Genomic DNA, 144,179 nt, shown 5'->3' on the forward strand with positions numbered 1-144,179 from the left:
ATCTGTTGAGCGTGTGAACACAACCGCCAATCATCAGTGTTCAAGAGACCACTCATTAGGGATCCAAATGCAAATGCTGCTATTGTCACATTTGAATAAGTTTCATTACAGACTCATAAGAGTTGGTACTTCTCACAACACTCCCGCAATCCATCATGAAAGCCTAAATACTTTGTGCACAGTCTCACAGCTTGACCGCATAATTCAGGCTCTTCTTCTTAATATTGGATTCTGAGGTTCTTCTTATTGGATAGGAAAAGAAAACTCAGTGTCATGAATAATAATTAGACTCCATCATGTCATCATAGCACTAGTTTGCTACAACACCACAAGCGATGAAGCCATAGATTTTAAATGCGTAAGGTGAAAATAGAAAATTAACTCGTTATTCCCTACAATTAAAGTTAGATGCTTACTTATTAACTGATTTTTAGCACGTACAAATCTGTTAAAATCTTTGTAAAATCTAGCTCAAGGTTTTCCTGACCCTTTAAAATATAGATCAATTGTTTGTTTTGTGAGTGTCACTTTTTTTTTTAACCCAACCTAGGCTGATTACTGATACATTGCTATGTTTTTTATTTTGCAGTTTTCGTTTTCCTGAATTATCCAGTGGCTGCTGTGTATGCTTTTTCAAATCTCAAATTTCTCTCTTCTGTTCTTGCATAAATCCAGCAGAGGCTGCTGTTGACTGACTGACTGACTTCGACCAACCGATATTCCCACCCCCTGCCCTAAACCCAACCAATAGTGTTTTCAAAAGCACCAGTTGACCCGATCACCCCCTTCCCTAAATCCAGCCGACATTGTTTCCAAAGCTATCCAGAAAAAAAACCCCTTTGCAGCCACCTGATTTTTACCATTTTTTCAGATCTTACCAATTTCTCTCACAGCTATTTACTTTACTTTAACTCATCTTTGTGTCTCAAGTCCACCAACTTACATGCACAGAAAAGCATTCCGTACTGAGGTAAGCGGTCAGCTGGTCGTGTAAACAGAAACCGAAGCCATCAGCAGCGTCATACCGCCCTGTGGCTTAAAACATTAAAGATGAATAAAGACAGACATACGTAGCTCTGGCTTTCCAGAAACGTTCACAATGAACCTGTGTTGGTTTTATGCCACCCCTTTTTGCAGCACTCTCTGATAGGAGTTTGCTCAAACTCCAGTGTGATGAAATGATTAGCATGAAAGATACCTTTTATCACAGTGTGCAGTGTTGTGTCACATGTTGTTCAGACAATGAGCAATGCACCGGAAATTCAAGTCAGTTTTGATCACAGTTCTGAATTAATGCACTACAACACAAACACTAGTAGTAACCACGTAATTTGTGCCAGAACAAGCCAGATCTGGCACCTCATTTTACAGATTCCCTCCTCATACACACCGCCCCCTCCCCATTCTTCTCTTTCTTCCATGACTCCCCAACCCTTTTAACTTTTGTAAGTGACAACCTCAATATGCACAAATATATTTGTAAAGAGAGAGCTAATTTATTATTGTGAGCTATTAGATACAGTATGCCAGATTGAAATGAAACTATGTTACACAGTGCCACAAAAGAGGCTAATTTTATTTATACAAAGACGTACAATTTTTAAAAACACGTGTGCTCCCAAACCCCACCCCTAAACTCAGTCACAATTGGGAGATAAGATTGCATTATATATACCCATGTCGCACACAAATACCACACACACTGATTGACTGATTTAAAGTGAACAGATTTAACTTGTCATGACAAAAATGATACAAAAGAAATAATTTTTTATCCGATTGTGACAAGTTGCATGAGGCAAGTGATGGTGAATGACGTCTGCAATGACCAATCAGTGCAGAGTCCTCCCCTATTTAGTGCTGAGAGCTGTAGCCTGTCGGGAGGCATGTTCTGAATTCCACTTCCTGCGTGGGTGTGTGTGTGCGCCAGCAGTGGCTTCCAGCCTGCCTGGTTTGTATGTGTGTGAGCTTCCATCAGTATTTGGACTGCTTGGAGAAACTGACTGCCCCACTATCAGTTTTAGTGCATTTGGAGTTTTTATATCGATCGGCGAGTTTGATATCAGAGCACCTCATTCAAGTTTGGATTCAGATTGTAAATTTGCCCGCATCATTTCTGTCGCAGCTGTATAGGAATGTTCATGCTACAATCCATAAGCATTTGATGCTACCCTCTGAGTGATGCTACTGTCTGAGCGATGCTACTTTCAAAGTGATTTTTACTGTTTGAGTGCTGACTGAAGTCTCTCTAAACCCCCTTTGACTATATTTTAAAGTGAATTGAAGGTCTCAGTTGCGTTGGCAGACCCGGAACTGACAACTTTGAGTGATTCATCATTTAAATTGTGAAATTATCTCCGTGTTCGTTTGCACCAAAGTGTATTTTGTAAATGTTATTTTGCTGTGACTGTCTAATTAGTGAATCAATTCCAATAGACCCTCATTATCCATGTGTATTGAGTTCTGATTTACTGATTTCTGCATCTTTTGTTTTAAATTAACCGGTTTGAGTGTGAAGCCTCTTTCCCATTGGTGGGAAAATTTTCCCAATTTTGTTGTCATTTTCTTTAATTTTATTGCAGGAGCTGGGGGCCCACAGGTGACGAAACCTTATTAGTGGTGGTGCTGCTGTGTCAGTGTGTGCTGTTGGACACTTTTGATGCATCAGGGTGTGTGACTGGAGTGTGCTGTGGTGTGAAAGTGTATGGTGGATAACCAGTCCTGTCAGTTAATGTCTCAATTTGTTATAACATTTTCTTTTTGTTTAAGTTTTTTGTTTGAGTATGATAGTGAGTAGTTCATGTATGTGTGGATTGGATGTTAACAGTGCCTTTGGTGAGTAAGCCCTCTAGAGATGACGGCCCATCAGGACCTATTTTAGTGTATTTTTGTATTTACTTGTGTCTCCTGTCTGCCCTCTAACATTTAAAAGAGACAAATCTTTGGGTTCTTTTTTATTTTTCCTGGGTTTGAATCCCAGGTGGCGTACTCGGTTTCATCAAATCAAATTTAATTGCCACTTAATTTAATTTAATTACTCCACCACATTCTGGTGTAGTCGCCAGGGTTGGTGGTTTAGACGTAGTTAAATCAATTGCTTTTCCCCTGCTTCCCCACTTCTTGTTTCCCCTCACTCTGCCACATTCTGGCCTAGTCGGCAGGGTGGTTGGTGGTTGTTAAAAGGGAGTTAAATCCACCACTTCCCTCCTTCCCCCGTCACTCTGCCACACTTTTATAGCACTGTAAATCGCAATATTAGTTAACACCTCAATAACGATAGATTAAGAAGCATAATCATTGGCTTGATGTTTGTTATAGGATTTTAAATGATTTGTAAAGGAACACACCTGTCTATTAAAAGTCTTACAGTGCATGTCAGAGCACAAACCAAGACCATTGAAGAAATTGTTTGTAGGTGTCCGATGCAGAATAGTATTAAGGCACAGATTCTGTGAACTGTACAGAATTTTTGTATTTTTGATTCATCAAAGGTCCCAATGACCCCAGTGGCCTTCGTCATCTGTAACCAAAAAGTTTAGCAATAGGCCTTTGAGGTATTCTCAGATAATGAAAGACAAAAGCCCCTTTCACACATACAGACCTTTCCGGAAAATTACCGGCAATTTTCCGGAAAGGTTGTATGTGTGAACAGGCCCTTTTTGAAAATACCGGTAAATTCGTTCTGGCTATTTTCCGGAAAGAGAAGTTGTAACATTACCGGTAATTTGCCGGAATGCTGCGCTGTGTGAATGCAGAAGGAAGATTGCCGAAAACAGCGCGTCCACGTCTAGAACGTGCTGACAAGAGACACCTGCTTTAGCCAATCAGAACTGTCAGACGCATTCACGTGCGCGCGGTTTATAAGAATAAAAGCCTTGGAATATTTTTCCAGACACCTTTAGCTGCTAGATGTTAGTCAGATAACGTTTCTATGTTCCTTCTTAATGCTAACTGTGTAAATAATTATCGATAAAATGTTTATGATAATCCGTTGTTTGTTTACCTTCAAGCTTTGCGTGTGCCCGTGAGTGCCCATAGCGCCAGCAAACACACATATCATGAACATCTCGACATGCGAAAGTGTTTCTCTATGTTTTCATTGGAGTTGTACTCAATACTGATCCATCCAAAGAGTGTGTAATGTAGTCAAATGTTTACAAACACAAGCGCAGCCGTTTAGAGGTCATTTCTGGTTAATGATGTTTACCGGCATTTTGCGATGGATGTGTGAATGCTCTTTTCCGGAAAAATTCCGTAACGTCCTCGCCTGTGTGAACAGCGCTTTTTTGAATTTACCGGTAAAGTCGTTCCGGAAATTTTCCGGATATTTACCGGTATCACTGTGTGAAAGGGGCTAAAGACTCAATGCAAACTCTTTCACCTGAATGTAAAGTGTAGTATCTGGAGGAAATAAACCACCTCTTATCATCTGGCCAATAGCATTCATATAGCGAAGTGTGGTGGAAGGAAAAATGAAAACAGCAATGTACTGTACAGAGACATGCTTGATGAAAACCTCAGATTGGAAAAACGATTCATCTTGCAACAGGAAAGGGATTCTAACCACAGAACGAAGATAAAGTGGCTATGGGATAACTATACATGGTGATATCTATATTTTAGCCTATATATAGTTAGATATTAATAATCTACACTCTAACTGATTTTTTAATGTCTCATCTGAATGCTTTGGTAAAATGTCATGACATGATGTCTTGAAAGGACAGAAAATGAGCAGTATCATTTATTTGATAGCATATTTTATTACAGTGTACCAAATAACAGATGTATAAATTAAGGTACGCCATAAACATGGTTAGTCACGGTCACACAAGGAAAACAAAGGATAAATCTTTAAGGGCATTTATTCGTGCAATGCAAAAAGAGCTGAGAGATGAAGAAGGTGAATTGTATGGCAGAGGGAGAGCGATCTCACACACAGGTAAAATGGTAAGTTCAGTACTTTGGTAAAACACCAATATAACTTTAGTCACTTCCCTTAAGCAGGTGTGTTTGCATCCACAAGAGCACAGGAGAAAAAGGGAGAGCCATCGAGGAGAACCATCTGACTTTGATTCCAGCCGGTGAGTGAATGAATGAGGTGAGTATATATAGTGTGCTGGTGAATGCAGGTGCTGGTGATTAGTATTCTGGTGAGGGTCCACGTGTGTGGTGGATGGTGATTGAGTGCGGTGACTGGGACTACTGGAGCGGGCAGAGGGTGTGACAGGTTGGTGAACTGCTATGTTAAAATTTTTTTATTTAGAAAAAACAAACACTATTTCAGTACAAATAGTTACATATCATTATCTTTTTTTTTTTTTCATTTTTACAAAGGAGAAGAGAAAGAAAATAATAATAAAAAAGAAAAAAAACTGAAAAATAATAATTATAATAGTAATAAAGGGAAAAGAAAAATAGAAACAAGAATAATAAAAGTGTACAAAAAATTACAACAAACCATCAAAGTCAATGTTGAAAGTACATTTTTACAATTAAATAGTATAAGATAATAATAGTGAAAAACAAAAAGTAAATTACTACAAAATAAATAATTTAAAAAGGAAGGATAATGCATCTATTATATAGAAGGAAGATTTTAAGAGAGTTAAAGTTACAGTATAAAACATTACCACTTTTTAAAGAAATAAGTTTTCCCAGAGCATCTAAACTTTTCCAACTTTAGAAAATGCATAGTATCCACAAGCCACTGGGTTTAGTTAGAGGCTTTTTTAATTTCCATTGAAGTAGAATACGACGACTAGCTAAAAATGAGGTAAGGCCAAAATATCAAGTTCTTTAGAATTAAACTAGGACCAAATCTTTAGAACCCTTAAAAATGGCAACATCAGAGGATGGGTCTATACTTACCTGCAACACCTTAGATGTAATTGTAATATAATTAATCCACTAATTCTGTGACATAGGGCACATAAAGTACATATGATCGGTGTATGTACTGCTAAGCATTTTCATATCTCTTCATCTCTCCTGTAGTTTCCTCTTTTAGTGTAATTTAGAGGGAAATGTGTTGTTTTTATCATCTAAAATCAACTTTTAAAAGTTGCAGAACAAAGTTAAATTACCCATTTTTAAAATAAATTATAATGTAATTACATTTAAAATGGCAAATTGAGGTTGTAAATAATACACATAGTTGCTAAGCTGGCAGTACTGTAGTCTTTCAAAAGTCTAACAAAGTCCAACAAAGCTACATTTTCAGCATTATTATTGCAGTCTTCAGAGTCACTTGATATTCAGGAAAGATTTCATGCTCATTGTTTAAAAAACAAAACAAAAAAAACAATAAAAACAAATTTTTGAGAGATATGCAAATTCTTTTTCAGTAAATTATTTTCGGAAATCCTTGATGAGTAAAAATGTAAAAATCAAAAGAACAGGGTTTTTTCAACTACAAATTTACATAAACTTTTGACAAATTTAATGTGAACAAAAGCATGAATTCTTATATTTTGTATGGTATTGTATCTTGCATTTATATAATTTATACAGTATCATTTATAATAATACAGTGTCTCGTAAAATAAAGCCAAATGGTCAATGATTAATTATTGAATTAGAATTATTAGCCCCCCTTAGATTTGTTTTTTCTTTTTTTAAATATTTAATGATATTTGACAGAGCAAGGAAATTTCTTTTTTTTTTTTCGGCTAGAACAAAAGCAGTTTTTATTGTTTTTAAACACATGTTTAGAAATGTGTTGAACAAATCTTTTCTCCCTTAAACAGAAATTAGGGAAAAAATAAACAGGGGGCTAATAATTCAGGGCGGCTAATAATTCTGACTTTAACTGTGTGTGTATGTGTGCGTGTATATATATATATATATATATATATATATATATATATATATATATATATATACAGACTTCAACTATAATACAATAAAAAGCACAATTTGTTTAATTGTCACTATTAATGAAGAGTTCAGATGCAAAAACTTTAAGTGCCATCTGAAATTTCCATCAAAAAATGAGCATTTTCTCGGCCTCTTTTGACTTATTCTTTGCCATTAAGGTGAAATTACTAAACCTATACCCAGGAGACTAATAAAAATGATCCTTTAAACAGTAGATGTCAGATGGCATTTAGAGGTTTTTGCATCTGAACTCTTCAAATGTACAGCTATAATGATCTATAATGAACAGTCATCTTTTTTGGCAATCAGTCATCAGATCCTCTTTCACCACAGCATTAAAACACAATTATTATAAACAGCTTAATTTTGCCCCACTGTTTTTCTATACCTGGCTTACCTATAGATAGTAATTTCTGTGCTTACTGTGTTATTTACTCTATAATTACTTCATCCATTTCCACCAGTTTGATAACTGTGCTTATAGTGCTATTTACTCTGTGATTACATCATCCATTTCACCAGTTTGATTCGTGGGTACAGTAATATGCCAAAACATGCTTGGAACAGAATAAGACAGGTTGGCATTTTGAGCCAATCATAGCTGGATGCAGGTTCTCATGTGAGGCTTTTGCTTCCCTCCACACTTTAATGAGAACTCAGTGACCTCAGGGAAAACAAGACAGATGCTCTTCTCCCTGAAACTATCCTCTGGACATGTGTTGCTGTCTGATAGTGTTACTTCAAATAAATGAGTGATTTATGGCTTCCTGCTAACCATGTTGACTTTGACCCCTAAATACTCTAGTATCCGATGAGTTCGGTTCATGTTGTTAACAGGTTAAGAACATGCTGGTTTCTGCCATGTTAAGATAAATCATCTTTGCACACATTTCCAAGGGGAAAGAGCTTGAATTAATAAGGTAGATAATTTACCTTTTATATCACCATGGAAGCCTCCAAAGCTTAAATTTAAATGTGAGAATGAGTGTTTGGCTTCCAACAAACAATATACACTCTGCACTGCAGACACTTTATTAGGCAGACCTTACTAGTACTGTGTTGGTTGTTCCATCCATGATGAGAATCTCCCGTTCAACCATATCCCAAATGGGCTCTATTAGATTGAGATCTGGTGACAGTGGGGGCCATTTGAGTACATTGAGCTCATTGTCATTTTTAAGAAACCAATCTGAGATAATTCATGCTTTATGACATGAGGTGTTCTCCTGCTGGAAGTAGCCATCAGAAAATAGGCACACTGTGATCATAAAGATGTTGACATGGTCTTCAACAATAATAAGGTAGGCTGTGGTGTTGTTGGCGCCAAATTCTGACCCTATAAATCGCAATGTTGCAGCATAAATCAAACCTCGTCAGACCAGGCAATGTTTTTCCGATGTTCTACTGTCTAATTTTGGTAAGACTGTGCATCTTGTAGTCTCAGTTTCCTGTTCTTAGCTGACAGGAGTGGCACCTGGAGTGCTATAGCACAAATGCCTCAATATCGACGTGTTCTGCGTTAAGAGATGCTCTTCTGCACTGTTACATGCCTCCCCTATCTAGGGCCAGGGAAACATGCAACAATTTAACATAAAAGGAAAAAGAAAATAAAAATTAACAAATTAAATTTAGCCAAATTATAAAATTTATTAGAGGCCAATTTTGATACTATAAAATATAACTAAAAAAAAAAAAAAAAACATTAAAGGGCAAGGCAGCCAACAATCATCACTCTTCCCCTTTCCCAACACTTCAATAATAAATCACACCAAATCCAATATACAAAAACAACAAGTATATTTATTTACACATTAACAAATAATAAATAACCAATGGTCAAACATACCCAGGAGGGGATAATGCTTATACAACAAACAAAAGATCTAACTGATTGAGGAAGCAACTTTCTAAACTCTCAAAAGAAAATTAAAAAGAAAAACAAAGATCTTACCTTGCTCCCTCTCTATCAGAAACAGGGGAAACATAAATGTATTAAACAACCAAGTGACATCCACCTCCGTACAGCTCAAAAAAGTTGAAACAAAACCAACAAGATAAAGTATTAAATAAACAAAGGGAATTTAAAGTCTAAATTTCACTATTGTTCACTAACAACAAGATTTGTAATTTTACAACAAGTATCTCAATTTTTCAACACCAAAAGCTAGTCTGGGGCAGGAGAACCAAGTGAGAGCAGCCTTCACCAACTAGTGTTTGGCACAATCTCTCTTTGTTCTCTCCTGCCGCATGCTCCAGCCACTTAATTGTCAACAGGGAGAAAGAACAAAAGAGAGAAAGAACAAATCAACAGAGAGAAAGAACAAAAGCAATAACAAACCCCCCCACAGGGTGGCAATGTACTACATTTGAGACCACCTACATATATAAAGTGCATACATATATTTTTCTTTTACAACTTTTATATGCAACAGCACATACCTCGGTTTTAATGAGTGGTTATTTGAGTAACTGTTGCGGTCACTGGAAAGTTTCTCTTTTTCAGACCATTCTCTGTAAAGATATGGTTGTGCATGACAATCCCATTAGATCAGCAGTTTCTGAAATACTCAGACCAGCCCATCTGGCACCAACTACCATGCCACATTCAAAGCCACTTAACTAAATTTGTTTTTGATGTTATGGGTCTCTATTTGGAAGGCTGGAACAACTTGCCTCTGGAGCCCAGTTCAGCCCAATTGCCCCGCTTTAGCTCATCAATAAACATGGTTTCTGTATCCCATATGCAATGAGGACAACAACTCCCATGATTAAAAAACACTCAGTCACTGCATAATCAAACTACAAACTTTGTTTGTTGTAAATATGCATTCTGTAGCTGTGGAAATGTCATATTGTGAATATTAAAATACTGAGTATTAAACCATCTATAAAAACAAGATTTTCACAGTCCTATATATGTCCTATGAGGTGACAAATGTATGATAGATTTTAAAGATTTAAACCATTTTTAGCTTGCAGTTAAGCACCTGGCAAAGATTTTTATCAAAGTCAAATTAACAGATATAAGGGACATTGCGATATTTTACAGTAAAATTAAGACAACTTTACCAATCCCAGAGACATTTAAAATGACACCAAACATAAAGGTAGAGACACAAGATACACCATATTAAAATCTTGGACATTCTGTGTGGAATGTGAGTGAGCTGCTCTGGTGGAGAAGGTAAAGTCGAGGACAGAAAAGAGGCTCAAGCTGCATGGTCAAGACAGTTGAACAACTGGCTTTCTGCCTGATCTTTTTCTCAGATTAGAAAGCTTATTGTTTTAGTGCCTGACAAATCTCATGGACTTGCCTCATGGAATTTCATAACAGTTCTCAGGGTCTGATATTATGGAGAGACTTAGCCACACTTACAGATCCTTCTCTGGTCTCTGGAGAAATTTTGAGCAAGGGGCCACAAGATAATAGTCTTTGGCGAGTACTGGTGTTGGTTGTAGAAGCAATGTCATCACCTGAATTCACAACATTAAAAGCAGGTTTAACATTAAGATGGAGTTACATCGCTGAACCCCACAATCTTTTTAGGTGTAGGCATACGGTGTTGAGCTTGTGCTCAAGTGGCTGCTCAGGCATTATAGCTACTCACTCCCACATTTTTAGCTATTATAACTGCCCTTGGGCAGCACAGTGGCTAGCACAATCGCATCACAGCAAGTAGGTTGCTGGTACAAGCCCCGGCTAGGTCAGTTGACATTTCTGTGTGAAATTTGCATGTTCTCCCTATGTTTGCGTGGGTTTCCTCCGGGTTGTCCGTAGTGTATGTGTGTGAATAAGTGTGTTTGGATGTTTCCCAGCAATGAGTTGCGCCTGGAAGGTCATCTGCTACATAAAACATATGCTGGATAAGTTGGCAGTTCATTCCACTAGGGCGACCCCAGATTAATAAATTGTCTAAGCCGAAAAGAAAATGAATGAATGAATGAATAATTGCTCTTATTTCTGTTTTTTTTTTTTGTATAATATCGCAAAAGGATGGTTTGACTAAATGTAGAGTTTTAACCATCATACTGATAACTTGTTTAGTCGTTCGGCAGAACTATAGTATGATCCGCTGTAGTTAAAACACCATTCTTTACAAGTTTCTATTAAAAAACATTTTTACTTGCTGGAATAAAATTCAGTTTAGTTTTAGTTTGTTTCATTATGGTTTTGTTAATTCTGGTTTCATTTTCCAGTTTACTGTGCCTTTAAAATAGTAGGATCGGGTCACTAAATTTGTAGAGTTGATTGTGTCACCATATCATCATCCGGAAAGGTGCCATAGCAACATGTCAACAACTGGCAGAACATTAACATATTAATGGCCTGCCACTCAAAACAAAACACCCAAACATTACATTAAAGAGACAGCAGCAGCAGCAGCAGCAGCAGCAGCAAGCACAATTTGCTTTTCCTTCAGAGAGTTGGGTTTAGGCTGCTGTTTTAATGGTGTGTTTGTTAAAGAAATGAATACACAGAGATAGAAGTGATTCTCTAATCTCAAGATCTTTCTTCTGGGTGTGAGAAGATATTGTAGGGAAGATTTACAGTTGCAGTCTGCGGTTTTCTAGCAGTGCCTGCTTTAATACAATCCTTTGATTCAATTCAGTTTGGAAACAACTAGTGTTCTACCCTCCTTCAAAAAGATGTCTGTTTGCTAATTGATAGCTAATTTTATGATGTGCTGGCAAATTGTTGCAATATGTCTCGTGTATAATTTTAATGTTATTCAAGATTATTATTTCATTGTTATATTAGAGGGGCGACATGATGGCTCAGTGGTTAGCACTGTCATCTCACAGCAAGTAGGTGAGTTTTGCGATCTTAAAGAGCGGGTTGGATTATAGCTAGACAGAAGGTTGGTTAGATAAACAGGAGCTAAATTATTTAAAGCTTTATAGGTAAGAAGCAATATTTTAAATTCAATACAAAACTGAACAGGCAGCCAGAGTAAGGAGGATAAAATTGGAGTGATATGATAATATTTTCTAGACCTGGTAAGAACATTGGCAGCTGCATTTTGTACTATCTGAAGTTTGTTAAAAGAGGATGCTGGGCAGCCAGCGAACAGAGCATTACAGTAATCCAGCCTAGAGGTCATACAAGCATGGACTAGTTTTTCTGCATCTGAGATGGATGGCATACTTTGTAACTTGGCGATATTTCTCAGATGAAAGAATGCAGTTTTTGTGACATGGGATATAGGATTTTTCAAAAGTTAAATTGCTGTCTAATATAAGACCCAGATCTTTTATAGTAGAGCTAATGCTAACTTTGTATCCCTCATATTGCAGGTTGAGCTGTGAGATCTGCTGTGTACAGTATTTAGGCCCAATAAGTAAGAATTCTGTTCTGTCTGTAATTTACATGTAATTTAATTTGTGGATGTGTGTAAACATAACATTCTGTAGTGTATTTAGATATTGCCCGGCACAACATCACAACATCATAAAACGTTAATATTAGGTTAGATTTAGGTTGTGACATCAGGTAACCAAAAATTCAATGCCTAGCCAGTGTCTAAAGATGTTTTTTGGATCACTAATAACAACTTCAAATGACTTTAATATTTAGTTGGTTTTTAGGTTGTTTTGGAAAATGACCTAAATCCAACTTTGAGCCAAAATCTTAAATCATATTAATGTCAAAAACTGACATTTATTTATCACGTGTGGCAACCAAAATCCAATTTCCGGTGTGATACTGTAATGTCCACATGACATCAAGCTGTAACATCATTAGACATTAATATTTGGTTGATTTTAGGTTGGACGTTGGACATTGATGTCAGCCTGACGTTGAAGTCTGACGTCAAACTGATTTTCATTTATATATTGAGGTACAATGTCTATCTAATGTCATGTTGACATCTTGTGCCTGCTGGTTGTTTAAGGCCATTTTGGTCATCATACAATCAACATCTCTCATCGTCTCATCAGTGACATGCATCTAAACTGTCTCTGGGTCAATGCTTTTGGACATCTTCTTGGGCACTTTTAATGCTTCCTAACAGTTTGCCCTTGATGAAAAAAGGGACTAAGACGAAGGAAAATTAATGTTATAATAGAATATTTGTAATAACAAATTATTAAATCAAGACCATCAGGTAATTCCATTGTCAATTCAATTAATTGTAATTCAGTTTTTTAAGCAAAGTAAGCTTTTTCAAATTAGCATGTGGAAAAAAAAATACGGAAAACAAAACATATTAAACAACAAAGATTCAAGCAATTAGCAAACACTTAATTTTTTCTCTCTTTCTCTAATAAATTTATTAGTCAATGGCTCATGCCTCTTCATTACATGCAGCTCTAAAATAACTTGCGAAGCTGATTAGATGTGTAAGAAACTGATCCTCACACAAAAAATTATATATAATGATTTACAGTGCAATGTTTTGAGCAGTGGAAGTTAAGAGAGTATAAAAGTAGACTATATAATTTGTTCATAACACCTTGTCATCAGTTAATACCCACACATTAACAGTACACTATAAAAATAATGTTTGAATATAATATTTTCAGACTCTTAACTGCATGTTATTCTCAACAAAATGTATTATTATTTTATTCATTTATATGAAAGTCTATTTATATATAAGTCGTTAAGTTTAAACCTGCTTAAAGGGGCAGTTCACGCAAAAATAAAAATAATGTCATCATTTACTCATCTAACACTAACTGAAAGGAACACAGACAAGTAGTGTACAACAGCTGTATTCACCCACGTAGTCAGAAAACCAGGTAAGATTAGATGCAAGAAAACATTGTAACTTATGAAGAAAAAAACAAGAAAACTTAACAGCCTCTCTCTCTTTTTTTTTTACTGGTAACATTTTACTGAAGAAGGCATAGATGTCAATGAGTACAGACAGAGTATAAAATCTCTTAATGAAGGTTATTGGACTTATCTTTTGCATAGTTATTTTATTTACGAACAGCAGAAACTTAACATTAACTCTGGCTAAAGATTGGGATGTGGAAATCCAGGTTAGTGTTTACATGTAGTCCACTAATAAAGTTTGTCCGTAGAAGATCCTGTGGGGGTTTAAAGAGAATGGTCTGAAAAAGAGAAAATATCCAGTGAGTGGCTGTTCTGTGGGCGCAAATGCCTTGTTGAATCCAGAGGTCAGAGGAGAATGCTCAGCCTGGTTCCAGCTGATAGAAAGGCAACAGTAACTCAAATAACCCCTCGTTACAACTGAGTTATGCAAAAGAGCATCTCTGAATGCTCAACATGTCCAACCTTGAGGTAGATTGGCTACAGCAGCAGAAGACCACATCGGGTGCCACTCCTGTTAGCGAAGTGGCTACCATTTGCACAGGCTCACCAAAATTAGACAATAGAAGACTGAAAAAATGTTTTCTGGTCTGATGAGTCTCGATTTCTGCTATGGCATTCGAATGGTAGGGTCATAATATAACCATGTAATATTTACTTGAGTTGTGCATGCATTTTAAAACATTATAAAATAATAGTTATTATAAATACATACTGTGGCAAGCTCACCGATGCAACGTCACCATGGTCCCGGATCCACACCAATTCTCTCATCATCAACACTAATCAAACACAGCTGAGACCCATCAAGGGACACGGATATAAGCAGCGACCAACCAAGAGACTTTGAGCTTCATTTTCACTCAAATGACTCCCTGGCTAATATCTGTGTCTCTTTTCTCCCACAGCGTACTCAAGCAGCTGACAAACACCCCTCTCCCTTCTACCTGCACAGCCTCACTCTTTCCCCAGAACTCCTACTCTCTTCCCGGCCAGACGACCATGCGATCGCTCAGCTACACACTCTTACCACGATTGTTTATAAATCACCCTCCGAGGCAAAGTGTGTAAATATACCCCTGCTTGCGTGGTTTCTCTCTATCTCACCACAACACAAACAAACATATAATGTGAACAAACAATGCTCTCAAAGCATTTTTTGAGTGACAATCAGCAGACAAAAAATGTGGCGAAGCAAAACTTTTTTGAACAGATTGTTAAGATGACATTTACAAAGAATTGCTTTTTTTTTTTTTTTTTTTTTTTTAAGAGATGGAGTAAATGGAGAATGAGAACCAGGGACAGGTGTGAAGCATAAAGGATACTGGGAAATGAAGTTTTTAATATGGGTCACTGGGGATGTAACATAAATTACAAATATATATAAAAAACTATATAATATGCTTTCATTATACATGTATGTATGTATTTTCATAAATTTTCCTTCAGCTTAGTCCCTTTGTTCATCAGGGGTCGCCACAGCGGAATGAACCACCAACTTATCCAGCTTATGTTTTACAGAGCGCATGCCCTTCCAGCCACAACCTAACACTGGGAAACACCCATACACTCTTGCATTCAGACTCTTTCAATTCAGCTTATTCAATTCACCTGTACCGCATATATCTTTTGATTGTGGGGGAAACCGGAGCACCTGGAGGAAACCTACGCGAACAAAGGGAGAACATGCAAACTCCACACAGAAATGTCAACTGACTAAACCAGCGACCTTCTTGCTGTGAGGCGATTGTGCAACCCACTGTGCCACCATGATGCCACATACATACATAAATGACAATATATATAAAAAAGTAAAATATGTGCATATATATTTATATTTGTATACCATGAATATAATATAATATAATATAATATAATATAATATAATATAATATAATATAATATAATATAATATAATAACATATAATATAATATAATATAATATAATATAATATAATATAATATAATATAATATAATATAATTTTATTCAGAAATGTATGTACCGTATGTATTTTTATTCATTCATTAATTTTCCTTCGGCTTAGTCCCTTTATTAATTAGGGGTCACCACAGCGGAATGAACCACCAACTTATCCAGCATATGTTTACACAGCGGATGTCCTTCCACCTGCAACCCAGCACTGGGAAACATCCGTACACACTTATTTACACAAATACATTACGGGCAATTTAATTTAATCATTTCATCTGTCTTATGACTATGGGGGAAACCGGAGCACCCGGAGGAAACCCATGCCAGCGCAGGGAGAACATGTAAACTCTACACAGAAATTCCAACGGACCTAGCCGTGACTTGAATCAGCGACCTTCTCGCTGTGAGGCGACCACTGTGCCACCTTGCCACTCTTTATGTGATTAATCATGATTAATCATTTGACAGCACTATTTTAAATATATCTGACATCCCAAATGAAGGCTGACATTTAAATAAAAATTAAAAAAAAACTTTTGAGATTTTTATATTTATTATGATAGGCCTGTATGTATTGACAAGAAGCAAAGTTGCAGAGAGAGGGGTAATGAGAGCCTAATTAAGCTAAACCGTACTCTCATTGCAGTAACTTTATTATCACATTTTGCATCCAATATTTATGTAGATGGCTGAAAGCCATCACATCAAGCTAGTTGTTAATGTAAAATGACTTCCAACAGGGTGATACAAGACAGTTCAGCTGTGCCTTTTGACAACCAACTGGATATGCTTTATCCTTTAAAGGAAGTTTCAGTTACAACATCTCTTCATTTCTGGGTATGATTGTTATTACTATGTCTGGGTGTTATAAAACTCACAAGCTTTTATAATTGTCTGTAGTCATAAATCTAATGGATATGGGCAATTGCTGTTGACGTCAAACATTTTTGAAGCAAAATGTTAAAGCTTTGGGCAAAACATTTGCTGAATAAATGAACAAAACCACAAAGTAAAAGTGACAGTTATACAACAGACCTTCTGTTGCTATTCACTAATATATTTATTGTGATGTCAGACCCATTCATTTTAAGGACAAAATTATTAGCCCCTTTAAGCTATATATATTTTTTAATAGTCTACAGAAGAAACCATCGTTATACAATAACTTGCCTAATTACCCTAACCCGCCTAGATAACCTAATTTTCTTAGTTAAGCCTTTAAATGTCACTTTAAGCTGTGCAGAAGTGTCTTAAATAAAATATCTAGTAAAATATTATTTACTGTCATCATGGCAAAATCAGTTATTAGAAATGAGTTATTAAAAATAAATATTTCTTTGTTAAACAGAAATTGGGGAAAAAAAAACCAAGGGGCTAATAATTCAGGGGGGCTAATAATTCAACTTCAACTGTATATATATATATATATATATATATATATATATATATATATATATATATATATATATATATATATATATATATGATTATTGTTAGCCCCCTTTTGATTTTGATTTTCTTTTTTAAATATTTTCCAAATGATTTTAACAGAGCAAACTTTCACAGTATGTCTGTGTCACATCCCCAGTCTGATCACGCTGTCTTCTTGTGTATGTTTGTTTACATGTCACGAGCGCACGTGAATGTTGTTTTGATCTGTCACCTCGTGTTTACCTAAGGCATCCCTCCCCCTTGTTACCCAATCTTTCTATTTACATAATTGATTCCACTCACCTGCAGTCCATGAGTAGCTCTCCTTCTGCTCTATTTATTCCCCGTGTGTGTGTTGTCTTGCGCTAGATCGTTAATTGCGAGTGCGCTTACGCTCAGCCACTCGTGTCGTGTCGTGTCGTGTCCTGTCCTGTCCTGTCCTGTCCTGTCCTGTCCTGTCCTGTCCTGTCCTGTCCTGTCTTGTTCTCTCTCTTCCTCTCTCTCTCTGCGCTATCCAGTGGGATTTCCGTGTCGCTGCAACGCCAGGTCCTTACAGGCATGCACTAAATTCCAGGGGTTTCATTACCACGACGTAAAATGGGCGTGGCTTGGTCGGCGTTTGGGAAACGCCCCCTTAAAGAAAAAAAACAATACTGAGAGGTCACCGATCATGCGCAGTACATGTTCTTTTTTAGCGCGGTCATTTCAAACCGGATGATTATGGATAAAGAACCTATCTTCAGGACAGGTATCTGATGTTACTGTATATAAAAGTGATCATACATGAAACACCTGAGATCAGGACAGGTATCTGATGTTACTGTATATAAAAGTGATCATACATGAAACCCCTGAGATCAGGACAGGTATCTGATGTTAATATATATAATATAAAAGTGATCATACATGAAACCCCTGAGATCAGGACAGGTATCTGATGTTACTGTATATAATATAAAAGTGATCATACATGAAACCCCTGAGATCAGGACAGGTATCTGATGTTACTGTATATAAAAGTGATCATACATGAAACCCCTGAGATCAGGACAGGTATCTGATGTTACTGTATATAAAAGTGATCATACATGAAACCCCTGAGATCAGGACAGGTATCTGATGTTACTGTATATAAAAGTGATCATACATGAAACCCCTGAGATCAGGACAGGTATCTGATGTTACTGTATATAATATAAAAGTGATCATACATGAAACACCTGAGATCAGGACAGGTATCTGATGTTAATGTATATAATATAAAAGTGATCATACATGAAACACCTGGAATCAGGACAGGTATCTGATGTTACTGTATATAAAAGTGATCATACATGAAACCCCTGAGATCAGGACAGGTATCTGATGTTACTGTATATAATATAAAAGTGATCATACATGAAACCCCTGAGATCAGGACAGGTATCTGATGTTACTGTATATAATATAAAAGTGATCATACATGAAACCCCTGAGATCAGGACAGGTATCTGATGTTACTGTATATAATATAAAAGTGATCATACATGAAACACCTGGAATCAGGACAGGTATCTGATGTTACTGTATATAAAAGTGATCATACATGAAACCCCTGAGATCAGGACAGGTATCTGATGTTACTGTATATAAAAGTGATCATACATGAAACACCTGAGATCAGGACAGGTATCTGATGTTACTGTATATAAAAGTGATCATACATGAAACACCTGAGATCAGGACAGGTATCTGATGTTACTGTATATAAAAGTGATCATACATGAAACACCTGAGATCAGGACAGGTATCTGATGTTAACTAATATAAAAGTGATCATACATGAAACCCCTGAGATCAGGACAGGTATCTGATGTTAACTAATATAAAAGTGATCATACATGAAACCCCTGAGATCAGGACAGGTATCTGATGTTACTGTATATAATATAAAAGTGATCATACATGAAACACCTGAGATCAGGACAGGTATCTGATGTTAATGTATATAAAAGTGATCATACATGAAACCCCTGAGATCAGGACAGGTATCTGATGTTACTGTATATAATATAAAAGTGATCATACATGAAACACCTGGAATCAGGACAGGTATCTGATGTTACTGTATATAAAAGTGATCATACATGAAACCCCTGAGATCAGGACAGGTATCTGATGTTACTGTATATAAAAGTGATCATACATGAAACCCCTGAGATCAGGACAGGTATCTGATGTTACTGTATATAAAAGTGATCATACATGAAACCCCTGAGATCAGGACAGGTATCTGATGTTAATGTATATAATATAAAAGTGATCATACATGAAACACCTGGGATCAGGACAGGTATCTGATGTTACTGTATATAATATAAAAGTGATCATACATGAAACACCTGAGATCAGGACAGGTATCTGATGTTACTGTATATAAAAGTGATCATACATGAAACCCCTGAGATCAGGACAGGTATCTGATGTTACTGTATATAATATAAAAGTGATCATACATGAAACCCCTGAGATCAGGACAGGTATCTGATGTTACTGTATATAATATAAAAGTGATCATACATGAAACACCTGGAATCAGGACAGGTATCTGATGTTACTGTATATAAAAGTGATCATACATGAAACCCCTGAGATCAGGACAGGTATCTGATGTTACTGTATATAAAAGTGATCATACATGAAACACCTGAGATCAGGACAGGTATCTGATGTTACTGTATATAAAAGTGATCATACATGAAACACCTGAGATCAGGACAGGTATCTGATGTTAACTAATATAAAAGTGATCATACATGAAACCCCTGAGATCAGGACAGGTATCTGATGTTAACTAATATAAAAGTGATCATACATGAAACCCCTGAGATCAGGACAGGTATCTGATGTTACTGTATATAATATAAAAGTGATCATACATGAAACACCTGAGATCAGGACAGGTATCTGATGTTACTGTATATAAAAGTGATCATACATGAAACCCCTGAGATCAGGACAGGTATCTGATGTTACTGTATATAAAAGTGATCATACATGAAACACCTGAGATCAGGACAGGTATCTGATGTTACTGTATATAAAAGTGATCATACATGAAACACCTGAGATCAGGACAGGTATCTGATGTTAACTAATATAAAAGTGATCATACATGAAACCCCTGAGATCAGGACAGGTATCTGATGTTACTGTATATAAAAGTGATCATACATGAAACACCTGAGATCAGGACAGGTATCTGATGTTAATGTATATAAAAGTGATCATACATGAAACCCCTGAGATCAGGACAGGTATCTGATGTTACTGTATATAATATAAAAGTGATCATACATGAAACACCTGGAATCAGGACAGGTATCTGATGTTACTGTATATAAAAGTGATCATACATGAAACCCCTGAGATCAGGACAGGTATCTGATGTTACTGTATATAAAAGTGATCATACATGAAACCCCTGAGATCAGGACAGGTATCTGATGTTACTGTATATAAAAGTGATCATACATGAAACCCCTGAGATCAGGACAGGTATCTGATGTTAATGTATATAATATAAAAGTGATCATACATGAAACACCTGGGATCAGGACAGGTATCTGATGTTACTGTATATAATATAAAAGTGATCATACATGAAACACCTGAGATCAGGACAGGTATCTGATGTTAATGTATATAAAAGTGATCATACATGAAACCCCTGAGATCAGGACAGGTATCTGATGTTACTGTATTTAATATAAAAGTGATCATACATGAAACCCCTGGGATCAGGACAGGTATCTGATGTTACTGTATATAAAAGTGATCATACATGAAACACCTGAGATCAGGACAGGTATCTGATGTTACTGTATATAAAAGTGATCATACATGAAACCCCTGAGATCAGGACAGGTATCTAATGTTAATGTATATAATATAAAAGTGATCATACATGAAACCCCTGGGATCAGGACAGGTATCTGATGTTACTGTATATAAAAGTGATCATACATGAAACCCCTGAGATCAGGACAGGTATCTGATGTTACTGTATATAATATAAAAGTGATCATACATGAAACCCCTGGGATCAGGACAGGTATCTGATGTTACTGTATATAAAAGTGATCATACATGAAACACCTGAGATCAGGACAGGTATCTGATGTTACTGTATATAAAAGTGATCATACATGAAACCCCTGAGATCAGGACAGGTATCTGATGTTAACTAATATAAAAGTGATCATACATGAAACCCCTGAGATCAGGACAGGTATCTGATGTTAACTAATATAAAAGTGATCATACATGAAACCCCTGAGATCAGGACAGGTATCTGATGTTACTGTATATAAAAGTGATCATACATGAAACCCCTGAGATCAGGACAGGTATCTGATGTTACTGTATATAAAAGTGATCATACATGAAACACCTGAGATCAGGACAGGTATCTGATGTTACTGTATATAAAAGTGATCATACATGAAACCCCTGAGATCAGGACAGGTATCTGATGTTACTGTTTATGATATATAAAGTATTTGACACAAAAGCCCTGGGATCGGGACAGGTATCTTAAGTTATAACAGTATTAATGTAATCTGAGAGGTAACTTAAGTTAATTTGTTTAATATAACATACACTGATTTCACATGAAACACCTGATCAGGACAGCTATTTTAAAGTACTGCATATAAAAGGCATTGGACACAAAACCCCTGCGAATACGTACAGGTATTTGAATCAAACGGCTGTTTTCACAATCTGCGCATGATCCGTGACCTATGCAAATTCACATATAGGCCACGCCCACTGGATGACGTAATAGCGGTTACGCTGTACTGAAACCCCTGGAAAAAAGTGCCTGCCGGTCCTTACATCCAGTGTTGGGTCTATTTCCTCATCTCCTTCTATTCCAGACCGGACTTCCTCTCGCTCTCGGAGCCCGCCGGCCTTCTCCATAACACCGGCTTCCTCTCTCTCTCACTCGCTGCTCAGCATCCCCCACACGTCCGCCTCATCGAGCGCCCCCTGCCGGGTATAGTTGAGAAGGCAACTGAATTTCTGTTATTTTTGTGTGACTTTATTCCGGCTGTTTTGTTGTTTTTTTTTCTTGTCTGAGGTTCACGAAGGGGACGACCTCCACTGGAGATATTTGTGCCAGGACTGTTGTCAGTTGCAGACAGCCCAGATACCTTTTTGTTCCGCTTTTTCCCTCCTGGCTGGATTTTTTTGGATCTTTTTCTAAAAAGATATTTTGTTTGGATATTGAAAATAAATTCCCCTTATTCTCTCAAGCCTGCATTTGTGTCTCTTTAAGAACCCTGACAGAACGATCTAGCCGCTATGGACACAGCAGGCTCAGATTCCGTCCGAACCGCCGTTACACAGCAGGGAGCGTTGCTGGGGCAGCATGAGGTCAGGCTGACCAACACTTCACGAGAGGTGGACTTCCTGGCCAATCAGGTAGCTGAGTTGACAGCAAGAATACAAGAGCTGCAGCATGACGTTGCCCAGGGAGGGCAAACGGCTCCTGGTCCTCACTATCAACATGAGCCTCGCTGCAATATCCCGCCACCCTATGATGGAGATCCGAATTCCTGCAGAGCCTTCCTATCCCAGTGTTCAGTGGTTTTCGCGCTACAGCCACGCACCTATGCCACGGAAGAAACTAAGGTGGCCTTTGTCCTGACGCTTCTCACTGGTAAGGCTCGTGACTGGGGGATTTCAGTTTGGGACACTCAAGCTCCTTGTTGCACTTCTTTTGATGAGTTCAGACAGGAAATGATAAAACTGTTTGACCGATCCGCTCGGGGCCAGGAGGCTGCTGATCAGCTGGCCCGTTTGCGACAGGCAGGGCGTTCAGTGACTGAGTACGCCATCCAATTCAAGACGCTAGCAGCGTCTTGTGACTGGAACCAGGGGGCCTGCAGATCCATGTTCCGCGCAGGACTGGAGGAGGTGATTCAGGACGAGTTAGCCACCATCGATCTGCCTCATGACTTCGACGACCTGATCAACATGGCTCTACGGGTGGAGGGACGTCTACGCCGCCGCCATCAACGCTCTGCACCCCGCTCACCCTGGAGGACTGAGGACACCTTTCCCGTCTCTGTTGCCTCCAACTCCGCTTCCGCTGGTCCAGAGCCTATGCAGGTGGGACGCCTCCGGCTCACCCCCCAGGAGAAGCAGCATCGCCTCGCTAAGGGCTTGTGTCTGTACTGTGGCAAGCCAGGACATTTCGCAGCCACCTGTCCTTTAAAAGGCACAGCTCGCCAGTGAAGAGGGGGATCCTGGTGAGCGCTACTCCTTTTTTGCATTCCTCCCCTTCTCGTACTGTTATTCCTGTCTCTGTCCAGTTTGGGGATCTTTCTAACTCCTGTTCGGCCTTGATCGATTCTGGAGCTGAGGGTAACTTCATGGATCGTTCCTTGGCCACTTCGTGGGGGATACCTGCCCTTGCTCTTTCTGACCCTATCCCTGCCCGTTCTCTTAATGGCACTCTTATTACCACTGTTTCCCATAGCACCCCTCCTATCACACTCATTGTTTCAGGCAATCACCGTGAGGTCACCACGCTGCTCCTCCTTGACTCCCCAAGTGCCCCCATAGTTTTAGGGCATCCATGGCTACTGCAGCATGGCCCACACGTTGATTGGTTGAATAATTCAATTTTGTCATGGAATCAGTGTTGTCTTGCTACGTGTTTGGGTCCTGCCTCTTTTCCTGTTTCTTTGTGTCCTGTCCCGCAGGTGGAGTCGGCTGATCTGGCTGGGGTTCCGGCGGAGTACCATGATCTGCGTCAGGTGTTTAGCAAGTCTCGGGCCACCTCCTTGCCTCCCCATCGTCCTTATGATTGCGCCATTGAACTCCTCCCAGGCACTTCTCCGCCGAAGGGTCGATTATTTTCCCTTTCTGGTCCTGAGAGAGAGGCCATAGACCGTTACATCAACGAATCTCTTAAAGCTGAACTCATCCGACCCTCCTCTTCCCCGGCAGGCGCTGGGTTCTTCTTTGTCAAAAAGAAGGATGGCTCCTTGCGTCCTTGTATCGATTATCGAGGGCTTAACGACATCACTATCAAGAACAGGTACCCCTTACCTCTCATGTCGTCTGCCTTTGAGTTATTGCAAGGAGCCAAGGTCTTTACCAAACTTGACCTCCGGAATGCCTACCATCTGATCCGCATACGTAAGGGGGATGAGTGGAAGACCGCCTTTAACACCCCTACGGGACACTTTGAGTACCGGGTCCTACCATTTGGTCTGACCAATGCCCCGGCGGTCTTCCAGGCCCTGGTCAATGATGTGTTGAGAGACATGGTTAACCGCTTTGTCTTTGTGTACCTTGATGATATTTTGATATTTTCCCCATCCCCACAGGTACACACTCAACATGTTCGCCAGGTGCTACAACGGCTGCTGGAGAACCAGCTCTATGTTAAAGCGGAGAAGTGCGTATTCCACGCCCAGTCGGTTCCCTTCCTAGGATTCATAATTTCGGCAGGAGAGATCCAGGCAGACCCCTGTAAGGTAAGGGCTGTTGCCGAGTGGCCAACTCCTGACTCGCGTAAGGCTCTGCAGCGATTCCTGGGGTTTGCCAACTTTTATCGGCGATTCATCAGGAATTTTGGTCAGATTGCTGCACCCTTAACGGCACTCACCTCTCCTAAGGTACCGTTCAAATGGAAAGCTGATGCTCAGGAGGCCTTTGATAAATTAAAGTCCCGTTTTATCTCTGCTCCTGTCTTGTCTATTCCAGATCCTGAACGGCAATTTATTGTTGAGGTAGATGCCTCTGATGTCGGAGTAGGCGCAGTCCTATCTCAGCGGTCATGTCTGGATGGGAAAGTGCATCCCTGTGCCTTCTTTTCCCACCGCCTGAGTCCTTCTGAACGGAATTACGACATAGGTAACCGGGAGTTGTTGGCGGTCAGGTTGGCTTTGGGGGAGTGGCGTCACTGGTTGGAGGGGGCAGCTCAGCCTTTTCTGGTCTGGACGGATCACAAGAATCTGGAATATATCCGTTCAGCCAAGAGGCTGAGCTCCCGACAGGCTCGCTGGGCCCTTTTCTTTGGCCGTTTTAATTTTACCCTGTCTTACAGGCCAGGATCCAAGAACATAAAGCCGGATGCTCTCTCTCGTCTGTTTGAGGCCCCAGGGGAAGTGGAACCACCCGACACCATTATACCCAAGGAAGTGGTGGTGGCATCCATCTCCTGGGACATCGAAAGACGGATTGAGCAAGCCGGACGGATGGGTCCAATACCGAGGGGGGTCCCGGCGAGCAAACTGTTTGTTCCAGCCAAGATGCGCTCAGAAGTTATCCAGTGGGTTCATTCCTCCAAGTTGACCTGCCACCCAGGAGTTCGGAGATCACTGGCTGCCATCCGCCAGCGATTTTGGTGGCCATCTATGGCCAAGGACGTCAGGCAGTTCGTGGCTGCCTGCTCGGTTTGTGCTCGGAACAAGACGTCCAATGCACCTCCCGTTGGTCTGCTCCGTCCTCTTCCCATCCCTTCCCGCCCCTGGTCACACTTGGCCCTTGATTTTGTCACTGGTCTTCCTGAATCTAAAGGCAACACCGTTATCCTCACGGTGGTGGACCGCTTTTCCAAAGCAGCCCATTTCATTCCCCTCCCCAAGCTCCCCTCAGCCAAGGAGACAGCACAGGTGGTGATTGATCATGTTTTCCGGATTCATGGTCTTCCGGTCAATGTGGTCTCTGATAGGGGCCCCCAATTTGTCTCCCGGTTTTGGAAGGAATTCTGCCGACAGATCGGGGCCTCAACGAGTCTGTCTTCTGGATTCCATCCCCAGACCAACGGGCAGTCCGAGCGAGCAAACCAGGATTTGGAACGTACTCTCCGCTGCCTGACGTCCCACAATCCTAGCTCTTGGTGCCAACAACTGCCCTGGGTGGAGTATGCTCATAACTCCCTCCCGTCATCTGCTACAGGTATGTCTCCATTTCAATGCTCCGTGGGTTTCCAACCTCCTTTGTTTCCCTCACAGGAACCCGAAGCTGCTGTCCCGTCTGCCCTTGCGTTTGTCCAGCGGTGTCGCCGCACTTGGAAGAGAGCTAGGGAGGCCTTGGCCCGGGTTAATAGACGGACTAAAGCAGCGGCTGACCAACATCGGACTCCTGCTCCCCGCTACAGGTGTGGTCAAAGAGTATGGCTTTCCACTAAGGACCTGCCTCTTAGGGTAGCCTCGCGCAAGTTGGCACCCAGGTTCATTGGACCATACCGGATCACCAAGGTCTTGAGTCCGGTGGTGGTACAGCTCAAGCTCCCCCCCACGCTTGGTCGGGTACACCCTACTTTTCATGTATCTAGGGTTAAACCTGTGCTGTACTCACCTCTTGTTCCATCTGCCCCAACCCCCCCTCCCCCCCGCCTAGTGGATGGTTCCCCAGTTTATACTGTGCGGAGATTGCTAGATGTCAGACGGAGAGGTCGGGGCTTTCAATACCTTGTGGACTGGGAGGGTTATGGTCCAGAGGAAAGGAGCTGGGTTCCGGCCCGGGATATTCTGGATCAGGCGCTGGTCAGGGACTTCCGTCGGCAACGAGGTGAGCCCCTCCATGCAACGCCTGGTGGCGTTCGTAGGGAGGGGGGTACTGTCACATCCCCAGTCTGATCACGCTGTCTTCTTGTGTATGTTTGTTTACATGTCACGAGCGCACGTGAATGTTGTTTTGATCTGTCACCTCGTGTTTACCTAAGGCATCCCTCCCCCTTGTTACCCAATCTTTCTATTTACATAATTGATTCCACTCACCTGCAGTCCATGAGTAGCTCTCCTTCTGCTCTATTTATTCCCCGTGTGTGTGTTGTCTTGCGCTAGATCGTTAATTGCGAGTGCGCTTACGCTCAGCCACTCGTGTCGTGTCCTGTCCTGTCCTGTCTTGTTCTCTCTCTTCCTCTCTCTCTCTGCGCTATCCAGTGGGATTTCCGTGTCGCTGCAACGCCAGGTCCTTACATCCAGTGTTGGGTCTATTTCCTCATCTCCTATTCCAGACCGGACTTCCTCTCGCTCTCGGAGCCCGCCGGCCTTCTCCATAACACCGGCTTCCTCTCTCTCTCACTCGCTGCTCAGCATCCCCCACACGTCCGCCTCATCGAGCGCCCCCTGCCGGGTATAGTTGAGAAGGCAACTGAATTTCTGTTATTTTTGTGTGACTTTATTCCGGCTGTTTTGTTGTTTTTTTTTCTTGTCTGAGGTTCACGAAGGGGACGACCTCCACTGGAGATATTTGTGCCAGGACTGTTGTCAGTTGCAGACAGCCCAGATACCTTTTTGTTCCGTTTTTTTCCTCCTGGCTGGATTTTTTTGGATCTTTTTCTAAAAAGATATTTTGTTTGGATATTGAAAATAAATTCCCCTTATTCTCTCAAGCCTGCATTTGTGTCTCTTTAAGAACCCTGACAGTCTGATAATATTTTTTTCTTCTGGAGAAAGTCTTATTTGTTTTATTTCAGGTAGAATAAAAGCAGTTATTAATTTTTAAAAAACACTTTTGGGACAAAATTATTAGCCCCTTTTCAACTAATTACCCTAACCTGCCTAGTTTACCTTATTAACCTAGTTAAGCCTTTTAATGTCCCTTGAAGCTGTATAGAAGTGTCTTGAAAAATATCTAGAACAATATTATTTACTGTCATCATGACAAAGATAAAACAAATCAGTTATTAGAAATAAGTTTTTTAAACTATTATGCTTAGAAATGTGCTGAAACAATCTTCCCAGAACAGAACAGAAATTGGGGAAAAATAAACAGGGGCGCTAATAATTCAGGGAGGCTAATAATTCTGACTTCAACTGTATATATATATATATATATATATATATATATATATATATATATATATATATATATATATATATGGACAACATCACACGAGTAGCAGTGCAATGTGGCTGTATATTGGCACTGGTGGGAGGTGTGCTTTGGTGACGATATACAGAACATGGTCTTACTGTGTATTAATTTATTATTAAATGATTTATAATTGGGGCGAGGCAGTGGCGCAGTAGGTAGTGCTGTCTCCTCACAGCGAGAAGGTCGCTGGGTTGCTGGTTCGAACCTTGGCCTGTTCTCCCTGCCTTCACATGGGTTTCCTCCGGGTGCACCGGTTTCCCCCACAGTCCAAAGAAATGCGGTACATGTGAAATGGGTAGGCTAAAATTGTCCGTATTGTGTGGATTTGTGTGAATGTGTGTGGATGTTTCCCAGAGATGGGTTGCGGCTGGAAGGGCATCCGCTGCGTAAAAACTTGTTGGATAAGTTGGCGGTTCATTCCGCTATGGCGACCCCGGATCAATAAAGGGACTAAGCTGACAAGAAAATGAATGAATACAAACAGATTTGGGTAACACTTTAGAATAACCTTTGAATAACTATAGATTTGTCATGTGACATTGTTATTTTTTATACTCATTATAATACTTCATTTACACTGTTTTGTTTATTTAAACATGCATTTTTATGTGAATTACATTAGAATCCTTAAACCAATTTTATTTTAATTTCGTCTAATTTTATACATATAAAAAAGATTATTTACAACTTACACAGCAAATATTTGTCGTTTATGCAAAAAAAAAAGAAAAAAAAAAAGAAAAGTAGAGAAGTTTCCTGTTTCCCCTCGCCATCTTCAGGCAGCTGACTTTGCTTATATGAGTCACCTTCACAGTCCGCCTTTTTTCTGCAGGCTTTATCATTTTCATGAGGCCCTGCAGACCTTCAGAAAACACGAAAGCTGATCCTGAGAAAACAGACACACATTAAATACTGTGAAATCAGTTATAGTCAATGATTTCTCACAGTTCCAGGCCATTTATTATGTTTCTCAGTTGGGTTATCATTTCATTAAAATCTTTCTCAATATCTACAATTATGACTGATATATTATGTCCTCAGTTGACTGATTACCTCAAGAATTGCAAAGGTTTGTATTGCAAGGTTTCTAAAATGTTTCTAAAAACAGAATGTCACTGAGCTGAATTTAGAGCTTTGCGGCAAAGGCTGTGAATCTTTGTGTACATGTGATTTTTCAGGTTTTTTATTTGTAATAAATTTGTGTGTGTATCTGTTAATACATTATATACATAATGTACATCTCTCTCTCTTTCTCCCGCTTTTTTCTTCGTCACATGTCCCACGCTAAACGCCACAGGGGATTGGATGGAGTGACGTAGGGCCTCTTTTAAAAAGTGGAACGGTCGGGGAGAGCGGGGAGAGAAGGTGTTGGTTGTATTGATTGTGTATTCTTTTGTTGTGTGTAACGGATGCCCTTTCAGCGGCAACCCATCTCTGGGAAACATCCATATACACTCAACCACACTCATACAGACAATTTAGACTACCCAATTCACCTGTACCACATGTCTTTGGACTGTGGGGGAAACCGGAGAACCCAGAGGAAACCCACGCAAACACAGGGAGAACATGCAAACTCCACACAGAAATGCCAACTGACCCAGACGAGGCTCAAACCAGTGAACTTCTTGCTGTGAGGTGACTTGTTTTATGGGCAGTAAAATGTATTATTATTACTATTACCATTATTATTATTATTCATTCATTCATTTTGTCGGCTTAGTCCCTTTATTAATCCCGGGTCGCCACAGCAGAATGAACCGCCAATTTATCCAGCAAGTTTTTACGCAGCGGATGCCCTTCCAGCCGCAACCCATCTCTTTGGACTGTGGGGGAAACCGGAGCACCCGGAGGAAACCCATGCGAAGGCAGGAAGAACATGCAAACTCCACACAGAAACGCCAACTGAGGTGAGGTTCGAACCAGCGACCCAGCGACCTTCTTGCTGTGAGGCAACAGCACTACCTACTGCGCCACTGCCTTGCCCATTAATAATATTAATATTATTATGATTATTTAGGTAGATTGTAATTTTTATTTATTATTTTTTTGTTGGTCATCTCCAGGGTATAAGATTCACGTTTTGGGTGTTTAAAAAAAAGAGAAAACGGAAAAAAGACCCTTCATAGGGTTCATAAAAGTTATTTTATTTGTCAAGTGTTTTATTTATGCTACGTCCTTAACCCTAGACCAGGGTCATAACGTGGAAAAAATTAGTGGTTCATTCCACTGTGGGGACCTCTGATAAACAAGCGACAAAGCTGAAGGAAAATTAACGAATGAATGAATGAATGAATGAATGAATGAATAGCACATGCCTCAACTCTTTCTCAATATTTCCCAATAAACTAACGTTTAGTTTAAACATTAGTACATCATTATTAATTTATTGTTATTGTAAAAAGCTGCCTATATTTTGTGAGTCAACTTTCATCAAAACTTTTTCCCTCACATTCTTTAAAATGTCTTTTTACAGCAGACAAAAAAGTCAGAGATGAGAGTGCATAAATGATAACAGAACAGTCATTTTCCATTCTTTTCAGTCTTTATGCATATTGTATAGCGAGTGCTTTTGGCTGCATTTTTATAGTCTCACGCAGGTTACTTTCCAAGCATTTCACAGCTCTTACACCTGTCATATTACAAAAAAATATGAAATACAAAAGCAGTCTGCAGCCAATTTGATTGCATGTTATGGACGGATTTGCTTATTACAAATGCCTCCCTATCTTCAACTCTGTGAAGAGGTTCAAAGGCACCTATTGTCATCTCTTGAAGAGGTAAATGTAGGTTACTTCACAGGAAATTGTCTTGAGGAAGGAGAAGAAAGCGAAATAGCATTCTCCCCTGCTGGTATAAATAAAAAGCAATTATTCTAATCCTTCATCTGCATTCATGCGTTTCTGTTTTTTTCCCACCCAGCCTGCAGTCAAGCTTTTAATAAGCGGTCAGCAAGGCAACTAATTAATTATACTGCTAATTTCATGCTGCGCTAATGCTATTGTAATACGTTGAAGTGATTCCATCAACTTCTTTAGGGATCCTTTGGGTTTCCTTTGTGTTAAACTTATTATTCACATTGCGCATTTGGTGATGTACAAAATGATTCCGCTTATGCCCCACAGTCTCTAAATTATCTGCTTTCATTTCGACATGTAATATGCAGGAAATCAGTTAATTGATAACATAGGAAAAGTAAAGTCATTAATATACATGCACTCAGGGTAAACCGTTTGAAATGTTTGTTAATAAGTCTAATGTACAATTGACTCTAGTTGTGTTAAAGGGCATATGTTGCTGAACAAGGGAAAGAAAGCAAATGCTTAATGGAGAGAAAACGGAAAGTGGTTTAATGAAAAACAGGAACGTAATGTGTTTAGTTCATTACAGTTCGCTGTGGGAAATTGCTTTAATATTACCATGGGAATATTGCAAGGTCAGTAAATTAGTAGCTTGGAATATTAATTATGTGCAATGGCAATCTTATCTTTGAATGTGCCAGGGGATTTTTGGACATTAGGGAAAACTGTGCGGCTGTTATAGAGATCAAACAGAAACATCACTTGACTGCTGTGATCTTCAGTTCACCTTAAGGCCATTAAGGAGATGTAGCTGTGGGTGGCAGGATGAGGTTGCTAAGGTGTTTTGAGTGTTTATGCTGTGTGCCATGCAGTAGCTTGTGTACTGGGTGGTTGCTAGGCCCTTGCTGGCAGGGCTCAGCAATAAAAGTGACTTGTCTCTTGCCTTTTTACCACTGCGGTGGCTTACCTTTATTCTTTCATTTTGTACATAACTTTATTTCTTTCTTTCTCTCTTTCTTTCTTTCTTTCTTTCTTTCTTTCTTTCTTTCTTTCTTTCTTTCTTTCTTTCTTTCTTTCTTTCATAACATTGTAAAGATGCAGTGGTGGAAAGAGTACTGAAAAATCATACTCATGTAAAGGTACCATTACTTACCCCAAAATGTAGTGCAGGTAGAATAAAAATATCTGTTGTAAAGAGTAGCCTTTTTAAAAGAACTCATGAGTAGTGAGTATTACATTGAGTAAAGTTGATGCGTTTGCATGCAGTTTGTGCAGGGATGTGTAAACGTAACATTCTGTAGTGGATTTAGTGATTTTCCTATTTTCCTTCCTTTCTTCCTTACTTCCTTCCTTCCATTGTTTGTTTGTTCTGTCCTTCATTCAATTATTTTTTTTTGTTTGTTCGTTCGTTCCTTCATTCATTCGTTCATTATTTTGTTCCTCACTCACTTGGTTCTTTCTCATTCCTTCCTTCGTTCTTAGTTTGTTCAGTCCTTCCTTGTGTCATGATTACCAGCGATCTAACCACCAGAGATTGCTTTACTCTGATTATTTACAGACTGATTATACTCTCACAGCTGAAGCTGCTCAGACACTGATTATTTGGAATATGTAAACCCCTCTGCTTCACACACATGTTGCTGAGTTTTGTTAAGCTTTTGCTGTCTGTACGTATGCGTTTCTCCCTGTTTCCTGTGTTTTTGACCTTGGACTGTTTATTGTGTTTTGATCCTTTGTTAGGTGATGCAGTGGCGCAGTAGGTAGTAAAGGTCGCTGGATCTCTGCTTTGAACCTCGTCTTAGTTGCCGTTTCTGTGTGGAGTTTGCATGTTCTCCCTGCGTCCGCGTGGGTTTCCTCCGTGTGCTCCGGTTTCCCCCACAGTCCAAAGACATGCGTTACAGGTGAATTGGGTAGGCTAAATTGTCTGTAGTGTATGAGTATGAATGAGTGTGTGTGGATGGTTTCCAGTGATGGGTTGTAGCTGGGCAACATTCTGCTGTGGCGACCCCAGATTAAAAAAGGGACTAAGCCGACCAGAGAATTAATTAATTAGCAGAAATCATGACCACTTATATCAAACATATAGATGAATAGTTTGTTGGGTGTTTTTTTGTCCTTGTTTCAGTTCTTTGACCTAGTTTTGAGTTAGTGTCCTCAGATTTCATCTGTTTCTATGGTGATTCATTGGTTTATTAGCGTTTGTACTAAGATATCAGTGTATGTCATTTCTTGGTCTGTACATTAAGTCCTGTGTTTTCCGGTGTGTTCTCTCTGCTTTTTTTTTTTTACTGTTCTCATTGCTTTTTCATACTATTTATCTTGCTTGCTTGAGATCTCCAGATTCGTTAGTTACAGGAATCAGTGAATGCTATGGGTTTAAAGAAAACAAAAAAACTGCTATGATTAGATGCTGCTTTATTGCAGCCACTGGATCTAATGGCAGTTTAAATCCTCCTTTAACAGGCGATCACTCCTTAAAGTGCACAACATAGAACCTCCTAGACCTTTACCATTTATTTCACAACACAAAATGTCATATTTACACAAACAAGTTTGCAAATAGTGCTGCAAAGTATTGTGAAGTATTGCAAATGAGAGTGCATGCTTGATGAACTAAAACAAATATATACATGAAACACAAAAATAGCTTATTACATAATTAAAATATGCCTAAAAATAAATTATATTTAGCTTACTGTAGATTTATGTGGATGTTGTTTCATTTCAAATTAAAAACAGCATTTATGTCCATGTCTTACAATTGAAACTACAAATATCCTACACAAGATCTACAACAACTAAAGGGATGAGTTTCAGCAACATATCTGAGAAGGACTGGCTGTTCTTTGCCGATTTGAGAATAACATCACACGAGAAGCTTAATTTTGTGACACAATGTATTTTTCAACATTGCAGGCTTTCTCCTCTGTGGTTTACTGTAGTTGGTCCGTTTTAAAATGCATCTAGATACATGTCTGTTACAGATTTAACTCTTGATGCATCATTGATAAAAAATGTGCTTCAGGAACATGTTCAGGGATTCAAACGGTTCTTGGCAAGATGTGAACTTGGATTTGCATTTGTACTTTAGCAGTGATTGATGAGATTTCACAAGAATGCAAGAATAGATAATAAAGCATATTGAGAAATAGTCACGAGAAATTAGTTGATGGCCTCCTCAGCATATTTATTGTCCATGCACTGGGCCCTTCATGAAGGGAAGAGCCACAAGCAACCGCTTGTAGTGCCTGTTGGAAAGAACGACACTGGTGAGCCATATGAAGGGATAAAATGCAGCACGGCCCCCTCAACTGGAGGAAGGGGATCTTTGGAAGATCATTATTTACTGAAAACAGCATGGCATGTTTGAACTCTTGTTGTATTCTCTTAACATGTATTTTTTTATGTCACAAACATCTTATTTAAAAAAGCCATAAATTTGCAAGTTGCAAAAGCTTTATGAAGCGAAAGACAGTGTTTGCATGTCTGGCATATGGTTTTGAACATATGAAATTTAAGAACCTGCTTTGTGTTCAGCCTGAGTACTTCATTAAAGCTGATGGTTTTCATTAAGATAACATCATACATCCATGTGTTGTTTTAAAGAACTGTCCCTAATAAGCACTGGCCATGATATGTAGGTTCACACTGTTCCTTTGCTTCGTTTATTTATGTTTAGAAAAATGTTTACACAGGAGTGCATGGTAAACAATCTAGTGCCTGATGCTACATAATGAGTCCCTTCAGTCTTCCAACATATGGAAGATCAGAGGTGTGCACAGTGATAAAGGTCATATAGCACTAGACTAGATGAAAAATACTGAATTTAGCATTCAGGGACCTATATGGTATATTGATATATGATGAGTTCAGATGCAAAAGCCTCTATGTGCCATCTGTCATGTTCTTCTAAAATTAGTATTTTTGCACAGGCTCTTGTGTAGCAATAAATAGGTTCTTTTTATTTTGTTTAAAGTGAAATAACTGAATCTAAGCATAGGAGGACATAGGATATATATATATATATATATATATATATATATATATATATATATATATATATATATATATATATATATATATATCGGCTTAGTCCCTTTATTAAAAACGGGGTTGCCACAGCGGATTGAATCGCCAACTCATCCAGCATTTGTTTTACACAGAGGATGCCCTTAAAGCTGCAACCCATCACTGGGAGACATCCATACACACTCATTCTCACACACTATGAACTATTTAGCTTACCCAATTCATTTATACTGCATGTCTTTGGACTGGGTGAATCTGGAATCCCACTCGAACAAAGGGAGAACATGCAAACTCCACACAGAAATGCCAACAGACCCAGCCTAGGCACAAACCAGCGACCCTCTTGCTTATATATATAACTAAAAAGACTGAAAGACTATTCAGGATAGAGGGAAAGACGAATGCAGCAATGTACAGAGACATCTGAATGAAAACCTACTTTAGAGTGCTCTTGACCTCAGACTGGGGCGATGGTTTATCATCCAGCAGTACACTGACCCAATGCACACCACCAAAATATCAATAGAGGGGCTTCACAACAACTCAGCGAATGTCCTTGAGTGTCCAGATCTTAATCCTATTGAACATCTCTGGAGAAATCTGAAAATGGCTGTCCAACCTGAGCTTAAGAGGTACTGCAAAGAGGAATGGGCAAAAATTCCCAAAGAAGGATTGCCAAGCTTGTGGCATCATATTCAAAAAGACTTGAGTCTGTAATTGCTGCCAAAGATGCATCAACAAATTATTGAGCAAAGGCTGTGAATATTTTTTTATAAATTTGCAACAATTTCCAAAAATCTTTTTTTTCACGTTGTCATTATGGGGTATTATGTGTATAATGAAATAAATTAATTTAATTTTATTTGGAATAAGGATATAACATAAATAATGTGGATAAAGTAAAGCGCAATGAATACTTTCCGCATGCACTGTACATCTGTAATGAGGGTTACATATGTATTTTGTTTACAGCAGCAGTGTGTTATATTCTCAGACTGCATGGGTTTGAATATACTGGCAGAAGCAATTCTTGGTAACAATCAAAGTAGCAGCAGAAGAGTGGCAGATCTATGCCACCAAGACTAAACACATCAACATTGTCATATACAAATTTAATAGATTAGATTAATCTAATTATTAAATAATAACTTTATTGTCATTACACATGTACAACACAACGGAATGCAGTTTATGTCTAACCAGGAGTGCAATAGCAGCAGGTGCATATAGGTACAAGATAGAAAGTGCATTTATTAAAAAAAAACTATGGGTAATATTTACAGAGGGACTATATTACCATACTAAATCTCTCCGAGAGTTGTCATGACAAATTTTGGGATTTTATGTTTTTACCCCACTTTTTGGAGTGATAACTATAACAGCTTCAACTCTTCTAGAAAGGCTTCCCACAAGGTTTAAGAGTGTGTTGAGGAATTTTGACTATATTTTTTTGAAGCACATTTGTGAGGTCGGGAACTGATGGCTTGCAGTCTCTAATTAATCCCAAAGGTGTTTAGGTTGAGATCAGGACAATCAATTTTCAGTCAGCTTCCTTCTTTAGAAGGTTTGAAGACCTTGTCTGTATATTCCATGTGCTTTGATTTTGTTCCTGGACTAGTTAACGTAAAATTGCAAAAAATTGCACTACATTCCAAAGGGACCTCCACCACCCTTTCTCCCAGTTGGTGCCCTTTTCTTTCCCACCTTTTGAATCACATAGAAGGAGATGCTGAATGTATTATGTTTAGACTGATATCAAAATATTAGTATATATAACACTGTCCATGGTCAGTCACATACATATCTTGTCTGTGTTGTCCTTGCTCATTGTGTCTGTTTATCTTGTGTCTGAGCACATGGCTTAACCTTTGTGTGTTTACCATGTGCTCCTTTGTTCCTCCCTCCTTGTTTCCAGATGCCAAGTCTCCTTGTTTAGCCCTCATCTAGTTCTCGTTAGTCTCAGTGTCTACACCTGGTCCTCATGTTTTTTCTTCCTTTTATATTGTGTTCTTTTCCCTCATGTTTTTGTTCATTGCTGCATGTTACTTGTTACTCAACTGTGCTTGGTTGTCTCTGTGCTGTTGTTTGTGAGTTGTTTTTTTCTTAATGTTTGTATATGTTTGTCTTTTTCAGTAGGCCTTCAGTGTCTTCACTGTCTGGCTTATCGTTATCAAGCCTGCTTGTTTAGGTTATATTTTTTATCTTGTTTAATTTCATAGCTTTAAGTGTTTAGTTTATTTTTATTGATTTTATTTTTGTTTTATTTCCAGAAAGTTAAATCAAATTTAATATCTTTGCTTTTATTTTCAATAGTTTCATTTCTTTTTTTTTGTTGTTGTTATTTTAGCTTGTTGTTTTGTTTCTTAGGTTTGTTCCCCTTGTCTGTCTTTGTCTCTGTGTCTCATCTCTCTCTCTGTCCCAGTCCAGCCCTGCCCACTGTGAGTCCCTGGCTGCTGGTGTGTGTCCTCCATCAGGCCACTTCTGGTGAGACTACAACTCTCCAGTGTGTCTAGTCAGCAGCACTTCTTCCCAGGCCTTCACCACCTCCTGCCTAGACTTGTCGCCCCAGGTCAGTTTCCTGTTCTAATGGCATTCTGTGGTTTCTGGCTGCACCATGTACACTCCAGCACTATCCATTTTCATGTCTACTCTATCCAGGACTTGCCAGCACTACCCCTTTCTTCACCATTGAACTGTGGTTTACCTTAAGCTGCAGTCACACTAGACTTTTCTCCCCATAGACTTTCATTCATAAGCATGCGAATGCATCAAACTGAAAACACAAGCTCATGCGACAAGTTTTGCAGTTCGCTGCATTGCAAAGTTCAAGCTTGGTAAACTTTGACCTGTAAAATCGCATCACTTGATTGTGTGAGACTAATGGAGGATGAAAACATGATCTCTCAGGACAGACATTTAAAATACAGACCAAACCCTTACTTTTTAAAATGTCTATTAATATTGTTTAATCCCGCCCTTTTTTTGCAGCTCCATATGACAGAATTTCACAAGCTCAAACTTTAGTGTGACCGCAGCATTACCCATATTACACTTCACATTGTCAATAAACACTCCATGCACTCAAGTAAACATAAATTGAAATTAAGGTTTATATTATTAAGGGAGAATAAAATTCAAAAACTACAAAGCCCTGTGTAAAAGTGTTTGCTCCTTGCTAAAACATGACTTATTACACCGAAAATCAAATTGTCTAGCCATACTTAGGGCTGATTGCTGCCACACCTGTTTGCAATCAAGAAATTACTAAAATAGGACCTGCCTGACAAAGGGAGGTAGACCAAAAGATCCTCAAAAATCAGGGAAAAAAATTAGAAATATATGCAGACTGACAAGACAAACTTTTTGGAAGGTGTGTGCTCCATAATGTATGGTGTAAAAGTAGCACTGCATTTTAGATAAAGAACATCATACCAACAATAAAATGTGTTGGTGGTAGCATGATGGCTTAACTTGTGCCGGAACACGCCGGATCCAGATCTGGCACCTCTGTAATCTGATCCAGCAACTCATTTCATCGATCCCCCTCCTCAACTGCCCTCCTCTCCCATCCGCTGTTCACTCTCATTTTCGTCTGCGACTCCCCCCACTCTTCACTTCCCTCCTGCGTCCGCAACACCCCTCTGCCATAGAAAAGTACGTTCTATACAGTATAAATGTGAGCAGTATGAATGGAACTCGGATGTACTACATCAGTCATTTTGTCATAATCACATGACCTAGATGCATGAGTTGTGTGTTCACATAGTGCAGCATGCATTGAATGCACACTTCACAATCTTGCCAGAAGTAGTAGGTACTTCTCACATACTGTTTTTCAAATTCTATATAGTATGGAAGTATGCGATTCTGAACGCAGCCCAGGTGATTGTGATACATGTGATTGCAGTGACTGCGACTGGTGAGAAAACAGCAACAAGTCTCTTTCAAATAATTCCTGATGTTAAAATAGATCACTATGGTACACTTTGTATTTATTATAGTATTTTGAACTTTACTTTTTAAACAACATAATTCATATCCGCTGGAATGACCAGAGCTGCACAATGTACACAACTATAAACAAGGATGCTTCAATCACACAACAGGAGTTCTGGTTTGTGGAGTTTAAATCAGGTGTATTTTATACATATATTATATATTATTATATTACATATATTAGCCATAATGGATCTTTATACAGCAGCATATTTACCTGTTTTATGGGCATCCTGTCACATAGTACAGTAGCTGTGAGTAGATGAGCAAAAACAGCATGTGTTAAATGCGTGGATGTGTTTGTATGTGCGTGCACAGTGAACATTGTCACTGCATTTGCGTGTGGCTTTTTCATCTTACTGTAGTATTTGTAACTGTGGGTCTCAGTTTCATCAGATCTATCTGTCATTTTTCTGTGGTTATCCTGACATCCTTCCCTTCTCTGAAGCAAAATGTCCTAAGAGTAGGTGGGAAGAACAGCTTATTCCAAAAGCCCAAAGCTCAAGCCCAAAAATTTTAATATGTAAAATAAATTATAAAAAGTATACCTGAAGTACTTGAAACTTCACAGGCACGTTCTGGAGACACAAACAACTTATTTCACATCATGTAAAAAGGCAAATTTGTTACCATTTTTTTAAGGATGGCATCCTACTTTGTAAAATTACACCCACCCCACTGCTCGAGTCAGTAGTATGAATCTGACCAAATTTTCATCTTGGGCACATTCTAGATTCAGTGACTACCAAGCAGACAAATTCACATTGGGTCTCTGATGCTACCTCTTCAGCCTTCTGGATTTCCTTTAGGTGTCAGAGCCTCCTCTAAAAAAGCTCTTTCAAACGGATGTCCCTTCCAGACATTTGTGCTTCAGCAGTCTGGAGCTCTCCACTCATGTTCATCAGCTTTTATAATGCTGATGTGAATTCAGCTCTTGGTCTGAGGTCATCTTGTGTTTAGTCATGTTTGCTTTTCACATGTTTGTGCTTGTGCATTCTGTTCACAGCTTGTTGGTTGCAAATATGAAAATGTAAAATATATTGATATAAATGTCAGAGGCAGTCCTTGGAGGATTTTTATTATCAACCAGAACTGATTTAGAATATTAAACTGTACATTAAGATATTTCATAGGATGTATTTTTATCTGATGACCATGTGTGGTAGTTCAGTTATGTTTAATCTTGTGCTCATTCTCTTGAATCATGCTTTGATTAATTAAATCCAAAGGAAATGTAAGTTATTGATGGTGGAAATTGTCTATATGCCTTAGGGAACACTGGAAATAACTTCATCAGAAGCTCAGAGAACATACAGAGACATTTGAACAAAGCTATTGTCATAAACTTTGTCTCTTTATCATATGATATATAATAAAAGGACCATGTAGCAGGCCAAATCTAAAAGTAAAATGTCCTGCATTGCAGCAGATGGCAATATAACGTCATTAGGCTGGAAAACTGATACCAAAAAGAACACTGTGATAACAATACAGAGCTTTCTAACATGAATAATACTGAATATACATTTTCCTTTGTTTCAAATTCATTATAAGACAGAGTGCTTATTTAAAGATATATTTTAAATGATGCAAAACATGTTTTTGGGGCTCCTTTTATGGTCTAAATCCTAGATCTAGAGGGTTATAAAGCTCATAGTCTACATTAATTGGCACCTTTTCTAACCCCTTTTCAAGATTTAAGATTAGTCATTTGTGTCTCCAGAGTGTGTCTGTAAAGATTCAGCTCAAAATACTCTTCAGATTATTTATATTCTTAATTTGAGAAATGTAAGCTGTTATGGCATTGCAGCTGTTTTTGTTGCTTATGCCTTTAAAGCTGGTTCTCCCTGCCCCCCATTCCCACGTGCATGTCAGAGCTGAAGGGGTCATGTAGATAAACAGCACAGTGACAGACAAGAATGAAGCAGATCTCCGTTACTACAGTAAAAACTTTATTAACGGATTATTGTTATATTTTATCCTGTTATATGTTTAGCTTTTCACTGTTTTTGCACAGCAAATGTGACAGGATACACATTGTATGGACATCCGTTATGTTAATATACAAAATAAACCTGATTTAAGTCCACAAACCGATATTCTTTTATAATTTTACTGACATGCGGCTGTTCGAATTACTATCCTTATTACAAACATGCACTGTTTTAAAAAGGTTTTAAACTTGTAAAACTCATTCATGATCACATTTGATGATGATTGATGATCACAGAGAGCTCAACTGATCTTTTATTCCTAGTTGTTTTGCGCACGTCCTGTCTTGTTGATATGATTATATGCGTCACTATGGAGATTTGTTAATACAAGTCTGTCAATCAATTCCGTGGGCAAAGGAAACCACTGTTATGTCACATTGTGGTGAGCCTCAAAATGGGAGGGATTTGGACCCTATTTTAACATCAGAAAATTAAAAAAAAGAGGCTTATTGTGTTTATATCACCTCAATATGAATGTGGACACACTATACCTACACACAGTTCTGTCCAAGCAGCTTACAAAAGTAGATTTTCTTAAAGGGATACATTTTAAGAAAACATTTCAGATCTGCCCTTAACACATCGACATTAAGTCAAGATGTTACTTCTGCAAATGTCTGCATTTCAGTTTGAATAATTTGTCACACAGTAATGCCAAAAGCATTCACAAAGAAAAACAGGGAGGCTGTAGACTTGTTGTTGTAGAGCTGCTGTTTATTTCCAGACAGTTATAAAGTACTAAATTACCACTTTGAAACATTTTATTCAAGTTGTGTACAAAGCCCATTCACATTGACTCACAATCAAGCAAATTCAGCAAAAGTAGCAACATTTTTAACTATATTTGCAATGAAGCCATTTAACAAGACTGCTGTGATGAAGTATGTTATAAGCATTCGTCAGCATTTTAAATCCTTGAAAGTTTTAAATATTTTGACAAAAAATAAATAAATAAAAAAAAAAAAAAAAAAAAAAAATATATATATATATATATATATATATATATATATGAAAATGCATATGTATTTACTCATGTATTACTGTATGTCATCTTTGGTTAAAATCACAAGCACGGATGCATGCACACATGCAGGCATACTCTCTCTCTCTCTCTCTCTCTCTACACACACACACACACACACAACGCGCAGTACAGTGCACCAGGTGAGCGGCTCCTCAACCTCATCAGTGATTCATCAACATGCACGATCACGTTCATCAAGTTTGCTTAAACTAAGCATTCTAAAGTATGGCTGTATTTTACAAGCAAGGATTCTGACACAGCAACATTAAGCAGACGCTTTACAAAGGTTGCATGTAGGGGAAAAACACATTAAACTTAATGAAACATTTGAGGGCGCATGGAATCAGAGAAAAGAAAAGGGCTGTCTTTGACAGCTTGCAACATCATCTGGCACTTTCACTAAGTACATTTACATAGACACCAATACTCAGCTTTAATGACTAAGATAATACTCTGATTAAGAGTCTACCATGTAAGCAGCAATTATTTTTCTTTTTTTAATATTTCAAATTAATCGTGTGCGTTAACGCGTTAATTTTGACAGCCCTAATATATATATATATATATATATATATATATATATATATATATATATATATATATATATATATATATATGGAATTACTGCTTATAAGAATTATGTGAGGTGTTTTGAATGCAGCATCTATGGCAGGACAGTAAATTTAATGTTGTTCTTTTATTTGGCTGCCGTTATTAGTCTTGCACAATTTTTTATCTTTTTTTAAATATCTTTATAACACTATCATTGAGGTTTTCTTGTATTATTTGAGCTAATAGGATTGTAAAACTGCGCCATAACTATGCTTTAAATTTACTAAACTATGACGACTTCCACTGCTATGAAACTCAAAAATGTGTAAAGGGGCCATAGCTTAAGAAGCCTTGAAAGCTGAAACTAGTGGTAAAGGTAAGAAGTGTTATATTTCTGTTTGAAGTCCAGTCACAACACACTGAACCAGCTGGCCAATCAGAACACTCCGAGCTTTTCAGGAGGAGGGGCTTTTAGAAACCAGAACTAATTTCAGAAAGCATGGGAACTGCAAAAATTTAGTGTGTGAAACCATTTAATTGAATATTAAAGCCTATTAACTTAATACAGCACACCCAATAAACATTAGATTGACCTTTTCAAATGGCAGCATGGCCTCTTTTATAGAAAGGGTTGCATGAAATGTTACATATTTTTCTTCAATAAAAAATCCAAATAAGTAAAATTCCCAAGGCTATTTACTGTGGTTGATTCTGAGGATTTTATTCCGTAAAAGGATTGTTTATTTATGAATGCTGGTTGAGGTAGAAAAACTGAGTGCTATGACAAATTGTTTGTTATCTGACTCCCTGTGGAGAGAAGTAACCACAGTTTACGTTTAGTGCTATTTAAATGAGAGTCCTTAATCAAACACCCCTAGAGAAAGCTCTTGTGTTTCAGCTTCCGTCATCAGTAATTGTCTCCCACAGTTATATGGGATTTGTTGGAATTCGTTGGTAACAGAGATCACAGTGATACAGCTTTCTCAATGCACCCTTTGTTCTGATTTATAAAAAAAAAACAGTCATGGGTTCTGTTTAAGAGTATTTCTCACATGGTAATCCTGATGGTGAGCTGTCATTCATCGGATGAATCTGGATGACTTAAAACCGGCCTGTCCTAAAATAAACCACTCAAAAATATCTTTAGACATTTCAAATCATGTCACTTATTGAAACCACCTTCACTTGTGTGATTCTTCAGTACATATCTTTCTATTACTTGAATGTTTTCTCATTTCCCAGTTAATGCGTGACTAATACGAGGGATTGTGTGAGCAATAATAGGCTGACTTTTGAAGAGTGTAAACACTGTCTGGCTGTGTTTGTGAAACTCAACATATTAACACTACAGTTGACAAAAAAGCCCAACCCACCTGAGGGGAAAACAAATCAATGTTCCCTGTTTCTTCCTTCTGGGAAAAAGAAGATAGATTTGGCAGTTTAAAAGCAACAGCAAACTTTTGACTGAATATTTAATTCAACCACCTACTACGTGTAAGGCTACTCAGTTTTTAAAATAGCTTTTATATATATATATATATATATATATATATATATATATATATATATATATATATATATATATATATATATATATATATATGAGGGAAGAATTTAAGTAAAAATTACGTATAATAATATTCATATTATATATTAACGTTTATAAAATGAAAATATAATCAAATTAATATTAATATAATAATGTGTTATGAACACACAATTTGTGATGCCCCCATACTCCAAAATTAATGTGATTTTAAAAAAATAATTTTTTCTATACCCTGTAAAACCCAACAGTCAACTTTACCAAATTAAATGAGTGTACTGTAGGTCACTCAAAATTTACTGAAAGGTAATTCTTCTCATTTGAAAACAGTTTTGAAGTCAGTGTTGAAAGTAATGAGTTAATTATATACCTCATTACTTCAACTTAAATGGGGTAAGTTCACAGTACTCGTATAGATTCGTTTTTTTTTAACTCAAATGGTTTGTAGCAAAACGGTTTGAGTTGTCTTATTAGGTTTTACATTACTCAGCTGGTTTAAGTTCTCTTCATTTATTGGGTTACACATTACACATTAGGATTAGTTTTTGAACTTAAATGGTTTATTGCAATCAGTTTCCTCAAATGGTTTGAGTTACCTTAACTTTTTGGGTTTTACAGTGCATATTTCATTAACAAACAAGATTTAATTGTATAATACATTTTATTAACCCACAGAAGTCTTATTTATTATCTGGGCTTCTTCTTTTAGGGTTCTGAATTTAATAATCAAAAAAACATTATTTAATAATTTGTATTTTTTTATTAAATTATAGCAAATTTTATTAAACATCAAGAACAATTGTGTTGCTAAAAGTACAGTTACATTTTTAAAAATGCTGCTCAGATATGGGGTAAAATTACATATTTAATTCATATACTGGTTAAAGTAAATAGTTTTGGATTAAAGGATAAAGCGTTTAGGTGATATTTGTACTTAAAATGCTGTAAGAGACTCTTGTCTAAAATACTTCACTTATTTTATCAAACACATTTAAAGTCCAATGTTTACATACATTGTGTAAGTCATTTTTAATAAAATATTTTTTTATATTGGTAATTTATAATATTTTTGCCCTTCCCAGAGATGGGTTGCAGCTGGAAGGGCATCCGCTGCGTAAAAACTTGCTGGATAAGTTGGCGGTTCATTCCGCTGTGGCGACCCTGGATTAATAAAGGGAATAAGCTGACAAGAAAATGAATGAATGAATATTTTTGCCCATCTTGTGATCTAATTTGTTTTCATTTGGCTTATTTAAAATTGGCCAAACAATGTCAACTTTCCTTATACCATCTTTGTTTGTCTTGTTGAAAAAATGTATTTATTTATTTATTTATTTATTCATTCATTTTCTTTTCGGCTTAGTCTCTATTAATAAGAGGTCACCACAGCGGGATGAACCACCATCTTATCCAGAACATGGATGCGCTTCCAGCTGCAACCCAACACTGTGAATTTATTTATTTATTTATTAAATAATTTATTTTTATTTTATAATTTTTATTTATTTATTTTGAAGCAAGTGATTATTTTCTGCTATTACCTTAAGTACTGGGGCACCATCCCGTAGTTAAAAACGTGTTTAGTAATGACAGCCCTTAGCAGTAAAAGTTTAGGCATTTGTGGACTAGAAAGACGCATTCAGTAAAGTTGCACGGGGTTCCGGAAGGTGCTGTGAAAGCTTGAGGAGCTCTGGAGGTGGAGCTGTCGCTGTTCCCGATCCTATATATGCATCTGATGCAGCAGAGACCCCGCTCTTCATGGAGATCTTCAAACACCCTCCTCCAGCGCGAATAAACGCCTCTGGACTGAAGGAAACACACTGTTTAAGATTCAGTACAGACAACTCCTGCTCCAAACAAGTGAGTCCGTTACTGAACTTCAGCTTTGTCGTTTCGAAACCTAAATGCATTTGATCCCCACCGAAACTTATGCAGTATTGTTTTGACCGATTTGATAACACGCACTGAAGAACATTTTCTATCTCATTCTTTGCACCGCATTCCGTTTGCATGGTTAGGAGCACTACTGCTAAACAGGGTTGTGTGTTTTGTAAAGCTTTTCAACTGCATGTTGGGATTACACCTCCAGACTATTCATTTGATCAATTCATTCATTAACCGAAGAAGTGATACGGCGCTGTCCACCAACTAGTGCTGAAACCTCATTCAGTTTTCATTCATCAAAATCCTGTCTATCACACGGGTAGGCGATACTGTCCTGTCATTTAGCAACTTAAAATGGTAACGTTTAACATGTGACGATTACGTCTTATAAATGTTATTAAGCAACCTCAATGCAATTGTATTAACCAGTTTGGCTATCTAAATGGTAGGCTATATCATCAAGATGAAACTTCTATTATTAACTAGCTGATATAAAACATGGCATTAAAATGGATGTTTTTTTTTTGTTGGGTCAAAATCTTTTGTAAAGCATATAAATACGATGTGCTGATGCCTGAATGGCGAGGTGGGGGTTAGGTTGATTTTTTTAGACTCGTTATGTTCATCGCACGCTGTTTTCAAAGCTTGGGTAGCAGTTTGGTGAAAATATTGTTGTAACTGTACTGAAGGTGTTGCTTGCTTCAGTAGCCTAAGTCTCGGCGTGTCCGTGGGTTTGCCTAGCTTGTTGCAGTGTTATGGACTAAAGGAGCGATGCCCGATGCGCAAGTGACTCAGTTTTATCGATTGCGGAGACGGTGAGCAGCAGGATCGCTTTCAGTGGATGAATTCGGAGGAAAACATTGTTACCATGTCTTAAACTTACTTTCACTTTAGTTATTTTAAATAAATGGCTGAAGACTGAAGTAGTTGGAGTATTCTAAAACCTGTTTACGACTTTTGCTTTACATGGTTCGTTAATTTGGAAACAAAGAATCTTTGTTTTCCGAATCATCTATAACTTAATATTTTTCAACTTAAACCATTTTTTTTAATGTAATTATCCACTTCTTGTTAATTAGTGAATGAAGGAAAAGTTTTAAATGCTACCATGTTTTACAATGTTATTACTGTATTCTTTTGTTTATTTATTGTTATCAACTGTGACCCTGAACCCATCTTAGGCTATATAGCTCGGGTCTATTTTTTCACGGGTTTAAATATTCCTTTCATACCAAAGATCATCTTTCATGAAGATATTTTGTATATCTCTTAATGCAGGTATATCCTAACTAAATTTTTGATTAGTAATGTGCATCTTTAAGCACTTGATTTAGGCAACTGAAAGCGGATTTTCTTATGGTTTAGATTAAAACTCCAGATTTTCAAATAGCTTTATCTTGGCAAATAAGGTCCTATATCCTAACAAACCAAAGCTTCTTCATTAAACTTTCAGGTGATGTATTAATCTCAATTCAAATAAAAATTACACATACAGTTGAAGTCAGATTTAATAGGGTCAGATATAATAATATATTTCCCAAATGATTTCTTCTGGAGACAGCTCTTATTTGCTTTATTTCGGTTAGAATAAAAGCAGTTATTATTTTTTTTAATAAATTATTTTTTTCAAAAATTTTAAGGACAAAATTATTAGCCCCTTTAAGCTATAATTCTATTTCATAGTATACAGAACAAACCATTGTTATACAATAACTTGCCTAATTACCCTAACCTGCCTAGTTAACCTAATTAAGTTAAGCCTTTAAATATCACTTTAAGCTGTATTAAAGTGTCTTGAAAAATATTTAGTCAAATATTATTTACTGTTAACATGGCAAAGATAAAACAAATCAGTTATTAGAAATTAGTTATTAAAACTATTATGTTTAGAAATATGTGGAAAAAATCTTCTTACAATTCAGGGGGGCTAATAGTTCTGACATCAACTGTGCGTCAAAAGGTAAATTTTCCTTAAATTAAACGAGAAATATAAATTTAATTGGATTTAATTTCTTTGAATTTAAAATTGATAAATGTATTTTTTTTTATTCAAAACAGCATAAGTATTACTCTGAAAAGTTTATAAATAAAATAAATTCATTTATATTTGCATAAATACTCACTTTCAGATAAAAAAGGTTATCAGTTTTATGGTGCTGTGGTTCAGTAGGTGTACATATCAACACAATTATGCCTCCAAAAATGTAAGATACAGTGCTCAGTATAAATGAGTACACCCCATTTTGAAAATCGATATTTGAATCCATTTCTCAGTGAATATGGGTAATATATATATTGGTGCATTTAAACAAAACAGATTTATTAAGATATATTTATTAAAATAATATTCTAGTTACAGAACACCTTTAGAAATGGAAATATAATACATTTAAATTCATGCAAAATATAGCAAAAAAAAAATCCATTTAAACAAAGTTGTATATATTTTTTGTTTTTCTTGATTTGTTTCTATTTTTGAAAATGTAATTTAATATTTTTCACTCACATATACTTTTATTTGTACTAGTTTTTTTTTAACCATTATCGTAAGTTATTTTGTTAGATTAGCTCCAGATTTGGCTTCAGTACTGAGTCTGATTAAACTAATGTATACGCACAAATATAATATTGTAAAGCAGTGGTCACCAAACTTGTTCCTGGAGGGCCGGTGTCCTGCAGATTTTAGATCCAACTCTAATCAAACACACCTGAACAAGCTAATCAAGGTCTTACAAGGTATACTTAAAACACCCAGGCAGGTTTGTTGAGGCAAGTTGGAGCTAAACCCTGCAGGGTCACCGGCCCTCCAGGACTGAGATTTGTGACCCCTGTTGTAAAGCATCAAACAGAAAAAAATGATTTAAATGAGAGATTCTTAAGGGGTGTACTTATATGCTAAGCACTGTACATGGAAAATTTATTTTTATAAAAGATTTTAATACTAAAATAATATAAACAACAAGCATTTTTGACAATTGAAGGCTTTACATATATACAAACCCCGAATTAGATCAAAAACAGATCAGTTATTAAAAACTGATTTGGTTCAATTATTTCTTTGAAATTTTCAATTTCTTGAAATCAGCAAATAAAAGTCAAACAAAACAATTATTTAAAATGACTGAAGCTAATCAATTATCTCTTAAAATTGGGTGTACAGTAAATAAATGTTAAACATTCAAAATATAAACAGGGCAGAATCTACAGTCAAAATATGTCATAACAGTATTTAGGAAAGTCTATATTTCAAATAGTTAGTACAAAACACTAAAATACCAGATGCACTGCAGGGAAGACATTTAACACAATCTATAAGGCAAGGATTTCAGGAGCAGTAGCCGATAATATCAATTTAATACGCTTTTGAAAAATGGCTCTGTGTTAAGGTGTGTGATGCAATGCAACCACAATCAATTTGACATTTAAAGCAGAAACATATTAATTTTATATTTAGTTCAAATAAACATAAAAAGATGCATGGAGACTGCTGGGAAAGCTATTAAAAGATAAAATAAATTACATAATTTAATTAATCTAAAACAATTATTTCTGTTGGTTTCTGTTGGCAATGAACAGTTGCAAGTTTATTAATTAATTTAACAAAAGCATGCATATAGCTGATTGTTTACCCTCAAAACAAATGATTGTTTTCCTAAACATACTGTATCTGATCAGTATCTTTTCATCAAAGAGTGAATAATAATGAGAATGCCTTTTCTATATATGAAGAGTTCAGATACAAAACCCTCTAAATTCATCAGAGCAATGATACAAAACCCTCTAAATTCATCAGAACAATGTCTATCAGGCTCCTCTAATTAGGTTCAGAAGTTTCATTTTACAGGTAATGATAAGGTTATAAATAAAATAGCTTTTTTTTTTTTAAATGTTACTGTAGACAATTCTTTGGTTTTTAACAAGGTAAATTTTCTTAGGCGTCAAAACCAGCTAAATCCACTTTTTTGCAAAAACCTCTAAAACTGGGACAAGACATTGTAATTAGTTGAAAAAGCACTAAAGATGCATTCAGAAATGATTTAACTAAACATATAACATACACAAACCATCTGAAATTAAAAACAGATAAATCTGTCAAGTAAGTGGTGGTTCATTCCGCTGTGGTAACCCCTGATAAACCAGGGACTAAGCAGAAGGAAAATGAATGAATAAAATCGGTCAAGTGCATTAATCAATAACATTAAAATTGACATTAATAAATCAATTTTATTATTAAAAATTGTTGTTAAAAAACAATCTATTGTCATTTCTGATATTTGGGATTTGCATTTAATGTAAGTAGAACAATGTAAACATTGTGAAACATCAATATTTGTGCATTGTCCATTACTAAAACTATAATTTATTAAAGTAATATAAATAATGTACAGTTTTATCCATTATATTTATCTTAGCTTGCATAGCTTGCATTAGCAAATAAAACACAAGGTAAGGCCCACTATGCAAAAAAGAGAATGTCGTTTATTCATCCTCACTATACTCAAGGTTTTGGTCTCTTTTTCATCTATTGCTTATTCTCATAGCATCCATGCGAGATAAAAGAACAGCATCTTTACTTCGTCGAGTTGCTGTTTAATGTATAGTAAATCGGACTCATTCAAAGTAGCGGCGCTGAATGTATGTTACACTTCCGGCTGTACATTGTGTTTTCTTTTTCATATAATACACAGAGTTTTGAGGTAAGTGACACTTTCATTTGCCATTCACTGACAGTTGGACAGGCTCATGCAGTTCATCAAACCTCATCTTTTAAAATCAAAAGTGTAACTGAACAGTCTCCTCATAAAAGCCTGTGTACAGTGCACTTCTACATTAAAAACATATGATTCGATTTGCGCCGTCTGATTGGTTCTCGGGACATAGCAGCTTTTGCTGTCAAAGTGGCATGATGTTTAGAGGCTTTTGTAAACAAACTGTTATTTCTGAATGAGCTGACGCTGTGATTTAGATTATGTCAAACAAAACTATTTGTTGAACATGTACTACGTGCCCAAAGCATTCCATCAGTGTCGTTAGCTTATTTTTGGCAGAAGTGGTGTTTAGCGGCTTTTGCAACTCTCCATATCGATTCATGCACTGAAAAAAAATAATAATTCTGCAAAATCGCAAACAATTTAACTGTGTTGAATTTAAACAAGCAAATTTAATTTAGTACTTTTCACCTTAATGTGTTTAAATTGAACCCAAATAAATAGTTTATAGCCACTATAATAATAAAATAAATTATAAATGCAAGGAATCATCTTTAAATAATTTTTTTTCAGTTTGCTATTTATCATGTCTAACTATTAATCTCATTAAAATTAATTAAATAAAGCATAAAGCACTTTGAACTAAAAACTAAAAAAAAAAAAAAAAAAAATTATTAATTTACTCTGAATGTTGCATACATAAAAAAGCATACATTTTCAATCCCAGAGTTGTGTTTGTTATGGTGTTATTTGTCATAAGAAGAGTTATTTCATAGAAAATTACATTAAAGTAGCAACCTAGTACCGAATGTTAAAAAAAATAAAAATAAAATAATAATATAAGACAATAAATAAGGAAATGTTTTCTGTACCTTTACTAGAATCTATTTTGTTTTGTTTTGTTTTGTTTTGTTTTGTTTTGTTTTGTTTTGTTTTGTTTTGTTTTGTTTTGTTTTGTTTTGTTTTGTTTCGTTTTGTTTCGTTTTGTTTTATTTGTTCCCAGTCAAAATGTTCTCAAACATGTAATGAGAGTAATCAGTTAAAGCAATGACTAACGTTAACAGATGGCTCTTTATTATAAAGTCAATAATTAAGTTTATTAAAACAATGATCTCTCGTTTGGCACTTTAGTGCTCCGACAGCATGATTTTAGCCAACATACTGTTAGTGTGCACATATCTCTTCTATAGTATTTATTTATGTCACTTATCAGTTTTTGTATTTGTGTCACTTTTTATAATGTTTATTTTATTTTATTTTACAACAAAACTCACCTAAATTTTAGATAAAAAACAGCATACATTTTCATGTATATCTACAAAATTCAATCCCAAAATTGTGTTTGCTATGGTGTTATTTATTATAGACAGTATTATTTAATAGAACATACTTTAAAGTAGAAACCTAACACTGAACGAAAAAAAAAAGAAATTTGAATATGTTTTCTGCACCCTTACTAAAAGCTATTTATTTTAATTTAATTAAATTTCTATTTATTTATTTATTAAAAAAAAAAAAAAAATATATATATATATATATATATATATATATATATATATATATATATATATATATATATATATATATATAGGTAAGTCTTACTCATTGACTAAAACAAACTATGTTCTCTCATTTGGCATTTCAGTGCTATCAGACGGCATGCTTTTGGCCAACATACTGTTTGTGTGTAGATATCTCTCCCACAGTATTTATTTATGTCACTTTTTGTAATACCACTTTTTGTTGTAACTTTTTGTATTTATGTCATTTTTTGTAATGTGTTAATTTTAATTTAATTTAATTTAATTTAATTTAATTTAATTTAATTTAATTTAATTTAATTTAATTTAATTTAATTTAATTTAATTTAATTTAATTTTATTTTATTTAATTTAATTTAATTTTATTTTATTTTATTTTATTTTATTTGTTCCAAGTCAAAATGTACCCAAGGGTGTAATTTGATCAATTGGTTAATGCAATGACTAACATCAACAGATGGCTCTTTATTCTAAAGTCTTACCAAATAACCAAAACAAACAATGATCTCTCATTTGGCGTTTCAGTGCTATCAGACAGCATGGTTTTGGCCAACATACTGTTTGTGTGCACATATCCCTAATACAGTATTTATTTATGTCACTTTTTGTAATGTGTTCATAAACAGGGTATAAATATATATTCCGAATGTGTAATCTAGTGACTTGGAAATCACTTGTGATGGTAGGCAGATCAGTAGGCAATTTTGAGACGCATCCAGCATTAGGCATTGCAGAACGTGTTCATGGGATTGAGTCAGAGCTGCGTGGGTGTGTATGTGTGTGTGTGCGGATCATGCCACGTCTTTCTCTGTGTGTGTTTGCCCACTGCAGTGCTGCTTGGATTCAAAACCACAGCATAGAACGTATGTCTTAACTGAAGGTCAAGAGGCTCCTCTGAGCTTATTTAAGAAAAAGCAATAAACATGCACAGAGCCATAGATAAAAGAAGTTGTTTATTTGGAGTAGGGTTTAAATCCACGGGCCTGGTTCAAACACTCCCTGCTTTAATGAGCCCAGGGGAGCGAACACAGATCCCACGGAAGTCTGCAGTTGAATGCATCGCAGCGCTGATAAATGCCACATACTCTATCAGTGTTATGTAAGAAATATCTCTGCTTGATATGTTGGAATGATTGTGAGAATTGTTGCAGTTGCCTAAAATGTAGCTTGTGCAATTGTGTATTTTATTCACACTTCTGTAAATAAATGTGGGGTTATCAGCGTTATATTATGTTATTGGATGAGCTAAACTGGCTGTAGTGTGTGAATGTGAGTGCATGGGTGTTTCCCAGTTCTGGGTTGTGGCTGGAATGGCATCAGTGCGTAAAACATATGCTGGTATAGCTGGCGGTTCATTCTACCATGAACTTAAAGGACATGTACAACTGTATTTCGGCAGATTGTACAATCTTAATACTAACTTTCATGACTAAAATTTAGACTTTAGATTTATCAGGCTCCTTTTGTAATAATGCCAAATTTCGTTCAGACTTTTAGCTCTGGAAAAGTTAGGAGATATAAAATGATCTGTTATCAGACAGATCATTTTATAGAAACTTATATTTTACATTCTTTTTAAACACAAAAGGCCAAAGCAGAGAGTTTGTTTGTCAGACAAAACAGCAGATTGCCACAGGGTCACATCCTATATTTTATATTGACGTTATGATCTTAATTTATAGGGTTTAATATGCTGTTGGTTCACTCGTTACAGCTATAATAATGTAAATGTCAGTTTTCAGTTTCAGCACATGCCCCTCAAAAGGTCTGTTCAGGCCCTGACCTCCTGCTATCACATTGTCAATAACCTTATATTAGTTCACTCAAAAATGGCACCACTGACTCACACTTGAGAGGTTCCAAACCGTAATAAGTTTCTTCTTCTCTTGAACACAAATGAATAGAACTTTGCCGAGTGATAGAAACAGGTAGCCAATGAATTCCATAGTAGGAGTAAAAGTGTCATTGAAGTCAAGGTCTACCAGTTTCTTTTATGTTCAGCAGAAGAAAAAACCCAAACAGGTCTGGAACAAGTGAAGGACTTTTTAAATGGTCCTTTTTGGGTGTACTCAACCATTTATGTACAGGTTTGAACATTACATTAAAATGTGTTTACATCTAAACTTCAGTTCTTTTGTGGCCAAAATGTGAAATTGGGGTTTTGGCGATCAGTTTTGTGAAAAATAATTTCTTGATCATTTTTTATGTTTCTTTTAAACTTCACATTAACAGCAGAAGAACGACAGCCGGTCAGACAGCTATTTGCCCATTCATGCAGCAAGGTTATTTGAAATGCAAGCGCACGTTGCAGATTCATGTACTGCTGTTTCCAGCAAACAAGTCTCAAGCATGCCTTAAGAAGATATCGCTTAGAAAAAAAAATGCACCTTTATGATTTTCATATAGATCTGAGAATCATTCATTCTGTATTCCTGTCTTTATTTTCTATGGTATCTTTCTGGGTTCAACAGCGTACACTGAGGTTAAGCATTGAGAAAAGCAAACAAGACATCAGTTCATTATCCAACCACTCAGGAACACAGCCTCAGTACTATTAGACTGGAAGAGCACAAGGTGTTCCTAACATGTTTTATTCATAAAGTGTCACGCCAGGACATTTGAAAGATCTCTTTAGAAAGCACGACTTATGTTCTTATGTTTATCCGCAACACAAGACAAATACATCTACTGTGAGGCATCGTCCCAAAATGCAGCTGATTTGTAAAAGAGCTTAGTGTTTCTGATTTCAGCACACCACAAGAATGAGTCTGTGAATGTAAGGAGACCTCGGTGCTTTCATAAGTCTGTGACCGTGATGATCTGAAGCAGATGACGCACACAGTGCTTATTAAAGCTTCTCATATGACACATTTTGTTTGCGTGTGTGTTTGCTCCGAGCGCACTGAGGTTAATTTCAGTTGAAACCGATGAAATGGCATCAAGCTAACATTGTTCCCTCACATTCAATTTTGTATTTGTGCTGATTATAGGTAGAAAGGTGAATCATACCTATGATACAGTACATTTTATGTTGGAAAAATATTCATTAGTTTTATTATCCCTTTATTTATCTGGGGTCGCCACAGCGGAATGAAGCTTATCCAGCATATTTTTTACCTAGTGGATGCTCTTCCAGCTGCAACCGATCACTGTGAAACATCCATACACACTCATTCACACACATACATACACTACAGACAATTTAGCTTATCCAGTTCACCAATAGCGCATGTGTTTTGGACTGTGGGAGAAACCGAAGCACCTGGAGAAAACCCACATGAACACAGGGAAAACATGCAAACTTTACATTAAAATGCCAGCTGAACCAGCCAAGGCTCAAATCAGCAACTTTCTTGTTGTGCTACCCACTGTGCCACCGTGACGCCTGTTGGAAAAATATGTACAGCTTACAGTTTTTTTCCAACGGTGTACTCATGTTTTCAAAACAGCATCTCCTTTTTTTCAAAACTATATACACAATTCTCAAAACTGCACACACAAAACACAAAATGCCTCACTTCTGCTTCAAAATGTAACACTGCATTCAAAATACCATGAACCTATGGCAGAATGAAGCATTTGCATCAAATGCCAAACACTTCTTTCATAATATACTGTAACACTTTTGGATATAACAGGTAAACACTGTTGTTCTAAATCTAAAGCTCTTTGCTCTTTCACAGACTCATATCTACAGTTCAATACAATGTTCTACAGTGACAGTAATCTGCTGAGAGGAGGAACAGGTACACTGTAAACACCAATGACATGAAGAAACAGAAAATATTTACAGTTTTTTTTTTTTCGATTGTTTACACTCTAAAATAAAAATTTCCACACAATTTGCAAAAATTCTACTCCAAGGTGCAAAACACCGCCACAGATTTGCACAACATTACACACAATGTCTGCTTCACTCTTTTTGCAAAACATTACACACGGTAATATTTTAACACTTTAGACACAGATAAGGATTGTGAGGTTATTTCCTTGTCATTACAAAGCCCCTGATTGCCAATGACCATGCCTATAAACTAATTAGTGTGCTAACACATGTGCTAATTTGAAAACGCAGCACTCAGGAGTTCTATAAAAGGCAGCAGGTGATTTCACCTGTATTCATCAAAAATGGAAGGAGCTAGAAGAAGAGAGAGAATAAGAATGACAAAAGAAATCTGTGCAACACTTCTTGACCATGTTATCAACCATGGACTGACACTGATGGAAGCTGGACAGAGTTCAACCAAATCTCAGCAGAAATACTGTATTTCTTGAATTGAAATAAATTCTTCAGTCTGCAGCATCAGTGTTGTGCAGTGATTGATACGTTTATGGTAGGCCCATTTGTGTACATTCTCCCTATATCTCAAACTAATCATGAAGAATGTTGTGTGATTATATTTTTGTATGTGATATATATATATATATATATATATATATATATATATATATATATATATATATATATATATATATATATATATATATATAAAAGAACTCAGTTTTCAAAATTGTAAGTAAACAATAGAAAAAAAAATGTATTAGGCCAAACATTATTGGTGTATATTGGAAAAAAAACATAAAAATACTATTACTGTATGTAAAAAAAAAAAAAAAAAAAACAGCATCGTGAAAAGTATATTCTTTAGAGTACAGTAAAGAACACAATTGTGTGTGGGGGGTCTTGGGGAAAAAGAGCATTCATTGCCTGAAGTAGTGTCATGCGCTGTAGGGTTTGCCGTCATACACTTTACAGAGCCAGGCTGAGAATTTTTCTATTCTTTTCTAAAGGAATTTAGGATTATGAAAAGATAAATATGCAGTAGGTACAAAACTACAAATTGTGGATGTTTTTTGTGTGTGACCATAACAGCCTGGTGTCCCATCACCTTTGACTATTTATAGGTCTATAAAGCAGTGATTAGTTAGTGAACAGTTAAGAAATCAGTGTTCCCACATTTGAGAAGAGTGTGTGTGTGTGTGTGTGAGTCACCTGGTGAATAAGTGTAGCATTTTGATTGGTTGTGTTTGGAAAAGGAAAGCAAGTAGCTTCCCGTTAGAGTTTTGTGCTCTCCTATGCAAACCTCAAAACATGTAGCATGTAGCAGTGCATGTTTGTCAGCACAAGCACAAGTTCCATAGTAATAAACAGATGCTGTTTCCCAAACAGATTCTGTATTGATAATAATAACATCTAAAAATGTCGATCTTGGTGTGTTTTCTTTTAAACACAACTAGCTTTATCTTATATGAACATAAAAAGTTAGGAAAGGAATCAAATTCTTTCATTATGATGTTAGATGTGTGTATTTTTAAGTGTCATCTCTGTTGTTTAATGTTATCAAATGAAAAATCTAAATGAGAGATCAGGCACGTGCACACATAGGGCTCAACCTGTGCAGTGCACATGCCCTTTTTAGTCTTGGATAGAAAGTGCCCTTCCAAGATGATCTGAAGTGCCCCCCCCTCTTCAGTTCGCGCCAAAACACCCCCCCCCCCTACACTCTTCAGTTTGTGACCCCTCAACCACCCCCCACCCCCCTCACCCGATCTTCAAATGTTTCATCTTGCACATGCACCTTGGAAAGTCTTTGCACGGGCCTGTGAGAGATTCATTGGTTGCTCTTTAATCAGAATGTTTAAGTTATACAGTGAATGGGGCAAATCCCTGACTTTCAAAGCCCAATGTTGACAAGTATGTGCATCTCACCTGGTTGCCTAGTTAAAACAGCATTTCTGAGCTTTGTTGTAATATTACTAATAAACTTAGCAGCGCCTATACCACAAACACTCTGTAATCCACCATTGTTTTTGCTATTGGTTGTTTTTTATGCTTCTTCATTTTTCTGGTTACGTGGTTACAGTGACTAGTTTACATGGACACCAATAATTCGATTTTAATGCAATTAAGACAATACTCCGATTAAGAGTCTACCATGTAAACAGCAATTTTTGATTAATTTATTCAGATTAAGGTCATAATCTAACTAAAGAGAAATCAAATTAAGACATGTGGAGCATGCAGATTTTAGCCACATTATTAAAGTGCAGTACAGACATGTAAACACCTTAATCGAACTATTATCATCATGTAGAACACGGCAGTTTGACACTCTTTGCACCTACCGAGTCCAGACCACAGACACCAGCATTGTGAAATGCTGAGTTTTTTTTTCTTCCATTCAGCATGCAGTAAGAACATCTATTAAAACAACACTCTTCCAGCAGTTCATAGTTGCATCCAATATCTCGTTTGTCATGGTGGTCATGCATGAATTGTTCATGAATGAAAGTGAAAGTGCCAAGCTGCAGTTAAAGTAGACAAATTAAAAATGAAACACCTGAAATTACATGAAACTCCGGAGGAAATGCATTTAGCATGATGACGCAATGTCGTTAAACAAACTTATGTGCTATAATGTAAAACGGGAACATGAAAGTAACACTCAAAAAGCAAGTCATGTAAACACCTTAGTCTTATTATTCCCTTAATTAGATTAAAGCAAATAATTTGATTACTGATGTGCATGTAAGTTGTATTTTGAGATTTTATTATTATTGTTTCAGGTCACCAACAATGGCATTGTCATGTGGCTGCAACTATATTAAACTTTTGTGAATTTACCAACACCATGTGGACAGAGTCTTAACATCCCATCCTAATGGATTAAGTTCATATAAAAGCAATGTTTCTTGATGAAGATTGGAGGTGGTCTAAATGATTCTGCACACAGAGAGAGTTTTCTGACCTCGAAGATTGGTAAAAGCATGTCTTATCAAATTCTTCCATGAATGTTAAATAACACCGCTTCCAGAAATGTTTCACCCCTGTGAACAGTGCGCGAGATCATAAAAGGAATCTGTCTTTGAATTTCATTCATTATATTGAGAAATGCACAGCGCTGGCAAATCAATTGCAGTCTTTGTTTGGGTCCCAGAGGCCAGAAGATTCTGTGAATCATGTTTGCTCCACAGTTACTTCCTGTGTGTGTAGGAACAAAATACAATCCTTTTTTGTGGGAACAGAATTAATGCAGGATCTTAAAATGCAGATGAGGGTCTCTGAGGTGTACTGTATGCAAGGGCTGAACAAACCATAGGTCAGACTCAAAGGGAGACAGAGAGAGAGACTAGGGTAGAGTAGAAAACATGTCTGTTGTCAAAACACTGCTTTCTAATGAGAAAGCTGTCTGCTATATTTAAATTCTCACTAGGATGCAGGGCAAAATTTAGGGCATAACATTTTCTATTCACCTTCATGGTGTATTTATATGACTGCAAGGCGTACTACATGCTCACCTTCTTTTCACAGTGCGTCTTTCTCTAAGGTGATTTGGAATTCATTTAATCTTTCCTTTTTCTAAATTATTCTTTAAAACAGTGTTTCTGAAACTGAAGGTAAATCCTTCATCCATTTCTATAAAATCTAGGTTTTAATGTTTACTGTCAAAAAAAGGTCTAAAGTGGCTTTTTCACATCACTTTCAACTACAACATAAAACATTTGGCTGTTCTTGTACGCTCTTTATGTTGTATGTTTATATATATTCAGTACACAGCATAATTATTAAACTCAATCATGCTGTGTACTGAATATATGATTACATGTTCAACTGTATATGTTAATCCAGGATCACATCACACTTGGTAAAATCACATTAACCATATTTATACAACAGTTCTGACGGGTTCTTGAATCTGATTGGCTAATAGCCTTGCGATATTCTTCAATATCAGAACTCGTACAGCCGAGGAGGCTGTATTACTCTGCCCACAGCATACCAATAAACTCACTAGTTTGACAAATTGTCACCTTGGAGTTATAAGGTTCTGTCTGCGTTCTGAATGATTTTGTGATATTGATCTTTTGGGTGCGTTTCCCAAACAACAACGTAACTTGCGGCTGGACTATCATAGTACCATGCATCTCTCTGTCGCAGATCCATCACTTGAATAACACTAGTTATAATGTAAAACACCCATAATGATGCTCTAAACTGAGTGGAGTAACTGCTTCTTTAGAGAAGAATCCTTTGTGTAAATTACATTGTTTTACACACACACACATTTAGGAAATAAAATAAAATCCAATATTAGTGTTGGTAAAAACATGCATTCGCTTTTCATATTAACTGAAACATACGTAAATGGCACATAGGGCCTGTGATTGCTTTACTAATATCGACATCCATCAGCCTGTTATTGAGCAGAGGAAAGAAGGTTGAGGTACATCCACAAGATGGCAACAGAGACCGCATAATAAGCCCTCAGCTTATCGGCCTCTTTTCAAATTACAGCTGATTACAAAACATTATAAAATTGGAGAGTGACTTTCTTTTAATATGCTGCAATGGTGTATTTATTATACCATATAATTGTAGTGTATTGAGTGTGAAATGAGACTCGCATATCTGGAATGTGTGTAATTTGTGTTAGCCACTCTTTATATAAGTTACTTTTTTGGTTGGCTATCTGTTTGTTTCTAATGAGTTTCCTGTTTTCGTTACTGCAAACTAGTTCAGTAAAAAGAAAGAAAGAAAGAAGAAATGCCTGCATGCGTTTTTAGTGTTTTTCCTTATACAAACACAACAGTTATCTGGTAGTGTTTGCATTGCTTTGGCTTTTTCAGGGTTAATTATTGTGATCTCATGATTGCAACAGACAAATACTGGAAAAAGTTTCTAGATGGCATTTCATGTCGTTTAGTCTTATAACCTCAAAATGTCAGCAAAAACACCTGGGGCCTCATGTACGAAGACTTGCGTGGAAATCTTACTAAAACGTTGCGTTTTACAGCTTTGTGCGTACGCAGAAAAAAATTCAGATGTATGAAACACTGCGTACGCCGAATCTCACGCATATTCTTTTGTACATGCGAATGAACGTGAAACTGAGCGCAACATACACGAGCACAAAACCCCTCCCTGACAATGCTAATGGCAAAACCCAACGAAAAAGCAATGGCAAAATCAAGCAAAAAGAGAAACTTTGAACAGAATGTGAAATGGAGGTGCTGCTTTCGGAGGTAGACCGGAGAAAAGCTGTGTTATTTGCAAGTTTGTTCTCCGGAATTAACAACAAAAGAAAAAAATAGAGTGGGAGAGTTTAGCTGATGCGGTCAACACAGTTGGGTCTGAACATCACACTGAGTGCATTAAAAAAAGAAATAGTGTGGTTTATATCTGTAAAATGTTGCAGTACCCTTAGCAGTCTCAGTGGCGCACCTCGTAAGACGCATGTGATCATGTATTAACACGTTCGAGCATGAACTCGGCTCGAATCCAGCGTCTGATGATCTCTTTCTTCTTTTTTTCCCCGCTTCATATCAGATTTTGCCTACTATTTATCACGAGAAAGACAAGTAGGAATCATCAATAAGTTTGTGCATCATATTTTATTTGCACATTTATTGAATGGAAATGTTTCTGATTCACGTATGCAAATTCATCTTCAGATAGTGTCTGTATAGCAATGTGCGTGCAGTAGATCGCTCAGATTACATTGGGAAAACAGGCGACTGCTGCAAATTGTGCTTTAATGTTTAGCTGGTCAACTGTATGGTATGGAAACCTTATAAACCTACTAGATGAACCTGTCTCATACAGCTGCCATTGTAAGGCTCAGACACTTTGTAGAGAGGAATTTAACACAACTGCCTCTAGGAGTCGCCAATGGAAATAAAACAGACACGCACAAAAAATGTGCGTACGCCAGCCAGAAAGCTGCCGTGAAGCTGCACACATTCCCACGTTCAGTTCATTGTTAGTAAATCCAAACGTGAGCGATTCTGAGCGTGAAACCTGGCGTACGCAAAGTTTTTGTGCGTACGCAGCGTTGATACATGAGGACCCTGTTCTGTTATTACTTTAGGGTGTACTCTCACTAAGTACAGTTGCCTTGAACTGGGCCAAAGCACGCTTGTCCCCTCTCCCATCTCCCCCGATGGCTCGCACTCACATTACATTCGGGCCTGTACATTACATTAGGGCCACGCTTACGTCATCGATGATGCACTGTTCAGTAGAAAAGCCTCTTTTGTGTCATTTGCGTCTTTAACAAACTACGAAAGTTTGTGTTCATTGAACAGTAAGAATGATTAATAAATCCATTTGAAACAGTCCCTTAAAAGTCACCTTTTGCTTCCAGTTTCGGCGTTTTGCACTCACACACAAGGGTACCGCGGCAAAACCCAAGTGAACTGCTGAGCTTGATTCAGCGCACTCACACTTCTCAAACGATCCAGAAAATGGGCCTGGGCACTGTTCGGATAGCATAGTGTGAGTACGCTCTTATACATTAAGCTAGAGAATCATTTAAATAGATCTAAAGTGACATTGGCGAAGTAGCAACGGTTTTTGATGTTCTGACTCCTGCTGCAGAATTGAATGAATGACAGAACAAAGTAGTTCCTCATACTAAAGGATTTTGAAACTCTCTGTATTTTATTTTATTTTTTATATACTTTTACTATTATTATTATTTTATATACTTTATTATGTCGTTGAACTGTTCTATAAATGTGATATCACACTCGTAGCTACACTGGTAGTGCGATATGGCTGAATATCGTCACTGGTGGGACATCAAGGCACTCGGCCTGTGGCACGCATGCCTCCAACTATATATATATATATATATACAGTATATATATTAGTCAGTACCAAAGACAAAACTGGAACTCACACACTTTCCTTAGGGGTATTCCCTGATTTATCAGGGGTCGCCATGACTAATTACTCTTGCATATGTTTTACCAGTCGATGTAGCTTCCTGCCGCAACCCAGCTCTAAGAGTGCACTGATGAACTTCCAGTGCTGAGAAACACCCATACACTCTCTCATTTAACACTCATAGACTACAGCTAAAATTTTTACTAGTCACTGATACCACACTGGACTGTCTTTGAACAGTAGTGGAAATCAGAGCACCCAGAAGAAAGTGATACAAACACAAGGAGAACAGGCAAAAGGTTTTCTGGAACAGCAAGGACCCTAATCAGCCACCTTGCCGCTTAAAACTAGTACCAATCTAATAAAATAATTTCAGATCACATGCAAAAAAGTAAGAAATAGTAATAAAATAATTGTACACCTCAATATTATAGACCTTTTTCTTGGAACGCAAAATTACCCATTATGCTTTGCGTGTATGCGCAAGGAGAATGCGAAGAACTTCCGGTCGGCAGCGGATGCGTGTAAATAGTCACATTTGGACAGCTTTGAAACGATAGTTTTAATCTATTTTACCTGCATTTTATCCTCTTTGAACCTATACTGTTGTCCATCAGCACCATCTCCTGGACTGATCATTTAAAGAAATGCGATCTAATAGGATGGAAAACAGCTGCTGTGAGGCATTTTCCCCTCATTGTCAGATGGCATCTTCTGCAGTTTAAATGAAGCCTTGTCATCGCTAAAGTCAACATTTTCTCTTTATTTCAAATATATAACCAGCCCAAACAAATGTAATTCACCAAAATATTTGACACACAGTAGACACACCCCTAGTAGCAAAGAATTCTGGCCCAGATTTGGCATAAAGCTGGGACATCAGGCATTCATCCGGCACTGACATACAGGATGTGGGCCAACCATGGCCTGGGTTTGGGAGAGGTGGCACCGTCTATAATGTGGCACACAAGATTTGTGCCAGATGTAAAACGTAGTATTTGGCCCAGATTTAAAAAATTGATTGTGGGCCATGTGAGTTTGGCCAGTCTTGACCCACATTTAAAATACATAACAATAATTTTTGATTGAATAAATCAATTCTACCAATCAGGTCACTGAGAAAAAACAAGGCCCATAATGTGCCTAAAGCACAACGCTTCATAGGTTTATTAATTTCAATGCAATCGTGACACACCAACCTTTCTGGCCCAGTTCAGGCCCAGTTATGAGTTATTAACTTGGCTGAGACTTAGCCCAGATATGGTCTGTGTTTGGCCCTTGTCTGGAAGCCAGATTTGGTCCAGTCATGTACTGTAATTCACAGCGGCATATGGGCCAAGCAAAACCTGATTGTGTGGGCCAGAGCTGGGCCAGAGAAATTTTGCTATGTGGGACGTAGCCTGTACTGTCCCTCTGACACACTGATTTAATAACTGTGACTAAGTGAAAATATAGGCTAGTGTCATTTCGAAATGACAGAAAAACACAAACTGTGGTAAAAACAACACACAAAATAAAACACAAACGGCTCGCAGTTAGAATGAACAGCAAATCAGCCAGCAGAGTATCAATAACAGACTTTTAATGGTCATTTTTGTAAATTGCACGACTTTCATACCTGTTAAGTTTCATGCCAGTACTCTCTCTCTTTCTCTCTGTGTGTGTGCGTGTGTGTGTTAAAGAGCCGCTGAGCTAGCTGACAGGCCGGGAACGCACACACACACACTCTGTATTTCTGACGGCAGACACGTGAACTAGGAGAGCGTTTTTTCGTATTTCTGACACGCTTGAACCACATGTGAAAGATTATAACGGCTTTAACAGACACATTTCTAAGTTGTGTGTCACAAAAACACTCTGTTATCCATTAAAAACATTGTTAAAACCCATTTTCGGAGCGCAAATTACCAGTTGTACACGCTGTAAACGGACGTTTTTAGCATTCTACCGGAAGACGCTGGTCGCTATGGTGCCCTCCATGCAGCAGCCATGAAAAAGGTCTATACACTCAACAAAATATAAATGCAACACTTTTGTTTTTGCTCCCATTTTTCATGAGTTAAAAGATCTAACTTCTATGTACACAAAAGATCTATTTTTTTGAAATATTATTCACACATCTGTCCAAACCTTTAGTGAACTATTGTCAAGATAAACCATTCAACTCAAAGGTGTGGCATTTCAAGATGCTGAGTAGACAGGATGATTATTACACAGGTGTGCCTTAGGCTGGCCACAACAAAAAGCCCTTCTAAATTGTGGAGTTTTCACATAACACAAATCCACAGAGGTTGCAAGTTTTGAGAAAGAGTGGAATTGGGATGTTGGCTGAATATAGAAATACTTGGGAAATGCTATCTTAAAGTATAATTAATTTTGTAAAGGTTGTATATGCTTTTAAAGAGTGTCCTTGTTGCAATAGATTTATCATAAATGGAATCAAAATAAAATGATAAAAAATAAATAAAACATTTTAAAGATACCTGTCTACATTCACTTTATATCTGTTTTGCACATTAAAGGAATAATGAACTAAAACTAGGAACAAAAATCAGATTGTAAAATGAATTATGAGGTAGTCAGTAGTCAGTCTGGGAAACAATTAAGCAGAGAACTGTATTTGTAATCTACAGGAGAGCTCTGTTTAATTATTTTTTTTTTACAACATTTTTAAAAAAATACTGAGCGTTGAGGTGGGAAGTATGAAAATGAAATATCAATTAAATAAAGAAACAGCCCTCTTCAAGGTCAAAATGTTTCCCACACTATATTTAGCAGTATTTCAAATAACCCCATGGAAGCAAACTACTTTTAGAACAAAGACTAATCATTTTTGCAATCAGCAAATTGATCCACACATGGGCTTGGGGTTTGTTTTTCCTTGATTAGTGATTAGTAAGGCTGACCACAAAGTACAAAAAAAAAACAAGAAAAAAAACATTTATTTTTAAAGTGATCATGATTTATTTGCCTTCAAAATGGCCAATATAAATGTGGCCTGTGAAATAGATGCAATTTAAGATTCTTTTTATTAAATAAATGCACTTTGACTGGTATCTTCTAGGAAAAAAAAAAAAAAAACAAGTTTTAAATGAAATAATTTTCCCCCCCATGCACTTTAAGTCAAGTTTATTTATAAGCTTGCTTCAAGAGGATCTCATGCTTATGATTGACCATAGTGGCCCAGTGGTTCAAACTGTTGCTTTGCAGAAAGATCGCTGGTTCCAGTCCCAGCTGGGACAGTTGACATTTTTTGTGTGGAGTATATTTGTATGAGAGTGTATGGGTATTTCTTAGTACTGGGTTGTGGCAATCGCTGCGTAAAACATTAGCTGGAATAGTTGGCAGTTCATTCCACTGTGGCAACCTCTGATAAACAAAGGAATAAAATTAAGGAAAATTAATGAATGACTGTATTCAGGGGAGTTCCTAAGACCTATCTGAGCTCAGACTCTCCTCTCTTCTGATGAAATGGGAGGGAGCCCCAGGCTCGAGGATCTTACAAACTCAGCGCTCTCTCCCGAGATAGCATGCCAAACATGCTTTATTTATCAATCATCAGCTAAGTGTGAACTCTTGAAATATATTGAAAGATGGTTCACTCATTTACATTTATCATATTATCATCATTATTATTTTTTGTGGTAATATTTCACACTGTATACCCTCATTTCTTTTCTAACAATGCACTAAATGCAAAAAAAATCTTATTTTAAATATAATTTCTACATGTAATATTAACCACATTTCAGTGTAAATTCCTTTTTTTTTTTTTTTTTTTTTTACTTCACATCAATACTTGGACATTTTGTGTTAGGAAAAGTAGAAATATTTTAGTAATGTGTTGAAAGCACATTTTTATTGAATGTTAAAAGAGAAATGCATAAAAATTTCACAATAAACACTTTAAATTAATACAAGTAAACATAGCTTATGCCTCTTCTGGATAGAGCTGAGTAAATGTATAATCTTGATGAGCATATGAACAGATGGCTCTAGAATCATTGCATAGCAATGTATAGAAAACAATCTGCATCTCCTGTTTTCAAAATTAAAGTCCCGCATACATAGTAAGTTTAATATTACCTTAGATAAACTTTAAAATAATTGAGGAAAATGAGTATTGCTTTCTAGGAAACATTGGCTTATTAAACTTCGCCTGGTGCATGCATATTAATGATCCCAGAGCAACATGTCAGTTTGTGTTTTGACTGGTGATCTCTTGATGACTGCTGGCTGCTTTTCAGGTCCTGATAACGTAGAACATGACCTAAAGTACATGCAAATCTTAAGGGCTTGCCTCATGAGTCACACAACAGTCTGTATTGTGTTCTGCTATGCCTGTTTTTGTCTGGGGGTATACGCTCTGAATTTACACAACAACAATAAAACAATGGTGTCTGAGGCTCACGACAGGGCAATTTCCATATCCTATGATTTAACAATGCCTAGGTATACACAGATTTTCTTAATTGTCCATCTTTTATTCATGTGTGAATGCAAGCATAGCTATTGACAGTTTCTTTTTGAGAGTATCTTTTTTTGTCAGTCATACTTTCTAAATTTCTCCTTTTTGTTCAGTCATTTAATCTAGAAGTGTATTTTTATTCATTTGCATGTATGTTCCATTAAAAAAAGTAATGGCGTACAATAATGTACAACCAAACCATTTAATTATAATCACACTGTACTTGAATAAAATTTAAAAAAGCAATCTGATGATGACTTGGAGGTAACTTCATAACTAAAGTCCATATCATCTTATGTGCTTATGGGGCTTTAATGACTACTCTAGAGCAAGGATGTCAAAATTTGGTCCTGGAGGATCAGTGTCCTGCATATTTTAGTTCCAACCCCAATTAAACACACCCGAACCAGCTAATCAAGCTCTTTATAGGTATACTAGACACTTCCAGGAAGGTGTGTTGAAGGAAGTTGGAGCTAAACTATGCAGGACACCGGCCATCGAGGGCCGAGTTTGTACACCCCTGCTCTAGAGTAATCATAGATCTTCATTGATTTTCAGGTGCTTCTTAAGATTGTAACTTGAAGGTCAGCACTACTATAATTTTTACATTCTACTTTCTAGGCTTACAACGCTTTTGGAAAACACAGCTGTGAACAAATATACAACATTACTGACCTGAAAGAGCAAAATTCGCATTAAATACTTATTAAAACATTTGAAGTACACTGATTATTAGTCGGGTTACAAGTGTACACTGAGGTATACCAAAATTTAAAGCAAATTTAATAAGGTAATGAATCTATCTACAATACACTTAACAAAGACATACTTCACAAAGCGATATATTGAATCAGGAGGCTGTTAATAATGTGATAACGTGTGCCAGCAGTGGGCTTGTTTTCAAGGGGTCAAGGTTTTGCTGGTCAGCACTGGGCCTGTTATTCCCTTGTTGACAATACTGTAACCACACCATCTGGCAGCACTGACAGTTGTAATTAGTCATGCATTTTGACAGCAACCCAATTGGAAGACTTTTTTAAAACATCAAACTGATTACACATTAGAGAATCTTGACTAAGGTTTGAGATAGCAGTCTAATTTAAAAAACAAAAAGGGCCACTGAGATAACTGAAGCGGAAGCTCTGAAATATCAGATCATTTACATCAAAGGCTGTAAGGAAGGAAAAAATTAAAAGGAATATTTAAGCATTGGATCTATAATATGTATATGTCCTTGCATAAATGAGAGTGGGTGGTATTTCTTTTATCTACTGATGGCACATTTCTAAAAAAATTATTTAAAAATAAACCCTTTGAAATGTCAAACCTTGATACTGAAATGTTTGGCTACAATCTTTCCTGGATGTTCTTTTCATCTGCCACCTGGGACCTGCAAGGATTTTTTTTTTACCAGCCATTGTTGTTAAAGTTTACAGTGGGAATACACAGACACACAGTTATCACAGATATATTTAATTTAATTTTAATAATTATAATAATGATGATAATAATAAAAAATCTTCTACCTAATTGTTCAAATGAAATTGTTTCAAACATTCAAACACTAATGTGCCTTTCCCTTTTGTTTACAAGGCTATGTATGATTTGTAATTCTTTGTATTTTTAAAGATGCCATGTAAATTTAGGAATAGCTGAATAATAGGAATTTAATACATGGAAATGGCCATACTGTGAGCCTCACACACCCTTGTTTCCTCATTCTTGGGTGATTCCTCTGGATGTAAATGAGCAAGCAAAACTATTTATGAAGAACTAAACCACATACCTACAAGATATCAGAGAGCAATTTAAGTTACTGAATCAGTGCACTCCATGGCACTTTAATTGAATGAACTTTTAATTGTGATGTATATTAATGTAAATACACAGTTAGGTCCATAAATATTTGGACATCGTCATAATTCTATAATTTTTGGTTCTTGCACCAACACAATGTATTTGAAATGAAACAAGCACAATTTGCTTCAACTGCAGACGGTCAGCTTTAATTTGAGGGTATTTACATCCAAATCAGGTGAATACTGTAAAAACAGTTTGCATATGTGCCTCCCACTTGTTAAGGGTCCAAAAGTAATTGGACAATTGGCTTCTCAGTTGTCCCATGGACAGGTGTGTGTTACTCCCTCATTATCCCAGTTACATTGAATTCTGAAGTGTTTCAGGCAATATTTTCTGCTCATATTAAGCCAAAAGCTGCAGAACTCATTGGACGGAGCTTCACATTGCAGATGGAGAATGACCCAAAGCATACTGCAAAAGCAACCAAAGAGTTTTTGAAGGGAAAGAAGTGGAATGTTATGCAATGGCCAAGTAAATCACCAACATGAATTCGATTGACCATGCATTTCACTTGAAGACAAACCTGCCACAAGAAAAAGCAGGAACTGAAGACAGTTGCTGTAGTGGCCTGGCAGAGCACCATAAAGAATGAAAACTAGCGTCTGGTGATGTCTATGCATTTCAGACTTCAGGCTGTAATTGACTGCAAAGGATTTGCAACCAAGTGAAAAAAAGAGAAAGTTTGATTTATGATTATTTTTCTGTCCAATTACTTTTGGACCCTTAACAAGTGGGAGGCACATATGCAAACTGTTGTGTTTTCTGCACCATTCACCTGATTTTTATGCACTGTTCATACCCTCAAATTAAAGCTGACAGTGCAGTTAAAGCACATCTTGTTCATTTCAATGCGTTGCAATGCGTATTACTAATAAAAAGTTCAGTTTTAATATATTTACAATAGGAATTGTACAAAATATCTTTACGGAAGGGTGACATGTTTGGCTCAGCTGTTAGCTGTCGCTTCAAAGCAAGAAGGTTGCGGGTTTGAGTCCCGGCTTGACCAGTTGGCATTTCTGTGTGTAGTTTGTTTGTGTGGGTTTTTCTCCAGGTCCTCCATTTCCCCAACAGTCCAAAGACATGCCTCTGTGAGGAACTGAATAAACTAAATTGGCAGTAGTTTATGTGTGGGCATGATTGTGTATAGATGTTTCGCAGTACTGGGTTGCAGCTGGAAGGGCATCCGCTGTGTAAAACTTTACAAAACATGACCTTTATATTCTAATGATTTTTGACATAAAAGAAAAATAAATAATTTTGACCCATGTAATGCATTTTCCCAATTTCTACAAGTGTACCCATTCAACTTAATGTTTTGTCATACATATTCATAATTATGTGCATGATAAACAATTTAAAAGCAAAATTCCAATGAATAAAAAGACTCTGTGATACATTTAACCACTTTCAACTTGTCAAAGTCACACAGTATTTATGTCGAACAATTCTCACTTCTTAAAATGAAATTGGTTAACATGTTCAGTGAATATGTTACAGTATTTATGTTAATAAATGTGGCAGTAGATAGACAGAAATGCTGTAGCTGTCGTTCACTCACTCAGGCTTATTAATGCAGAGAGTCTGAGTCACCAATGCAGCACATTTCACACACGACCTTAGTTAGACGCAAGTTATAATATAACTGATATGTAGCTCCATATCTTTTCAATTATTACGCAATTATTCTAAGTCTTTTAAGCAGTTTGGTCTTTAAAGGGTCATCTTTTACAAACCCTTATATCATTTAAAACCCGAGGATACATTTTTTTTTTTAATCTGAGAGATTTCTGTTCTTCCACTAAAACTTTACACCCAAAACTCGGTATATCAAATCGACATGCAATCCCTTCATTATTAGTTGAACAGATTTAATAATAGCTTTTATTTACGAATTAACATTAGCAAACTGTAATATTACTTTTCATTTAAATTGGGCGTGTATAAGAACAGTGTATAAATGATCAAATGTAAATAATTACAGTATTCAAATTGGGTCAGCTATGTTTATGTGCAAACAAATAATATGCTAATATTTAGCACAAATGAATAGCATGGGATGGTTGACTGTAAATCCTTGATTGTGTTGAAAACCGGCATTTTTTTGTGCATGAGCTAGGATTTAAATCTGGTAAAATTATGCGTAAAGCACAGAATGAGCTGCCTTGTTTTATTTGGGGGATTTTTTTTTTTTTTTACCATTTTCATAATGTGGCCAGTGAAACACTTTATGATACATATTACTGTATGTCTCTATTTTAAACAAAGTAAAGAAGCAGGGATATTAGCTAGCACGCACAGTACAGTAATCTATCTATTTGTGCAGCGGGTACATGTACTGTAAGTTAATCTTTGTTTATTTTTGCTTATGTTTGTGTTTAGAAGTAACTGTTCAGGTAAACTAAGCACATTCAGTATTTATTTTACAGTCCTGTTTCACATGTACATTAAATCCTCCCCCCTAAATCTTACTGCATGTATTATATAACCCAAGGAAAAACACTGTAAGTACATGTACAGTACTATAACATTTTATGCAACCCCTATAGCGTTTAACAGGCAGTTCTGGGCAGTTGCTGATTGACTATGATATTTGTGTGCCCATGGATATTTGTGGGGCACATTTCAAATGTAAATCTAGTTTTGAATTATTTTCACCTCTCCTCAACAAGCCACATGGTTTGAGGCATTATTCATGCCTACAGCAAAAACAGGGCTCGAGAAACAAGCTACATGCTGAAGTTTACCGATTTACCCAGTCAATTCTCAACGTACGTTTCTCAAACCAGCATTGAAAGTTCTGAAACTCGTTGTTCAACCTCCACATCTTGTAGTCACACAATAAAAGCTGTTCATTCTTTTGGATTAATTGTGAATGCTTTGGTACATTCATACAGTACAATTGACGATACACAGTTGTCTGCTGTTTCCTATATTGTCAACTGTTTATGTCACATTGATCAAAATATTTTATATTTTTTCTTTGTTAAATTATGATGTTCCTCAAAACATCTGGCCAATAATTAATTCAATGAGCCATCGTACACAAAATCGTTTAGCTAATTGTTATAAAGTATCTGGAACCTTTTTGTACAAGACTTTTTACAGACATACATTGAATAGCTTTTATACTTGGCAAGCACATACTGTGTAGACAGAAGTATTTTATTCTGACAATGGAAGAACAACAAGAAATGAAAAAGAAACAGGGTTAACAGCTGAGAATAAAAGATATAGGAATAATGTGTGCTATAAAGGGCAAGTGAGGCAAAACACCGGAATAAAAAAATACAGAAGCCAAGAATGTAGACATTTCAGATGAAACACAGATGAGTTTTTCCCAGTCACATTGGTCACATTGGTGTATTTCTTTTGAATAGTTCTTTTTTCTTTTTCTTTTTTTGAACAATCTTTTTATTGAGTTGTAATAAAATAAAACATCACAATCATATTTACAGTTTTCAATTTAGAAGAAAAAACTAAAATAATGGGGAAAAAAGGGATAAAAAAGAATTAAACAGAGAAAAAGGGGGGAGGGCACAATTGTTTAAATTAGTAACAGAATATTAAAAAAAAAAAAAAAAAAAACATTTGGAGGAAATTGTTGAAAATTCAAATCATCTACAGAAGGCATGCACCAGATCATCAGTATGACAATGGCTTGTTTAAATAAATCTTTGAAAATAGGGGAAGTCAATGTTAGTGTATTTAGTCTTTTCCTGTTTCATGTTAACTGCTGAAATTTGAATTTGAAATAAGACAAGGGTGTCCACATTTTCTCAAAAATAGTAAGTTTGCCTTTTAACTTGTATGAAATATTTTCCATAGCTAAACAGAAGGATATATTATGAATCCACTGTACAAAACACTGTGCCTTTCCATTTTTCTTACAAAGCTATTAGACGCTTTGCTTGGAGTATATATCCAAAAAGCTTACGAATACTGCTGTGGCAGTCAATATCTTCACAAGTATGCTAAAATAAAGATTTCCAGTTTCATGTGCAGTTTTATAGATACCATTTCAAAATTGAACATTTCCACCTCTTTCAAACTTTTGATTAGTTCATAAATTTTGCAATCCAATAAAGCATTTACTTTAGCAGCGACTTTGTAGCTGCCTACACTGTAAAAAAATGAGGAAAAGGGTTTACTTGAAAAAAAAAAGCTTGGAACCATTTTTCACTCAAAAAAGCTTGTAAATCTTTAAAGCTTTGCCAAGTAAAAGACTAACTATAATTAGTACATTTAATTAAAAATGTTAAGTTAGGTTTACTTAGGAATTCTAAGTCAATTTTATTGACTTTTTGTTTTGTTTTGATTTTTTTTTTATGAGTAAACATTACTTCAAAGTGTTAAATAAAATATTATTTATTATAATGTGATGCATTGCAACTGTTTCTTAATTAAAAACACTGACAGACATTTTCATTGAGTACTTTAATTTAAATTAAACTATTCAATAAAGAAATTTAAAAAGAGTCCTGCAGAGAGAATAACAAGGGTCATCTTTGTTGGCATCGTCTTCTTCTGTAGTACTGCTCAGTATAATGATCTTCAAAATTGGTTGGTGAAGAAGACTTTTAGCAGGTCTCTTGACATTTGGTCAAATACACAAATATGTGTGAAGTGATTAAAATACTGTACACATAGTTGCAATGTTATTAACATTATCTCTTGCTTTATGATATTATAGACTGTATTAATGTTAAGACATGTGTTCTGCTGCGTAAAGTGATTAAAGTTTTTAAAATTTAGCCAAAAGTTACAATTTTGGGGGATAATAATACTAATATGACTTTAACACCTCCCTCGCAAAGATGTTTTGCATTCCCTCGCAAAGATGTTTTGCGTTCTCTCGCAAAACTGTTTCTCCACAAACACTTCCTGTTCACTGCACTCACGTAAATCCTCCCGTTTTTGCCGAAATTCTCCTGTATTTTACCATTCTACCCCACTTTCTTTACATTACTGTGCGTCGATCGTCGACTTTCATATGCTACCTCTGAACCAGTGAATGCATGTATAAGCGCGAGGGAACGCAAAACATCTTTGCGTGGGAACGTAAAACATCTTTGCGAGATAACGCAAAACTTTGCGAGGGAACGCAAAACATCTTTGCGAGGGAACGCAAAACTTTGCGAGAGAACGCAAAAACTTAGAAATATATATTTTCCTCCCACCCATTTTTTTCTTTCACCCATTTTTTTTTTTCACCCAGCCAATTTTTTTCTCCTCCACTACGTCTTTTCTGGGGTTCCGTACTGGTCTGTGTAGGATTGCAGGAGCTAAGAAAGGATCATGGCTTGTATTGGCTGTAGCTCACAAAAGTTGCTCTGTATTTGCATAAAGTTGAAGGTTTCTCAACGTTGTCACGTCGCTCCACATGACAACATGTGGCCAGCAATGGTTGCTGTCACTTGCATAGCCATATGTCTCACATAGCTGGAGATTCACATATACTTAGCAAACACGTTAGTGCCACCAGTGTTACAAGTCCTTGTGCCTATAAGGAGAATAATACATACTTTTATCATACAAATATAAAATCAAACTTATAGAAACCTTTATTATACAAACTTAAAAGAATTGTGAAATATAGGGTTGTATCATAGAGTCGTATCAAGTGTGCTTAGTTAAATTTTACTTTAGAGATACATTAGCGATTAATACAACAAACATAGGCTCATTCTGAAAATGTATGCCTATATACATTTCTAGAGATCACAAATTATATAACTAAAGCTATGTATGGCTGCATTTTGTCTTTAAAATGAAAGCTACGGGGCGGTACGACCCCGTTCCTTTTCTCTAAAAATCTAACGAGGGCTTTGCTTTTTCTTGACTGCTTTTTACCAAATACTGCGCTTGGATTTAGGGAAGGGGGTGGGTGGGTGTGATCAGTCGGTTGGATGGTCATAAAGTCAGTCAGTTGACAGTGGCCTCTAGTGGATTTATGTGAGTACAGCAGGCACGAATGGTGCTTGCAAGAGAAAATAGAGATCTGAAAAAGTGTACACAGCAGCCTCTGGTGGATTCGCAACAACAAAAACTGCAAAAAAGTTTCTTTCTGAGACATATTTTGCTGTCTCCAGAAATGTAAATAGGCATACGTAATCAGAATGAGCCTGGGTTGAATACAACAGCGTGTTGGGGAAGCATTCCAGTCCCCCGGTATACTGACTAAATTAGAAGAGAGATCTGTCAGGGGGAAATTACAGGTTAACCCAGAGGGGGGACTATTTTGCATGAACCAATTACACATATGGGATTAACTAAAAGGAACTTAAGGCATGATTTATTGACCAAAATTGCCTCCAGGTTCCAGACTCTCTTGTACAACCAGGAGTGCTGAACTGTTCTGTATCACATAGCTAAGACGTACTTTCTAACAAATAGATTGGACACGTATGTACCAGTGACCAGGTGGTGACAAGTAGGTCCCAAGGATTTGGGTGAGGAAGCACCCACAGGTCACACTCAGAGTATTACATTCAGACACTGAGGAATCTACAGATTTTTATCAATATGTAATTGCAGCCCAACCCTTCACCAGGGGAAATGAGCTCTCCTGTGTACAAAGACTTGAGTTGAATTAATGCTAAAACACTGTGTACGGACAAGAATGTAAATGTTTGTACGCAGTAAAAAAAAAATTATGTATGAAACACTGTGTATGCAAAATCCCATGCATATTCTCTTTGTATATCTGAATTAATGTGAAACTGAGTACACTTGCATGAGTGCAAAACCCCTTCCTGCCTCCTCCTGCGTATGAATCAGGTAATGACTCCACTTTGGCAAAACCAAACGAAAAAGCGATGGCAAAAGCAAGCAAGAGGAGAAACTTTGCAGAATGTGAATTGTATGTGCTCCTATCAGAGGTAGTGTCATTTGCAAGTTTGTCCTCTAGAATTAATAACAAAAGAAAAAAAAAAGAGTGGGAGAGTTAAGCTGACGCGGGTAACACAGTGGGGTCTGAACATCATACTCTGAACTAATTAAAAAAGAAATGGTTTGATGTAAAGGTGCAGGTTAAGAGGAGAACAGCGGCACAGCGTCAAAGTGTGGACCAAACAGGCAGGGGACCAGGGGATGCTGAACTACCACCCTTTGAGAAGAGAGTTGCCTCAATTGAGGGCGAAACTTTCCTGTATGGAGTAGTATCCATGTCTGTGGGAGACACAGATGTATTAGAGGAACACTTTGTTACGGCAGTACAGCAGCACTCATCCGCTCTTGTCAAGGCTGCACCACCGGCATTTCAGCTGCCCAATCGCATTTGAGCATCACATTATTTTTGAGCATCACATATTATTTGCACATTTATTGAATGGAAAGTTTCTGATTCACGTATGCAAATTCGTCTTCAGATGGTGCCTTTACGTGTGTGCAGTCAATTGGTCCGATTAAATTGGGAAAACCGGCGATCGCTGCAAATTTTGCTTTAATGTTTGGCTGGTCAACTAAATGGTATTAAAACCTTATATACTTGCTAGACATGCGGATGATCCTGTCGCATACAGCTGGCATTGCATGGCTCAAAGATGACTGGCTTAACCCCCAAAAGGTCTGCCAATTTCCTTTGGAGAGAACCTGTTCCCAGGATACTTTGTTGGTGCGATACTTTGTAGTGTGCAATTTAACATAATTGCCTCTATGAGATACCAATGAAAATAAAACACACACAAGAAATACACATACGCCAGACATGAAGTTGGCGCTGACCAATGCACATTCTCACGTTAATTTCATTGTTTGTAAATCCAAACGTGTGCGTAAAATCTGGCATACGCACAGTCTTTGTGCGTATATAGCATTGATTCATGAGGCCCCTGGTCTGTGAATAACCAAAATCAGGAGTGCTTTGCTTTCATTTTCTTTAGACCTAAAGCCTGTGCACACTAGGATGATTTTTGATGGTATTTATTGCTGACATTTAATGTCTTGTGACTAAACTGATGTGCTAAATGGCAGTGGTAAAATTGACATTATAAAATGCCATGAGCAGTTTTTTCTGATTTGATGCGCCACATAAAAACCTTGTTGACCAATGAGATTGGTGCTTTTGTTCACATTTCTTGAGCTTCTAAAGTTACAGTAAAACATGACACAAGTGCAAACCGGTCTAGCCGAGCACACTGGAATTGCAGATCAATCTGGAGGAGTTCAATGGTGAGTTTCATTTTTCTTTCACGGCTTGTAACTTTTTCCAGCCAATTTTTCGGGAACACTCACTTGGTTCATCTCAACTAAAAACCACTTGGGTATGAATGTCAAATAGTATCTTGAAAAAGTTGAACATAAGCATGAGTGAAAATAAGCAACTGAGATAGGGGTGTGGAGCAAGATATTAGCCTTCAGTAGGACATCCTCAAGTTTGGCTGATCATATTCTTTTGTTTATGCCAGTGGTAATTATACTGTAAGGGTAATTCACATCATGTCTGAGACATTTTAAAAAGAAAAGGTGAACTTCACTTCAGTCAGTCATGAGAAATTTCATTACTTTTGTATAGAAAAATATACCTATTACATATGTGGGGTTACTACCAACCCTACTCTAAATGTATTTTATGCATACCACTATTATGCATCATATGGAAGACTCAGTCTCTCATCTGTACTATACTGTAATATAGAAAGCCATTAGTATGAAGCAAAAATCTTTAAGACAGATCTTGTCCTTTTCAATCTTCAGAACTTATTATCTCTGCTCTCACGCCATCGACCCAACATAGTCACTTGATTTGGCCGTGAAGTTGTGTATTTCTTACTTTCTTGTTTGCAAAGCTTAGTATTTGGTCCATCAGGCAGTGATTCATTTACAATACTTTTATCAGCAGATAGTAGATGACAGCTTTGTGCAAAAGCCTTCTGACGCACACATTCGAATAGAGAATCCTTTATCCAGAGACCCGAAGCAGCGGCCACAATAAATCTACTCTTTTAAAGGAAACGTAATTCACTAATAAAATACACGCAGGACTGTTTTTGTGAACAATGGGCTTGTTTCAAAGCCCCATTTGCTATCTGTCATGAAATGGTTATCATATGTTTTTTAAGGATGTGCTTAGTGCTTAGATTTTATCTCGCACAGTTGCTGTCCTTGTGGTGTGATCATGTTTTTTTCTCTCTCTACCTTTTAATGTGCTATCTGAAAGATTAAAGCGGGAGATGATGAATAAGAGCAACACAAGAATTTATGATGGTAATTAGGTACCGTCTGGGTCTGTTTGTGATCAAAGATTTGTTCTGTGGACACAGATGACACGTAGAAAAGCTAGGAAATAGCACATTTCTTTTGTTTTTTCACTCCTTTAAAATGTCATATTTAGTCGATAGCTTTTAATACAAGGCAAATGCATGCTGTTTGATTTTCATCCAATTGTGGTCTTTAGTAAAGTTATATTGAAACAGTATTTTAGGTATAATATCTATCTATCTATCTATCTATCTATCTATCTATCTATCTATCTATCTATCTATCTATCTATCTATCTATCTATCTATCTATCTATCTATCTATCTATCTATCTATCTATCAATGCAAATACTTTGTTAAACTGTTCCTCTTTTAATTTCTTGAGCAAATCAGCATATTGTCACGTGTCTTGATCACCAGCGACCTAATGCCAAGTTTAGACTGCATGATTTTCAAAGTAGTCTTGTCACAGTTGTTTTCACACTGCATGAATATCTGGGTTTGCGTTTTGTCGCCGCTTTGTTTACACTGCAAGATAGATCGGCGACAGGGGCTTTCACATTGCATGACTTTACAATAGGAGCAAGCGCTGACAACTTCGTCCAAACTACGTCTCACAGCCAAAAACACATAGTATATCTTTTGTTATTAACTACATAACCAGAAAGAAGCATTTAATGAGGTAGAAAATGTACATATTTGCTCACCTGGGTTTGGGAATCAGCAATTTCTCATCAACTTTCTTTTTTAACTTTTTGTATGAAACGGTAATGAAACCCGGACACGGGTGCTCCTGTCAAACCTCCACTAGGTATTCCTCCATTTCTTGGGTCCAAATAAACCGAAAATGAGAGCTTTTAACTTCTCCCCCAGCCTCCCGCTGGCCTGCAGGTACACACACACAAGTGAATGCTGCTCTATCATTGCCTGTAGGTAATCGGCGATGATGTTTTCAGTCAAAACTCATTTCACACGGCGTGATTTGAATCGCCAACAGCTCCAGATATTTAGCAGGCCAAATATCTCACAGGCATTGGTGACACATCGGCAATTTTCTCAGATCTTGTCTTTGATAGTTCATACTGTGTGATTGTCACTCACGTGCATGAGCACGGATTTGCCTGTGATTTCAGGCATTTGTCGCCGATTTCTGAAAACTTGTCGGCGAGTCAAAATCGTGGCTAAAATCATGCAGTCTGAACTCGCCATAACCACCAGAGATGCTGGAAAACAATCACATAGACACAAATCTGCTGGTAAATGGACTACAAGAACCAGTCATGCACCACACACACAACCGGATCCTGACTGATTGCATACACAGCTGATGCTGCTTAATTACTGATTACACACACATATATACAGCTCACTTTGAGACACTCATTGCTGAGTCTTGTTATCTGCAATAAGGACATTACAACGCGATTCCTAGGTCTGCCTTTGCCATCCTTTGCCATGTTTTTGATCCTTTGCCTCGTTTATTTGTTTTATCCTGTTTGCTGGCTGCCTTGTGACCATCTGCCTTTTAATTTGACTTCAACTCTGGATTGCCCTCATACATCTGTTTGCCCCTGTATTGACCACTGCTTGCCTGACCTCGCTAATAAACCTGCATGTGGACCTGTTGTCAGCGTCACTCTTCTGGTTACATAATGATTTATGAATTAACTGCATTTTAAGATATGTTTTTTTAAGCAATTAAACCTTTGCAAAAAAGCTTTCATAATATTTCTAATATTCCAATGCTGGTTTTGTGTGTGTGTGTGTGTGTGTGCATGCTTGTATTTTCAGCCTTGCTGAGATAAACTAAAAAAGAGAATGGGAATAAATTAAATAAAGACTTCACATTCTGCTTTACATTCTGCTATGTACATAAAGGATTCATCAGATCTCAAGGTTTGTTAAAGAACACTGGGCATTTCTTAAAGTGATCAGGTTAGCAATTATTGCCGAATAGTTAAAAAAAGAACAATTCAATTACTTTACTAAAGATGGTTTGCGGCTGATTGACAAACATTGAACCTTTCACCTAAAATAATAAGCAGTCAACTAGCAACCATTCAGAATACCCTAGCAACTAGGTAACAACTGACAGAATGTATCTCATTTAATGTAATATACACGGCTGCTTGCCACATAAGCAACTAATTAAATAGACAGAAGCTATTAGACACAAGGATCTTCAAATATTTTGTAAACTCATTATTTGCAAAGGAATTTAGTTCAGCTGCAAGCAGCTTTGAGTGTAGACAAATAAACGAGTTCAAACAAGGCAAACATTTGCGAGAGAATGTAGAGTCGTGTCATTTATGCAGCTTTCACTGAACATCATATACAGTAGTTGAACAAGTCAGCAATGTTAATGGCTGTTTCTCAATATGCATTCTTCTGTGATCTTATGTCCTCATGTTCTTGTGCAACGTCATCAATAACTGTCAAAGTTCAGTTCCAATACTCAAGACTGCAAAAACAGAGGATGCATGAAATTTTTAAGATTTATTCTTGTTATCGAGGACGCATGGATGCAGACTTGAGCACCGAACTCACTCTAGAAGTCCCAGAAGTCATTGTGACTGGAGGTTGGGAGCGCAGCTTTTTATAAAGGTTAATTATTAAAGTTCAGAGATATAACTTGTTTATCTCAGAAGTTTCCCCAAATGAAACGATTAATATGAACATTACCATGAAAATCTTAATAAAGGATAAACACATTAAGAGTGTTTATTTGCTGAATTTTGAATATTAAAATCTTATTTTATATTGTACAGCATATATTTGTAAAGTCTTTATGCATAGTATATATATATATATATATATATATATATATATATATATATATATATATATATATATATATATATATATATATATATATTGAAAAGGGGAAAAACAATAAATCGTTTTATGAATGCTGTAATGTTTAAATCATTTTCCATTAAAAATGCGTGAAGGTCACTTGACCATCAGTAGGAACTTAGCATCTCATTTCTCGCAGAACGCGTTCTCTGTTCTTGTGGTCTACCAAGTTCATTCTTCCGAGGACACCTGGCAAGACCAATCCTTACAAGAACGCAAGTCCATTTTCTGCGTTCATGGAATCAACTGATAACCACTGATAACGCCAATTCAATTGAGTGACTTTCGAATCGGCTGATGTTGTGACTAATTGACAGGATAAAGAATTTCAGCGAGATGTTTCCACATACAATCTTTTATTTCACCTTTCATTTACAAAAGGTTATTTAAATTGCGTTAATTACTAGAATATGTACTCAAAAACAAAAAAGGTACAGTGTGCTTATTGTGTTCATATTGAAGTGCACAACCCTTATGATGCCCTTGAGGTGGGAAAAGAGTAAGGTTAGGGCCAGGTTTGGTGGTATAGTTAGGAAGGGCCCATAGTGGAAATAAAAGTGTAATCACAGAAACAAATTATAGTTGTTACAAATTTACATATTTAAATATAGATAATTATATTATAAGCATGTGAAAACATATGTACATAATAAGAACATTGTACTAAATGACTCATTTAAATGTAAGTAAATGGTAATTAAATGGTACTTTAATATAAAGTGCAACCTTTTAAAAAATAAATCTGTTGACCAAATTATTTTTGTCACCTAAATTGTTCTTCCGAAATCCTCTTTTTAAAATTTGTACAATGAAACTTTAAATTAAAAGAGAATACTTTTTAATATTTTTTTTTATATACATCAGTGACTATTCTTTATATCCGTACTAAATAAATAATTTATTTTATTTTAGGCTTTCATTGAATGTCACAAAGAATAATAATAATTTAAAAAAACTATTTGAATTAGAAGCACATTCATTCATTCATTCATTCATCGGGGCTGGGTCGCAGGGGCAGCAGCCCTAGGAGAGAACCCCAGACTTCCCTCTCCCCAGACATTTCCTCTAGCTCCTCTGGGGATCCCGAGGCATTCCCAGGCCAGCCGAGAGACATAGTCCCTCCAGCGTGTCCTGGGTCTTCCCCGAGACCTCCTCCCGGTGAGACATGCCTCCTTAGTTAGGCGTCCAAGAGGCATATGAATCAGATGCCTGAGCCACCTCAGCTGACTTCTTTCAATTTGGAGGAGCAGTGGCTCTACTTAGAACTCCTCCCGGGTGTCAGAGCTCCTCACCCTATCCATAAGGGTGCACCCTGCCACCCTGCAAGGAAAACTCATTTCGGTCGCTGGTATCCGAGATCTTGTCCTTTCGGTACATTTCAGTAATATATGGAACTTTCATCTGATTTATTGGTCTTTTGTGAAATGAAATGCTTAAGAACTAAGAACTATTTTAAAAACTATTTTAGAGGATAGATGTTTTTCACAATCAGTTATAAACAAACAGCAATGGACTGGAGCAACCACAACCCCCTAGCTTTCTGGGATGCACTTCCTGAATAAAAACTGCAGTGTGTCATGACTGTTTATCAAAAAAGTAGGAAATTTGTAGAAACGCCCTTGCTGTAACAACATTGGTTATAATTGTCATTAGTATCATTCAGAATGTCGAATGATAGCTTCTGTTAATTAAAATCGAAATAGTTTTAGAATAATAATAAACAGATTATTGCTGCAAATAATTAATCTGAAATACTGTTGTGGCTTTTTATTATTAATTTTCAGTTCAGCTCGATGAAGAGGTTTTGACACAAGTTACATTGTAAGAAGCACCATAGAAATCAAGATGACTTGACAACTAGAGAACATATGCACATGTACAGTATGGTTATTTTGCTTCAGTCCATTACTTAACATTTCAAATGTTCAAAAGTTTAAAAAAAAAAAAAAAAAAAGAAGCAAGAAGGTCACTAGTTCGAGTCCCGACTGGGCCAATTGGCATTTGTGTATGAAGTTTGGCTGTTCTCTTCGCATTTGTGTGAGTTTCCTTCCCTCTTTCCTCCAAAGACATGCACAATACATGAATTCAATTAACTAAATTGTCCATAGTGTATGAGTATAAATGAATGAGTGTGGATAAGTGATTTCTAGGCATGTAACGGTGTCAGAATTTCACGGTACGGTATTTATTGAATCATTTACAGGAAAAACAAAACTAATGAAAATACGCCAAAAAAGTGCCAAAAGTGTCAGTGACATACAAATTAGCCATCTATCTGTAAGCTTTGAAACAGGAACTTCAATGTTTCAATTTTAATAACAAAAAACTATTAAACCATGTAAAAAAAATATAGTTTCAATTTAATATTGTTGAAAACTCATCATATTCAACATTTAATCCCTCACTCACTCACTTAGATAGAGATGGGTTTTAAGGAAAATTATCATATAACTATAATCTGGTAAAAGCTGGGATCTCTGGGCATTTACAATGTCCCCTGCAACAGAAAAAAAACCTTCTCATTTGGGACTGAGGTTTCTGGGACAGAGATATGACTTGGCCCAGGTTGACAGCAGTGGGTAACGGTGTGCATTGTCTTTCCCCCACTTGAGAGGACAAGCCATGAGTGAGATAGAAGTCTCTTTGCGGTACAAGTCAATGTCTGCATCAATCTGAACAGTGTGCTGTATTTTGCAGTCCCCATGACTGTTATTAGTCGTATTCCCCAACTTGCAGGCACGTGCACACATAGGGCTCAACCTGTGCAGTGCACATGCCCTTTTTAGTCTTGGATAGAAAGTACCCTTCCAAAATGATCAAAAGTGCCCCCGCGACGCGACACACCCTCCTTCCGGCCCTTCAGTAGGCGCGCGACAACACAGCTGATCAGAACGCGCGCGACAACACCGCTATTCAGTACTCGCGCGGCAACAACAACAACACCCCCAGAGAAACCGAAATGCTTCCACACATCCGATTTAAAACCCGCTTTAGGTTCGATCATTTCCAGCTCTTTTTCATCCCCGCTACAAGCAGCACACTCCATTTCCGCATTACTGGATCTGTAGCGACAACAGACCGCAAAAGATGATGGGGCTGATGGGAATTGTAGTTTCCGCTACCTCCCGTTTGCTTCATTCGCCTGAGCAAATTTTCTCTGAAGACTTATAGTTTTATCGAGTCATGTGACTATGGTAATATTGAAAAAAATTGCTATTACGGTATGACGGTTTTTACAATACCGTTACATCCCTAGTGATTTCCAATACTGGGTTGCAGCTGGAGGGGCATCCGCTGTGTAAAACATATGCTGGAACAGTTGGAGGTTCACTCCACTGTGGTGACCTTTAAGATGTAGAATAAGCTGAAGGAAAATGAATGAATAATAATAATAATAAAAAAAAACACCAAGCAACTCAAAGTTGAAAGTTGTAGTTCTAACCACACAAATGTGTAATGCTATTTCCAAATGTTAAACTATGCATTTAGGTATCAAATCATTGTTGAATTATGTTGGTAACCAGTGTTGGAACTATTGAAACTCTTTCATGAATGAACTGCACTTGCATTACATACTATTATAAGTCTTTACATTTTAAACAATCTCTGTTTCCTTTTTTGCAGGTTAAAGATGCCCTACCTACCAAACCAGTGACCCCCAGAAAAGCCTACAGCCTTCCTATTCAACTGCTTGTCTACAATGAACACTTCTGAGACCACCCTGCCCTTCTGGGGCATGCATGTCAACTCCAGTCCTGCTTCATACATCCTGAACGCCACTGAGACCCCATCCCACAACAAGCCGAAAGCATGCGAGCAGCTCAACATCGCCACAGAGGTTTTCCTCATCCTTGGCATCGTCAGTCTGCTGGAAAACATCTTGGTCATCTGCGCCATAGTAAAAAACAAAAACCTACACTCGCCCATGTATTTCTTCGTCTGCAGTCTGGCAGTAGCCGACATGTTGGTGAGCGTCTCCAACGCGTGGGAAACCATAGTCATCTACCTGCTCACCAATCGCCAGCTTGTGGTGGAAGACCATTTCATCAGACAGATGGACAACGTGTTTGACTCAATGATCTGCATCTCTGTGGTGGCGTCCATGTGTAGTCTCCTTGCTATAGCTGTCGATCGCTATGTCACAATTTTTTATGCTTTGCGATACCACAATATCATGACGGTGCGTCGAGCTGCGCTCATCATCGGAGGGATTTGGACCTTCTGTACTGGATGTGGAATCGTCTTCATAATCTACTCCGACAATACATCCGTCATTGTGTGTTTGGTCTCCATGTTCTTCATCATGTTAGCGCTCATGGCCTCCCTTTACAGCCACATGTTCATGCTGGCACGTTCTCACGTCAAACGCATTGCTGCTCTGCCAGGCTACAACTCCATCCACCAGAGAGCCAGCATGAAAGCAGCCGTCACCCTGACTATCCTTCTGGGAATCTTCATCGTCTGCTGGGCTCCCTTTTTCCTCCATCTCATCCTCATGATTTCCTGTCCCAGAAACCTTTATTGCATGTGCTTCATGTCTCACTTCAACATGTACCTCATCCTCATCATGTGCAATTCCGTCATCGACCCACTCATTTACGCTTTCCGGAGTCAGGAAATGCGGAAAACGCTCAAGGAAATCATCTGCTGCTATAGTCTGAGAAACGTCTTTGGAATGTCTAGGTAACGACAGACTTAAGAAATAACTGGATTATCACTTCAAAACTTTCCGTCTTAAAGTTTCTCTTGATTTAGATGGATATGATCGGTGGATTTTATGCATGTATGGATGGATTTAGATGGATTGGAACTCATACAATGTAAAAAAATATGATCCTCTGTCAGGCAAATTCTAGAACTTGGAACTCTTCAATAAACAAAGATGCAGAATAATGCATAATGATGAGACATTTGCTGGAGAATTAAGAAGGCCTTAGTAATCATCGAACATTATAATCTTTGACAGACAATGTGATTTAATATCACAATCTCCAGGGAAACGGAAGAGCTGTTGATCAAAGCCTGTGGGGAAATCAAGTGCAATCATTCTCAAATTAACTGTGCAAAACACAGCCTGTCGTTGACATTTATGTTGTACAGGTGACATGAAACTGTAATATAGCATGCACTGTGTGGCTGCATGCACTGTGTGGTTGGCAAAGAAAGTACAAGACCCTCCCAAGATGAAATTCAAAGACAAACCATTGCTAGACTGCCATCTAATTAAAAAAAGGCATCATTTAGACACACATTACAAGACTGAAAGATAAAGTACAATGCACACTGGTACAAAATAAAGACACAGAGTGACAGTGGCATATATGGGTTCACTGTCATGCTCTTCACTAAATGTAAAGTTTAAATGTGTGAGAAAATGACTTTAAAATTGTCTTTAAAGGCATCAACATGTTTGTAATAGATATAAACTTTCCAGGTATGCCTGTCTAACAATCTGTGGATGTCTATGTAGCTGCAAATAGAAAGTAAAAGTATATACTACGACTATATATGATAAGTATTACTGTGCAACCACCAAAATAAAAAGCAGATATAAACATTGCTCACTTGTTCTCACAACAAACAATCTTACACGTGTGGGCGATTTGTGTATTATAAAAGCACGAATATGTACTTGAAATTATGAGTTTTCTCCTTGTTTGCTGTATTTACCATGGAACCTTAAAATGTAAAGAGATTAAGTTCTGTTGCTTTTTAATGTGAAGTATGTGCATTTTTCAGGTTGAAAATCAATGCTCTTTGTTTGCTGCTCACAGTCTTGAGTCACTGGATAAGTAAAACTGTACTGAAATTATGGAAATGAAAGTGTTTTGTTGGTTGCTGTTGCATCAAGCCTGCCACTCTATAACAATTACGGTCAGGACAAACAATTGCCAGAAATAAAAATCAGGATTATATAAAGAATTACACCAATTAACCAATGTTAATTTACTGCAAACCACATTCGTTTACGCACAATTGCTATTAACTGGATGCAATTATATTGATGTGTTCAGGAAGCTGGGGCTTGTTGTCATACTGTACATTTTGGTCACACTTTATTTTGATGGTCCGTTTGTTGAATTTAAGTTACATTGCATCTACATGCCAACTAATTCTCATTAGATTATAAGTAGACTATTAGGTTGAGGTTAGGGTTAGTGTAAGTTGACAAGTACTTGCAAAGTTTCTTATAGTCAGTTTAATGTCTGTTGAAGGAGCAGTAGCAACAGATATTAAGCAGAAAGTCTACTTATACTCAATTGGACAATTAAAATAAAGTGTTACCTCCCTTTTTTCCAAGTTAATATTAATATTTTTACATTCTTAAAATTTATATAATTAACATTTTATACATTTGTATTTATGAAACATTATTTTTTTTATTAGTAAAACATAAAGCAATTACACATAAAACTTCACAAGATAAAAAAAACAATTTAACCTAATAAAACATCTATACAATATAAAACACATTAAACTTTGGATTTTGCAATTGGAGAGATAATTACCTACAGTGAAAACAAGCCACATTTTCCCATTTGGTAGAAATTGGTAGAAAAAACTGTTTAAAATGAATGTATTTCATATTTCATATGTAAATCTGTTCATGCTATGTAAACTTTATGAAATGTTTAATATATATATGTAATTTATACTGTAGGGTACGTGCAGTTGAGTAAATATTCTTGTTTTGCACTGGCTTTTGATGGAGTCAGAATTTAAAAGTGTAATGTCTCTTGTTATTGCTCAGACTGTATAAAAATGTTAGATTTGGTGTTCAGTGATTATTCTCCTTTTATTTTGAATTTTCCCCATTTCATTTGGATTCAGATAAGTTAAGTTCAAATCACTGTGCAAGCATTGAAGTATTATTTAACCCTCCTTAAATGGGCTTATGATCATAGGATGTGCCTTCATTTGAATGCAGAGTCATAATGACCTAAAGGTTGTCTGATCTGTTCTCTCGCTCTCTCAGAGGCGCATTAACTGCTCCGGTGCTCAGGTCTGCTGGCTCTCCATGAAGAATCAATGACAATCTGTCTCTAAACCCCCTCGCTGTTTCAGAGGAAAACCGTGTTTATCCCATTCCTCGCTAAATAATTTGCTCTGGAGTGGTTTCACATTCATAGATCATTATTAGACAAGTATTATTAAAAACAAGAAGAGGAATCTAAACATCCAAAGTGCCACTCACAGCAGACAAAAGAATTGTTTTTCATTCGTGTGTTTGGGTGAAACAGCTGGTAAGTAATTTGGATTTGAGTGAACAGCGGTTATGCTCCTCACACTGTGATAAATGCTTTGTGCATCTGCACTGAAAAAAATTATTCAAAGATGATTCCTTGGATTTACTCAATTTTTTTAAGTTAAGTGGATCTAAACAATTTATTTGTGTTGAATTTAAACAAACAAATTAAGTTGAACATTATTAAACTTAATTTGTTTGTTTAAATTCAACACAAATAAATTGTTTGCAACAGTTCTGCATGCAAAACTTTTTTCAGTGTGTGTTATGCTGTGCAATCTCTTATCTTTATGTATTTGCCTGCATGTGCAATTAAAATATAAGAAACTTCTTGCTTGTGTCTTTTTCATTGTCACATGGTTTCAATAAAATGAATATGTATTAATGCAGGGAATCTATATACAGTAAAATGTATATGCAATTAAGTTTATCGAATCTTCTTGGTAATTTTTTTTGAGTTGAATTAAATGAACTTTTCTAGTCATCTCAACTTAAATCAGATATTTAAGTTGTTTAAAAAAATTTAGTAAAATGTTGTATAGCAAACCTGATTAACTAATTAAATTAAGTTAATGTAACATAAAAATATTTGTTGACATGTCTTTTTGTCATTTATTTTTTACAGCGCAGGTTAAGTTAGATCTGTTTGGTCTCATTATTAATCGCAATTTATTTATCCAAGTGGTTCCACGAGTGAGTTTATTTCTTCTGTTGAACACAAAGGAAGATATTTTGAAGAAAATTCAACCATTGACTTCCGTGTTGGAAAAAACAACACCTGTAGAAGTGAATGGTTACAGGTTTCCAGCTTTCTTCAAAATATCTTCTTTTTTTTATTTAACAAGAAATAAATTCAAAAAGGTCTGAAACAAGTAAAGGGTGAGAATTATGGGAATTATTCTTTTAAGATACTTAACATATCATGTTATTTCAAAAATATTGTGCATAGAATGTCAATCTACCTGAAAGATATCACTGATATGACTGGACAGACTACAGGAGAACACTTGTGGGCTGTATATTGTGGGGTTTCGGAGGAAGTTGGATAAGGAGCCTAAGATGGGTTTATCCACTTCTCAGGCTTTAAATACTGGAGATCTGCAGCTTTCAGGTTGAATCTAAAAAGCCCATTCTGTGGCCTCTTCTGATTCAGCCAAGAACATGTTTTTGGTAGAAGGGTCTTAAGTAAGCCCTTTTCCTTCCTAAATCCATGTATGAGGAGTGGGTTGGTGACTCACTTCATATCTAAGCTCAGTCTAGTCTGGTTTGCAGAAATTACATTAAACAAAATAAAATAAAAGAAGGTCGGTTTGGCCATTCACCCCATGGAGAAGTTTCAGGCTGTCCAGATTAAAGGACCTTGACCACTGTAAGGAATTGTCTCCAGAGAAGGGTCCATGAGCTCTGCTGAGATCCTGCCATGCATGTCATAAAGCAGATACAATGGTATTTGATCATTTTATTCCTTGACACAGTCAAGGTCTTTCAGTCACTGTAAAAGCTTCTGACCTAATCGCCAATTTCAGTTCTTGCAGGTGAAAAAATAAAACAGGAAGGCTGCCCATGTAGGTAGAGATAATGCACACTAAACCCACTGTAATAGGTTGAGACTACTCAAATGATTTTAAGAAAGTGATTCTCTCAGTTCGTTTGAGTAATGGGAAATCAACAACTCAATAAATTGTTAACCAAATGTGGTCTCTTCATTGAATTAGCTTAAATGTTTAATTACAGGTAACTTAAATGTTTAAGTACAGATATATTTAAATGACTAATACACTAAACTTTCAATTTTTTTAGCTTTTATATTTTTTACTTAGTTACTTACCATTTATATTGAAGTTAATATTTAGCCACCATATGTTGGTGTTTGGTATTATCAAATTTTTAAGAGGTGGGTCGCTAGCCCAACGGTAAACCTCCAACCTGGATGACCAGGACCATTTAGCTTACCCAATTCACCAATAGTGCATGTCTTTGGACTTGTAGGGGAAACTGGAGCACCCAGAGGTAACCCACGCCAGCACGGGGAGAACATGCAAACTCCACACAAAAAGGCCAACTGACCCAGCCGAGGCTCGAACCAGTGACCTTCTTGCTGTGAGGTGACAGTGCCACCCACAGACCACCGTGTTGCCCCTGCACTTATATCAATTAAGATATGTATATAAGTATTTAAATATCTACTTACTCATTTTACTTATCTCTTTCGTCAGATGGGTTCAGGTAGTGCCTCTGTCCTGCTGCACTTCAGCAAAACTCAACATCACAAGCAAAATGACCATCTTGTGTCATATGACAAATATCGACCAATCAGTGTGGTTTTCAAAACAAAATTTTAAGCGCAACTAATTTTAAACAGAGGCATGGTCAATCGCCTAAAGAAATTAAAATGTTAAGTTGAGAACTTAAAATATTAATTAAAAGTTTTTTTTTTTTTTTTTTGCTGCTTATTGAATGAGTTAAACAAATATGTTAAAGTTTTAATGGAAAAAATTGCATTTTTAAGTAATGTCAAGTTATATTAACTTAATATCTTTAGTAATGACAATAGCTGTTTTACTGTGCAGCAAAGTAGAGGACATACATGCAAGTGCTAGAGTAGTGCAGACATGGATTTTGTTTGGAGGTTCAAGGTATATGATTTCCTACAGAAAAGTTGAAAGGTAGATAGGGAAAAAAAAACGTTCAGTCACAAGCACCTTTGATGACTCCAAAAGTATGTGCTTTTTCTATATGGAAATCAGAGGTTACAGTAATTATTTATTTAATTACTTTTTTTTACTTTATTTAATTCTAATTTTTATTTTGTTTGACTCGTTCAGAATATCTGCCCTAATGTTTGTACTCAATGTTCTCAATTATTAAATTTGCAATCTTTTTTGATAGGAGCTCCTCTGTGGAATGAGGAGAAAAGTTCTTTGAGAGAACTTTATTATCTATTTTGCTATTGCAGGGGCTTGTCCTTGTGGAATAGCATAATGGCAATTTGGGCACTGGAGTGATTCACAATGTCAAATCCTTTTGTCTGTTGCCTCTCTTCTAACTTTGAAATAGAGGTGATGTTTTTATTACCCTGGTACAAGAAAACAGCTGCAAAGATTTTCCAGCAGCATTCCACTCTTTCATTGGTCACAAAGTACACAAAGCATGGCAGTGTTATCAGTATGCTCTCTCCATTATCTCGATGAAAGGAACAAATTGACAGAGCAGAAAAGTGTAAATTTTCCTCCAAGGTGTCCCACTTCTCATCTGTTCCGCTTATAAGTATGTTAAGCTTGAAGGAACATTCTAGTTGCTGCTGAAATATGTTCCTGGAAGTGCTAAAATTGACTGAGCAGAAAAGTGGACTTTGTCACCAGTAACACGTTACACGGGTAACGAAGTATACATCTCATGGGGTTTGTTTTTTGCAGTTTTTGTTCTTGTAAAAATCCACCAGAGGTGGCTGTCAACTGACTGACTGACCTACTGACTGACTGGCTGACCCCTCACACACTCCCTTCTCTAAACCCAGCCGATAGTGTTTTCAAAAGTACCAAGTGACCCAGTCACCCATTTCCCTAAACCCTACTCAGTGTTTTCAAAAATAATTCAGAAAAAGAAAAGCCCTCACCTGATTTTTACCACGTTTTCAGATTTTCCACATTCTCACCCTGTTTTTTACTTGTTTATTTTACTTTTTGCTTTTTGTTTTTGTTTTACCTGTTTTCTGGTGCTCCACTTTACATCTCAAGTCTGCTGATGTACATAGCGAGCTTATGAACAAAATGGGCAAACTGGCAGTCGGGGTTAGCGGGGGTGATGGCGGGGCGTTGGAGGCGGTGGGGTTGTCTCGCAGGGGAAAGTGATTGGGGGGGGGGGTCGTGGACGAAAGTGAAGAGGGTAAGTGACTTGCAGAAGAAAGTGAAAGTGAACAGCGGGGAAGAAGGAGGGCAGTTGAGGAGGTGAGGTGCCGGATCAGGCGTGTTCTGGCACAAATTAAGCACTGCTTAAAACCCATCCACATGCACAATGAGCTGGTGGTGCATGTCTGCTAAAATGCTTTCATAGGGTTGATGAGAAATGATTTAGGTGAGAGAATATAAAAGTGAACATTCTAACCATTAGCATTTCACTTTCTGTCACCCCTTCTGAAGAATATTGGGTTGGAGGTGATAGTATGGTGTCACCATATTTGCTTGCTTGCTGGTATTATGAAGAATAGGCAACCATCAGCCAGTAATGACTTTTCAGTAGAGGGGTTGTGGAATGCTTTTTGCAACCCACTCTCTCAGTTTGATCCTCTAGTACACTTAAGGCTGTAGCCTGTCAATATGTCAGTTTACTTCCCTAGGGGACCTGCTTAAACAGGCTAAATGCTTCCCTTACTGAACTGTTGGTAAAAGTTTTTTCGGCGACAACCAGGGAGTAGGGTAGCAGACGAAAAAATGACATTGACTGACATTTGCATCCTGTTTTCTCTATCACTTGCTTTTCAGCTCAGAGGGTATAAAAGACAAAGTACATTTGCATGATCCCTTGGTGGTTTCCAATGAAGGCGTTCGAGCATGATGGTTTGAGTCACCACAGACACGTTTCTTTTGTATCTATCAGCTTTCCAGGTTGGAAAGTTCTCCTGGCTGGATGCGCTTCAAGCATTTTTGCTATTATTTTCCAAAGTGAATTGAGGGTTAGAGTGGACAATAGAATACAGATTGGGGAAATTCCTAGCTTTCTTCTGCAGCCTCCTCCAGCGTTCTTCAAAACTGGGTGCTTGAGTAAATATTGAAGAGGTCTTAGGATGGCCAGTGTAGCAGCAGAGTCTGATCTCTTCCAGAGTGCAGTAAAGCTTGTCCAGAGTAAGTAATTCTCCTCCTAGGTGCTCTCGAAGGGATTCTTACATGCTGGATTGCCTTTGGTCTTGCAATCAGTTTGGTTGAAGACTATCTCTACCAGGCATTGACACTAGAACTACCAATTAATTAATTTTGACCATTTTCAAACGTTGTAGTGTAATAAATTAGGTGAAATAAAACACATATTACTGTAGCACCCTGGCTTTTCTAACATTTTTCTAAAATTTATATTAAAATTATAAAATTTCCTTATATATTTATTATTCTATCAAAAAGACAAATAATAGAAGACTTTCTACTGTACCTCAAATGGTCATAAAGGAAAGTTTGCATTATAAATGGTATATTATTTCAGCGTAGACTAAATTTTAGTAGTTTATGTAGGAAAGAAATCGCTTATTTAAATGCAGATGATTTCACAATGTTTTTTTCCTGCAAAACATTTTGCTTCAATTCTTCTTTGATTGTATTTAATTAAACATTTAAGAAAATGTTTGCATCAAAAACTTTCAAAAAATATTTTTACCGTGATAAAAAGATTTTGCTCTCCTCATTGTTAGCACAATGTAGTAGCAGTAATGGAAATTTGTCTAAAAGTTTACCAACCAAAAATTTTAGGTATATTTATATATTTGTGGTCAACAGAAAAAAAACAATGTAAGATTTAACTCAATTCAATACAATTCATGCTTATTTCTATAGCGCTTTTACAATGTAGATTGTGTCAAAGCAGCCTAACATAGACATTCTAGTAAATTGAAACTGTGTCAGTCCAGTTTTTAGTTGAAGTTCAGTTTAGTTCAGTTTAGTTCAGCGTGGTTTAAATTTCACTGCCGATAGTTTAAACACTGTAGAGCAAATCCAGTGCAGCTCCACAAGTCCCAAACCAAGCAAGCCAGTGGGGACAGTGGCGAGGAACAAACTTCACCAGTTGATGAAGTGAAGGAAACAAACCTTGAGAGAAACCAGGCTCAATTGGGCATGTCCATTTCTTCTCTGGCCAAACTTCTAGTGAATAACTGCAGTCTAGTCGCTGGAGGCTGGAAAATGCTAGACGACACGTCCATCATGTAGAAATACAGGTGTGTGTAGGTCACTGGCAGGTGTTCATGTTGACCCACAGGATCAATGCGGAGACATGTTTGTCACTGTGATCTTTCAGGAATCAGTCACAGGCTTTCCGCTCCTTCATGACCACCACGACATCAGCTCAGGCTGGTCCTTGTCATCCTTGATACCTTGTCATGATTTCTTTACAGAAATCAATGGTGCTGTATAATCTTTAGGTGCTTAGGGATGAGTATCCCCAGGTAGAAGAGCAAATAATGAGAGTGATGAGCTAATTTGAACTAACTATGTGAAGGGCACTAAGCTGCGAAACTTTCCCTGCCTGTAGGGGTTCAAGAACTGAGCAGGCCTTCAAGAAGGGTAATCAGGAATTTATGCACAGTGTCTTAATGGGAACTAATGCTTCTGTAGGGCAAACACATAAGGTGTCAAGTTCCTTCAAAAGGTAACAGTGTCAACCCTGGAAAAAAAACAATACACTACAACAACCTGTTATAGTTCTGGCATATGACAGAACCATATTAGAAATATTTTGAAGTTAAAAGGTAAAATTTACAAGATGTGCACAATTTTGGGGGCGGCCTATAGTGGCATAATGGTCACGTCTGTTACCTCACAGCAGGAGGTTGCTGGTTCGAGCCTCAGCTGGGTCAGCTGGCATTTCTGTGTGGAGTTTGCATATTCTCCCCGTGTTTACATGGGTTTCCTCCAAGTGCTCCGGTTTCTCAACAAGTTCAAAGACATGCACTAAAGGTGAATTAGGTAAACTAAATTGTCTGTATTTTATGTGTTTAAATGAGAGTGTATGGATGTTTCCCAGTGATGGGTTGCGGCTGGAAGGGTATCCGCTGCTTAAAACATATGCTGAATAAGTTCATTCTGCTGTGGCGACCTCTGATGAATAAAGGGACTAAGCCAGAAAGAAAATGAATGAACTAATGTACACAATTTTGCCATGCACACAAACTGATATTATATTATATTATATTATATTATATTATATTATATTATATTATATTATATTATATTATAATATATTATATTATATTATATTATATTATATTATATTATTAATAATATATTATTGTCAAAATTGCAGCGTGCTAACATATGCTTTACACACCAGCCTATAGAAAAAATCATTGAATGACAGAATGACTCAGCTTCTTGTTACTTAGGAAAGTATGTTCAATAAATGAATGCCACTAAATGCCAACAACAGCTTAAGCCAACCAATCACATTCAACAAAACATTATAATTAATAATAAATGCAGGTAGAGGTCATTGAAGTTTGTTCTTTAAAGAGCAGACAAAAATACTTCAGGTTTTAATTATTTATTAGCTAAAAATGTTGAATTGCCCAAATTAACAAAGGAACACGATATCAATCAATCAATCAATCAATCAATCAATCAATCAATCAATCAATCAATCAATCAATCAATCAATCAATCAATCAACCAATCAACCAATCAATCAAATCAAGTGAAAATAATTATTAAAAATGCTATAAAAAGACCGCTTCCGGTTCCGGCGAGTGAGGGAATGGCAGCATAGTGCATCGTCTCCTCCGACGAAGATATTAATAACCCCACTTAAACTTGAGAAAAACCCCTAACTGTTTCAAAATAACCGATAATAGTGGGGCAACAATGGAGACGAAAAAAAAGAGCAGGAAAACCAACACGGAACTTGTGGAAATTGAAGGCAGACAGCAAGTAGGCACCGCTGGAACACATGCGTTAGCACAGCAACACAATGCTAATCGTCAACAGCCTAGTAACCCTGACAACACGTATATCAATCTGGAACGAATCCTGGAGGAAATTCAAGACTTTCGGAAGGACAACAACCGCCAGTTGGATGAAATCAAAACCGAATTAAATAAGACTAATCAAAGAATCAGCCACGCAGAGGATCGTATTGAAGAAACTGAAACCCGATTGCAAAACGTGGAGGAAATCATGCAAAAAATCATCAAAATACAATCGCAATTGGAAAACAAACAAATTGACCAAGAAGGCAGATCAAGAAGAGACAATATAAGGATATACAACGTGCCTGAAGATGCAGAGAAAAACTCTATGGTTGATTTCGTAGAACAACTGTTGCGGGACACTTTGGATTTTCCCCCAGACAGGGAGCTGTATGTAGAAAGAGCCCATCGGGCGCTCGTGCCGAAACCCGGAACGAATGCAAAACCTAGATCGATCATAGTAAAATTCCTCAGATACAGAACGAAAGAAGAAGTGATCCGGAAGGCATGGGCGAAAAAAGAAATCCTCATGGGAGAGCAAAAAATATACTTCGATCATGACTATCCTCCCGCGGTTCTCCAGAAAAGGAAGGATTACTCACAGGTGAAAAAAGTACTTAAAGAAAAGAAGATCCGATTCCAAACTCCATATCCAGCAAGACTACGGGTGTACTATGAGGAAGGGGTTCACACGTACCATACAGCTGAAGAGGCATACACAGACATGGTGAAAAAAGGGTTCCGTGTGGAAAAAACGCCGCAGACAGAATCGTTGATGGAACAACTCAAACACACGTCGTGGGAAACTGTCTCGCATAAAAAGACAAAAGAGAAAACAAATCAACAAGCGACTGACATCCGAGAGCGTCTACAGGCATATAGAAGATAATTTAAGTCTGTCTACGCCATCTGCAACAAATACTTGAATTGGTACATTTTTATGAACCGCAAAACTTGAGATAATTTCTGCTCTTTTTTTTCTCCGTATCGTTCAATAATGTCATATTACGTCGGACACGTGAGGTATGTTTACTTTCATCTCATGTAAATACGGTGAACTGGGGGGCCCTGAATACCACCACAGAAAGAAAGGTCTCCCTCCCACGCTAGATATCATCAGACTGTCCCAGGGTTGTTTGTTTGAGACCCCTAACTTGGAAGCTCAATATGTTCATCAGGTTCTTGTAGTGTTCGTTATTGTTTCGTATATTGTTCTCCAGGGTTATTGTCGTCCTTACTCAAGAGATATTGAAATAGTAAACCAACATAAGTGACGAGACAAAAATAATTTCATTTAATGTTAATGGCCTACTTAATCCAATCAAAAGGAAAAAAATATTGACTAAAATGAAGAAAGAAAATGCCCATATAGTATACTTACAAGAGACACACCTGAATAATTCAGAACATGAAAAACTTAAAAGAATGGGATTTACCCAGATCTATTACTCATCATACCCCACAGGGCACAGGAGAGGGGTTATAATATTGATTTCTCATAAAGTTATTTTTGAAAAAAAATATGAATATGCTGACAAGGAAGGTCGTTTTATTCTGGTTAAGGGGATACTAAATGGAACATATGTTACTTTGTTTAATATTTATGCTCCTCCTAATAGTAAAATTAATCTCTTTCAAAATATATTTCAGACCATAGCCTCTGAAACGCAGGGTATTCTGATCTGTGGGGGTGATCTAAATATACACCTACAACCTGATTTAGACTCCACAAATAAGAAAAGAATTTTTCCCAAACCTATTCTTCGGAAAATTAATGCAATGATGAATGATATTGGCATAATTGATATATGGAGAGACTTGTACCCAAATACAAAAGATTATACACATTTTTCTTCTCCGCATAATACTTACTCAAGGATTGATTATTATCTTATGTTTAAAACAGATAGAGCCAGAGTTACGAGTTGTGATATTGGAACTATAGACATTAGTGATCATGCTCCAGTCTATTTAAAACTACAATTAAATAACAAATACAAAGACACACTATGGAAATTTAACCTAAACCTTCTTAATAATCCATCTTTTAAATTACATCTTAAAAATGAAATTCATACCTATTTAGAAAATAATGATAATGAAGAGGTCACTCCTCCTATACTGTGGGATGCCGCAAAAGCAGTATTAAGAGGGAAAACTATATCATTTGCTTCACGAAACAAGAAACTCCGGCAACAGGAATTAAACAAATTACAGCATCAACTAAAATCATTAGAAAAGGAACACAAGATTAATCAAAACCCAAAAATATTAAAACAAATTAAAAAAGTACAGAATGAAATTAATATGCTATATACTCAAGAGATTGAGAAAAAAATATCATTCTCCAGGCAAAAATATTATGAAAGTGGCCCCAAATTTATGAAAATATTGGCATGGAAATTAAGAAAACAACAAGCAGACCAAACAATATATAGAATCAGAGATCCTGTGACCAATACAATACAAAACAAACAAGAGAATATTCAAACTGTTTTTGAAATGTTTTACAAAAAACTATACTCTAAAATGCCTGAAGATAAAAACAAAGAAATTGACATTTTTCTTGATAAATTGGAACTACCAACACTAACTGATGAACAAAACAAATTATTGACAGCAGAAATAACAGAAACCGAAGTAAAAAAGGCCATTACTAAGCTTAAATGTAACAAATCTCCAGGACCAGATGGATTTACTGGGGAGTGGTATAGGGCATTCCAAAAAGAGATAATACCCATCTTGGCCCGGTCCTTTAATTGGACCCTAAAAAATGCGACTGTTCCACCATCATGGAAAGAAGCAATAATATCTATCATTCCAAAAGAGGACAAAGACAAGTTACAGTGCGGATCATACAGACCTCTATCTGTGTTAAATGTTGATTATAGATTATATACATCAATTATGGCCAGAAGAATGGAAGACCTCATGCCCAATCTGATAAACCAAGACCAATCTGGATTCATCCGACAGCGTCAAACTAATGATAATATTAGACGCACTTTACATGTTATGAACCATATCAGGAGAAATAAGATAACAGCAATGATTTTAAGTTTAGACGCTGAAAAAGCTTTCGATTCTGTCAGCTGGACATATCTTTACAAAGTCTTACACAAATTTGGCTTCCACGAAACTATAATCAAAAGTATACAAGCACTTTATGATACACCAACTGCAAAAATAAAGATCAACGGCCACCTCTCAAACTCATTCACATTGGAAAGAGGCACCAGACAGGGATGCCCGTGGTCCCCTCAATTGTTTGCACTTTATTTGGAACCCCTAGTACAAAGCATAAGACAGAATAAAACAATTCAAGGTATCAATATTAAAGGAGTGGAACACAAGATTGCCTGCTACGCAGATGATGTATTGATTTATTTAAGAAATCCAACCACTTCACTACCCTATCTCATGGAACAGCTCCAAAACTCTGGCCCTATCTCTGGATATAAATTAAACATAGAAAAAACTGAAATAATTACTTATAATTATAATCCCCCTACAAATATAAAAAATGTATACTCATTAAAATGGCATACAAAATCTTTCAAATATTTAGGTATCCATCTAACAAAAAACACAGAAAAAATCCAAAAAATGAACTTCGACCCTATAACTGCTAAAACTAGAGAAGATTTGACCAGATGGAACCTAATCCCCTTTTTTAGCTTTAGTTCGAGGATCGAAACAATTAAGATGAACATTGTACCAAAATTTTTATATTTATTTCAGTGTCTACCTGTAGAAATACCGGAGAAACAATTTATAGAATGGGATAAAATGCTTTCGCGCTTCATTTGGCAGGGAAAAAAGCCGAGAGTACGCTTTAAAACACTGCAGCTGCCGAAAGATAAAGGAGGATGGGCTCTCCCCTCTCTAAAAGACTATTATATAGCAGCACAAATCAGGACTATAGTAAACTGGTGTGACCCACACTATCATGCCCCATGGAAAGATATAGAAAACCTAACATTTAGAAATACGCCTGTTCAAGCCATATTAATAGATGAAAAATTACAAAAATATACAGAACAAATAGAAGACCCATGGACAAAACTTACTTTAAATGTCTGGACATCAGTGATGAAAGAATTTAACCTGCTAAAATACTGTACAGTTCTAAAATGGATCGCTTATGATTCTGATTTCACACCAAACAGATTGGATAACAGATTCAAATTATGGGCAAACAAGGGAATCACTTCCTTCAGTACCATCATTAAAAAGGGAGAAATTTTAAGCTTTCAACAATTAAAGGACAATTTTCTACTTGAAAATCAAGATTTTTATAGGTACCTCCAAGTGCGAAACTATTATGATCAGAAAATAAAAGGAAAACTTGAAGACAATCAGAATCCACTGATAGATATAATTAAAAAAGCTCACACATCAGGTATAAAGTACAAAATAGTCTCTCTGATATACAAGAGTCTGAGAAGTATGAAAACACAATCCACAAATTATATAAAAGAAAAATGGGAGACAGAAAGTGGAACAACATTCACTGATGAAGAGTGGACAAATATATGGGAATTTCAATGGAAATCAACAAGCTCATTAAACTGGAAAGAAAACTGTTGGAAAAACATTATTAGATATTTCAAAACACCAGCACTAACAGCTAAATATACAAATAAGTCTCCAAAATGCTGGCGTAACTGCGGATGCAATAAAGCAAACCATTGTCATATCTTTTGGGAATGTATGTATATTCAAGAATACTGGAAAGAAATACAAGAGGCTCTTGAATATATATTTGAAAAAGATATACCTCTAGAAAGTAAATTGTTATATTTTGGCTGTGTGGATCCAGATATGGTAACGGCAGACAATAAATACCTTATGCGTGCTCTCATGGCTGCCAGCAAAAAAGCAATCACACGCAAATGGCTACAACAAGAGCGACCAACCCTTAGTAATTGGATAGACGCAACTATTGAGATTTACACAATGGAAAGAATCACCTTCGTTGTCAACTTAAAGAAAGATATATTCCTGAGAAAATGGAGGAAATGGGTTGAATATATTTTAGTTAGAAGACCTGACTTTATTGCTATAAATGAATAGAAGATGATGCTCTGATAGATAAATATATGCTAATGCATGCACATGTATATGACTACACTTATATTATAATGTGTCCCCATATGTATAATGAAAATGGCCACTTGAGATTACTCTTGAAGGAAATATATTATGACATGTGTTCTAACCCTGGATGTAAATAGTGTTTTAATTTTCATTTATTTTTGATTATTGTATTTTTATTTATCTTTTTCCTATTATTATTATTATTATTTATTTATTTATCTATTTTTTATTTATTTATTTTATTTTTCCTCTCTTTATGCTGTTTTTCACTTGATAATTTACAAAATCTGAGAACTACTGTGTAGTAAATACACCTGACAATAATGCACATAATTTTTATACCACCTAAGTTCACATACTGAGATACCAATGTACCTTGAAATGCCGTATGATTGTACTCAATTGAATGTTCAAAATAAACATAAAGTTGCAAAAAAAAAAAAAATGCTATAAAAAAAAACTAAAAAAGAAAAACTACACAAATATAACATAAATTCACAAAATATATCTATATACAGGGGTTGTGACACTGAAACTGACTAATTTAGTGTTGGAGGTTTCATGGCTAAATTTGAGCAGCCTGATGACTAATCTTCATTAAGGGCAAATTGTTGGATCTTGTCTTGCTGGTACATCTTTGATCAAGCCAGCAAGTCTCTGTGATGTATAAAGAGCAACAATATCCAGGGTAATGTCAGCATACCACTAAGAAAGATGAACCACATCAAATAGGAGTAACTGAGGACGCAAGAGGAAGCTGCCTGAAAGAGATGCCCAGAAGCTAACCCAGATTTTATCCAAAAAACACATAACCACAGCTGCCCAACTCACTGCAGAATTAAATGTGAACCTCAACTCTCCTGTTTCCACGGAATCTGTTCTTTGGGAGCTCGACATGGTCAATATACATGGCCAAGCTGCTATAGTCAAACCTTAGTGAAGTGGAACATATTCTATGGCCTGCCAGATCCAAATATTATTGAGCCACTTTGGGGGTTGTTTTGGAGGAGTGAGTCACGTTTCCTCCACCAGTGAGGTTCTGACTCTCTGTGGTCATTAAAAATGCCATGGGACTTCTAGTAAAAGAGTAGGAGTGTAACCCTAGTGTCCTGGCCAAATTTCCTTAATTGGCTCTAAAGATCATGGCCTTTCAATCAACCCCATCCACTGAATTGGCTCTATCACTGTCTCTCCACTTCACCAATAACTGGTGTTTGGTGAGCGCACTGGCACCATTGTCCTGTTGCTGCCGTCACATCATCCAAGTGGAACCACACTGGTGGTTGAGTGGAGAGACCCCCCTCATAATTGTGAAACAATTTCGGTGTATGGCCATACACAATAAATGCGCTTTATAAATACACATTACATTATGTCACATAGTGACCTGGTCACTATTCTACAAGAAGAATGGCTCAAAATCCCTCAGGCACATGTGGTATAGGTGACTTGGGTAAGCCAAATTGTCTATAGTGTATGTACAATATATGTGCGAACGAGTGTGTATGGGTTTCCCAGTGATGGGTTGCGACCGGAAGGGCATGCGCTGTGTAAAACATATTCTGAATAAGTTGGCGGTTCATTCCGCTGTGGCGACCCCAGATTAATAAAGGGACTAAGCTGAAAATAAATGGAATAAATGAATGAATGAATGAAACCTTATTATAAAGTAAAAACAATATACTTGTGATCAGCTCATATCATACCTGAATGTCCTTGTTTAATTCTTTTTAAATCAAACACTTTATGATGTCCAATTTGCTGTGAAAAGATAAATATTGTTAAAAACTTGGGCTCAGATCTTTATATGAAGAGCTCAGATGGAAAAACCGCTAAGTGCCATCTAAAATTTTCTTCTAAAATGAACATTTTTCTCAGGCTTCTGTGTCTTGATTAAGTAATTTAACTTTTATGGCAAAGAATAGGTTATTTTTTTATCGATTTTAACATGAAATAACTGAACATAAACATAAGAGGCAGAGAAAAATACTCTGTAAATCCCAACAGTCAACTTTATCAAATAAAATGAGTGTAGTTAACTCAAAATTGACTGAAGGATTAGTTTTACTTATTTGAAAATTTTAAACTCAGTGTTGAAGGTAATGAGTTAATTAAATACCCCATTACTTCAACTTACTGTAAATGGAGTTTGTTCACAGTGCTCATATAGATTCGTTTTTAACTCAAATGGTTTGTAGCAATCGGTTACCTCAATAGGTTTGAGTTGTCTTAACTTATTGGGTTTTACAGTACTCAGCTGGTTTAAGTTCTATTCATTTATTGGATTTTACTGTGCTCAGATTGTTTAATTTACTCAAATGGATTAAGTTCACAGTAGTCATTAGGATTTGTTTTTGAATTTAAATGGTTTGTTGCAATTGGTTTCCTCAATGGTTTGAGCTACTTTAATGTTTTGGGTTTTGCAGTGTACTCATTGTAGAAGATAATTCTAAATGGCATTAAGAGGTTTTTGCATCTGAACTCTGATGTGATTTTGTAGAATACACACATCACACCTATATAATACTGCAGACATGTATTAACTTTGTTAAAAAAAAAAAAAAAAACAAGGATAAAAAATTTACGCAAAGGTCATTCTTGGTTAGTTCATTTGGCCCTAGCGAATAGGGTGTCCACTGTCTCTTTCTGGTACAGTAATATGCCATGAAATGGATTAAATAATCATTTTCCATTTTGAAAATGACATGATGATTAGAAGAAAGAGCCTTTGATAAAAGAGGCAGTGTAAAGCAGAGCTAGAGGAATTTGACAAAAAAAAAAAGTTGCATCAGTAAAGGCAGACGTTTTAATTCATTATTTTCCCCCTACACACTTTTTCAGAAAGCTATTGGTGCAAGTTTGTCTCCTATTGGCTTTTCATTTCAAACTCAGCTTTTGCGAATTCAACGTTCTGGTAAATATGATGAACTCACAGCTGCCTCTCTTAAAAGAGAGGAATCCCATTTAATTTGTAATGAACAGTCTGTATTTGCCTGTCTATTTGATGTCACTTCTGAGAATCCCAAAACCAAAGTCTATCGCAATCAATTCATATGCTCTCCTAAATGCACCTTTTAATGCGAGATCTCCTGACTGTTTAATAAAAGGTGATGGCATTTCCAAGAAACGCTGTTTTACTCTGTTTCTGCGCTTCAGATGAGCTCTCTCCTGAGAAGACATCATGTGAGTTATGTCAACGTAATAAAAAGAGTAAACATCCTCTTTCATTTGCAGTAGCAGCAGTCGTCTGTGTGAGTGTTCTTTCCCCGTGGACTCTTCCTTTGATGTTTCTTACTGAGGTCGAGTTATCATCATTTCTGCACATCGCTGCTGCTTCAGGCCATAAGGTTCACAAAGCACTATTTGAAAGCTTTCCAATGACCTTCAATTTGAAGTGATAGAAGCCTGAAGCATGTGACCCTTCATCACACGTTGCTGCAAGTAATGTCATGATCATTTGTGTGGGAAAATTCCTGCGGAGTTCTTGGACACACGTATATGAACCACCAGCACTTGTATAATGTTCAGTATGTTCACTTGTATAATATATATATATATGACTTTGTGCAAGCATTGTTTTACACGCACAACCATGGCTGCACATCTGCAGCGCCGTCACCCAACAATATCACTGTCTGAAGGGAGGATAGCAGAGAAGGTAATAAAGTCCTCCAAATAGCAACAGTCCTTCGCTGAATCTTTTAAGAAAATCTTTAGATGCAGGCTTTCGTCATCTTATAAAAGCACTCGATCCGCGTCACAGACTACAGTCTCACATTTTTTCAGCTCCGAGATAATTGAGATGGTTTATTTATGTTTACTTAAGTACAAATATGTTTTTTTTTAAATGACCAATTTATCTTTAATAACTTCACATTTATTTTAGTTTATTTTTCAAAGTGTAGGATTTTATGTGTTCCCCAGTGCGTACATGGGCTACCAGCAGCTGTGAGATTTCAATGTTATTTTTTTTATACAATACACTAGGAACTAGTGTACTTTTCTTGGCTTTTAAGTAAAACAAAATGAATACTGCAATGAATTGTTTTTATTCTTTTCTCCTTAACCTCTTACTGTTCCTATTGCCGATTGAAAAAAAAAAAAAAAACGTGTAAAGCCATGAGAAACTAACCGAACCGGAACCGTGTTAAAAAAACAGGTATGTATCCCTAATATATATATATATATATATATATATATATATATATATATATATATATATATATATATATATATATATATAATTTTTTTTCAGAAAAAAAGAAAAAAAAATCTTTATAAAATTTGCCAGTTGCCAAATTTGACAGATTTTGACAACTAGTTCAACATGTTTGTATGTAATGACTCAAGAAATTACAGTTTTTCTAGTTTGCTTTGACCTGGTTAAAGAAACTAGGTTCCTCTTCATTTTCATTATCACTATCCCAGCAGAGCAGAGGACCAGTCTTGCAAATGTGTAAACCCTTTCTCATTGGGTTGACACATTTTCCCCACCATTTTTCCAAACAGTTACAGTTTTTCTCGATTGCTTGGATGTAGTTGTCAACTGAAACTCCACATTTTCAAAACAGTTAACACACAGGTCTAAACAGCGGCACTCATGGTCAAAATGACACATTTTGCTTGCAAAAGGCACATATCGTGTCAAAACATTTAACATATGCAACAAAAGCTAGTTTTACCTTCAAACAACACAACTTGCAAACAAGTATATGAGCTCTTTCAATTAATCATTACACAATGCACTACAAAATACAGAACTCAAAATGCACCACCATTGCTTGCCATTGTAGCTTATAGCCAATGGCATTTGTTGTCTCTATTTGGGCTGTCAAATTCGCCTTTTTGCAAAGAATTGGATCAAGAATAAGATGTGCTTTGATTGAATATATATTGAATTCATGACATTTTTCAAACTGTGGCTGAAAACTGAAATACTGTATATAAAAAAAACAGACAAAAGCAATAAAATACTGTAAATATTAGAGAAAACACATGTAAACTAATATACAGTCAAAACTATTGGGAGTATAGGCCATATTGACCTCCTCCATCAATGCTGGCACAGAACAACACAGACCTTTCATCGTTTATATAAGGTTTGCAGAATGATGGCTAATTGAAGATTTGTGTAAAGGAGTGTCAAACCGCTGCTTCAGTGATTTCATACTAATGTTGGTAGTTTTTAATAGTTAGGAATAGATGGACTCTGTTTGGTTACCAAAACTAAAACAATGGAGTTTGGACTGCTTGAATGACATCTGTGTTAACTGTTTGGAAAAATGGTGGGGAAAATGTGTCAACCCAATGAGAAAGGGTTTACACATTTGCAAGACCTGTCCTCTGCTCTGCTGGGATAGTGATAATGAAAATGAAGAGGAACCTAGTTTCTTTAACCAGGTCAAAGCAAACTAGAAAAACTGTAACACAGATGTCATTCAAGCAGTCCAAACTCCATTGTTTTAGTTTTGGTAACCAAACAGAATCCATCTATTCCTAACTATTAAAAACTACCAACATCAGTATGAAATCACTGAAGCACCGGTTTGACACTCCTTCACACAAATCTTCAATTAGCCATCATTCTGCAAACCTTTTAAAAACGATGGAAGGTCTGTGTTGTTCTGTGCCAGCATTGATGGAGGAGGTCAATATGGCTATGTCCTATACTCCCAATAGTTTTGACTGTATATTAGTTTACATGTGTTTTCTCTAATATTTACAGTATTTTATTACTTTTGTCTGTTTTTTTTATATACAGTATTTCAGTTTTCAGCCAGTTTGAAAAATGTCATGAAATCAATATATATTCAATCAAAGCACATCTTATTCTTGATCCAATTCTTTGCAAAAAGGCGAATTTGACAGCCCAAATAGAGACAACAAATGCCATTGGCTATAAGCTACAATGGCAAGCAATGGTGGTGCATTTTGAGTCCTGTATTTTGTATTTTGTTGTCCATTGTGTAATGATTAATTGAAAGAGCTCATATACTTGTTTGCAAGTTGTGTAGTTTGAAGGTAAAACTAGCTTTTGTTGCATATGTTAAATGTTTTGACACGATATGTGCCTTTTGCAAGCAAAATGTGTCATTTTGACCATGAGTGCCACTGTTTAGGCCTGTGTGTTAACTGTTTTGAAAATGTGGAGTTTCAGTTGACAACTGCATCCAAGCAATCGAGAAAAACTGTAAATGAGAACTATTAGTTTTATATGGAATGACTATTGAGCATTCACAAGTTTAGTTCATTTTGACTGACCTGACATAAGCAAATGATAATGTTATAAAACAGCAGAGAGTTGAATGAAAGCAATTAATGCATGTCCAAAAGGATTTACAATTTGTTGGAAGGAATGAGAAACTGCTACTATGATGTGCACAAATGACTAATTGTTTTGAGAAATGTATTAACTGTTGTGCAAATGTAAATAGGGATGTGAGAAATGCACCAAAGCCATAAAAAACCCTGTAATTTCAGGTGTTTGTATGTGTTTTATGTTTGGTCAAATAATTTCTAAATGCATCTTTAGTAGTTTTCAACTAATTACACTGTCTTGTCCTAATAGGTGGATTTAGAGGGTTTTGCATAAAAGACACTAGTGGATTTAGCTGGTTGTGATTCGAAAGAAAATGTACCTTGTTAAAAACCAAAGAATTGCCTAAAGTGACATTATTGGAAAAAAGTTATTTTATTTACTAGCTAATAACCTTATCATTACATATAAAGTGAAACTTCTAAACCTAATCAGAGGAGACTGATAGAAATTGCTCATATAGAAGAAAAGAGGTCTGATGGATTAAGAGGGTTTTGCATCTGAACTCTTCATAGATGGATGGATGGATGGATGGATGGCCGGACTGACAGAGAGACAGACGATAGATAGATAGATAGATAGATAGATAGATAGATAGATAGATAGATAGATAGATAGATAGATAGATAGATAGATAGATAGATAGATAGATAGATAGATAGATAGATATTTTTCATTGCACACTTTTCTAAAGTAACAATATTTGGGAGGCTGAAAACTTTTCATGAAAGCAAGTTAGGTTTCACAGTTCACATTTTGAATAATTTGTTTTCCATGTCCTCATTTAGCTGTACACAGTTTTTTTTTTCATTAAAGCAGAATATTTTATTTTGTCATTTATTACCTCCAAAAGGGCATGAGTTGCATATAAAAGTGAACAGAAAAATAATTATGAAAGGTTTTAAAAATTAGTCTACATTTTACACAATGCACTTTGGCAAAAATTTAATAGGGCTAGAAACACACATGCAGAGTTTGGCCAGGATAAACCGAGTCACACAATACACAATGAGCTTAGCCTCTAATTGAGTCTATAGTAACACTCCTGTCAGCAAATAACAACTTACAGCACCTACACAATACAGCTTTGGCTGCATAACAAAAAAATAATACATTGACTTTTGGTTTAATTAGATTGTTTTCATGAGGACACAGAAAAAGTACAACATGTGGAGTATATATTATAAATAGTTGTACTTGAATAGACTTTTGTGCTATCTCAATGTAATTCTTGTAGACATTTAAACTACGCCTAATGTTGTTTAAGTTGATGTATCATTTGCAATTGAATCAAAATGTATTATATTTTAAATGTTTATTAATGGCAATTCTAGATGAACTAGTTATACTGTATAATATATCATCTAAAATAAAGACTAGAAATGCATATGAAGTTCACAGTGTATGTATAAATGAAAAACATCAAACAATAACAACTCTGGAAACACAGAGAATCATGAATGCAATGAGTGGTTTGTTAAGAAAAAAATATTTAAAAAGGTCAGAAACACTTTAGGTAACATATAACAATTATTTTAGTGAATAATTTTAAATACAATTGAAATAAAATTGGTCCATAAGTTATTATTAGTTAATGTATTCACTTCACTGAAATAAAAAAATGTTTAAAGATGATTCCTTAGTTAACTAAATTTTTTGTAAATTTTGTAAACAGTTTATTTGTGCTGAATTTAAACAAACAAATTAAGTTACATTTGTAACATGAACAAACTATTAATATTAATACATTTATTATGGTACTTATTTATCTTTGTTCACAATATTCAATGTTATTTAAGTTAAATGCCAATAATTCATGTTAGCTCACAGTGCATTAAAAAAATGTTAACAAGCACAACTCTGCTTACTCTATTTTACTCTATTTACATGTGCCTGATTTTTGAAATCTGTTTGGATAATGCAGATTACGTGTCCATTATCCAGATCCAACAATATACTACTTTTTTTCTGATACAGATGACAATGTTGTCAAAATGATCCACGTTCAAACAGGGACAAACTAAACATGCTGTGTTTTATCTGCCATGCCAGCAGATGGCCTCCAAAATGCTTTTGTCATGTAAACAAAGGAACACAACGAATAAAATGTTTTTGTTGAAAACATTATGCAAGTTGAAAATGCCCCATACAAGTGCTATTGATTGACTTGTGCATCTTTATGTAATTTCATGGTTACTTTGAAATATTGTTAAAGTTTACTGCTAAATGTGCATTTAAGGTATAAGCATTCATTCATTCATCAGCGGTCGCCACAGCGGAATTCACCTGTACCACATGTCTTTGGACTGTGGGGGATATTGGAGCACCTGGAGGAAACCTGACCGATGCAAACTCCACATAGAAATGCCAACTGACCCAGCCGAGGCTTGAACCAGAGTAGTGCTGTCGCCTCTTCTTGCTGTGAGGCAACAGCATTATCTACGGCGGCACTGCATCGCCCTCTAAGCAAAATTGTATTACTATATTTCCTCTTGATTGTCTCTCTCTCTCAAACAAAACAAACAAACTAAAACTTATTCTTATTCATCAAACTCTCCAGCTTTTAAGCTTTCTCTGACTCTCAAGTGTCTTTAAATTTTGCCCTGAATAAAAAGTGGCTTCAAAAGAAATTTGGTGCATAAATTTGGTGTGCTTTCATGGCCATTTTAATCTTTGAGAAGGTGTCCATTTTAGGATTTTTCAATGGAAACCAGCTTTGAATACTTAAAAAAATTACTTAGTATTCTCCAGCATAAAATAATCATAATAATAAAAAATCTATTCTGTCAATGTGCACTACTCACATGGTTATGAAAGGATACAGAAGATATGTTTTTTTTTTTTGCACTTTGAAAGCTTACATTGTGAGCTTGAGCAATAATAATAAAAAAAAGATAAATGGCTGTTTCAGAATGGTAATGTATGAAGGACTAAAACCAATCCGGTCTGCTGTTGTCCGCTAAACACACTGGACAAAGCACACCAGAGTTAAATCGAGAGAAATGAGGTCTGGATGGAAGGCTGTTACTGTTGGAGGAACAAATGAGCCTCGGTTTGAGTAAAAAATTAGTGAGGCTTATTTTCAGAAGTCTGCAGCAGGTAAAAGAGAGAGAGAAACACAGTCTCTGTTGCCCATGGCGACATTTATCGCTGCTTCAAAGAGTCCGCCGTGGAGTTACATGCGACTTGATGTTTGCAGGGTTGTGGCACCGCAGAGCAGCATTAATGTTTGAGATTTCATGAGGTGCATGAGCACTGCCTCATTAATGTGTGCTGAACACAAGAGGCGACAGATATTTACTACACAAAAGTGATCCACTGGGCTGGATGATATCCCAGCAAGATTTTTAACGGATGCTGCAGATGTTATAGCTCCAATTTTAAAATGCATTGCTAATCTCTCTTTAGAAAATGGTATTGTTTTTTTATCTTATATGAAGATAGCCTTGATCATTTCATCCTTTCCTTAGGATCATTTCAAAAAGGGAAACAGATATGATCCTGGAAAATAACGTCCAATCTCCATTCTTGCTGTGGCTTGAACATAATTAGAAATAAATGTGTATAAGGAGGTGTTTCGAATAAGAAAGCATAGTCTAATTTTTACATTTCAACCAGGTTTTCCCTCAAAAAAGAGTTTGATTAAGTAAATCACACCATGTTTTTGAAGAGTGAAGTGTCATGGGTTTTAACAGTAAAGTGATTGCTGACTTTAACTCAATATGTCTGAGAGATTTCAGAGGGTAGAAATCGATGGGGGTCTGTCTGAGGATAATTTAGTTAAACATAGAGTCCCCCCAGCAGGGAAGTGTTTTAGGTCCTCTCGTAATTCTTTTATATATAACGAAATGCAATTAGTTTGTCATTGTAATATGTTCTTAAATGCTGAAGATTCTGCTTTATTAATTTTAGATAAGAATGTTATTGTTCATTATAATGTAATATTATAATGTATTTAGGAAAGAAGATTGTAAGGCAAGATATTGGCTTTCTGAAAACAAACTGATGTTGGATTTTTAGGTAAAACGCAATTCAAACATCCCCTTCAATCATTGACAAATGCCTTGATTGATGTAAAAGTACTAAAAAAGCATTATCAATAATTTATGAACAACTATAATCAGTTACTTCCCCCTCAACAAAACGTTTTAAGGAAGAGTGGGAGAAAGAATTGGAGGTGGAAATTTTCTGAAGAAATGTGGCAATCAGGCTTGGAGGATACCAATAAACTCTATTAGTTCTAGACATTGTCTTATTCAGTTTAAACTAATTCACAGGTTACATTATTTAAAGAAAAAAAAATACAATCTTCCAAAATATTTAACCTCTTTGTGACAAATGCAATTCATCATAAATCTGCAGATTTATCTCACAGATTTATCTTTTGTTCTGAGATACAGAATTATTGGAATGGAATATTTTGAAGTGCTTTCCGAAGTTGCAATCACAACCAGATTCAATGCTTTAAATTCTGAGATTTTCTAAACAAACCGTTATCAAATTCCCAACATACATTGCTTTCATACTGTTTTACTACTGCTAAGAAGCTACTGCTGCTGTTTTTGGGGAAAAAGGAATCCCCTATATTTAAACTGTGGCTTGGACAAAATTTGGAATCTGTTTATCTGTTACCTTGGAAAAACCTTCTGGAATAATGCATTATTTCTGTAATGTTTTAATGTGCTTTGTCATCATACTCTGTTGTTCAAACAGGTCTTTGTAACAAGTTGGCTTGTTATGTGGGTGGGTTTTTATTATAATTTCATATTTTTTTCCTTTCTTATTTATTTATTTATTTATTTATTTATTTATTTATTTATTTTAATTTGCTTTGCCTGTGCTACATGTGGAGAAAATATGTAAAACAACACAAAAACAAACAAACAAACAAACAAACAAACAAACAAACAAAAAACATTAATTGTGTCAAAAAATAATTTGAGTAAGGTCTCTAGATGATTGTTCAGATGAGGGGTTGTCTGATCTCAAATCAAAATACTGTAAACTATGTTAGATGTGTCCTTGACAATGTACACAATGATCTACATATGATCTTCGTAAGTGGTGTCAGCATGGCTGTGAAGCTGTGAAGCCAAAACAATGTTAAATTTCTTACAAAAATAAAAAATAAAAAAGACTTAAGCCATGCTTAGATTTTTGTCATTTTGAATATCCATACATTGCCTGGATTTCTGATTTGTCCTGGGGAGGCAAATTACACAAATTACAGAATAAAACAATAAGGCTAGTTTTAGTGTTTGATCCTTTTACACATGATGATGTTTCCCCTTTAAAGGCACCTTAATTGGCTATCTACACAAAGTAGATTTGAGTACATAAAAAAAGCTTCACATAAATGTATTAATAAAAAAGCACCTCTTGTTTGAATGCATTTTTATCAAAGGTGAAACAAGTAACATTGTAATAAAACTATAGACAAAATCTTATGAATATTATTACATTTTAAACTGCTAATGCTCATCAGTCTTTTAAATATTCTTAAACATAATTATGGTAAAAGTAACTGTATATTAAAAGTTTGGCAAATGTGATTCATTCATTCATTCTTTTTTTTTCCGGCTTTGTCAAGTTATTAATCTGGGGTCGCCACGGCGGAATGAACCACCACAAATGTGATTGGTTTTAGTTTAAAATGTAAAAGCTGACTCCTACACAGAATAGAGTATTGATGGACTTTGCAGAATGTTTTATAATATAGGCTCACAGTGTAGCTGTTACCAGAAGTATCTTAATCTGTGTACTTTCCATCAAGGACAACACGTTTTTCTATCAAAACTTTATTGTAAGAAGTAAACAGAACTGTATTATATAAAACGACAGAAGAAAGCAAGCACTGCACAATATAGAAAACAAACAGATCTTAAGGTTGCCATATAATCTGAAACCTATACTGATTAGATGCACTAAAAAAAGTCACATGCCGTGACTGCAACAAAGATTGCTAAACTGTTATTTATGTGTGTTTTTCATTCTGAATTCAAAGATAGATCAGCTATGTATTAGCTTTGACAGCAATGTATGCACTAGGGATAATAAATACATTAAAATATTTATATGCAGAAAGACTTTAATTGAATAATAATGGAGAGTGTTAACAGTGCTTGAGGGCAGTTGTAACATTTGAACCTACTAAATCTCGAGTATGTGCACGGAATAAATATTAATGATATGTGACTGTAGGGTTTGTCTTTAACATGGTACCAAAAGTACACATTTTAAGAATGTTTTTTTGTCTATGGTTTATGTATAAAATGAACACCTCAGCATAGCTTGAAGTGGTCAAGGCAAGGATTATTATGCATTCTGGTTATTTTTTATTGTTTGATTTGTAACCTTAGATTATATATTTTATAAATTAATTAATTTAGCACTATTATTAACTTTATTTCTCTGAATGTAAAAGGCTGTGTAGTGGGTTGATCACATCAAATTATACTAAATTTGTTGTGTTTTCAGCATGACATACAGTATCTCCATGGCTTCATGGTTTCACAGCCATTGAAAAGAAATTCTTATGGGCTACTTAATATCATTCCACGTGGTTCAGCCATGATACAGCAGCAGAGTTTCTTAACTATTATGCCAGAATGTATAGTTCCCAGAAATTTGGTCTAGAAAAAAGTTAAAATGTACCTATAGAAGACTTGAGCTTTAAATAGAAAAATGATCAAAACATTTTTAATTTTCTTTTTAACAAAATCTTAATGGTCTAGTTCAATTCAATTAATTAAGAAGCTAAAAGTGACCCTGCCAGAATTCTCTCCACACCACCACCAGTGTGCAGCATACTGACTGTCAATCCACACCACCACCAGTGTGCAGCAGCCACAGGACAATGGCGCCAGTGCTCTTATCAAACACCAGCTATTGGTGGAGTGGCGAGACAGTCAAGTGATAGAGCCTATTCAGTGGATGGCATACCTGTCAACCCTCCCGTTTTTCTCGTATTTTACAGTTCTATAATTCTGTCATCCCGTAAAGGTATTTTCCTGTATTTCTCCCGTATTTTCAGTCTTTCTCTGAAGGGTGGCAAATAAACATTAAAGAGCCGAGCCTTCCAATACGCAACCCATACCGCCGAACCACCAGGGGCCGCCCCTTGCTCTTAAATGTGAGTCTTCTGTGCTATTGCTTTGTTTAGGCATGAAAACACTTTAAAATATATATTAAAACTTCATGATTCCCTTTTATTTTCATTACAGAAGCCTTCTCCCTTTTATGTGTGATCCTCAAAAAAGTCATATAGCGGTGCGTGACTGTCAGCTGATGCGCTCCATAGTGATAAATAGATGCTGTTTCCCAAACGGATTCTGTACACATGTTGAAGCGGAGCGAAAGTCTGGGTTTTGGGTGCATTTTTGAACAGACATATACACATAATTAATAATAATAACCTATAAAGATGTTGATCTTGGTGAGGGGTTTTTTCGAACACAACTAATTTCGTCCTAAATGAGCATAAAAAGTTAGGAAAGCAATCGAATGCATTTTTTATAAGGTTAGATGTGTGCATTTTTAAAGTGACATCTCTGTTATTTATTTTATATTAAACAAAAAAAAAATCTAAATAAGAGTTTCATTCATTGCTCTTTAATCAAAATCTGTAAGTTATACAGTGAAGAAATGGCTAATGAGATTTAATAGCTTATTTTTATTTCAAATCAAATCAAATCAGGCCTTTTTTGTCACATACATTTTCATATAGTGAAACAGAACATTGTTGTGTTGCAGCTGCATGCCTTCTTTAGTTTGTCTTTTGAATTGATTCTTGTTTTTTGTCTGTGTGCTTTTGCTTTGCGTTAGCACATGACTTGTGTTGTGTCTATTCCCATGTGCTCATTTGTCTATTAAGCTGCGGTCACACTAGAGTTTGAGCTTACAAAATTCTGTTGTACGGTGCTGCAAAAAGTGGCGGGATTGAACAAGATGACTAGACATTAAAAAAAAAGTGAGTGATTGCTCCATATTTTAAATTCCTTTAAAGAGAGGTCATGTTTTGATCCTTGATTGGTCTCTCGCAGTAAAGTGATGCGAATTCGCAGGTCAGGGATCACCAAGCTTGAACTTTCCAACGCAGCTATCTCTTTTAATTATTCTCCCAGTTTGCTTTTGTCTGTGCTAATTAATTTCATATGTTATGTGTAGTTTGATACCTGTCAGTTTTTTTTTTGCCCAGTTTTATTTATTTATTTATTTTTTTGCTTAAAACGACTCATTACCCTACCATGCTTTTTTCAGCCCTGTAGGCTGTTATCTGGACTGTCCAGTTTTTTGTTCCTAATTAATAAAGTTTATTTTTTATTGTTGATCCGCACCTAGGTTCAGTCCACACGCCTGATAATAACCTGCATTATCACAATCACCTTCTTTAATATCAACATTTATTAACCACATTGTTATATTATCCTTGAACTGTACAATTCTGTATCATAGACATTAGCATAGCTCCATCTGAAATTTGCTCTTAAAACACAGCTTTTACGTAAAGCTACAGTACTTTAAAACATTATGTTTATTATCTTTGTTATCTCACAGCATAAGGTTCCTGGTTCGAGTCCTGGCTGGGCCTGGAGGCTTTTCAGTGCGAAGTTTACATTTTCTCCTATGTTTCCCCCACAATCAGACACAAGGTGTAGGTGAATTTGTTAAACTAAATTGGATGTAGTGGTTGAGTGTGTTTAAATAAAAGTATAGATGTTTTCAGCAGTGGGGATCATAAGGTTGACAAATGCCAAAGTAATTGGTATATTTCATTAGTTCATTCCACTATTGCAACCATTGGAAAAAAAAACAATGAGTGCATGAGTGAGTAAATTGAATATCAAGTAACCCCTTCCCATTTTCCTACTTATTTTCTCAAAGTTGTATACTGTGGCAACATGTTACCACTCCAAAAAGGGAACAATTTGTTCAACAATGTAGTGCAGAGTGGATGGAGCAGAGTTGCTTTACAGCAGTTGTCTGAACTTCTGCTCTGCCAAAAGGCTCCTTAGAGGATGAACCAGGCAGCTGGTCAGATGAGTCTTCAAAGGATTCTTAGAAGGCTGTCATCATCTGAAGAGCTGTGTAGATTACACAATATCCAACATTTGGATCTTGCCAAAAAAGAAAAAAAAAAACTGAAAGGATCAAGTCTTTGATGACTCCTTTGCAACTGGAATGCAGACTTAAATCATTCATTTTATTTTCAGCTTAGTTCCTTTATTAATCCAGGGTCACCACAGCAGAGTGAGCCGCCAACTTATCCAGTACATGTTTTACACAGCAGATGCCCTTCCAGCCACAAACCTTCTCTGGAAAAACCTCCATAAACAATCAGCCTACCCAATTCACCTGAACCGCATGTCTTTAGACTGTGGGGGAAACCGGAGCACCAGGAGGAAACCCACACAAACGCAGGGAGAACAGGCAAACTCCATGCAGAAACACCAACAGACTGAGCCAAGGCTCAAACCAGCTACCTTCGTGCTGTGAGGCGACAGCACTACCTGCTGCACCACTGCATCCCCTGACATAGATCATTGAAAAGTATTTATTTTTTGTGTCCTCTTTTAAAGGGTCACGAAACACCAAAACACATTTTTTGAGCTGTTGACAGTCGTATATGTGTCCCACACTGCTAAAAACACTATTAGGACACCTATATTTCACTAAAAACTGTAAATTGGTTGTTTTTGCGTTATTTTAAGCAAATTCGTACTTCCGGTTTGAAACAAATTTTTGAAGCTGCGTCACGGTCATGACATAATAGCGTGTATTCCAGCGTGCAGACTGGACGTCTGTGCCAGAGTGAGTCTTATTACGTCTTACAGTGTGATGCATTAATGCATGAGTAAGGCTTGATTAAAACCAATCAGCGCGCTCTATTGTGCAACTTCATTAATATTCATTACTGTCACCGTGTTTACACAAAAGAGGCGCCACGTTGTGTTGGCAAAACAAGCGTGAAGTGTTGCTTTTATTGTTTGCTGCCGTTAAGTTTTGTTTTCATTTTCTCTCTGTGAGAGCTCAGACTCACGTGTGGATTAACAGTGTACGCGACGCTCAACAACAATAACTAACGTGTCTAAGGAGGATTATTGTTTACCTGAGAACTGTTCTCATCTGCAAACGCAGAGATCCGGATTCGCTTGTAGTCTTCTCTTAATAAAGACGCGGCTCTAGTTGCTGGTGATTGTCCTGTCTCTACAGATTTGGTAAGTGAGCGACCAGTGCTCTTTGTTTATTCAGTTTGTTCGTATTGAACTAAGTTAACTATTGCACCGAGTACAAACATGTTAGCACCACAACCAAAGTTTAACCTCGTGTAGGATTTTTACCGCATTTTGTGACTGGAATAACACACACGGCTTTCTGACGCTACCTGCCGAGAGCATCTAAGTTTCTGGGAAATGCGGAGTTTTTTTTTCTCTCATTCGCCGTGCGGTATCAAACATTGCATGAAAAATACATGCTTAGAGCAGATCCTCGAATCAAATATCTCGTTTGTCGCCAGGGGCATGAATGAATTCCCTGAATGAAAGAGCCAAACTGCTGTTAAAGTCCACCATTTAATAATTTGGCAAATAATTCGACTACAGATGTCCATGTAGGTTAAACGCCATCACTTTCTCCTGTGTGTTTATTTTGACTTTGAAACTCGCGCGCGCACAAATAGACACTCCCACACCCTCCCACTTTAGTTCCTCCGACACTCCCCCCTAAACAGAGCTGGACACGCCCACGTTTCTGACTTTTTCCAAAGTAGAGGTGTGAAAACACCCTGCTGAAACATGGGGGTTTCATGGCTTTTTAAGGTGGAAATGCAGAACAATGTGTGCCAACATGCACGGTATGTTTATCCTTTTCCGATGAGAAGTGAAATGTAATTAGCTACTGGTGTCAGATGTACCCACGGTGTTGCCTGCCAATGTAACTTATTTGTATAGAGTGCAGATCTGAACATTTTATTTTTTTAGTTTTTTACTCAACCATTTCCATAACACATCTCTCATAAATTATTACTGGTGCTATTTGACGACGTGCCTTAAATTGTTTTTACACTGATCACCAGACAGCATTAACCACAGACATGCTGAGCTATGATGGGATTAATGAAAATTAGGTACTGTTATTAAAAATGCAATGCTTTTTAACAATGACAACTTTTGAGAAAATACAGATTCAGCTACTTATTTTATGATATACTGCGAACTAGAAGGTATTACCTCCCAAGTGGAGGGAAAAACAACATGAGCATAATAAAATGTTGTGGGTGGTAGATTACATCCGGGAGGTACGTATTCGTTTTTTTGTTTTCGCGGATCCCCGAGAGGCCGCTGTGCGCGCAATAGCCGCCGGAAAGCCGCCGGATCGGGAAAAAAAAAAAAAAAGCAAAAGCCCTCGTCTTCGATTTCGACTGCGTTTTCGGATCCCGCCGCGTTCTCACCCTCATTTTTCGGATTCTGTTTTTGCTCACCTGATTTCCGGAACCTGCTGTTCCCCGGACTCGATCCCGGTCGTCGTCCACCGCGGCCGGCTCCGGCTCCTCCTCCTCCTTGTCCGGTTCCTCCGCTCCACCAACGCAACGCTGTGAGCTAGGCGGACAAACTGATTGCGTCGGGAAAGCCCTCCACTCGGAGGCGAGCCGTCGGCCGGCAAGCGCGAAGAGGAGGGGCGGAGCGGCGCCACACCGCCCCGCAGCGTTCGCTCGAAAAAAACGTGGCCTTATGTACCTCCGGCCACGGATAATTTGCCTCCGGCCTCCGGCCAAATCGCGGTCTCCAGAAACGTCCGTGGGGCTACGTTTCCAGAATGAGCTTGGGTTGCATCAAAGTTAAAGGGCAATCCAAAATCAAAGTAATGTAAATACCAGGCAGGGGTCAGGGAAGGCAGCAAACAGTCATAGAATAAAAAAATGCAAGGGTGAGAAAATATATGCTGGAATAGTCGGTGGTTCATTTCACTGTGAAATCTAAAAGAGACAAGGCTGAAGTAAAAAAAATGAATGAATATATAAAGCTGAGCCACCCTGACACCTGAATCTCATTTACCAGGTATGCTTCCTCACCCTCAACACAGATAGTTTGGGGGTCCACTGCTCGGATGTGGAAAGTCTTGTAATTAGCCTTTAGCACTAGCTTGTTTGTGTGATTGATTAACTTAATAAGCTACAATTTCTGCACTCCCTTATATTGTGTCATGGAAAACCATGTTAAATTAATTGTGTTTTACTTTGACTTTCCTCAAACCCACTTGATGTGTTGAATGTGCTGATTGTTGTTGACAAGGGGTCTGTGATAGCATTATCCACTCTCATGCACATCTTTTCTCAATTAGCACCTGGCTGTCTTTTATGTGCTGACGACAGCAGCAATTATGGAGAATTAACTCTAATCACACATCAAAAACACAAGGATTATCCTGCAAGAAAACAGTCTATATAAAGACTCAGCTGTTAAAACATGTTCAACATAAACACTAAGTGGTAAAAATGTAGCCATTGAATTTTACCGAATTTTTTGTTCTTATAATGAATATTGATGAGTGCTGGTTTACAACATTCTTGAGAAAACCTTATTTGTGTTCAATGGAAGAATGGAAAGTTTAGAAAGTTGGTAAACAGTGAGGAAATGTGTGTAACAACAATGGAATAACACAAGGAGAAAGTACTGAACTACTGAAATGTATTTAATACTTTAATGAAGGCTTTTTTGGTGGTGCCAGCTTAAAGACAACTCTCTAATGGAGAAAGAAGTTACATGCACTGCTCAGGTGTGACTTTTTTCACAGACTTCAACAGAGTGTAAAGATCTTGATAATTCTGTGGGTCTCGTCAATCAAATCTGGTCCTTAATTTGTATTTTGTATTTGATTCAAATCAGGTGATTGGCGGGGCCATTCTACAGCTTGATTTTCTTTCTCTGAAACCATTTGAGAGTTTCCTTGGTTGTGTTTTAGATAATTGTCCTGCTGAAATGTCTACTCTGGTTTCATCTTCATCATCCTGTTAATAGATGTTGCCATGAAGCAGCTAATATTTATTTACAATGAGGGTTGCTGAATAACTACTGTGAGATTTCAGCTCTAGTCTGGGCTTTCACTGCTTTTCTACAGCTCCCTTTCTTCATGTGTTCAATACTTGTTTCATTGTAAACATGTAAAAACCATGTAAAACATGTAAAAATATTAGGATTAAATAAACATTAAGTTTTGGAAAGCATGTTTATAGATAAAGTTATGTCCATAAATATTTGGACATCAACACAATTCTAACATTTTTGGCTCTATACACCAACACAATGGATTAATGAAACAAACAAGATGTGCTTTAACTGCAGACTGTCAGCTTTACTTTGAGAGTGTTTTACATCCAAATCAGGTGAACGCTGTAGGAATTACAACAGTTTATATATGTGCCTCCCACTTGTTAAGGGTCCAAAAGTAATAGGACAGAATAATAATCTTAAATCAAACTTTCACTTTTTAATAGTTGGTTGCAAATCCTTTGTGGTCAACTACAGCCTGAAATCTGGAATCTATAGACATTACCAGATGCTGGATTTTGTTTCTGTTGGTGCTCTGCCAGACCTCTACATCAACTGTTTTCAGTTCCTACTTGTTCTTAGGGCATTTCCCCTTCAGTTAGGTAGATCTAAGATCTAGATTTTCACCTGTTAATGCGTATCATGCATTAAAAACCAAAGTGAATGACGTCAAGTCTGACACTTTAATTTCAGAACAGACTTCAGCAGAGTTATGCCATCAACTATAGTAAAACAGCTTGTCAAAAGGTGCGAACAGATTACATACAGGAATAGAGAAAAGAGCACTCTTTAATTATCAGCTGTTAGTAAGCACCTTTTTTTTTACCGGTCATTTTGACTTTGCTGTGTGCTGTGTAAATACAGACGATCGGATACGAGTCTCTTTTAAAAGATGATGTAAGCAGGTCATCAAAAAAATTGGATACAGTCCCAAAATCGGAATTGACCATCAAGATCTGCAGTTTAAATGCGGACAAAAACTCTTGCAGTATGCTTTGAGGTATACTCCATCTGCACTGTGAAGCACCATCTAATGAGTTCTGAACTGTTTGGCTCAATACGAGCACAAACAATTGCCTGAAACACTTGAGAATTCGTCCCGCTGCTTTTGTCCACAGTCACATCATCAATAAATACAAGTGAACCGGTTCCATTGGCAGCCATACATGCCCACCCTATGTCACTACTACCACCATGCTTCACGGCTTGGGATCATGAGCAGTTCCTTTCCTTCTTCATTCTCTTCTCATCCCATCACTCTGGTACAAGTTGGTCTTGATCTAATCTGTCCATAGATGTTGTTCCAGCACTGTGAAGGCTTTTTTTAGAACTTTAATCTAGCCTTCCTGTTTTTGAGGCTCACCAATGGTTTACATGTTGTGGTGAATCCTCTGTTTTCACTCCGGTGTAGTCCTCTCTTGATTGTTGACTTTGAACATACACCAACCTCCTAGAGAGTGTTCTGGGTCTTCTGGGTCTTGTGGTGTTGCTGAGCTCACTGTTGCATTCTTTCCTTTTAAGAATGTTCCAAACAGTTGTTTTGGCAATGTCTAATGTTATTGCTATCTCTATGACGGATTTGTTTTGTTTTTTTCAGCCTAATGATGGCTCGCTTGAGTGATAGTGACAGTTCTGTGGATCTCATTTTGGGAGTTGACAGAAACAGATTTCAAATGCAATAGCACACTTGAAATGAACTCTGGACCTTTTATCTACTCATTGTAATTGGGATAATGAGGAAATAACTCACACTTGGCCATGAAACAGCTTAAAAGCCAACTGCCCAATTATTTTTGTACCCTTAACAAGTGGAAGGCATATATGCAAAGTTTTGCAATTCTTACATTTTTCACCTGATTTGGATGTAAATGCCCTCAAATTAAAACTGAAAGCCTGTAGTTAAAGCGCATCTTGATTGTTTCATTTCAGATTGACTGTGTTGGTTTATAGAGTCAAAAATCTTAGAATTGTCATAGTTTTGTTTTTTTAGTTATTCATTTTCCTTTGGTTTTCTCTCATATTTATCAGGGGTTGCCACTTCAGAATGAACCACCACTTTTCTTTTCTTTTCTTTTAATTATATATTATTTGTTTTTTATTATTCCTTTTTTTATCCTTAAATCTAATTTCTATATTCTTACTACTATTTGTTATACAATATGAATCATTAAAGTCTGTTGTAACTAAATATTATACCTTGTTTTTAATGGTCTTTTCTATTTTTTTCTAAATGTTCAATAAAAAGCAATAAAAAGATTGATAAATATGCCATAAAAATGTTCAATGTTTAAAAATGTTCATTTTAAATATTCATTTGTATAGATCAAGAAAGGAAAATATTTCTTAAGTCTCTTAATTTACTTTTGAATGATCAGATATAGAAATTACATCAAGTACAAGTTCACAAGAGAACAAGAAAATTGGTTTATCTGAGTAAGCTGATTATTGCAACAATAATCAGCAAAAAAGTGTTGATTGTAGATTTTCAAAAGAAGCAATTTAATGGAAACCTCAACGTAATGAGGCATAATTAGAAGGACAAGGTCTCTATTTCAAGACAGCTTTTCTATAGTGTAACTGTTCTAAAATTGTATTAAATAAGGAATTAAAAAAATACCTTCTGGAACAGACATCTAACTGTGTGTTATGCTGCTCGTTGGACCAACATTTAGCCTATGGACGAACACCAGATTAACAAGCATTAAAACTAGTCTCATCGCATTTGTTTGTTGGAAAAAGTTTTGTGCTGATGTTGATATATATGGACTTGTTAGTTAATCAGCTAGTCAGTTCTTTGTACTGTTGCCATTTTGTCCAACTTTATAGGTTCCCTGAAGTATTGTGAAACAAGCGCTGTTATTCAATGTGTTGACCTTTTCAATATGTTGATGTTCCCTTGGTACTCACTGTCCCAACCACAAGCCTCATGTCACTTGTTTACCTTCATAAACATTCACTATGCAGACAACTGCCCACAAATTTTTACTAATAATGACAAATTGTACAGTTGAGGGCAGAATTATTAGTCCTTCTGGGAAATATTTTTTGTTATTACAGTGAAGAAAAAGAACATTTTCACAGTATTTTTGATAATATTTTTTATGTGGATAAAGTTTTATTTGTTTTATATTGAATAGAATAAAAACATTTTAATATATATATATATATATATATATATATATATATATATATATATATATATATATATGGTCAATATTCAACCGTCTACACAACAAATCACTGTTTTGCGATGACTTGCCTAATTAACCTAACTTGCCTAACCTAATCAACCTTGTTAAGCCTTTAAATAGCTCTTTAAGCTGAATACTAGTATCTTGAAAAAATATCTAGCAAAATTGTATATATTGTCATCATGGAAAAAGATAAAATAATCCGTTATAAAAAATTATTTATTAGAACTATGTTTAGAAATGTGTTCTCTCTGTTAAACAGGAAAAAGGATCAAATAATTTAACATCAAGGCTAATAATTCTGACTTCAACTGTGCATGTTTGAAAAGGTCAGATGGTATAGCTTTATTAGCCGATCTCTGTTTTCTAATAGAAATGCTTCAGCAAAAGCCATTCATCCATTTCTTTCTGCTTTTCCAGGGCAGAGTTGCAGGGGCAGCAGTTTTAGGAGAGAACCCCCGACCTCCCTCTCCCAAAACACTTCCTCTAACTCCTTCGGGGGGATCCTAAGGCGTTCCCAGGACAGCCAAGAGACATAGTATCTCTAACACAGAGATGGGCAAACTTGGTCCTGGAGGGCCGGTGTCGTGCACAGTTTAGCTCCAACACTAATCAAACACACCTGAACAAGGTAATCAGTGTCTTAAAGATCACTAGAAATCTGTGAGCAGGTGTGTTTAATCAGAGTTGGAGCTAAACTGTGCAAGACACCGGCCCTCCAGGACTGGACATGCCTAGAACACCTCCCTATATGCGTCCAGGAGGCATCTGAAACAGATGCCCAAGCCACCTCAATTGACTTCTCTCGATGTGGAGGAGCAGCGGCTCTACTCCTCTCAGGTTACAGAGCTCCTCACCCTATATACCCTATATCCCACCCTGTGAAGTAAACTCATTCAGCTGCTTGTATCTGAGCTCTTGTGCTTTCGGCCAAGACCAAAAGCTCAGGAAACTCATTTCGGCTGCTTGTGTCCGAGCTCTTGTGCTTTCAGCCATGACCAAAAGCTCATGACCATAGGTGAGAGTAAGAACATAGATTGACTGGCTAATCAAGAGCTTTGCCTTTTGGCTCAGCTCCTTCTTTACCACATTGAACCAGTACATCGACCACATTACTGCTGTCGCTGCACCAGTCGCCTGTCAATCTCACGATTCATCCTTTCCTAAGTATCATGGCCTCAGACTTGGAGGTGCTGATTCTCGTCCCAGCCGCATCACATTTAGGGTTGGGTATTGTTTGGGTTTTTTTCAATAACAGGGCTAAATTGATACTTTGAAAACGATACTGGTGCCAAAACTCAGTGCCTGAACCGATATTTTTTAGCCACAAAATTATGTTGGATGACTCTAAAAAAATCTTTTATTTGACAAAATCTTAACAAAAAATACATTTTAATAGAACAATGTAATTAAAGCTTAAAGTAAACATCAATTCATATTTTATATATTTGAATTACATTAATATATTTCCTTTGATCATTTGTTGGTTAGCATGAATTTAAGATTTGCATATGAAATTACATTAGCTTACTACTAACTTGTGGGGGGCAGACAGGGGCCATTTGTACTTTTGGGGGGCACATTTTAACATATATATCACAATATACTTGAAAAAATATTCAAAGTCATTTTTTTTCATGTATCTCTGCAGTCTTCATAAACAAGATAATTAAATAACATAAACTCAAAATAATCTTCCTTGTTAATTTATTTGACAAATAATAAAAGCTGTTTTTAATTTAAATAAAAATAAGGTCAGTATTAATAGCCACCGTAAGAAATATTTACTGTGCATTTTTGATATACACAACAAATCAGTTACAAAATAATTTGACAAATTATTTCAACTTTCGTAGTTAACTGATTAAGTCTTTAAATTACACTTCAACCTGAATAAAAGACTATAAAATACTTAAAGGGACTTTGTCTGAATTCAACTGTCTTGCAAAATAATTAGTAAAATGTTATGCACTGACTGTCACCATGGAGTAGACAAAAAAGCAGACATTAGAAATGAGTTAGTTAAACTATTATGATTAAAATGTGTTGTAATAAAATCATGTGTTAAAGACGGAAATCAAAAATGAATGAAGGCAAAACTAAACGATTTGAATATGACTTACATGAGCGTGACTGAAAACTACGTTTGATCAATGTGTCACATCTGTTCTTTGGCACTTGCAGACTGTTTGTAAATTCAAGACTGCATTTCCTAACGTAAAACTATGTACACTAAATTTCTGATTAATAATGGTCTCTGCATAGCCGAGCACTTCCTATAATAAAGTATGAAAATCACTATTGAAAACAGAGGTCTCATATTATAAACAGTGGACATTTTGATAGTGTTTCACAACAGGAACATGACTGAAGTTTAATCTTTTTATTACCTGTGTCAATTTGGGCGTCAGCTTCTGACGAATGTGGGGAACTGATGCGCGCAACACCGTCACAGAGGGAGCGAGTGCCCGAGAGAGCGATTGCACCTGACACCTAGAGCAAGCGAGAGAGGCATTCCTTTGCCATTTTGAGCCCTCAAATGTGTCATTAAGTTTGACATGTTCCCCCCCTTACATGCAACTTTTGTAAAGCACGTTGCTGTGTCAGAATCCTTGCTTGTAAAATATGCTTTAGAACACTTAGTTTAAGAATTTGATAAAAACAATCATGCGTGTTGATCTGAACAATGTTGCTCTTGCTCACCGAAAACCAGACTGAATTCGCTGTACTGCGCGCGTTATGTGGGTCCGTTCCCTAAGCAACAATTACAAACACCTGACATCACCTGTCCGTATTACTCAAAGTTGTTTAGAATTAAATGTTTAGAGATGGTGTGACACAATGCCTATGCGTGCCATGCATCCCTTGTTGCTTCTTACGTCCTTGTCGCAGCACCAGTGGCACCAAAATTAGGCACGGAAATTCATATGCTGATTTGATCCGGTACACACCGGTTACAAAGGTACCTGTGCTATAATGGCACCGGGTTTCGGTACCCAACCCTAATCCCACTCTGCAGCAAACCACCATAGTTTAAACAAGACTTATTGCCAGCAATGCAAACCAAACTCCTGCTTGGTTCATACAGGGCCAAGAAACCTCTATAGAGCGCCACTGACCTCATACTACCAGAGCACTATCCACAGAATGCCACGAGGGACAAGGTCGAATGTCTTCTCCAAGTCCACGAAACACATGTGGACTGGCTGTGCATACTCCCATGAACCCTTGAGAATCCTGGTGAGGGTATAGAGCTAGTCCAGTGTACCATGGCCTGGACGAAAACCGCATTGTTCCTTCTGGATTCTAGGTTCAACCATCGGCCGGATCCTCCTCTCCAGTACCTTGGCATAGACTTTCCCAGGAAGACTGAGGAGTGTGATCTCGCAATAGTTGAAATACACCCCCCTGGTCCCTCTTCTTTAAAATGGGAAGCGCCAACCCTGTTGTCCAGTCCTACTGTTCCCGACCTTAATGCGATATTGTAGAGAATTGTCAGCCAAGACAGCCCCACAATATCCAAAGACCTGAAATACATAGTGTGTATCTCAACCATCCATGCTTCCTCAATGAAAGACATGTCAATGGGGCTGAGGAGATTCTCAAAGTATTCCTTTCACCACCTGAAAACATTTTTTCATCAATTTATTTCTAAAACAGGAACTTGACAAATTTTATTGCTGAAAGCCATGTCATCTGGTGTGATACTATTTCATTCATTCATTTTCCTTGACTTAGTGCCTTAATTATCAGGGTCGCCAAAGTGGAATGTACAGCCTATATATTATCTTAAATTCGCAATTACATGGAAATTCACATAATCCACATATTAAACTGTTTTGTTGTCCTTAGATGTTACTTTCTGTTTACTAAAAATCTCCAACAATATAACTAATGCTCAAAAATGTCATATAGCATAGTGTTAAAAATAACAGTTCAATAAAACTGTAAAAAAAAAAAACAGTGAAAGAATTGATAAAGTTAGGAAGCCCTTATATTTTCATCAGACTTCGAAAGGCACATATACACAGTATATTTATCTATATAAAAAAATTAATCTTAAAAAGCAATGCCTATTTGTCAACTATCCATATACAGTATTCTATTGATTTTTTTTTTTCCTGTGGGGGGATTATAAAATTAATTCAATCTATTACATTCAATATTTTACACCTTTACTGAGCATCATCCAGAAGCACAAAACATTGTGAAATATTGTTATATTATTCTTCTCAATGATCTGCATTACATTGTTGTTCTTCATAAAACTATGCAAAAGGAGCACCATTTATTTTGTGTAATCTGTGGACTGTATGGTCAAATCAATATGAGCCCACCATTTAAGTTTAACTTTGAAAAAAAAAAAACACTGGTAATTTTAGTCATACTATCTAAACTGGATACTTTTTTGACATCTTCAGAGGTGCAGCTAAACATTTATTTCCAAACACAGACAGCCATCTTTTTGTGGTGAAATGCTGACTGAAAAAAAACTCTAGCCAATGCCAAAACAAGTCCAACAATATTCAGGATGTTTTTGTGCCAGGATATTGTGCCTCAGCGAGTCTGTTAAACCACTTTTTCTCCAAACTTTCTTCAAATATACCGTTGTTCCCCTTCGGTTGGGGAACTTCAGTGCCATGAATGGGAGGATTCGGATCAGAAGCCGCTTATCTGGAGAGTATTGAACGGGCCAATGAATGAAATTAATTGGCAGCGTAAGCTTGCGCAGGTGTGCGACATCTGCAATCATCTCAGCATATAAGCACACCTGAAGCCAGCAGACGCCATCCTTTTCGCTTCAGATCCTTTCTGAGTGAGTCGATGAGGGTTCCTCTTGCTGATCAGCACTTCAGAGCGAACGAGTGTGTCTCCCGGTCCAGAGTGGGTCTTCGCGGTGGCAGACGGTCGAGCTGGGTTACTCCCTTGCCTGCGGTTCTTTGGGTCCGGTCCTCCAGAGCGGTGCGTATAGTTGTAACTTTCCTAAAAGAGCAACACAGTCGTGCAGCACGTCCTTTTCAGGATGGCGCTCCGACTGTGCGTTTCTGGATGCGGGGGTTTCCTGTCTCCGGATGATGGACACGATCACTGCATTGCATGTTTGGGGGTCCAGCATGTTAATGCGGTGCTCGCGGGCGGTTCATGTCGTCATTGCGATGCCATGACCGTTGCACAGCTAAGATCGCGGCTAACTTTCGCAAGAGAGCGAGCCACCCCAGTTGCCTCCTGTTCAAAGCAGCGGGCGCTCGGGCAGATCTGAGGGTTTCAGCGGGAGCTAATCCGCCGCCCACGGGCTCGCGGACCTCTCGCTCCTCACGGCGCTCCATCCAAGCTTCGGGTGGTGAGAGTGATCCGTCTAACCAGATGGTAGCTCTCACACTCGCTGACACCGGAGATCAGATGTCCTCCGCGGCATCGGAGGGTGGGCTTTCACTGTCCGACGAAGATCCGGACCCGCTCGCCCCCTCCGGGCAGGTGAGCGCTGTCAAATCGGATCCTGAAGCGGACATGTTAGCCGTGCTTTCCCGGGCTGCTTCGGCCGTGGGGTTGGAGATGGTTTATCCCCCAGCTCCGCGGCCGGACCGACTAGATGGGTGCTACGTAGAGGACCAGAAGGCGAAGCCTTCGAAGCCTCTCGTCCCCTTCTTCCCGGAAGTGCACAGTAGGCTCACGCAGTCCTGGAGGGCACCTTTCTCTGCCCGTGCTGCGAGTGCCTCCGCCCTCACCGCCCTTGACGGCGGAGCTGCCAGGGGGTATGAGGCGATCCCGTCAGTGGAGCGCGCTATCGCGGTCAATCTTTGTCCGCGCGGCGCCTCTACGTGGCGGGGTTTGCCCCGCCTCCCGTCCAAAGCCTGTAGGTTGTCTGCCTCCCTCGGAGCCAGAGCTTATAAGGCTGCGGGCCAGGCTGCTTCTGCTTTGCACGCGATGGCTACCTACCAGCGCTACCAAGCGCAGGCGCTGGCCGAGCTGCACGAGGGCGGGTCCAACCCAAGCTTATTACATGAGCTGCGCACCGCGACCGACTATGCTCTTCGGACTACTAAGTCCGCCGCGTGTGCGCTGGGGAGGACGATGTCCACACTTGTGGTTCAGGAACGCCACCTCTGGCTAAACCTGGCCGATATGCGCGACGTTGACAAAGTTCGCTTTCTTGACTCGCCCATATCCCAGGCTGGCCTGTTCGGCGACACCGTCGGTGAATTCACCCAGGAATTCAAGACGGTGAAAGAGCAGTCGGATGCGATGGGCAATGTCATCTATCGGCGTGGCCGTAAGCCCGCTCCGCCCGCCGAGCCATCCACCTCCGCTGTTCCTCGCCGAGGGCGCCCGCCAACGAGTGCTGCCCCGCCCCCGCCTGCGCCTCCGGCCAAGCGGGCGCGGCGTTCACCTCGAAAGCAGGCAGCCCCTCCTGCCCAGGGCGCCGTTAAGTCCGGTAAACGGACCGCGAAGCGTCCCTGAGACAGGCCATCCGGAGAAGAGGAAACTTGCTCTTTCCCCGCTGGAGGGCGGGGCCCCGATAACAACGGTACTTTTCAGTGCCACCAAAACATCAGTAAAAGAGCACTTTTTCCCTTCCCCGGATGTGACTGCACGAGTTCTGCCAGTCCGGGACGCGCTGCCTTCCGGCTCGCAGACTCTACGTGCTTCGCCAGTGGCTCACGAGCGCTGGGGGGACGGTCTCCCTTCCCTCAGCCCTCCAGCCCCCTCTCCGGAGTCAGGGTGCGGAGCCAGAGCGAATCGCTCTCCTCCAGCTTTTCCGCGGGACCCTCGTGCTTCCCGGATCAGCACACCCACTCCGCGCTGCCCCACCGCTGGTACGTCAGCGATTGTAGCGATGACTCCATTAGCGAGGGCTCTGCCTGCCTGGTTAGCGCGGGCCAGCCCCTCGCGGTGGCTCATACGCACAATCAGACTCGGTTACGCGATTCAGTTCGCGAAACGGCCCCCCAAGTTTACGGGCGTGTATTTCTCCAGGGTCAACCCCCTGTCCGCCCCTGTCTTGCGAGAGGAGATTGCTGCCCTCCTGGCGAAGGGTGCAATCGAGCCGGTTCCTCCAGCCGAGATGGAGAGTGGGTTTTACAGCCCATACTTCATCGTACCCAAAAAGAGCGGTGGGTCACGGCCAATCCTAGATCTGCGCGTTTTGAACCGCTGTCTGCACAAGCTGCCGTTCAGAATGCTCACGCAGAGGCGCATTCTCCAATGCGTTCGTCCTCGGGATTGGTTTGCAGCCATAGACCTGAAGGACGCGTATTTCCATGTCTCCATTCTTCCACGCCACCGCCAATTTCTGCGGTTTGCGTTCGAGGGTCGAGCGTGGCAGTACAAGGTCCTCCCCTTCGGGCTCTCTCTGTCTCCGCGGGTCTTCACCAAACTCGCGGAGGGTGCCCTAGCGCCCCTTCGGCTCGCGGGCATTCGCATACTCAGTTATCTCGACGACTGGCTGATTTTAGCCCACTCGCGGGAGCAATTGATTATGCACAGGGACGAGGTGCTTCGGCATCTCCGCCTACTGGGGCTTCAGGTCAACCGAGAAAAGAGCAAACTCGCCCCCGTGCAGAGGATTTCTTTTCTCGGGATGGAGCTGGACTCGATCACCATGGTAGCGCACCTCTCCGAGGAACGCGCTCGCCTGTTGCTGAACTGTCTGAGGGAGCTCGACAGCAAACTAGTGGTCCCACTGAAGTTCTTTCAGAGGCTCCTGGGGCATATGGCATCCGCAGCCGCCGTCACGCCGCTCGGGTTGCTCCATATGAGACCACTTCAGCACTGGCTTCACGATCGGGTCCCCAGACGCGCATGGCACGCGGGCACACACCGGGTCTCGGTTACTGCGCTGTGTCGCCGCGCCCTCAGCCCTTGGAACGACCCCTCGTTCCTACAGGCCGGTGTGCCTCTAGGACAGGCGTCCAGCCATGTTGTTGTTTCAACAGACGCTTCCAACACGGGTTGGGGGGCCGTGTGTCGCGGGCATGCGGCTGCGGGCCTCTGGAAGGGTGCCCAGCTGCATTGGCATATCAATCGCCTAGAGCTGTTGGCAGTGTTCCTCGCTCTCCACCGCTTTTTACCGGTGCTGGAGCGGCAACACGTGCTGGTCAGGACGGACAGTACGGCGGCGGCGGCGTATATCAACCGCATGGGGGGTATGCGCTCTCGCCGCATGTCTCAGCTCGCCCGCCGTCTGCTCCTCTGGAGTCACCCGCGGCTGAAATCGCTGCGCGCCATTCACGTCCCAGGCACGCTCAATCGTGCAGCCGATGCGCTCTCACGACAGCTGTTACGCCCTGGAGAATGGAGACTCCACCCCGAGTCTGTTCAGCTGATATGGGCGCGATTCGGGGAGGCCCAGATCGATCTGTTTGCTTCCCCCGAGAACGCTCACTGCCAGTTGTTTTTTTCCCTGACCGAGGGCTCTCTCGGCACGGATGCACTGGCCCACAGCTGGCCTCGGGGCATGCGCAAGTATGCGTTTCCCCCAGTGAGCCTGCTCGTGCAGTTTCTGTGCAAGGTCAGGGAGGACGAGGAACAGGTTCTGCTAGTTGCGCCCCTTTGGCCCAACCGGACCTGGATATCAGAGCTCTCACTCCTCGCGACGGCCCTCCCCTGGCGGATCCCTTTGAGAGAGGACCTACTCTCTCAGGGACAGGGCACCATCTGGCACCCTCGCCCCGATCTTTGGAACCTCCACGTGTGGTCCCTAGACGCGAGGAAGACTTAGGTAACCTACCGACTGCGGTGGTTAATACCATCACTCAGGCTAGAGCCCCCTCCACGAGGCGCGCCTACGCCCTGAAGTGGAGTCTATTCACTGAATGGTGCGTCTCTCGCAGAGAAGACCCCCGAAATTGCCAGATTAGTGTTGTGCTCTCTTTCCTTCAAGAGAAGTTGGACAGCAGGCTGTCGCCCTCCACTCTCAAGGTTTACGTGGCCGCCATCTCCGCTTATCATAGCGCGGTAGCTGGCGGCACCGTGGGAAAGCATAACCTGGTCATCCAGTTCCTTAGGGGTGCTAGGCGAATTAATCCATCTCGCCCCCCTCTCATGCCCTCTTGGGATCTCGCTCTCGTTCTCACGAGTCTGCGATCCGATCCCTTTGAGCCACTCGAATCAGTATCTCTAAGATTTCTGTCCCTGAAGACAGCTCTGCTGGTTGCGTTGGCCTCCATCAAGAGGGTCGGGGACCTGGAGGCATTTTCGGTCAGTGACTCGTGCCTGGAATTCGGGCCGGATTATTCTCACGTTATCCTGAGACCCCGCCCCGGTTATGTGCCCAAGGTTCCTACCACCCCCTTTAGAGATCAGGTAGTGAACCTGCAAGCGCTGCCCCCGGAGGAGGCAGACCCAGCCCTTTCTTTACTTTGTCCAGTTCGCGCTCTGCGCATTTATGTGGACCGTACTCAGAATTTTAGATCATCTGAGCAGCTCTTTGTCTGTTATGGCGGTCGGCAGCAGGGAAGTGCCGTATCGAAACAAAGATTATCCCACTGGATTGTGGATGCCATTTCACTCGCTTATTCGAGTCGAGGTCAGCCGTGTCCCCCGGGAGTACGTGCACACTCCACTCGGAGCGTTGCATCCTCTTGGGCGCGTGCACGCGGCGCCTCTCTAACAGACATCTGTAGAGCTGCGGGCTGGGCGACACCCAACACATTTGCAAGGTTTTACAATCTGCGAGTGGAGCTGGTTTCCTCAAGGGTATTAGGTAACCCTTTGGTGATTGAGGAGACAACTCGGTAGGGTGTTGAAACACGCTTGCTGCGCCATTCTCCCTAACACGGAGGTACGTGCGCCTTTTTTATCTGTCAGTAAAGTTCCCCGTCAGGTGAGCCCTGCAGATTCCTCCGTGGCCCCCAGCACTGACTCAGCGGAGGAGTCACTTGCTGGCCCACTACGTTGTAGGTCTGCCCGCTGGTCAGCCCGCGTTTTGGGTATAGGTGCCTGCTATGCGTGATCCCCACTAGGCGATCCCATATGCTTATTCCGCCACGGTTAAGTCCCCCCCCTGGGTGGACCCGTGTCTTCCCTCTCCGCTAACCACTCTTTGCTATGCGTACTCCCCCTTTTTAGGGCTAGTCCATAGGTAAATTCTGCCATCTATCCCCCCCTTGGGTAACGGATGGCCTCCGCAGCGTCCTCCCTATCGGGATTGCACGCTTCCCAACGTACTGTCGTATTTCCTAGAATTATCTAGATGCTCACGACTTCCCAAAAAATATATCTAAATCCGTAAAACTTCTGTTGAAGTAGGATAAATTAGGGCCAGGGACACGTTGGAGGACCGCGCCCCCCATGATGTGGGTGCGTCACGCTTGCTTGACTATCTCCTCATCGGGGGTGTTGGTAAGGTGCAGTCATTATGGCGCTTTCCATATTCTCCCATTCATGGCACTGAAGTTCCCCAACCGAAGGGGAACGTTCGAGGTTACAGAAGTAACCCTTCGTTCCCCGAGGAGGGGAACGGAAGTGCCATATTCCGTCGCCATAATGACTGTCCCTTAGCTGTTTGAAAGTCTCTTCAGCTTAAAAGGATGGCGTCTGCTGGCTTCAGGTGTGCTTATATGCTGAGATGATTGCAGATGTCGCACACCTGCGCAAGCTTACGCTGCCAATTAATTTCATTCATTGGCCCGTTCAATACTCTCCAGATAAGCGGCTTCTGATCCGAATCCTCCCATTCATGGCACTTCCGTTCCCCTCCTCGGGGAACGAAGGGTTACTTCTGTAACCTCGAACGTTTTGCAATGACTCTTGTTTCTGAGGTATTCTGCACTTAGCACATCTCAGGAATGAAGTATACTGTGTGTGTTGCAGTGTTGTGACACTGATGTAAAACCAGACACTCCAATGGAAAGCATATTAACAAAGTCTCAATAATTTACCATCTATATCCTCCCAAAATTTAGGAGTATATTTTTGTCATCTGTAGTGGCCATTATATTTTAGTGAATTTCTCTGAGAGTGTAATATTACTATGGAAATATGCACAAGTAATATTTTTTAATTACCATGCAAATGCAAATAGTATGCGAAAAGTATGCAAATAAAAATGAAAGTTGTGATTTCTAAATATACTTTGAATAACATGAATTTCATTGTAGACAATATGAACACAAAATATTTCATGTTTTGTCTGGTCAACTTTCTTTTTTTTTTTTTTTTTTTTTTGTAAATATACAGTACAGACCAAAAGTTTGGACACACTATCTCATTCAAAAAGTGTTCTTTATTTTCATGACTATGAAAATTGTAAATTTACACTGAATGAATTATATACATAACAAAAAAAGTATGAAAAAAATGAAAATATATGTCATTTTCTAGGTTTTTCAAAGTAGTCACCTTTTGATTTGATTACTGCTTTGGACTCTCTTGGCATTCTCTTGATGAGCTTCAAGAGGTACTGTAGTCACCTAAAATGGTTTTCACTTTACAGGTGTGCCCTGTCAGGTTTAATAAGTGCGTTTTTTGCCTTATAAATGGCCTGTGACACTGTTGGGGATACTGGTGACGCAGTGGCGCAGTAGGTAGTGCTGTCGCCTTACAGCAAAAATGTTGCTGGTTCGAGCCTCGGCTGGGTCAGTTGGCGTTTCTGTGTGGAGTTTGCATGTTCTCCCTGCGTTCGCGTGGGTTTCCTCTGGGTGCTCTGGTTTCCCCTTCAGTCCAAAGACATGCGCTAGAGGTGAATTGGGTGAGCTAAATTGTCCGTAGTGAATGAGTGTGTGTGTGGATGTTGCCCAGAGATGGGTTGCGGCTGGAACGGCATCCGCTCGTAAAAACGTACTGGATAAGTTGGTGGTTCTTTCCCCTGTGACCACCCTGGATTGATAAAGTGACTAAGCTGAAAAGAAAATGAATGAATGAATGAAGGCATACTGAACTAGCGGCTACCACAGCATCTTGCAGCGGCATGCTATTCCATCCGGTTTGTGTTTAGTTGGACCATGGTTTATTTTTCAACAGAAAAATGACCCCAAACACAGGCTGTGTAAGCTCTATTTAACCAAGGAGAGTTATGGAGTGCTTCGCCAGATGACCTGGCCTCCAGTCACCGGACCTGAACCCAGTCAAGATTGTTTGGGGTGAGCTGGACTGCAGAGTGAAGGCAAAAGGGCCAACAAGTGCTAAGCATCTCTCGGAACTCCTTCAAGACTTTTGGAAGACTGATTCGCGATCGGTAAATGTAGCTTGCGTGGACGCTACTGCGCTACTTCACTAATAAAATAGCTTTGCGACTGAAAAACAATTTTATTAAGAAAGTAGCGATGCTACCACCACGCTACTGAGAAATGTAGTTAAGCTATAGTCACTATTTGTAGCAACACTACTGTAAAACACTGATAATGTGATGAAATAATTTTTACCAGAGCAGTCTGTTGGTGCCCTGAATTTTAATGCCCTGAGTCATAATATCTCATTTGAAATTAAAGGGTCTGTTTGTATTTCTTTTTCTGTACACTCAAAGTAACAACAAAAAACATTTGCTTTTATCTAATAAAGAAAGGGTAGGTTATATAGCTGCAGATGCCTTTGATGTCGAACATATTTTAACAGATGGCAATCAAATTTTGCACTGCACTGTTATTTGTGAGCCCTTCTCAAATTTCAGGCTGAAATTATTTTTAAATTTCCAGCAATAAAATACATTTTCATCACCTGCTCTGACAGCAGCTCTCAGACTGGTTGAAGTAGCCTAATACTCTCAGCGGCAGAGAGGTTTAATGTAACTGGTAGACATGGTGTGCCTCAAATTTAAACCGGAAAAACACTCAAAGCATCAGAATAGCACCGCTTTAATAAATGGTCTTAACAAAAAGGCATCATGCATATCAAAAACAGGCAAAGCAACAGAATATTATTATTCAACATATTAAGATGTAACCCCATATAAAATCTTTAACATTTTCACAAATAACTGTAATTTAGTTACACATTGGCGACGCAGTGGCACAGTAGGTAGTGCTGTCGCCTCACAGCAAGAAGGTCGCTGGTTCGAGCCTCGACTGGGTCAGTTGGCGTTTTTGTGTGGAGTTTGCATGTTCTTCCTGCATTCGCGTGGGTTCTCTGCAGGTGCTCCAGTTTCCCCCTAGTCCAAAGACATGCGGTACAGGTGAATTGGGTAAGCTAAATTGTCCATAGTGTATGTGTGTGTGGATGTTTCCCAGAGATGGGTTGCGGCTGGAAGGGCATAAAAAAACGGTTGGCAGTTCATTCCCCTGTGGTGACCCTGGATTAATAAAGATACTAATCCGAAAAGAAAATGAATGAATGAATAGTTACACATTTTTTCTTAGTAACTGTAACAAATTACTGTTACTTTTATTATGTAGTTAAATTATGTAACACTGTTACATGTAACTAGTTACTCCCAAACGCTGATTTTGACTTGGTACAAAAAGCAAAGATGGGCAGAGAATCATCAGTTTGCCAACAAATACATGAAAAAAATATTGAAATGTTTAAAAACAATGGTCCTCAAAAAGAGATAGGAAAAATTCAACGGTGCATACCATTAAAAGATTCAAGGATTAAGAAGGAATTTTAGTGTGTAAAGGACAAGGGCGCAAGCCTAAGCTGAATAACTGATTTTCAAACATTATTTACTATATAGAAAATAGTGACTGTGTGAACATGAACATGACTAATTCCAGCCACAGATTTTGTATCTATTTAAGGGAAGGGATGTTTCAAATTAAAGCATTTGATTAGAGAGAAAATTAGATGAGACATCGAACAGCAGAGTTTTATAATCTAAATTTTTGATCCATATTTGTGCCATTAAAAAAGTGCAACTGAAAAGTTGTGAATGCATATATATTCCCAACGTAAATTTTTTCATTGTCTTAGACTAGAGCACACTAGCATATAGATATTGTCAAAGTCTGTCTAAAATACTATGTTTTTTTTAATCCACTGAAGTTAATTCACTGAAAAAGTTTGTTTTGGTAATTTTAATCAAAGTCTGACCATTTGCACAATATTCTTTATCCCAACCATGAGGGAATGATGCACAAAATAAAGCCCCAGCCCCTACTCAATAATCTGTTTCAGTTAAAAGTATGTTGAGTTCGCATGGACTTTAAGCCTAATATAATCATATTAATTATTCGCATCAATTTTGATTTCCCTGAGACTTTAAAATCTAAATGTTAGAGATGAGAAGAAAAGTAAAAGTTTTGATATCCATCTGCATATCAGAAGGTCTTTGGTTGTGCTCATCTGTGGAAGCGTCTTTGATGGCATTTTAATTAAAAATTCTCCTTATTAAACAAAGCACACACAAGAGACCTGAACCAGAAATAATTTGACCTGTTTTACAAAATACTCAACTGCTGAATCCTATAAATCAAAAATGTGAGCAAATGACTTTAAAAAAGTTATTACGGCACCTCACAGTAGGCCCTCACCACAGCTGCCCTGAAAACAATTGCAAATTCCTAACAGGTATGAGAACATAACTCTGAAAATAAAATAAATCAAATAGCTACGCAGCCAAAAATGTGTCCAGCTATAATGAGATTATTTCTGAACAGGCTTTTAGAAATTTGCTCTGAACAAAACATAATTTCATCCTGTAGAGATCAGGGGTGCAGGACTTATTAAGTTTGACACAAGCAAAACATGTACAGACTCTTACTGTAAAGGGCACAGTTCATTGGTATGAATTGTTCAGCAAATACTGAAATTATCTATATGATTAAATATGTGAAATGCATATATGCTTCAAGTCAAGTGTTTTATTTTATTTCAAAGATACAAGATGATTTTTCTTGCCTTACTAGATGAGTAGTATTATTAACACATCAAACCTAATGTAAACTAGGTAAACTTTGGCATAAAATATTCATATTATATTAGATTCAGTAAATGGTATGATTAATAATGCATTGACAGTAACACTTCAGTTAAGGCTTGTGCAGTCTGTCTCTGTGTGTGAGAGAAACAGACAGAGTCATAGAGTAATCGAACCACATGAGCACAACAGCAGGCACAAACTCACAGGCAGTAAAACTCAAAGGGCTATATTTTAACAATCTAGGCGCAAAGTCTAAAGCACATGGTGCAAATGCACAAAGGGCATGTTCGAATCCACTTTTGCTATTTTAAGGATGGAAAAATACACCCTGTGCCCCTGGCGCATGGTCTAACAGGGTTGTGCTTATTCTCTTAATGAGTTATCGGTGTGTTTTGAGCATAACATGCATTAAACCAATCAGAGTCTCATCTCCTAGCAAAACACAAACAATGCGCCTTAACACACCTCCTTTATAGAACGCCACACCCATGAGTCCACAAATTAGTGCAAATGCATTTGCTATTTAAACAACATGGTGCAAAATGTGAAAATTAGGGTTGCACTGTTCTCAAAATAACAATAAATCACTCAAAACACGTCTTGCGCTATATTGTGGTTGCTGTATGATAGAGCCCTAAATGTTCACTAATATTTACAACAAATGCACCACTGTATGAACAGAACTGTTTTCCCAAATGGCATGATGTCAAAGGTGCCTTTGATTTGATTAATCTCTGAGCTAGTGAATACATTCATTCATTAATTTTCTTTTCGGCTTAATCCCTTTATTAATCTGGGGTCGCCACAGCAGGATGAACCACCTGAGCTAGTGAATGATTCAGCATTTTAAAATATTACAGTGACTTGGTGATTCAGTGACTTATTTATTTCTAACTCATTTCTAATTGTATGATAGTAGTCAAGAGAGCTCAAAAGATACTACATGCTAATAGAAAACACTGACAAATTAAAGTAAAGGAGCTATATATATGTGTGTGTGTGTGTGTGTGTGTGTGTGTGTGTGTGTGTGTGTGTGTATTTGTTTAATTCTGTATGTATTTATTTATTAATTTATTTCTTGTCATTTCTTTCTTTTTGAGAGAGAGAGACAGTTTGTGCCCCCTGCAGGTCAAAAGTTCTATGAAGATGAAAGTGACTGGTTGGAGGTGTGGCTGAGTGGGAGTTCACAGCTTTTTGAACTTGAGCTTGAGCCATTCTGTTTGTTTTTCAGTTCAGTTTGTGATTGTATATTTATCTAAATAATGCTCTATTATTGTTTTTTTCTGTTAACCCATTAAAATCTGTCATAATAGTAAGTTTGATCTCATGTGCACACAAATTCCCACAACACATGCAAGTACAGAAATGCACTGCAAGTACAAGAAACACTAACAAATGAAGGTAAAATCATTATCAATTTGACAACTCTTGTACATGCAAATACAGAAATGCAATGAAATTAGTGAAGCTCACAATGAAAACGTGTTTGTTGGACCCTAATAATTTCTTAATCGAAATATTCCTGTTTAAACTCATCAGTGTTGATAGTCCAAAATTACCCTATACCTGTATATACAATGCATTGGTCAAGGGAGCAGCCATTTGTAATGGTGTCTGAAACCATAGTGGACATGCTGAAGTGTACATTACTGAGTGTACAAATGTACCAATAATATCCACAGCGCACTGTAAGAGTTCATTTTCTTGTCAGCTTAGTCCCTTTATTAGTCCGGAGTCGCCACAGCGGAATGAACCGCCATCTTATTCAGCAAGTTTTTTACACAGCGGATGCCCTTCCAGCCGTAACCCATCTCTGGGAAACATCCACACACACACACACACACACTCATACACTATGGACAATTTAGCCTACCTAATTCACCTGTACCACATGTCTTTGGACTGTGGGGGAAACTGGAGGAAACCCTCACGAACGCAGGGAGAACATGCAAACTCCACACAGAAAAGCTGAGGTTCGACCCAGCGCCCATACTGTAAGAGTTGAAATGCTGAATTCCAGCATCTAATCACTAGATGGAATCCACAGCAGAATTCTATTGGTTGAATTTATTGAAAGAAATCTAATTCGAAATTTTGTTAAATTAATGTTTGTATCTGAATTATACAGAGGTATGAATAATTTTGTACTGACTGTATTTACAGCATATGGAATTGGAAGTTATCTCTTCCCACTTACAGGTTCAATTCATCTTCAATACGTCTTTATTTTTATAAGGTTTTACAACATAGACTGTATCAAAGCAGCAGCTCACTTGTTCTATGTAAAAGTCACATGATCATTCTCTAAAGCTATAGCTTTGTGAAAAGTGGTAGAAACATTATAGAAACTGGCTCCCTCATGCTTGAAGCAGCAGGTGCTACAAAACGCCCTGTTGCTTTGCACAAGGTGGATTCTTTCATCCAGAAATTCTCAATCCACAGTTCCCCTGCATGGAAAATTGTGCACCATAGCCTCCCAGAAACAACTTTTTTGTGTTTGCTTCCAAGTACAAGAGGCTTTTTCTTGTCTGTGTTACCTTTGATTACAAATAATAGCTGTGATACTTTTTTTCTTTATTAGAAAACAAAAAACAAAAAACCTGCTAACACAGTTGGAAGGCAAGACACGCATCTTAACAGCTTAAATCCATTTCCTGCATTACCACTATCTGATCATATATATATATATATATATATATATATATATATATATATATATATATATATATATATATATATATATATATAATCCCACAGTTCTGTTTTCCATTCCTGAAAGTTGAGCTAAAATATAAAATGCAAATGGCATTTGAACATTTTTTTTTCCACTCTTTATCCAACTTCTAGTGATATATTAATATTTAAGTGTCATTAAAAGTTCACTCACAGCTGCAGAAGGACTTTTAATTTAAATTTTCATCTTACATTTACCTAGGTCACTCTACAAAAAGAAACGCTTGGCGCGTATGGACTGTTAATTTGTATATATATATATATATATATATATATATATATATATATATATATATATATATATATATATATATATATACACACACAATAAAATTTCAAATGCCTAAAAAGATCAAACAATTTTAAAAACTTTTAAAACAACTGGCCAAATGAGAAATCAAATACTCAAATTGTCAAATAATAAATCAAAATACATTCTCAAGGTCAAATGTATTTGATATTTAATTTACATGAACAACTCAGAAAAATCCTTCAATAATTAAATGACAAATCAAATGCTCAAATTATAATTGAAATGGACAAACCTGTTTCTGATTCTTCCTGATTAAACACACAGCTGAAAACTCATGATGGACTGATTACTAGGACTATAAAGACACCTAATTCACACAGAGTCTGTGCTGAGTCTTGTTTTCCTTGTAAAACATTACAAAGCATTTTTCCCTGTTTGTCATGCTATGTTTTAGTCCATGTTTGCTGTTATTGTTGTTTTACCTCCTGTCCTGTTTCTAATTCTGTGTCTAATAAATGCTTACATTGTCTCTGTTTAATTATTTCAATTGTTTGTTTTGTTTGATTTGATAATGTATTATTTCTTAGTACCAATTTTCAAAAGAGATTTTTGTTCACTCAACTTCAGGCATTTTAGGTCAGTGCAACTGATGTTTTCAAAAGTTGAGTACACGAGATAGAACTTAAGGAAATAAAAATGATGTTTGTTTTTGTTTTTTTAGTTCACTCAACTTCAGGCATTCCTGTTCTGCAGACAAAAAAGTTCAATTGAGTATTTCACCTCTTCAGAAAACAAATCATCTTATGTTAAACCAACTAAATAGGCGACGCATTGGCACAGTAGGTAATGCTGTTGCCTCACAGCAAGAAGCTTGCTGGTTTGAACCTTGGCTGGGTCATAATTAGTTGGCGTTTCTGTGTGGAGTTTGCATGTTCTCCCTGCATTCGCATGGGTTTTCCCCACAAGTCCAAAGACATGTGGTACAGGTGAATTGGGTAGGCTAATTTGTCTGTAGTTTATGAGTGTGAATGAGTGTGTGTGTAGGGCATCCGCTGTGTAAAAATGTGCTGAATATGTTGCCGGTTCACCCTGAATTAACAAAGGTACTAAGCCAAAAAGAAAATAAATGAATGAATAATAAACCAACTAAATGTTTTTTGAATTACTGACAAGTATTTTAAGGTCAGTGCGGCTGATGTTTTCAAAAGTTTAGCGAACAAGAAATAGTGAAAGGAAATAAGGATTGTTTTTTTGTTGTTGTTGTTGTACTGGTGCAGTTTTTTTTTACAGTGCACCAAGGCTTATTCTGATTAAGTACTCCTATATGCACTGCTGGAGAATGCCAAATACGTCCCGGAGATACTAAGTTTTTTTTGTTTGTTTTTTGTTTTTCACAAATCCACCAGAAGCCACTGTGTACACTTTCTGAGATCTCTAATTTCTCTCACGAGTGCCTTACATGCCTGCTCTCCTTGCATAAATCCACCAGAGACCGCTGTTGACTGACTGACTGACCCACCCTCCTCCTTCCCTAACCCCAAACGGTAGTGTTTTAAAAAGCACCGATTCACCAGTGCCCACCCACATCCCTAAACCCAACCGACAATGTTTTCAAAAACAATCCAGAAAAAGAAAAGTCCTCACGGCAGCCTGGCTTTTACCATGTTTTCAGATTTTACCACATTCTCACCCTGTTATTACTTGTTTATTTTATTTTTATATATTTTTTTTGTCTTACCTGCTTTCTGGAAGCGTTCTTCACTAGGTTCAAAACCCATCATTACGGTCAACTCTGCTCTTTGTCTCAAATGCTCCGACGTACTGTACGCGACGAGCCACTGGATATTGCTCTTGCCACATAATTTGCAATCTCCAGAAATGTATATAGAGGTACATTTTCAGAATGAAATTAGGAGAGATGAGTCAGCCTAATCTTGAGACGCAAATTGTCAACATTAGTATATTTTAAATATTCTTTAAAGCACTTTCAAAAGCTATCACAAAGGTACAATTTTCATTTGAATTTGCTTCCAAAATATCCTGTCATCCTACTTGCAGCATTTTCATTTAGTTGTGCAAACATTCATAATCAAATAAAAATCAAATATTCATAATCATAGTCAAACTCCAGACGCTCCATTTTATAGAAACACTTTATAAAATGCCCATCACTCCTAGTTGTCTGAATGGTCTGAGCACGCAATGAATACATTATTTAAATGGTAATTAACTGGCACTTCTTTTCATCAATTTTGCAAACAAAACCATTTCAAACATTTATGAGCGGGTCATTTAATTTATTTCAATAAAAAAATAATAAAAGATTGTGTCATGAATTCCTATAAAAATCTAAAAGTCTTTTCATTTATTCCTGAGGCCTTTCCCCATTTAATTATATCAGGACAGTTACATCACCCTAATCACCTATACCAGAAAATTTCTATATTCTTTCATGCACTTTCAAAGACACAAGCATAAAATTCATTTACTTGCCTAATTAGCTGTCATCATTTTCATTCGGTAGTGCAAACATCCATAATCCATTATGTTGAAATTCCAGAAATGTTTGCAGTCTAATTTATCAGAACACTTAATGAAAAGGGCATCTTAACCTGTTATTTGAGTACTCTGTTACCTCATTAGGCCTTGTCCTCAAGTGTTTTGCAAAAAATAAAAAATAAAATAAAGCTCACAGAGAGCAGAGAGAAAGCAATTTAACCTGAATTGCCTTGTAAATAACTGCATAGTGGTGCAGCTGTCCGCACTCAAACAGAGGCAGCATACGACTGCACAGAGCAAAC

General features: G+C 37.6%; 1 protein-coding gene across 2 annotated transcripts; it reads left to right on the top strand.

The window, feature by feature from the left end:
* Positions 1–45,602: 45,602 nt before the first annotated feature.
* On the top strand, positions 45,603–87,821 carry mc5ra (melanocortin 5a receptor). Of its 2 annotated transcripts, XM_087293874.1 has the most exons (2): positions 45,603–45,711; positions 84,661–87,821. In XM_087293874.1, the coding sequence occupies exon 2, from the start codon at positions 84,737–84,739 to the stop codon at positions 85,721–85,723; it is 987 nt and encodes a 328-aa protein (XP_087150000.1). In that variant the 5' UTR covers positions 45,603–45,711; positions 84,661–84,736; the 3' UTR covers positions 85,724–87,821. The 2 variants fall into 2 exon arrangements, with proteins under 2 accessions (XP_087150000.1, NP_775386.1); NM_173279.1 differs by lacking the exon at positions 45,603–45,711 and having other exon boundaries at positions 84,773–85,723.
* The last annotated feature ends 56,358 nt before the right edge of the window (positions 87,822–144,179 follow it).

This window comes from Danio rerio, chromosome 19 (genome assembly GCF_052040795.2).
Source record: "Danio rerio strain M-AB ecotype USA chromosome 19, GRCz13ab, whole genome shotgun sequence".
Taxonomy (NCBI): Eukaryota; Metazoa; Chordata; class Actinopteri; order Cypriniformes; family Danionidae; genus Danio; species Danio rerio.

What these genes read in the sequence shown, in the direction of transcription:
- mc5ra (XM_087293874.1), top strand. Translation starts at nt 84,737, where the DNA reads ATGAACACTTCTGAGACCACCCTGCCCTTCTGGGGCATGCATGTCAAC.